This window comes from Kogia breviceps, chromosome 6 (genome assembly GCF_026419965.1).
Source record: "Kogia breviceps isolate mKogBre1 chromosome 6, mKogBre1 haplotype 1, whole genome shotgun sequence".
Lineage (NCBI taxonomy): Eukaryota > Metazoa > Chordata > Mammalia > Artiodactyla > Physeteridae > Kogia > Kogia breviceps.
Window position 1 is genome coordinate 142,472,511 of NC_081315.1, and position 134,075 is coordinate 142,606,585.

Below are 134,075 nucleotides of genomic sequence, written 5' to 3' on the forward strand. Positions count from 1 at the left end.
GGAATCTGCCTGCAGCTACAGCTCTCATGTAAATTGATTAATGTGGTGACGCTTGTTCTAGAGCTGAAAAGGCTTCCCAGAGCACTGTTGAACCGAAGCCCTATGCTTGCCCTCTCTAGACTGTTAACAAAGGTATGAAGGGAAAGGGTCTGGATAGAAAACAGAGCAAGATATCTATAAATGTAATGCTTTCTAAAAAAAATTCGAAATAGAAATAAAATGCAAATGAGATGAACATTCAATTCAGAATGACAAGTGGATCTGGTACTAAGAGAAGAAAATATAGGCTGATTTCTTTTTGAAAAAAAAAACCAGATTTATATTTGGGAATTTCTTCAGTCGATTTTCCAAATAATCTGAGAAAATTCTGTGTTTATATTAGAAATTATGTCTTTTTTTTTGCCACAGCACGTGGCGTGTGGGACTTCCTCCACCGCGGATCAAACCCATGCCCCCTGCAATGGCAGTGTGGAGGCTTAACCACTGGACCACCAGGGAAGTACAAAGTTATAAGTATTTTAGTGACATTAGCAATCTGACCTTTTCTCAAGATTTACCTCTTGGAATACACTGAGGTTGAATTTTATAAAATTGCCGTTTTGGTAGGTCAAAAATGGCCAAATATCAGCAGTTTCGTAGAGGTCAACTCTATAGAACAGGCCATAACTCCCTGAGGACCATAATTTCCTTCAGCAAACACCTATTGAGGGCCTTAATTAATATGGTCTTTCTTCTCAGGCAACCCCCATTCTATTCAGAGATTCTAAAATATAAGCAAATAATTGAACAACAGAACGATAAATGCAATAACAGAGTAAGGTGTAGAATGACACAAAGGAAGCTATGACAGCTTCAGCTCAGTCAGGTGAGGAAAAGCATTGCAGAACAAATAATGCTTGAGCTGAGTAATGAGAAAGAAGCTGAGCCAGCTGAGGGGCTGGGAGTGTCTTTCCAGATGGAGTGAGCTACACGTACAAGATCTCTGAGGCATAAAACAGGATGGCAAGTTCCACTAACATGCTGCTAAGTCACTGAGGCTGTCGGGTCACGGGAGGTGGCTGGAAGCCGCAGGAAAATAGGAGTAAGGACCAAAAAGAAAATCAGATTGAAGAGAGATTGGACAGTTGTGGTTTGTGGAGGGCCCTGAATGTCGTACCATAAAATAAGAATTTTGACTGTAAAGCAATAACAAGTTCAAATGTCCTCAATCAGGTATCAGTGGGCTACTGAAGAGTTTTAAACTGGGAGGTAACAGGATCCGCTAACCATTCTAGAAGGATAACAGTGAATTGGACGGTAGGGAGACTTGCTAAGAGACTGCAGGTATGAGGAACTGAACTAAGGTAACAGTTTGGAGACAGTTTGGAGACGGAGAGGACCGCGAGGAGTGAGATACGATGGTGGTAAATTCAAAATCTCAGTTCCAGAATATTTTGCTACTGTCTGAGTTCTTTTAAAACATGTCTTATTTTCCTCATTGAAAGTTCAGTACAGGGCTTCCCTGGGGGCACAGTGATTAAGAATCCGCCTGCCAATGCAGGGGACACGGGTTCGAGCCCTGGTCCAGGAAGATCCCACATGCCGCGGAGCAACTAAGCCCGTGGGCCACAATTACTGAGCCCGCGCGCCACAACTACCAAAGCCCGCGCTCTGCAACAAGAGAAGCCACCACAATGAGAAGCTCGCGCATCGCAACCAAGAGTAGCCCCCGCTCGCCTCAACTAGAGAGAGCCCCGCCCAGCAACGAAGACCCAACGCAGCCAGAAAGAAAGAAAGGAAGAAAGTTCTGTATAAAAATCACTGCACGAGTATTTCAATCAGTTATCATCTAAAGATGACTTTTAAAAATCAGTTTAATTGGTGACTCTATTTGGTTTCTGATTGAGACATTATAGATATAACCACAGTCCACATAGAATCCTCCACTCCAAAGGAAGATTCTTTCCCTAGTTCTGAATGAAAGCATTTCTGACATGTGAGAAGGAATTCTCATTCTTAAAGGGGGTAAATAATGCCCACAATCTTCCCATCTTCATGTCACTTGATAAAGGAAAATACTAATTTTTTTTTCTTTTTTTTTGTGGCCACACTGCGAGCCTTGTGGGATCCCAGTTCCCCAGCCAGGGGTTGAACCTGCACCCTCGACACTGAAAGCACGGAGCTCTAACCACTGGACCGCCAGGGAACTCCCTCCAAATGCGAACTTTCTCTTTATTCTCATCCCACACCCCAGAAATCAATGTCCATATGAAATAATCTCAGAAAATACAGGTTAAGTTTTTATATTAGTTTAATCACTGATTGGGGCAATGAATACTTAAAATTATATATCCATGTGAAAAATTCAAATAATAATGTTTAACTTTCTAAATTCCTCCAGCTAATTCTCTAAAAACTTACCCCCAAAGTTAAATGAAATAAATACTTTTTTTTCTAGAAATTTCTTTAGAGGGATTTTTAACTGGGGGAAAGCATTATATGATGTGCTTTATTATAAAGGACAGTGAGTGTTGCCTCTGGTCCAGAGATGCTATCTGACAGGACAAATACTTGGCACAGAAACTACTAACACATTCGGAAACTAATCTTCCCTGAATCCAGCTTCAACGCTCAAAAGCTGGCGGTGGAATACACTCTCCTTCATAATAGAAATTCAGGTTTTGAAAAACTGGACAGAGCAGCTACCTCAGATGTTCAAGACTGCTCCAAACCTTTCTTTCAACAGTTACAGTAATATGTAGACTTCATGGGCACGTCATTGATTAGAATGTGTGTGGTGTTTCTCGAAACTTATTCTTCCTTTATATCCCTGTCTTCATCAAAGAGAAGTAACCTGCCTGTCTGATTCTGCTGCCAATTTTTATCTTTTGCAGTGGGGTTCCCATTCTAGGCCTCACACTCTATTTCTCCCATTTTGACTTTTTTCCCCCTAATATTTATTTATCTATTTATTTATTTATGGCTGCGTCAGGTCTTAGCTGCAGCACACGGGCTCCTCTCTAGGTGTGGTGTGCAGGCTCCAGAGTGCGCGGGCTCAGTAGCTGTGGCACACAGGCTCTCTAGTTGTGGCGCATGGGCTCAGTAGTTGTGGTGCGCGGGCTTAGTTGTCCCACGGCATGTGGGATCTTAGCTCTCCAACCAGGGATTGAACCCACGTCCCCTGCATCGGCAGGCGGACTCTCAACCACTGCGCCACCAGGGAAGCCCCCTTGACTTTTTAAAACGTATTTTTTATTCTATTAAAATCAGTCAGCGGTCTGATAATTCAATGCTGCTTATAGAAAACTGTTGTTGAGCTTTCATTACACTGGTTGTTAAAGTCAAATAAGGTTAATAAAATATAGGTTGCTTTTAGACTTGAAAAGGTTGTTTTCAATAAACATTGAATTTTTTTTTTTTTTTTTTTTTTTTTTTGCGGTATGCGGGCCTCTCACTGTTGTGGCCTCTCCCGTTGCGGAGCACAGGCTCCGGACACGCAGGCCTAGCGGCCATGGCTCACGGGCTTAGTTGCTCCGCGGCATGTGGGATCTTCCCGGACCAGGGCACGAACCCGTGTCTCCTGCATCGGCAGGCGGATTCTCAACCACTGCGCCACCAGGGAAGCCCTAAACATTGAATTTTAAAAGGAAAAAAAAAATCCTCTGGGTACAGTCACACTTGGCATTTAGTAGTTCTAAAAAATAAATTTCAGAAAAGGCAATAGGGCTTCCCTGGTGGCGCAGTGGTTGAGAGTCCGCCTGCTGATGCAGGGGACGTGGGTTCATGCCCCGGTCCGGGAGGATCCCACGTGCCGCAGAGCGGCTGGGCCCGTGAGCCATGTCCGCTGAGCCTGCGCGTCCGGAGCCTGTGCTCCGCAACGAGAGAGGCCACAACAGTGAGAGGCCCGCGTACCGCAAAAAAAATAATAATAATAAAAGAAGAAAAGAAAAGGCAACAGTTGGTCAGGAGGTTAAGCCAGACAAATACTGGATCTGCTGGGCATAGCTAGTTCTTTTTTCATCCCAGTTAAGGAATGTGAAATGCAACACACGAAAGCTGGGCTGCACCAAATTCAAAGTTTTATTTCCTAACTATCTTAACTATACCTCTCCGCTTAAACTGCCCCAACTTCATGGCTTAATACACAACCATCTTCTTTGCTCACAATTTTGAGGATCAAACTTTGGTCTGTGTTCAGCTGTGTGGTTCTTATCTGCTCTTGCCTGGTTCACTCTGACAGTTGCAGCCACGAGGCAGGCCTGGTCTAGGACGGCCTCACTCACAGATCTGGGGCTGGTGCCGGTGGTAGGTGGGGCCTCTCTCTCCACATGGTCTCTCATCTTCATGGACTAGCTCAAGCTTTTCCACTTGACGGTTCCAAGAGAGGGAGAAGTCTCATGAAGTCACTTTCTCAGCATTCTACCAAGCAAAGTACAAGGCAAGCCTAAATTCAAGGAGGTGAAAAATAGTCCTCATCTCTTGATGGGAAGAGATACAAAGTCACACTTCACAGTAGCGTGCATACGAAGAATGTGTGGCTATTTCTTTTCCCAATCTGCTACACTAAGAATGGCTCAAAATTCAGCAACAGTACAGAAAAAGATTGATCAATTTGATTAAATTAAAAACTAAAGGGCTTCCCTGGTGGCGCAGTGGTTGAGGGTCCGCCTGCCGATGCAGGGGACGCAGGTTCATGCCCGGGTCCGGGAGGATCCCACGTGCCACGGAGCGGCTGGGCCCGTGAGCCATGGCTGCTGAGCCTGCGCGTCCGGAGCCTGTGCTCCGCAACGGGAGAGGCCACAACAGTGAGAGGCCCGCGTAACGCAAAAAAAAAAACTAAAAAACTCTTATACTACAAAAACATTATAAGTAAACTAAGAAGATGAATGACAAACTTGGAAAAATATTTATAACTTACAGACAAAAGTTTACTATCTCGGGGCTTCCCTGGTGGCGCAGTGGTTAAGAATCCGCCTGCCAATGCAGGGGACACGGGTTCGAGCCCCGGTCCGGGAAGATCCCACATGCCGCGGAGCAACTAAGCCCGCGAGCCACAACTACTGAGCCTGCGTGCCACAACTACTGAAGCCCGTGCGCCTAGAGCCCGTGCTCCGCAACAAGAGAAGCCACTGCAATGAGAAGCCCGTGCACCGCAACGAAGAGTAGCCCCCGCTTGCCGCAACTAGAGAAAGCCCGCACGCAGCAACGAAGACCCAACGCAGCCAAAAATAAATTAAAAAGAAAAAGTTTACTCTCTCTATTATATAAAGAGTTTCTAAAAAATAAAAAAGGAAAGGATTGACAACACTATAGAAAATATACTAGAGATATGAACAGATAGTTTGCATAAAAAGAAATGTACATGGCCCTTAAACAAATGAAAAACTGTCCAACCTCACTCTTTTTTTTTTTTTTTTTTTTTTTTTCTGCGGCATGTGGGATCTTCCCGGACCGGGGCACGAACCCGTGACCCCTGCATCAGCAGGCGGACTCTCAACCACTGCGCCACCAGGGAAGCCCCAACCTCACTCTTAATAAAGGAAATGTAAATTAAGAGTACACTGAGATATCATTTTTTTATCTATCACATTTGACAATATACTCTCACAGGAAACAGGTACTCACATATATTGCTGTTTGGGGAATGCAAAATGGCATGTCTACTTAAAGGCCTAGATACAGTGACCAACCCAGTAGCAATTAACATCCCTTAATCACCCAGATTATAGTTTAAATACTTAAATCCTTAAATATTACAGTCCCATTAAAAAGCAGCAGGGCTCCTAAAAGAAATAGCTGATTCCAGGTTTGGGGTAGGGTATTTACATCTTATCAGGCCAGAAAGCAAGCAAGCTATCCAAGACCACTAGGTTTGAGGCAGAAAGACTCAGAAAGCACACTTGAAGGCTCTCCCATTTGTCAATGACGGGAAATTTGAGCGTAAATAAGGATAATAACTGCAATTGATTAAAGCATATAATTTATGTTTAAATCGCTGGGTTCATAACGATACTAAAAAATAATGTATTGGTCACTTATGGAGCATGCTAGGGAGCCATCACATCGTTTTGGAACCTGGAAATAAAAAGAGAGACCCAAGTATTTACTCTATCTTTCCTGTATGAGCTTTACCGCAGTGTAATCAAACAGTTGGTGAAAGAAGTTCCCCTTTATACAAGGAGTCCCGCTAATAGATCATGATAAAAGTACAAGGGCACCATTTTATAACTCCTAGTGAAATAATGGATCATGACTTCCAACATCACAAAGAGAAGAGCAATTCGTCATTGTGGGTCCCGAGGGAAGTGTGAAGAGCATCTATGAAGTATTCCTGTCCAAACAATAGGCCTAAATCTGACTGAACCTCTAGAGCTAAATGCCAACTTACAGGCAGTACGAGGGAGAGGGACATGTTAAAACAAGACCAAAAAAATACACGTGGTGGCAATAAGCAAAACCCAGACTGAAGAAAAGCCACAGATCAAATGACCCAGTTTATTAAAAAAAATAAATCGCAAGGAGAAACAAAAGGGAGATGAAGGGGAACCTATAGAAAAGTAGACTTAAGGACATATTGACCAATTGCAATTTGTGGACTTTGATTCTGAGCCAAACAACAAACTGAAAGGAGGAGAAAACCCTTTATGAGGCAGTTAAGGAAATTTGGTTCCTGACTAGATAACTAGCAATACTAAAGAATTATTATTGCTATTATTATTATTACTCTTTTACGTACAGGCAGTAGTAGTAGTAGCAGAAGATTAAGTGGGTGAGACTCTACAAATACAGGATTTGCCAAGAGTTGATCATTGGTAAACGTGGGTGAGGGCGCACGAAGACTCCTCACACTGTTCTCTCTACTTTTGTTGGAAATTTTCCACAAGGTAACATTAAAGAGAAATAGGTATGTATATATTTGGGTTTTTTTTAAAGATGAGGAAGTCTGTGTTTTTGAATGACTTTGAGTGGCCATTAATAATGTGACTGAATAAAATAGCTAGAATTGGGCTTCCCTGGTGGCGCAGTGGTTGAGAGTCCGCCTGCCGATGCAGGGCACACGGGTTCGAGCCCCGGTCCGGGAAGGTCCCACGTGCCGCGGAGCGGCTGGGCCCGTGAGCCGTGGCCGCTGCGCCTGCGCGTCCGGAGCCTGTGCTCCGCAACAGGAGAGGCCACAACAGTGAGAGGCCCGCGTACCGCAAAAAAAAAAAAAAAAAGGCTAGAATTATGGTGATTCATCCTGTGATTGTGAGGAAAGCCTCCCAAGGATAAAGCTTAAACATTCTTGATAGTATTGGGTCAGCCAAAAAGTTCGTTGGGTTAAGGACCATGTTGCTCAATAAAGTTCTGGGTGAAAATGAAAAAAATGTGTCTTTTCTTTTTACTTAAAACCGAACGAACTTTTTGGCCGACCCAATAGAACAGAATAATAGAAATAACCTGGTCCTTAACAACTGAGGCACAGAATAAACCAGCCTGGCAGCTGCCTGACCTCTGGAGAGCTGGTTAGATCCTAACTACCTCTGTCGTTTAATTTATTTCGAGTTGGTTTCTGTTATTTGCAGCGGAAAGCATCCTAACTACAACAGTGGAGAAGAATGCATTTGTGTGTGTGTGTGTGTGTGTGTGTGTGTGTGTGTGTGTTGAGGTCGCAGAGTGGTACTGGGTCGTGTTTCTGCTCCATCTTACAGAATGTTTAGTGAAACACCATCCCTTAATTGCAATGATTAAGTCCTTGCAGTTATTATTTCTTGCTAGCTCTCCAATTCCGGAGGCCTTAGGCCAGCCAGGATATCATCGTCCACCTATATCCTACCCTAGTCTACCATGGGTGAAAACCTTAGCGACCGCACTGCGGCAGAAGAGGCCAGGGACTCGAAGTCCTCCCCCTCCCGGCGGTGACGGGGTCCCCATCGCCATCCATCTGGAGAGAGATACAATTCCAGAACCCTATTCTTAGGCTCTGCTTCCTGGGACCACATCCAGCACCATGATCTCAGGTGGAGTTCCTAGACCCAGAGCTTGAAACAGGAATTTGGAGGCAGGTGATTTACTAAAGGAAGCAGGCAAGCGGGAGAGAACGGGGGGTGGGGGGGGGGGGCGGGGGAGCTAAGCAAGGATGTAATCTCAGCCGGAAACCAGCTTCGACTGGGAAGCTCCGCGCGGCGTCGGCTCCACCTTTTGTCCCACTGTGAGCTGCCTGGGGTGAGGGTGGGGGCGGGGTGTGTGTGTGTGTGTGTGTGTGTGTGTGTGTGTGACACTCACGGCAGCTAGGGTGAAATGTACTGGCCCAGTTAAAGGGATCCAGTCAGAGCATCAGTAGCGTCCACTACCACTTCCCAACTTGTAGCCGAAATCTTACGAGACCCTGCGGGATGTAGCCCACCCTTGCAGAACCATTCTTTCCCTCTGAAACCATCTCCACTGCTCTCCCTCTTTTTCATTCCACTCCAGCCACACACCGGCCACCTCGCAACTGCTCAAATTCTCTAGCATATTCATGCTTCAGAACCCTTACCCTTCTCAGTCCCCTCACCTGGGCCGATTTTCCGCTGCTCTCCCACCAGCCCCGCCCTGCCGTGTCCTCATGACTAGGTGCCTCATAACATCCTTCACATTTATACTCACAAGACAGCTTCGGAGTAAGGTCTTCTCTGGCTGCCCTAACCAACACTTATAAATCCCTTTACTTTCATTATTTTTCTTTTCAAATACTTATCAGTATCTAACATACTATATAGTTGTCTTCTTTATCTTGTTTATTATTTATATTTATTTAGAGTATTTATATATACCTTAGAACATGAGCTGGGAAGGGTAGGAATTTTTATCTTTTTTTTTTTTTTTTTAAATCTCAACACTTAAAACAGTGTCTGGTAAACTACAGGTGCTCAGTTAATATTTGTTGACTATGGGAATGAATGAATGAATGAATGAATGAATGACCACTGGCGCAAAGTGCCAGGATAAATGCTGCTTGAAGAGAACTAAACTGAACGGGAAAATACTGTCACAGCCCGCCGTGTAATATAGATGGGAGAACGGATACATATATTGTTGCCATATGCAGAGTTCTCCCTAGATGATGTTTTCTTTGATAACACTGCAATGTTCATGTGATGTTGTATGTGTGTATATTAGTATATACTATTTATACACATAAATATTAGTGAACAAAAATAGAAGCACTAAAGGTTTTCCAAATTTAATTAAATGAGTTCAAATCAAAACTCAAGGATCTAGATTTACATACATTAAAGAAAGGTAAAATTATAGCAAAATTAAAGTGAATGCAGGTTGCATAGATAGCTCAGTTCCTATGAGAGAAAGCTTCAATCCACAGGTGAAACTCCTTAAGCTCTTTACATGTCTTATTCTGATCCCAGAGAGTAGAAAACTATTCAGCATGCAAAATCTCCAATCTCTCGATCCTGAAACCTATCAGTAGATACCCCAAATCCTCAAGGCACATTAACATTTTTCTAGAAAAGAAGCCTTTTTAAAATCTAAGGCTACTGAAACTACAAAAACACCTATCCGACCCTCTGTGGCATTTTTTGCCCCAGTGTCGATCCGCGTGAGATTAGCCCTGGGCTGAGGCGGCCTCAGAACAAACACTGGCTTCTTCCTGTAAATCTGCCCTAGCAGAGGATTCTGGCTCAACTGGAGCATTTTCTTCTCGTTCTGCATTTTCACCACAGCTCTCGTTCTCGGTTGTACCTTTATCACTATTGATGGCAACAGCTTCATCCCGAGCTGCCGCGCTGGTCACCTCCGACGTGGTTTCAGCGCCGACCTCTGCGGTTTCTCCCGCCCCCGCATCTGTGACCTCTGACCCGGTTTCAGCACCGGCGGCGGCGGTCTCCTCGGCTGCAGCCTCCACGTGCTCCGGACAGCGGGAAGCCTCTTCTACGGCTGCAGCTGTGGCGTTGGGAAGCTCTGCGGCGTCCGTCACCGGAGCCTCCACCAAAGGTACTTCGGGGGCTGCGGAACGGGCTTCCTCGGCACCCACACGGTTCTCTTTCGCACCTTTAAAATGTAGTCCATTAAGCAAAGTATTAATTTAAAGAGCATGGGAGGACGGCGAGACGCGCTGCGCAGTCATTTTAAAAAGTGAGACACATATGAATAAGTACTGATATGAAATGGCCTTCCAGGCAGTCTGTTCCGTGAAAAAAAAGCAAGGAAACGAGCAATGTATACAGTACGGTACTATTTGTGTTAGAACAACAGGAGGGTAATAGAGACCCAAAGAGTTTTATTTGTAGAGACCCTCTCCTGGAGGACACAAAGAAACTGGTGCTATTGGTTACCTCTGCGGAGGTAAAATGAAGGGTCTGCTCTTCTGAAAACGCCTCTGAATCTGCTGAACTTAAAAAATAATAATAATAATTTCATGTGTATTATTTATTCAAATACAAACCGTGAAAATAAAGTTAATGTGTCATGTGAAATAGCATGGAAAAGTAGCTAACTTACTAGCTGATGACTCTGAGAAGCCACTAGTCCTCCCTCAACCTCAGTTTTGTCATCTGTAAAATGGGGATATTAATAACATCTACCTCACGGAACTATTGGGAGGACTGACTACAATGATATGGATGAGGAGGGGTTTAAAACCAAGGAAGTGCTAGGGAAATGCTGTATTTTATCATTATTACAATCAGCCATCTCATGATTATATTCAATAATGCTTACTAATGATATTCTGTTTCTTACTGGTCTCATGACTAAAAGGTTAAAACTGCTCCATGAGCAGCTGTTTTCTTTGTCCCTAAAGAGTGATCATGGTATTTGATAATAATGGTTTAAAGCAAGCAGTTTAAGGCAAGAAATATACATTAGGGTGAAAATGTCAAACTTCTGTTCTTACAAGTTGCCATTTTATCAGTCAGATCAACAACTGAGGGACTCGGTCGGTAGACGTGACCGAATCTACGAATGTCACTGCACACAGGTGGTCTTAGCCAAAACTGAAACAAAATTAGTTTCATGACTTAAAAAAAAATTAACGAGAGAAATGAAAGGTCAAGCTGCTGAGAGAGACAGATACTAAAATTATGCCTGCATGAATGGAAACCTGAGTAGGGGAAAAGTAATATTACCACACAAAGAAGTCAAAGCTGCTGGTCAGCAGTTTAAATGTACAATGTTTTCATTTACCAAATGCCCTCATCCAAAACCTCTAACAATATTCTTTAGGCTTTGGTTGGACTTTTCCTTTCTGAATGAACTCCTACCCAGAGTCATTTTGGATTAAGTTAGTCAAGAAGCCAGAAACAAATACTGTCCATTGCTAGGCTAAGATAATGAAAATCAGTGCCTCAAGGAAAAAGAAAATAGTAAATTCACTTTACCTGGAAGTGGATGTAACTCTGCTTTGGTTTTTTCTCTCAAATCCGTTATATGATCGCTGTGTTTAGCTTTCTCTGATGTGATTCTCTTGTAAGTCTGAAAGTAAATGTGTGCTTAAGTTTATTTCTTGAGCTCTTAAGATTCATCATGTCAAGTTGAAAGCTATCGACAGTTCCAACAGGAGAAACCAATACACACCATCTACTCTTTTATTTCCCCTCTGGAAATCTTTGTCAATAAGTAGAATGCTTTAAAAAACGAAAGAAACAAATGTTCTAACAGAGGTCAAAGATAACTGAAAACACACAAGGTGGATAGATAAAGACCAAAAAAAAATAATAATGCTAGAATCAAAATATTCTGACAGGCATTTGCAAATATCCTCTGGCATTTATCTCAGAGTAATGGAAATTTATATGCACACAAAAACCTGTACACAAATGTTCATGGTAGCTTTATTTGTAATAGGCAAAAACTGGAACCAGTCCAGACGTCCTACAACCGGTGAATGGTTACACAGACTGTGGTACGTGCACGACACAGGGCACTACGCAGCCATATAAGGGATGAACTGTAGATACAGGAAACGATCTGGATGAATCTCCAGGTAAATTATGCTGAGTGAAAAAAAGCCAATCTCAAAAGGTTACACACCTTAGGGTCCCATTTATGTACCAGTGCTATTGTTATTATTAATTTTTTTTTTTTTGGCAACGTTCTTGAAATGACAAGAAATACAGAAATAGAGAACACATTAGTAGTTGTCAGGAAGTGGGAGGAAGGGAGGGGGAGAGCGGGCGGGAAGTGAGCACAGTTACAAAAGAACAACACAAGGGACCCTTGTGGTGATGGCACAGTCTTGTCTCTTGACTGTGGTGGTGCATACACGAATCTACACGTGATAAAATTGCTTAGGCTAAATACATGCACTTGAGCGTACACACACACGCACAAGTGCATGTAAAGCTGGTGGAATCCGAAGAAGGTCTATGGATCGTATCCATGTCAGTTTCCTGGCTGTGATATTGTTTTACAGTTAGCCAAGATGTCACTGGGGGAAATGAGGCAAAAGGTATATGAGCTTTCTCTGTATTCGTTCTTATGACTGCAGGTGAAACTCAATTCTCCCACAATGAAAAGTTTTCCAAAAGTCTTCCAGAATGACCCATTTGTAGACCCCAGGGAAGATTCCTTAAGTCAGCTAGGTTTAGTCATTAAAAGCAGTAATATGACTGGCCCACAGGTTACTTGAGAAACAAAATTGGTAATAAAGCTATTGTAATCTTAGATACAATGTGCAGGCCTCCTTTCATTTCAAAATCAAGTAGTAATCTCTGTCCTGTATTCATATTAGACAATGATATTTTTAAAATGAAAATCTCACTAGATAATATTGTTTATATTATCTCAGCTTAAAAAAATGTTGGTAGATATTTCTTAGTGGCAGGTAGGATGACAGATTTTTTAAATTTGCATATTTATATGTAGTATTTTCTAAATTTTAAATCATCATAAACGATTAACCTCATTAAAAGTTATCCTATGCAAATTACAAACCATCTTATAGCATGTTAAAATTAGACTGTGAAAATGGAAAACTCCATAAGCTCGGGGGTGGAAATGTTGCAGAAGTGGCCCTTGAACAAAATCCCAGGGTTTGGTGAATTCTGACTTGAATCATCTGGCTTTGAAACCCACAGAGGAAACAGGATCATCAGGAATGACAGTCAACATTTTTGTATAAAAGCAGGGAATATCTTCCTGGTGGGGTGGGAGCTCCTGACTTGTACACTGAGTCAGCACCCTCAGCTCTCAGTACAGTAAAGCTGAACCTGTGCCCAAGTTCACGTCCCTGAAATGGCCATCCCAGCAGCAACATCCCTAGGACATTAGTCTTATTGTTCAAGGAGCTAAAACACAATTTAGCTGCTAAAGCAGAATCAAAGAGATATAAGAGTAATTCACACTCATGTGTAACCCAGAAGATCTAGCTTTTTCAAATAGACCATAATCAAGCACAGAGTAGAAGAAAGGTCTATTAGAAGAGAGAGTCTCGAAATTAGACTTTGAGGTTATTTCCAAATGATATTCTGTATTTACTAAATGTAAGCATCTAAAATCTACCACAGCTTTTAGAAACCAGTCTGGCATTTTGTTCTTCCAAGATACCCAGACCCTCAAACAATGGCAGTGAGCTGGGCCTTTCTCAGCTTTTCAGAGGCTCTGGTAGTAGAGTTTACTTGGAGATGAAAAGGCACTCTTTGCCTAGGGGGCACCTCTGGATTCAATTCGGATAAATCTAATATAGAATTCACTTTAGTGCAGGACAAGGAAGGGGAAGGGAGGACTAGAATATGCGTTTTTGAGTGCCTCAGGTTCTGTATTTCCTCCTGAAAGTAGCTTAAGATTCTTGGGAATTAAGGCTTCCCACATTCAAGATTAAAACTACATAATCTTAGAGGTGGAAAGGGACTTAGAGATCATCACCTTGTCCAATTTCCACTCCCACTGTGAGAGAACAAGGCCAGAAAGAGCTCTCAGGAGTAGCCAGTTTCTAACCATCCAGTTTAAGACGGCTTTTGCAAAGGTTTAGTGGACTGCAGAGGTTCACGTCTCGTAAACATAATTAGGGGTGTAGCGATGTCCAGATGAAATTCAGTCTTCCAGCTTCCCACATAATCACATGGCCTAGCTTAATCTGTTTTCCAGGGGCCTTTATCCAATTGTAGCAGCCCTGGGCAGTGAATTCAATATTAAGCAGTAGAAAGATGGTAAAAGCAAAGGAATCTGGGTATGAGTGAAAGTGGGTAGATTAGTGGAAGACAATAATATAAGTGACATGTTTGAACTTTCCTGGCTTCTTGAGGCTTTCAAATTTCTGAAGAGTAGAATATGTATTTTGGTTTCATTATCTACATAGTCCTACAAACTGCTCCTAGTTATGACTAAAAATCTCTTCATGCATATTTCTGTAAGGTCAAACCAAAATGTAGTGATTGTATAGTCTTATGGCTCCTGAAGAATATATACTTATTCTACCTTTATTCATAATAAAGACTAGATTTCAGTTTAGAAAGTTTATAGCAAAATGAGGAATGATTCAGATCAACAGGATTATTCATTCATTCATTTATTTATTTATTCATTTATTTATTTATTTTTGGCCACGCAGTGCAGCTTACGGGATCTTAGTTCCCCAAGCAGGGATTGAACTGGGCCCACAGCAGTGGAAGCACTGAGTCCTAACCCCTGGACCTCCAGGGAATTCCTAGAATTATCTTAGTAACTCACAAATGTTTCTTTTCTTTTTTTTTTTTTTTAACCTCCAAAATCATACTATTAAAAGCTTTGTTTTACAGTGATTACTTGTGGGGAGTGGATAAGGAAGACCAGGGAGGAAAACATTCTTTTGATTTTCTATATGTCTATTTTGAATTTTTAAAAAATATATAGAAAAATATTACTTTAAAAAATAAAAGTAAAGATATAAAGCTAATAAAAAAACTATGGAGACAGTAAAAAGACTAGGGGGCGAGAGGTTAGAATGAATGGTTGGAGCACAGGGGATCTCTAGGGCAATGAAACTATTCTGTGTGCTACTGTCATGGTGGATACGTGTCAGTATATATTTGTTAAAACCCATATAATGTACAACACGGAGTGAACCCTCATGTAAACTACAGCCTTTAGTTAATAATAATGTATCAGTATTGACCCATCAGTTGTAACAAATGTATCTCACTAAAGCAAGGTTGTTGATTTGGGAAAAGAGGACAGAGGGGTGAGAGGAAGTATATGGGAATTCTCTGTACTTTCTGCTTATTTTTCTGTAAACCTAAAACTGCTCCAAAAAATAGAGTCTATTAACTTTTGGGGGGCCGTGTTGTGCAGCATGGGGAATCTCCGTTCCCTGACCAGGGATGGAACTCGCACCCCTTGCAGTAGAAGCGTGGAGTCTTAACCACTGGACCACCAGGGAAGTCCCACAGAGTCTATTAATTTTTCAAAAGTTTCTCTCTCAAAACAGTTCTTGTCAAATGTTAATAATAGTACCTCCCTTAAAGAATTGTTGTAATTAAATGAGCCATGAGTCTGTCACGTGGTAAACACTCGAATGTCAGCCATTACTACTGTTAGTATTTAGAATAACATTGTTTTTAATGAAAGTCATCCATAGTTAGTGGTATTAAGTATTTTATACTTAAAATTGTTTTTCATCATCTTGTATATTTAATTAATCCCATGTCTTGATCTTGACACTGCTTTGAGTTTTACCACAGGTTGTAAAATGTAGGAATCCCTGAGCACCGGGGTTATTAAAACACTTACATAATATCCACCAGCACTGACGGTGACACCTACAACCAGATAATAGATCATGTTTGATCCAGATGATCCAGGGAGTTTGTTAGATGACATCCAGCGAAGAGATGCTAGGAAAACAAGTTGAAACACAGTTAGCTCCACCACGGGCAAAACTATTTTAAATGATTACATCCAAAAAAATTTTTTTTACCCCGCAGTGAACCTAGAACCTATTAACGTCAACTGATTTTAGCTTAAAGGAATACAGTATTACAAGGTAGGGTAATAATTCCACTTGACATTTTCTTACTCTAATTTGATAATTACTTATGAAACCTGTCATCCTGATGCTTTGCATCATGCTTTTCTTGGAAGGAATGCAGACGTGGGTAAGGAGAAATGACAAAGCATTAAACAATTTTAACAGTCAAACGAGATGCATGTGAGCAAAAGAAATCCATTTACTGTATATTCTACACCACAGGATTCAATGGAAAAGACTATTTTTACAAAAAATGAATTCAATACATTTGTGCTTAAAATTTATATGTTAAATAAAACATGTTGAAATCCAACACATTTCTATAAATTTCTATAATACAAATGTAGACATAGAAAGAAACTTTAATTCTTCTAATATAAAACCTTTAAAGATAGGCAGATAGAAAATTTTTAATTTGTTTTTTAACATCTTTATTGGAGTATAATTGCTTTACAATGTTGTGTTAGTTTCTGCTTTATAACAAAGTGAATCAGCTATACATATACATATGTTCCCATATCTCCTCCCTCTTGCGTCTCCCTCCCACCCCTCTAGGTGGTCACAAAGCACCGAGCTGATCTGCTATGCGGCTGCTTCCCACTAGCTAGCTATGTTACATTTGTAGTGTATATATGTCCATGCCACTCTCTCACTTCGTCCCAGCTTACCCTCCCCCCCCCCCCCCCCCCGTGGCTCCGGACGCGCAGGCTCAGCGGCCATGGCTCACGGGCCCAGCCGCTCCGCGGTATGTGGGATCCTCCCGGACCGGGGCACGAACCTGTGTCCCCTGCATCGGCAGGCGGACTCTCAACCACTGCGCCACCAGGGAAGCCCCCCTAGGTTCTTCAGAACCACTTTTTTTTTTTTTGTAGATTCCATATATGTGCATTAGCATACGGTATTTGTTTTTCTCTTTCTGACGTACTTCACTCTGTATGACAGTCTCCAGGTCCATCCACCTCACTACAAATAACTCCATTTAGTTTCTTTTTATGGCTGAGTAATATTCCATTGTATATATGTGCCACATCTTCTTTATCCATTCGTCTGTTGATGGGCATTTAGGTTGCTTCCACGTCCTGGCTATTGTAAATAGCGCTGCAGTAAACACTGGGGTGCATGTGTCTTTTTGAATTATGGTTTTCTCAGGGTATATGCCCAGTAGTGGGATTGCTGGGTCGTATGGTAGTTCTATTTTTAGTGTTTTAAGGAACCTCCACACTGTTCTCCATAGTGGCTGTATCAATTTACATTCTCACAAGATATAAGCTCTTTTAAGACAAATGTTGCCATAAGGTCTTATCTAAAATAGAAGGGCAATTTTGTACAGGCTAATAGAAATAGATTAAGGTACTGTATTATTCTATTTAAATATATTAGCTCTATAGTGCTAGAATTTGTATATACCATATGCTACAGAATTGAAATTTTTATAATAGACTCAAAGCTAGAAGAAGCTTAAAGTTCATATAGCTCAAATTCTCTATTTTAAAGATAAAGAGGGACTTCCCTGGTGGCGCAGTGGTTAAGAGTCCGCCTGCCAATGCAGGGGACACAGGTTTGATCTCTGCTCCGGGAAGATCCCACACGCCTAGGAGCAACTAAGCCCGTGCGCCACAACTACTGACCCTGCGCTCTACAGCCCGTGAGCCACAACTACTGAACCTGCATGCAACAACTACTGAAGCCCGTGAGCCTAGAGCCCGAGCTCCGCAACAAGAGAAGCCACTGCAATGAGAAGCCCGTGCACCGCAACGTAGAGTAGCCCCCGCTCAACGCAACTAGAGAAAGCCCGCGTGCAGCAACGAAGACCCAACGCAGCCAAACATAAACAATAAATAAATAAATATTTTTTAAAAGATTATAACTGTAGGGACTTCCCTCGCATTCCAGTGGTTAAGGCTCCGCGCTTCCAATGCATGGGGAGCAGGTTTGGTCCCTGGCTAGGGAACTAGGATCCCACATGCCGGAGGTGCAGCCAAAATAAATAAATAAAACAAAATAATCTTTAAAAATGAGTATAACTGTAAACACAACACACAAGGTCCCTAGCCTCAAAAAAGAGGGAAAAGATGTACAGGCGAATAATTGTAGACAAATAACTGCAATGCAGTATGACAAATGCTGTAATAGGTGAAAGCAGAAGCTACAATAGCATGAAAACGCAGTGAAAGAACTCAGCTAGCTGGCTCAAGGTAACTGCCACAATTGAAAAGACGTGACCTGAGCTTTGAAGGAAAGTAGGAGTTTGTCAGATAAACAAGGGGAGGGAAAATTGCATTGGAGGAAGAAGGCAGAGCATGTGCAAAAGCATGAGACTTGTGTGACTAGGAAAACTCAACGTCTTTTGATGTGGCCTGACACAGAAAATAAGGGTGTAGGGACCAGGAAAAAGTTATGATTTGCAGAAAGCAAATCTCAAGACATTTGCACAAACTACAAATCTCCATAGTAGCAAAATTGGGAAGATTTTGTATATATGTTCTTAGTTTGGATATAAATGATCATCTCTTAGAAAAAACCAATTTTTCCCTACAAATGTGCCCAGAGAGGTTATGGTAAGAGGTCATGTCTTTGACTTCTAGTGGAGCTTTTGTTGGTTTAAAAATACAGCTGTTATTAAATAGGGAATATACAGCTTTCATAGTTGGTAACCAGGCATAAATATCGAAAAGTTTTTTTATTTTATTTTATTTTTTTTTTGCGGTACGCGGGCCTCTCACTGTTGTGGCCTCTCCCGTTGCGGAGCACAGGCTCAGCGGCCATGGCTCACGGGCCCAGCCGCTCCGCGGCATGTGGGATCTTCCCGGACCGAGGCACGGACCCGTGTCCCCTGCATTGGCAGGCGGATTCTCAACCACTGCGCCACCAGGGAAGCCCGAAAAGTTTTTTTAAATAGGAAGAAATGGAGAAAATTACAGAGGTTTAAGTAAAGACAAATACAATTATGGCAGAGTTATTTAAAAGAGCAATGAAATGGGAAATAAATATTTGGTAAAGATTAGACAAATTTTAGCATATTCATAAATGTGAAACAGATACTTTAATTTTTGCAGAAGACTGTCTACATGAGAAAATATTACAATATATTAAGTGAAAAGTTATAGCAAAATAATCTTTACAGGACTATCCCAGATTACGTACATTGTGGGAGCAATGTACATAAGAAAAAAAATGCAGAAAGGGGGAAAAATGGTCTGGAACACCACGTACACTAAAATGTACATAAATAGTGGTATTCACTAAGTGGCAGAATTACAGGCGACTTCTATTTTGCCTTTCTGAGTTGATCTACTGTAAACCTAATTTATTTATTCATTAAAATTTTACATTTTTAAAAGCAAAAACCAGAGAACAAAATCTGATGAGGCAGGGTTAAAATTTTATCCTTCAATAAACTGAAACACTTTCCTTTTTCATTCAAGTTGGAAGTACCAATACAAGGTTACTGTCCATGCCCGAAGCAAGCCAAATTTCCAGTCACTAACAGTTCTGAAAATACATAAATGAATCCATACTACTAAAAAGCAATTAGATGAAAATGAGTTAAAGACCAGTACTGCTACAACCAGTATTGCTAACTAACTACCTGTTTAGACTTTTCAAACTTCTTTTCTTTTGCCCCAAGCTGGGGAGGAAATTATTTGAAATATGTGCAGCTACCAGAAAAGGATGTGTATGCTTGTCCCTGAGGACGGTGAGGGTTGCGTTCAGAGAGCTCGAAAGGCCACGGTCGGGGCCTTGTCCATCTCCCCACCCCCAATCACAACAGCCCCGTTATCTTCTGAACTGTCGAGGGAATGAATGGCTTCCCCCTACTTCAGCAGCGAGAAGTCTGCTCTGTCTTCCTCGGCAGAAAGATCAAGGAAAACGAAGACTGCTTATTTCTGTTACTGGAGGCAACTTCTTCTCAGTAGCATTTTAAGAGAAAAATAAAGCTAGTTACACATACCTTCCTTCTCTCCCACCGTCACCATCACCGCCGCAGGCCTAATCAAAGTGGCAACAAACTGGCCACGGAACTTTCCGCAGGAGTCTTTCTCTTTCTCCCCGACTCCAATGCAAAGCCTCAGCAAGCGGGGCAAAGTGAAGGCAGAACCAAGAACGTTCCACGAGGTTGTCTAAGAGCCGGCGCCCCAGTCAGGGACGGAAAAGAGAAGGAAAGATGCGCGACGACTAGGAAAGAGCCGGCTGGGGCGGAACTGCCCGCGAGCGCAAACGTGGGCGCAGGGCCGCCGGCGGCTGGCAGGTAAAACGCTCTCCTGCTCACACTTCAGCACCTACGATGGCCCACGCGCTAGGCTAGGCGCTTTCGTGCCTATCCATTTTTATTTAAGAAGCTTCCAGCTCGCCCTGCCACGTCCCCTTCAGGAAATTCGCTCCCTTTCCCCGGGCTTTAGAAAATCGACAGGTGATGGATACAGTGGGGGTGGGGGGGGGGGGACACGCAGCCCGACAGCTGGACGGCTCCAGATCTCTCTGCAGCCGCCAAGGAAAGCGCTTCGAAGCGCCTTCCTCACCGGGGATGCCACGGCCCAGGCTCGTGGCTGCCGAGCCCCGGACAGGTCTCGAGTCTATCTACTCAAGAGCATGTACCCAACTGCCACGGGGCCGGCACGGCCTCCCGCGCGCCCTGCCTGGCCCGCAGACCGGGGTCCATCTTCTCACCCACTCCTCTGCTTCCTCGTGAAGCTGGAGAGCGCTTTGGGCCCTGTATTGAGACAAGGGGTAAGCTCTGCCGACTTTCGCCAGGCACTTTTCTCGGCGCTGTTAACGACATACTAACTCATTAAAACTCATTAGTGTCCCCATTTTGCAGATGAGGAAACTGCAAGCGAGGTCACTTGCCCAAGATCAAGATTCGAACCCAGGAGGTCTAGTCCGCATCCAGAAGCGGCGCTGGAAAGGCGCCCTACTTCCAAAGTCTCCAAGAATTTCGAGGCGATTTCCCGGCGACCCTCCCCCCTCTTCCCCGCCCCCCGCCATCCCCATCCCTATCCCCAATCTCAGGCTTCTGCTGCCGGGGTTGGCTTTGGCCCACGAAGGGCGGGCGGGACCCGGGGCGCCCGAGCGACCGGTGCGCGGGGCACCTGTCCTCCTCAGGCTTGGACGCCGGGAGAGGCCCCCCACCCCCGGGCCGGCGCCTGCGACTCACCGTCCTTCCGGAGCGGCGCGGGGCCTGGGGGCGCCCGCAGAGGCAGCGCCAGGCTCTTGGAGACCGCCCTGCGGAGGTACATCGCGCCCGGCTCCCTGCACGCCGCTGCCGCTGTAGCCCCGCGGTGCCGCGGCGCACGCCGAGCCCTGGCGAGCCCCGCCCCGGGGAGGGGCGCTGACCCCTGCCCGCCCCGCCCCGCGGCCCCGCCCCGCCCCGCGGCCCCGCCCCGCCCCGCGGCCCCGCCCCGCCCCGCGGCCCCGCCCCGCCCCGCGGCCCCGCCCCGCCCCGCGGCCCCGCCCCGCCCCGCGGCCCCGTGAGGGACGTGCGCAGGGGCGGGTCGTGCGCACCGTCCTCCCGCAAGCCGGTCTGCAGGCTCTGTCGCCTTCGCCTGGGCCCGGGGAGCGGCTGGCGGCATCTCGGAAAAGGGGTGGAGAACCGAGAAGTCGCCGTCATCTGCCTGCCCTGTACTGTCCCAGACAGTGGCACTCCTCAGAGCAGGCTGGAAACGTCTCGGGACCCGCATCCGGAATGAGGCACAGAGAGGATGTGTCACGCCGTGTGCGAGCCGAACCCACTTCCTCTCACGCGCTCGGCTAGCTTTCCTCGGAGTGGAAAGGGTAGCTGCAAGTTCCCTGGAGATGGAGGAGAGGGGTAGCCGCAGCCTCCCATTCGCGCTCTGGGTGATGTGCAGAGTCCTAAGAAAATTCCCCGCGAATGGCTGAATTTCTAGGCAATTCACGCGTACAATGGCTTTTAAATATAAACTCCAAAAATGCTGCATATTCCTCTATGGGATGTGAAGCTAGTATTTCCAAATCAACTAAAAACACTAAATTATTAGTTTCTCCCTCCAGATTTCAATCACTTGCCTCGTTGCGGCGACGAGAATCTGTCATGGTTTGAATATGGAAAGCAATAATTTATGCTTATAACATTTTCTAAGTGATTCATCTCTGGAGGGCACCATTTCCTACTATAGTAACCCCGTAAGTATGTTTGGCGCTTGACAGTTTGTAAAGCACTTTCACATAATTTTCTCCTTTAATTTTTATTTCATCCCTCTGAGGAAGGTGGCAGTGATTCGGTTTAGCCAACGACCAGGTAGGTGGTGGGGAGGAATTTTCAGGGACCGATGGTTATGATTTTTTTTTTTTAAGGACATTAACATAGTCCTTCTAGTTCGCAGTTCTCTTGGCATGTTACAGGCAAACTGTTTGCTCATTTGCAAGGTGAATAACTAAACATACTCCTCGGAGGCTCTCGCTCTGAACCCAGTTCTAATAATATTTAATATATTCTCATTTAAGGAGTACAAGCCAATGATCAGAACTAGTTTTTTGATGCTCAGAGTCACTAGCTATTCCTAGTGATTAAACCTTAAGAGCAAATAGGTAATCTGTGTTAATGAGAGGTCAGATTTAGACTTCCAAGCCCCAAAGAAGGGGCTAGACCCAGACCCTCCACCAAGAAGTTAGGTAGTCCTGAAAGTAACAAAATGCAGATTAGTACACTTGCTACCTTTGCCCAGCATCAAGTACACGATCCTAGAATGAACTGCTAGCAGCTAGTACAGACTGACAAATCAAATCAAATCTGTGGGGAGAGCTCCTAACCACTTCCAATTTGGTGCAGCCCAATTTAAAATTAAAAGAGAAAACAAATCTGTTTAGCACGACAGCTCATTCTTTCTTTGGTCTACTTAGGGCTGAATTTTGACTTAGTTGCCAGGGAGAGGAAATAGTCAAAAGCAGTAAATGCATTTAAATGAATTAATGCGGGAGACCCCCCTGGTGGTCCAGTGGGTAAGACTCCGCGCTCCCAATGCAACGGGCCCCCGGGTGTTCGATCCCTGGTCGGGGAACTAGTTCCTGCATGCATCCCGCAACTAAGAGGCCACAAGGAAGATCCCAAGTGCTGCAACTAAGACCCAGCGGAGCCTAAATAGTTTTTTTTAAAAAAAGGTCCATTAATGTGGAGAAGAAAGAAAAAATAATAAATGAATTAATGCTGGAATTCCCTGACGGTCCAGTGGTTAGGACTCCGAGCTTTCACTGCCGGGGGGGCCCCAGTTCAATCCCTGGTCAGGGAACTAAGATCTCACAAGCTGTGCAGCAGGGCCAAAAAAGAACAAGGAATTAATGCATGTACTATACTGTTATTTAATGTACTAGCAGCTCCCCTCAAAAGGATTCTTTCTGAGTCAACACTTGTAAATGATCATGGCTCCCAGGACACTGTTCTAGACCCCTCTTCAAAACTCCGATGTAGACTCAGAGTCTGGATATGGTCTGAGCTCTTCTGGATCACCCCCAGGTTCCATAGCAGCCACCTACTCTCAGTCAAACTGTCTGTAAGTATCTGTCAAAATGCCTAGGGATTGTGCTAGATGCTGAGGATTGGTTAGACTATATTTCACAGATATTTACCAAGTATCTTATTAGTGTCCCAGGGCATATTCCTCAATAACAAGTTATGGTTCCTGTACCACTCGCAGAGGTTATAGTTTCAGGTTAAACAGACATGGAACCAGCATCTTTTCTCAGGAGTGGCTGCCAAGCCTACCATCAGTGGGGTCAGGGATCACAAAGAAATCTCTGACCAGATATGTGATAAACGTAATCTAAGGGCTGCGGTTAAAGCGAAACTGGTTTCAACAATGCAAACCACCTAATTTAAACGATGCAAAAACAACACACACGCGTGTAGGGCTTCCAAAACTTTCCCCAAAGTGTTGTCACATCTGTCTTTGTACTTCGTCCTCTCAACAAGCCTCAGGAGCAGGTGGAGGAATGTTGATTATCCTTGTATTACCATGAAAAAAATCGAGGTAGTCTAACACCGTGGTTAAGAGCCTGAGTTTGGGAATCAGAATCCTGTTCAGATGTACTGGTCTGAGTAAAATGTGGATAACCCCTTTATTCATTGTGTTGTTGTCAGCTGTAAAGCACATTAGGTGTAAAACATGCTCAGCTAGTTGGAGAAGGCAGTGCTCGACTCTGACTTCCCGCCTAAGCCGAAGCTCCGGGCTCCCGTACAACGCGCTCGTGACCCTCAGCGCGCACTTGATAGCATCCATCATACTCCACCATCTCGTCACATGCTAAGGTCAAGCGGGGAGTTTCTCGCGTCCTCTAGGTCGGATGTGGCCATCCCAGCTGGCAAAGGCAAGAACTGTGAGATAAATAGTGCCACTTCTCCAGATCCCTCTTCATCTTAGCTAAAAGCTCATGCCTCTTGGATCAAAGGGAATTTGCCACCCGCTCCACTGCTCCTGTAGGATATGTGGCTTTCCATTTTGATGTCAAACACTCCCCGAGAAAGGACACGCCTGTGGGGTGTCAAATTCTCTCTGTAGCAAGCTGTTTCTCCAGAACCCTGAGAGAATTTTAACAGGAGGTCTTCGCTATACAAGCCTCTGTTAAAGGCTGAGACAGTGGTTTCCCAGCTGTCAGCCGCATTGTTTATAATGCCGCCCCTGAGCACATCCTCGACATTTTTCTTGGTCTTGTTGGGAAAACAAGAACTTAGGGTTAGAGTTAACCTGGTTTATCTAAGATGATCTCCAGCTAACTGTGATTGCTGACAAAGACAATATTAGTTTTGAAAACATATTGTAAGAGAGGGAGCTCACGAAGCCCCCCAACCACTGGCAATATTAGTCACACTTACTCAAGGCTTAAGTTCCATATAATTAAAGGCAATTTTCAAAGACTGAGTGATTTCCGAGGCTCCACAGAAAGCTAGAAACAGCTTTGCTTTTTTAAATACTAAATCCCTAAGCTATAACCTGTACTTTCAACAGATCAATACAGATATAAAGTGAAACAATTTAGCAGAGTATCTAGGAAGACAAACTGGAAAGCAATTTGAGAAAGTCCTGATAACACGCTTTTTTTTTTAAACATCTTTATTGGAGTATAATTGCTTTACAATGTTTCTGCTGTATAACAAAGCGAATCAGCTATACATATACACATGTTCCCATATCTCCTCCCTCTTGCGTCTCCCTCCCACCCTCCCTATCCCACCCCTCCAGGTGGTCACAGAGCACCGAGCTGATCTCCCTGTGCTACGTGGCTGCTTCCCACTAGCTCGCTATTTTACATTTGGTATGCACGCTTTCGATGGCCTAAAATATTTCGATAAAATGAAGGAGGAAGGGTAATCGAGAGGGTAAATTCTTAAACTATTCTTGGAGGTTCCTCAGCAGTCTTCCCATCTCTTCACTTTCTCTTCTGTAGTAAAATAAACATGACATTCCCTACCCCTTCCATATTATTTTCCTAAGGCTACCGTAGCAAATTACTACAGACTTGGATGGCTTAAAACTACAAACTTTATTCTCTCGCACTTCTGGAGGTCAGAAGTCTGCAGTCAAGGTGTGAAACACGTAGGCAACGTAGGCAAGAGCCCTGCCAGCTTCAGATGTTCACGGGTCATCCTCATCCTCGCTTGCCACGCGCGTCGCTGCGGCCGCTGCCTCTGTCGTTCCCGTCTTCTCCCTGTGTGTCTGTCTTTCCTCCTTGGAAACACACCCGTCACATTGGGCTAAGGGCCCACTCTACTCCAGTACACTCATTTTAACTAATTATATCTGCAAATACCCTATTTCCAAATAAGGTTACATTCTGAGATAATGGGGGACTTTGACATATCTTTTTGGGGACCAAAATTTAACCCATAACAACTTCTTATACTTAAAACTGAGCTCCTATAGCTTTTTTTTTTTTTTCTACAGCAACTTAAGAAAATAATTTAATGACTATCTCACAGATACTAAATCTGAAAAAAATGGTCCGATTTTGATCTAATAAGAAACTTGAGAGCATTTGACATATGATTTTGTCTGTATCTTCTTTTTTATGGAAATTTTTTACATTATTGCTAAAGGAACCATCATTTGACCAAGTTCTTTTTAGGAATTGTGCATCAGAACGATTCTTGTTCAGTCCAGCTAAAACATCTCAGTTTAAGAGACTACTGACCGTAGCCTTCTCTTTACAATGTGGGCTGGGGAAGAGACGGTCTGTGTGCAAAGGAAAGAAAGCACGTACGCAGAAAGCAGAGCCAAGAGCAAAAGTCTGGATAACATTTGAATTCCAGGCCCCAATTATTCCTGGGCTCAGGTGCGTGCCTGTTACGGCCATCTGTGGGTCACTCTGCATCCTCATAACCTTTTTTTAGTTTAATACAATTGGAGTTCGGTTTCAATATTCAGTTTAGAAAGCACCTTTCCACCAGTGCCCCACTGGTGGCACCACTCTAGGAGGTGTTACTCAGAGCAAACTGCATCTGTACTGTCCAGTACGGCAGCTACCAGCCCCAGGTGGCTATTTAATGAAAAGGAAATAAAACTAAAACAAAAATGCAGTCACATTAATCACATTCCAAATGCTCAACAGCCACATGGGAGTAGTGGCTACTACACTGGCTAGCACAGGCAGAACGTTTCCATCATTGCAGAAAGTTCTTTTGGACAGCCCTAGTCTTCAGGAATGGCTCCCCCTGGAGTTAACAGAGGCACGATCAAGATGAAAGTCCACACAGGGCAGCTTTATATTCAAGGCCTGACATACAGTAAATCTTGCTTGTTAAAGCTGTATTTTATTTCCAACTAAGGTTCTCAGTTTCCAGAATTTCAGGTGTCTTAGAGTTTTCTGTTCCCTTTAGGGATGTGAATTTTAAGTGTCTCTTTTAGGGTAAAGTTCCTTGAATTGGGAGTTGATACCTGACTTCTTGGTCCATTACCATGTGACAGTATTAGTTTCCTACTGCTGCTATAACAAACTCAGTGGTTTAAAACAACACAAATTTATTATCTTATATTTTTGTAGGTGAGAAATCCAACATGGGTCTCCCTGGGCTAAAGTTAAGGTGTCAGCAAGGCCGTGTTCCTTTCTGGAGGCTCCAGGGTAGAACTTCTTTGACTTCTCCATCCCTTGGCTCTTGGCCCTCTTTCATCTTCAAAGCTAGCAATGGCCGGCTGAATCTTTCTCATGTCACACCACTCTGACACACACGGGTGCCTCCCCCAACCAGATAATCCAGGATAATCTCTCCATCTCAATGTCAGCTGATTAGCAAATTTAATTCCATCTGCAACCTTAATTCCCCTTTGCCTAACCTAACCTAACATATATACAAATTCTGGGTAATAGGACATGATCATCTTTAAGAGTCCATCATTCTACTTTCCAGTGATATTGGGCAAATGACTCTTTACCTCTGGTTTTTGCATTTGTACAATTATGGAATTGGTCTGTATGACCCCCTAAGGTCCTTTCCAGTTCTACCAGCTAGGACTCCGAATTCACAAAAGTTAATAGTTACTGTTTTATCTGGTCTTTCACTGAATTTGGATTAAATACTTATTCTGAGATAATGTAACTCTGAATTTATGTTCAGAAGTGACTTCCAAAGGTATTGGGCCATGAATCTCCCAGAGTTAAGTGTTGGCCAGAGCCCAAAACACAAACAAAGCCATTTATAAGGCAATGAAACTTTCTATTTACCATCGCAATGGAGATACAAATAATACACTTTTAAATGTATAGTGTTAATACACTAAGTGTCTAAATTATATGTTAATGAAGTGGCATATAAATAGGTGTTAACTAATTCACAAGAAAGGGTTTGGATGAGGGATAAATGAAGTGTTTTTTCATTTGTGTCTATTAGCTCTCACCAATTCCTTTTTTTGGATAGTTTGTTATTCACTGGATGAAAGTCATATTAGCAAAATGAGCCAACTGTTGCCATAGTGGTGTAAAAAGAGTCACCCAGATGGAAATCATTCAAACTCAAGGAAATGGAGTCGGTCACAAGAAACTGTGGTTGGTAAGAAGAAAACCGTATTTGGGTTCTTTTGTATTTTAAATAATAGAGGAGTAGTTCCATCATCCCGATCACTAAGTAAGTGTTCTGATTAGAAATTAGAAGTTGATAGAAGGAGGAAACCCTCAGCAGTGATTTTTTTTTTAATCTATAGCCTTAAAAAGTTTTCTTACCAATGTGTCCTTAATTACCACTGACCCTATTATCAGATGGTACTTCCCACATTAAAATACTGCTAGTAATTTACATTAGAAATGACATTCTATACATTGTCACAATGTACATAATCTGAAGAAAACAGAAGTATTTTTAAATTTAATTATGTGAAACACAAATGCTGACTTGACATATGTTCCCATGTAATGCTTTCTCTCATGTTTACAGCTCAACAGATTGGTGAATCCAGAGGAACTGCTATAAACACTATATACCTATAATGGAAAAAAAAGAAAACTGTAGCATTAACCAGCAGAAGTAATATTAAAATTAGACCATTCTGAACAATGCACCTTAGAGCATCAGGGGAAGTCTAAAAAAACAAATCCACAAAGAATATCAACTCCTCATTTTATCTAAGTTTTAGCAAAAAAAAAATTTTTTTAATCTGAACTACAGGAGTAGCAAAAGCATCTGGTTTTGATTTAAAAACCTATTTCATTTTTATCTCTTCATTGACTGAAGTAGTGAAATGGGCAAGGTGATAATAATAGAACAAAATGTACATTTGTGATTACTATTTTATTCTCTGGCACATATAAGTTATCTACTTTAATCAACCTAATCCAAGAAAGCTGAGATTTATAAGGATGATTTTTCATTTTACAAAAGGATTAATACAGGATTCCTTTAAAAATATTTTCAGAAATATGGCACACATATACATATTTTATTTTTATTTGTTTTGCGGTACGCGGGCCTCTCACTGTTGTGGCCTCTCCCGTTGCGGAGCACAGGCTCCGGACGCGCAGGCTCGGCGGCCATGCCTCACGGGCCCAGCCGCTCTGCGGCATGTGGGATCCTCCCGAACCGGGGCACGAACCCGTGTCCCCAACCCGTGTCCCCTGCATCGGCAGGTGGATTCTCAACCACTGCACCACCAGGGAAGCCCGGCACACATATACATATAAAATAAACTCACTCTCTTTTAAATCACAGACCATGCAGTGTATTCTATCTTACTCCCAGCTAGGTTTTAGCAGGAATTGTACAACTGGGTGTTAGTTGTAATGACAATCATAATAAAATCGTCATGCAGTAAAAAATTTAACAATTGAATGCCCTGTTCTCATGGAATTTTACACTCAAGTGTGGTATATGACAAAGAGGTATTAAGAAATACATAGACAAACAATGATAACTTGTCCTAAGTGCTATGAAAGCACCATGTACAGCACTACTAGATTTAAGAAAATATGATTTTAGTTTCATTCTTAAGCACAACTTCCTTTGAACACAGTCAAAGTATAATGATTAAAAATGATTATGCTAAGAGATCCTTGAGCCAAGGTATTAAAAATTCATAAATTTGTCACAGACAGGAATATAGGCGCTAAAAAGTATAAACCTAATGAAAAAAGTCAAAACACATTATTTAAAAAGAGGTCAAATTAACTTGCATAGTCTATTCAATCCTAGAAAATCACATACTTACTGTATCAGTATTTCAAAAGTTTATTCCAACCCATTTCTTCTTTTATACTCTAAAACATCTTCATTATGTTGTTTGATGAGCTAGAAGTAGGTAACAGTTAAAATTAGAAATGTAATCTTCCTGGCAACTTAAAGAGGAGAAAGAGGAGATCAACTGATGATATTTATATTTTGCAAGAGAAAAAAGGATAGATTAAAAGAATTACAACTATTCTAGTTAGAAATAAAAGGCTAAGGGATACAAAAGTCCAAAAGCTATGAATGATATGTACTTGTTCACCACAATCTGACATACTAAATTTGAGAAGGCAACCCTTAAAAGTTGAAATCCAACTTCTGCAAATAAATTACTTCACGCAGTGGGTAATTAATGGAAGGGAGAGCCTTACCACAGAGGGGCTAAAGCAACAGGACAGAGCAGAACCTGGTTATTAGATGGGGTTGGTGGATGTGTACTATACTTCTAACCTCAGAAGTAAGATACTGTGAGTGAACGACCAACCCACATCCCCCAACTATATATGTATTAATTAGACGTCATGGAGGACAGCCACTTTCTCAGAACCACTGTCTGACAGATTATGCAACGAGAACAATGGCTGATATAGGGTGACATGTGTTGCAAAGATCCAATAGCCCTCAGAGTTCTCAGCAACAAGTTTCTTTTTAGGAAAACTTTAAGAATGTATAAAGTTACATTATAACAAACGTTATTTTGAAAGGATTAGTTACTAAGTTGTAAGTAACTTTCTACATCTCTTCCTCCTTTCCATGTCAAACAGCTGAACCACTTTAATGTAAAAAAATCCCAAATAAGAGATCTAAGAGTTGGAGGTGGGCGGCAGTGGAGGAAATCCCCAAACAAAAAATTTAAATGCTAATGTAGCACAGATACTTTTAAAAAATTTATCTATGGAGAGGCAGTATTTCACAGTGGTCTACAGTGTAGCTCTGAAGTCAGGGAGAACTGGGTTTGGCAAATCAACTTCTCCAAGTATTTCCTACATCCGTAAAAGGTCAATAATAATAGTACTACTACATAGTGTTGTTGAAAAAATTAAACAAGTTTTTACAGGTAGAGCATTTGGCATACTGTAAACAAAGACAAAAAAGAAAGAAAGAAAAAGGCTGCTACACACTAGGTACAATTTCCAACAATATATTTATACAAACATTGTTAAAAGCTTCTATCTTGTAAGTCCAATGGGATTTAATTTGTATAGCTTGTTCATTTACGATCTGTCCCTATGGCATCTGAAAAGTGCCTTCATAAAACCCCAACCTGCCTCCATGTTCATTAAGAAATAAACTAAAGGATAATTAATATGTAGTAAAACTGCCATTCACGACAAAACCAGGCGAAGGAACAATGACAGAAATTCAGCCTCATTATCCTTTCTCGATGCCTCTGAAACCTTAATATTTTTTAGTGCTTGGGATTTCCCTCCTGGAGAAAAAGATTATTAGCAGTTACATACATAACCTACGGGTATGGGAGATTTGCTGCTCAACATTCAACCTCACACCGACACTTGTCCTCTCCAGCGTGCTGGAGGAGCACGATTTAAGGAAGTATATACTTACATAGATCCACAAGAAAACGGCGGTGCCCAAGGTCAGTCCAACCTTCAGCCAGTCAGGTCTGCCATGTGGCGGTTCCCGAATGTAGAACTTCGACCGCGCTGAAGCTGAAAGGGGACAGCAAGGGTCTCTAAATGTATAACTTACCGCCCTGTAGGAATAAACCTGACATTTACATGTGTATTGTCGCTCTTAATTGCCCCTTCTACTTCCTCATTTAAACAGCCACAGAAAGAGAAGTTCAGAGAGGCCTAGTAACTCGCCCTGCACCACCAGCAGGGCCAGACCGGTGGCCCCTGTCGTCCAGGGCGCCTTCAAGGCCTCGTACACGGGCTTTGGCGAGCCCTCCGACGTCTCGGGGGTGGGCGGATAGAAGCGCCCCCGGGAGGGTCTCCCTCTCCCGCGTCTGCAGGAAGAGGGACTCAAAGTCCATTCGCCGAGACCCCGAGGGGTCGGAGGGTGGGCGGCGGCTGACGAGGAGCCGAGAGTCGCGGGTGGAGGCAGGCGTGGGCTCCGGGAGGCGGGCCGGCGCAGGTCACGGCCGGACAAGCCCGGGGCGCAGCCGCCTCCTGTCCCCGCGGGGCTGGGTTCGCCCTGGGAGCCGCAGGCTGGAAGGTCGGGGCGGCCTGCTCGAGGAGGGACACTTACAGCCGCTCGGAAGCCTGGCCGGGGCCAGCAGCTTGGAGAAAGGGCGCAACAAGGCGGACGGCGCCATCTTGCCGGGTTGGGCTCCGCCTCCTCCAGTCCCGCCGCTCCCGGGGGTCGGCGTCCGGCCGAGCGCCCCCTGGCGGGCAGAGGCGCGGAGCTGTGGGCTCTGCGGCCGCGCCGCGAGCAAGAATTGGAGTTACCGCCTGGTGCTCTAGCTCTTCTGGTCTCAGCCCTCAGTCCGCACAGTGGGATTACGAAGGAGATGATTACAAGGGGGGAAATAAAAGGTAGTTTAGCCGCGTCTCTGTCCTCGGAGAGTTTATTTCAGACCTCCGCCCCAGGGACACTTCACAGAGAGAGTCACCAAAATCTTCCTGCTTAAGCCGGGAAACTGCAAGTGAAGGGGGTTGAATAGTAGCATTTTGATCGAATTCGGTGTTTCAGGCATTGTGCCTTAATGCATCATTTGATTTACATGCACTCTCATTTCACTTTCACAACGGCCGCAGGACACGCCGTGATTTTTACTCTCAATTTGTAGATGAAACTCAAAAGACAAGCTCTTCCTCCAAGGTGACGTATTATATATACCTCATATTTGAAACGACCTCTTACAGTTCCCAAAGTCTGTTTATACGCACTAGCACAGTAAAGCCTCACAACCGAGGAAAAGAGAATCCTAGTATTTCAGAAGTGCCCCGACCAGTTCAAGACCACACCGCCGGGAAGTTGGGACTCGGACTGAGCCCACCCAACAGGTTTAGACAGTCCCCTGAGGCCATAAGCTGCAGAGCAGGCTCAAAGTGCCAAGTTCAAAGCGCCATTCTTGCCACCTCTTTGTAGCTATATGATTTTTAGGCAAATTACTTAACCTCTCCATGCCTCAGTTTTATATCTGGAACAAAACACCTACGCTATAGGGTCGTTGGGAAGCTTAGAGCGTGTCTGGTAGTTGTAAACAACTTGCTTTTGCCTATCTGTTTGATACCTATTTTGTACTGACCAATAGGTTTTATCTTTCACATTTGAACCAGATTTTTTGTGCATTTAATTCTCGATTCAAACTGATGTCTAGGGCTCCCCTGGTGGTGCAGTGAGTGGTTGAGAGTCCGCCTGCCGATGAAGGGGACGCGGGTTCGTGCCCTGGTCGGGGAAGATCCCCGTGCCGCGGAGCGGCTGGGCCCGTGAGCCGTGGCCGCTGAGCCTGCGCGTCCGGAGCCTGTGCTCCGCAACGGGAGAGGCCCGCGTACCACAAAAAAAAAAACCAAATAAACAAAAAACTGATGTCTAAAGACCATGTAAAAATATGTATATTTTTTACATATTTTAATTAGGTTTAATTTTTAAGCCTAATGTCATTTGGGTTCATTTTAAGAGCAAAATAAATGTTAGCAAATCTCTTTTTCTTTCTATACTTTCCTTAGCAATGTTATTGAAAAAAATTGTTAACCAAAAACTATTGACCAAAAAAGTAAAATAATCGTTCTATGTTTTCTGGCTTATTTTTACATGCAACTGATGGCTACATAGATTGCTAAACTGTGAGTCACTTTATAGTTTGTAACCTAGTTTGAGCCTCCTGGACTCATGCTCAAGTAAACAAACCACACAACTAACATGCTGAGTCAGCTGTTGGTTCTCAACTTCTTGGCTTCTTGTCCACTCAGCAACCTGTCAGTAGTATATCCTTTCCACCCCATCCCTTGGAAGCTTGTCCTGACACAGCTTTTGCTAGAATCCAACAAGTTGGAACAGAAGCCGCATTTAGTTAGAGCATACAAAACCATTAGGCAAATTACTAAATTTCACTACTGCTATTGGAAAAGGCTGTTTTGTTCTTTTGCCCTTTGTATCCTTTTACCAGTGTATATTTTGGGAAAGTGATGAAGTATAAGCACATATCTCTCAGCGTGTTAGAGCTGATGGAACCCTACACTTGGAGTAGGCAGCTGTAGGTGAAACTCCATCTTGAAAAGAATCCTGATGAAGCAATTTCAGCCAGGAGCTAATAGCTGTGATATTTTGGTAGAAGTTGCTACGTGACATTCATTTAAGCATCCCCAGAAGCTGAATGCTAACACCTTATTTATGACCCAGGCCAAGGGTTCCCCCTTTCTAGTAAGCAGTTAGAGAATAAAATTTTTATTTTATTTTTACATATACATGTATCTATTCTTTTTCAAATTCTTTTCCCATTTAGGTTGTTACAGATATTTAGATGAGTTCCCTGTGCTCTACAGTAGGTCCTTGTTGGTTATCTATTTTATTTTATGTATTTATTTTTTAAAAAATAAATTTACTTATTTTATTTATTTATTTTTGGCTGCGTTGGGTGTTCGTTGCTGCACGCGGGCTTTCTCTAGCTGCGGCGAGCGGGGGCTACTCTTCATTGCGGTGCGCGGGCTTCTCATTGCGGTGGCTTCTCTTGTTGCAGAGCACGGACTCCAGGCATGCAGGCTTCAGTAGTTGTGGCTTACTGGCTTAGTTGCTCCGCGGCATGTAGGATCTTCCCCGACCAGGGCTCAAACCCGTGTTCCCTGCATAGGCAGGCAGATTCTTAACCACTGTGCCACCAGGGAAGCCCTGGTTATCTATTTTAAATATAGAAGTGTGTACATGTCCCCAACTTCTCCCCACCCTTCCTCCTTGGTAACCGTAGTTACGTTCGTTCTTTAAATCTGTGAGTCTGTTTCTGTTTTGTAAATACGTTCATTTGTATAATTTTTTAAATATTCCGCATATAAGGCATATCATATGATATTTGTCTTTCTCTGTCTGACTTATTTCACTTAGTATGATAATCTCCACGTCCATCCATGTTGCTGGAAAATCAAATTTTTAGTCCCAGATTTTTCCACTGGAAAACATCTTACTCAACTCACATCTCCCGGGGAAGGGTTAAAGTAAAGCCAGAGTTGAAAACAGTATAAAAGGTAAAAGTGCTTCCTACATGTTTATTGATTTATGAAGCATGAGAATACTATACATCAAATTCAGAGAGGGATAGCTGTATCGGCAAGTTTTTATTTAAAAAAAAAGCAATCACAAAACGTTAATATTTTGTAAACCTGGGTGGCAAATACATAGATTTCTTTTATGTTTGTTTCTAGAAAATGTAAAGATGTAGAAGTGTCAATAGAGAACCTCTTACATATATGAAGATGGAGGAATTTTACTCTATGTACCCCTTTTGCAAAGTTATTTATTTATGGTGAAGTTTGCAAAGTTATTTCTTTATTTATGGTGAATTTATCACAAAAGTGATATGCAAACACATGGTGTAAGATGAATGAAATAACTACCACCACCACCACCATCATCACACCTAGCCTTGGATATGTTAACTCCCTGCATAGCTGTCATTCAAAGCATAAGCCCTTAAATGGGATCGCTATTTGTCAAATAGTGGTGATCTATCAGGGTAGACGTTTTATTGAGTTCAGGCTATCAAATCACTGACTGTGTGGTCCAACTATCTCTGTACGTGCATTTTTTTTTTTTTTTTTTTTTTTTTTGCGGTATGCGGGCCTCTCACTGTTGTGGCCTCTCCCGTTGCGGAGCACAGGCTCCGGACGCACAGGCGCAGCGGCCATGGCTCACGGGCTTAGTTGCTCCGCGGCATGTGGGATCTTCCCGGACCGGGGCACGAACCCGTGTCTCCTGCATCGGCAGGCGGATTCTCAACCACTGCGCCACCAGGGAAGCCCCTGTACGTGCATTTTAACTAGGATGTTTGTAACTCACATAAATGTTGAATCAGACTAGTATTCACTGAGTCTTAAAGATTGTTATTTATTTGTCATTAGCCAAAAGGAACACATTTGCCAAACTATATTGCTAGCTAATCTATTCAGTTACTCAGCTTCCGGTAGAAACTACAGTTTGTTTCAAAGACCAGAAACGTTCTTCCCCCAAGGTGAAAATAGAATAGTATTTACAGGAGAAATTTAGAAAAACGTAGCAAATAATATTGCCAGAAGGAGTTTTGGGTATGAAGCTAGAGATTTGGAAACCCAAGTTAGTAGCTAAGCTAAAATTATCACCTTAAGTTAGACAGTTTTTCTACTTTTTAGTAGTTCAGATAGTTGAGAGACCTGTTGGGGGCGGTGAAGTTTGAAGGTTACCACTAAATAACAGCCGTTTTTATGAATTCTAAATTTGTTCTTTGTTTTTTTTTTAAAGCTAAAGTTAAAAAACTGGCCATATTTCAAAACTCAAAAATGGTTTCTTGTACATACAATTTTCTTAATGAAACTTTTAAAGAGACATCACAGAATTTGAAGAAATTCCAGGATCTGACTGCTAAAATCTTACTTATGCCCCAGGCAAAAGGAGAGGGCATGCAAGATAGCAGCTAGAAAACCCAAGTATTAGTCGCAGATTTTTCCACTGGGAAACATCTTACTCGACTCACACCTTCCATGGAGGATTAAAGAGCAAACCGAAAACAGTAAAACATCTGTGTAACTATGAATTAAAAAAATCAAAGCTACTGCATATATTGTATAATGATTCATGATGTACAGAATGCTACTACTGATGGAATTCAGGATCTGGAGAGAGATAATCAAAAGCAATCAAGGATAAAAATGGCTCATACGATGTGAAAATTTGTACTCATCAACAGAATGCCACTTTTAAAATAGTTTTACTGTCGGGTTTCAGTGCAATGGCTTGAAGAGACTCTATTAGGTATCAGTCTGACCTTGCTTACTGCAGTAGTTCTCTAGTATCCTTGCCAGGTACTCTTCGGCTTCCTAAGATTTAAGGTTTTCTAGTGACGGGGAGTCACAGTATTAAGCACTAGCTTGAAGCCAGTTCCAGGGGAGTCAGTGACCTTGAATTCTTCACAACCCAAGGTGATTCATACAGTCCTCAACACTGTATTGCATGAACTCGGCGATGAAATAAAAACACACACTTTAACCTTCAGATGTTTCTTTGGCAGTGCAAACATGGTACTTCGGATCTGGCTGACTACCTTTCCGGGGTCCTCTTAAAGTAATAAATCACTGATGCCCCAGCCAGGCCCATTTACTTGGTTAACTCTTTCACGCTTTTCAGACTCCAGTAAGCCCCATCCTCTCTGGATCTATTTACAAATCCCCACTGGGGTGAAACCTTCATTTCCCCTCCGCCTCTGCTGCTTAATTAGGCACTTGGTCCGCGATCAAACACACCGCTTTTTGGACATCGGGATTTTAGCACTTTAGGCTCAAACTATGATTATACAGACTGGAAGAGTTTACCCAATGAATGAAAAGCCAATCTAGCAAGAAGTAGTGGAATCGCTACTTTTGATGCGGAGGGGGTCGGAACCGCAGTTAGCCACTCTCCCCTAGCTTCCCTGGCGCCTCGGAGACAAGAAACCGAAAGGATGGGCGGGGCCTGCCGCGACCCTCGCGGCCTGCGCGGACCTGGGCGGGCCTCCAGGTTTCCCAGCAAGCTCCAGGACAGAGGAGGTGGGGAAAGGAGGTCATCGCGCCTGCGTGTTAGGAGGTGTGACCCGGGTGGGAAAGCTCTCCACGTCCGCCATTTTGGCTGCCTCTGTCGGTCTGTTCAGTTACCACGTGAACCGCCGACGGAGACCCGTGGGGGCGGGGGGAGGCGGCGGCAGTGTTAAGTGAGAAGGGAAAAAGGACTACGAGGGGAAGGGGGTGTCTGGGTTGGGCGGCGCGGTGACACCCGAGGCCCGGTGGCGGCGGTGGATCGGGGCAATCAAGGCTGAAGCAGCCAGGGAACGACGGCGGCGGCGGCGGTCGGACAAACAGACTGACCGAGCCCAGCGGTGGCGGGAGCAGCGGGAGGAGCCGGAACGATGCCGGCCGTAAGCCTCCCGCCCAAGGAGAACGCGCTCTTCAAGCGGATCTTGGTAAGTGGGAGGCTCCGGACCAGCAGTGGGGAGGATTTAGCCGGTACACGGGCCTGTCACCCCTAACCTCGGTCCAGGGGCACCTGGCCACCGCCGCCCGGGACCTCGCCTTCGTGCTCCTAGTCAGGCCGAATGCACTGCCTCGTTCCCTCCTCGGGGTTCCCACTTGGGCCCGCGCTCCAGGGGCCACGGGCTTCCTCCTCCCATCCCCACGCTCCGGAGGCCGTGGTTCCGGAGTAGGCCCCGTTCTCCTGGCTTCGAAGCGGCCGGTTTTCATTCGCCCTGAGCGAAGGGGGCAGAGGCCTGGCCTTCAGCGGGGAAGCGGGCGACACGGGCAGGAGCGGCGGCCCGGGTGGTTTGGGAAGCCTGCCGGCAGGCCGGGGTGGCACCCTTGGAAGGAACAGGTGGTGCGGATGCGGCACAGCTCATTCATTGCCCAAGCGCGGCTCTCCCTCCGTCGTCCGTCCCTCCCTCTTCTCTCCTCTTGGGAGTCACCTGTCCCCGCCCGGCTCGGGGTCACTGGATGACCTGGGAGGAGGGAAGGAAGAAAGGAGTTCAGAAGAGGAGAGGAAGGCTTCTAAACGACAGCCTCGATGGAGTCAGTAGGAATGCTGGGATCTGCAGCTTCTCGGCCTCTTTACCTCCTCTCAGGAGTAGGGGAGAGACATTTATTTCTTAGCTTCCGAGCGGGAAACATCACCCTCCTTGGGAGGTGGGGCCCATTGCGAGGGGGCGGTCCAGTAGGAAGTGGAAAGTTAAGAGTTTTCAGCGGAGAAGTTCTGGACACAGATTTTCTTGTAGACCGAAGTGTATTAACACTGAGGCAAGAAATGAGCAGCAGAGAAAAGAGAATATAAGGACCTGTGAAATGGATCTTTTTGACGCTAGCTCAGGCTCGATAATTCCCTGCATTTCACGTTTGCCGTTTGCATTTTTTTTTAAATAACCGTAAATGCGGTGATGTTTGGAGGGACTGTTTACACGGTAACATCGGCCTTGTAGCTTTGGTGCTGTAATTAATACTTAGTAGCACGTTTTTTGTTTGGCATCTAGTGTGTGGGTTGCCGCTTTCGTGCAGACACTTCTTTTTTTTTTTTGCGGTACGCGGGCCTCTCACTGTTGTGGCCTCTCCCGTTGCGGAGCACAGGCTCCGGACGCACAGGCTCAGCGGCCATGGCTCACGGGCCCAGCCGCTCCGCGGCACGTGGGATCCTCCCGGACCGGGACACGAACCCGTGTCCCCTGCATCGGCAGGCGGACCCTCAACCACTGCGCCACCAGGGAAGCCCCAGACACTTCTTTATGAAAGGATTAACTGCATTTGCCAGACTTAAGACTTCAAATTTGGAGTGTGTGTACGAAAGTGTTAGTTCTTTCCTCTTGTAATTTAAATGTATTTCATTTGTTTGAAAAGTATAACAGCTCTGAGGATCCGGGTTTTCTAGAGAAAGGAAAGTAACCCATGTTGAACTAACTTTGATTTTACAAAAAGTATCCATATGCCTACAGATTTAGTCAGTTCGTGTGGAAACATATATAGGAAAGTCGCATCCAATACGGTGTTAACTCTTAGTTACCTTGAAGTCCTTATTGCCATGTTTTTTGGTTTCAAGACTAATTGGAGTGTAGGTAGGACTATAGCACCTTTTTACCACAGCAGCTTATTTACTTTTACAACTTTTAAAGGAGTGGTTGTTGTCTCCATTGCGATAGCCATTAGCCACATGTGGCTCTTGTACACTTGAAATATGGCCAGTGTGATTGAGGAATTGAATTCTTAATTTTAATTAATATAACTTCACATAGCCACATGTGGTAAATGGTTACCATTTTGGACAGTGCACTTCTAGAATCCTTCTTTAGTATCAAGAGGTCTCAAGATTAAGGAACACCCTGAGATTAAGGCTAACAGCTAGTGTAAGGGTCAGGAATGCAACTTTTTTCCGGCTGCGTTGGGTCTCCGTTGCTTCGTGCGGGCTTTCTGTAGTTGCAGCGATCGGGGGTTGCTCTTCGTTGCGGTGCGCGGGCTTCTCATTATGGTGGCTTCTCGTTGCGAAGCACGGGCTCTAGGCGTGCGGGCTTCAGTAGTTGTGGCACGAGGGCTCAGTAGTTGTGGCTTATGGGCTCTAGAGCGCAGGCTCCGTAGTTGTGGTGCATGGGCTTAGTTGCTCTGCGGCATGTGAGATCTTCCCGGACCAGGGCTCGAACCCGTGTCCCCTGCATTGGCAGAAGGGTTCTTAACCACTGCACCACCAGGGAAGTCCTGAAACTTTTTTTTTCACGGCACTTACACCACACTTGCCTAGTTCTTTGTTAGGTAAAAGGAGTTGTAGTAATTGTTAGGTGGCTACATATATTGTAGGTACCTGCAAATATTGTAGGTAAATTATTTCATGTTATTTATTGCTTTTGGAAAAAGTGCTGTTTCTTCAGTTAATGATACTTAGGTTGGACTTAGTTGCAGATGAAATTAAAATTAGGAATTGTTATATGTGCATAGGAAGGTCAGCTGACTTTAGTTTCTATGTGACAACAATAGTTATGCAACCGAGTGAGGACAGTGACCTTGAAATTGGTCTTAATATACTTTTACCCGTATTGCATGTGTTTAGAAAATAACAAAGAAAAAATAAAAAACGGAAACAAAGTTTTACCTGCTCTGAAGTCTCCTTTCTTCTGCATACAGTAGGTAATCAAATGTTTGAACTAGAATAAATTTGTTTAAAAGTGAATTAGAGGGACCTCCCTGGCGGTCCAGTGGTTGAGACTTCGCCTTCCAGTGCAGGGGGTGTGGGTTCGATCCCTTGTCAGGGGTGCTAGGATCCCACAGGCCTTGCGTCCAGGAAGCAAAGGCATAAAGCAGAGGCAGTGTTGTAGCACATTCAATAAAGACTTTTTTTAAAAAAAGGTCCACATCAAAAAAAATCTTAATAAAAAAAAGAAGTGAATTAGAAAACGAAATGCAATTTTACTATAATGTAAATACACTACATTCTTATGAAACTCACAAAATACTTTTTTTAAAAGTCTGTAAAGAATCTTATGAGAAGAAAAATCTGATAATGTGGCAAATTCACTGATTTGTTTGTTTTCTTTTAGATTTCTATCCTAAATCCTTTCTGGAATGGATACAGTATGAACAAACACAGAAGTATATGTTTTTATATAAATTGACAAAGGATATATATATTTTTAAATGCTTTATTGTGTTAGAAACCTGAAATGTTCAAGACATGATTCTTTTGGGTTAAAAGTATTTTAAAATACTTGTTTGTGCAGATTATTTCTAGAATAGAGTATTCTGGTAAAAAAAAATGAACTACAGTTTAGTTTTCACTTGTAATAGACAACATGATATGTGCAGAGAAGCAGACAAAAGCTAATAGGGAACTGAATTTAACGTTTGATTATGTGAGTATTTCAAAGCCTTGCAGTCTTGGCCATTATTGGGGATTACACAAACTAAGTTATTTGATGGTATAGAGTTGCCATCCCAACTATTACTTTGAAGACTGGTTGAAAGCAGTTTCCACAGAGGCAGACATGGTGCCCTGTATGATTGGTGGACAGGAGAGCTACTGGCCAGACAGCTTTAACAGAAGGGATCTCTTTGTTTAGTGTGCATTCTAATTTCCTTTAGTATTTCTGCTTCTGATAATGCATTTCTTAGAGATCATTGATTCAAATATATTTTCTTTGTTCAAAAAAGTGCTTTTGGACATAAAAAGCTAGGTTATAGAAGGGATGATATGCAAAGGACTGTTTGTTCAGAATTTTCTCCCCCAGATAACTGCATGGTTCATTTCTTCTCTTATTTTCTTTCAGAATTCTGCTCAGATGTCCTCTAAATGTGATATTGGGGTCTTCCTTGACCAGAAGTCCTCTTCAGCTCAACCTTCTTGCTTTCCTTGCTTTCCTCCTTGCTTTATTTTTCTCATCACTTACCATCGTCTGGCATATGTATACAAGTAATTTATCACATGTCTACCATAATTAAAACGTAGGTTTTATGAGGATAGGGATTTTGTTCTGTTAATTGCTATACCCCCATTAGTTAGAATAACGTACCATAATACGTATTCAAGAAATATTTTTGCATAAAATCAGTGTTAAGACAGTGACTATAGGGCAGGAGAGAGAAATCGTAATCTTTGGATTTTGTGCTTGCATAAAGACTTTTGGAGAAGGGAGTTAAGCTGGGCCTTGGCATTGTAGAATACATTGTTATATGAGGTAATTGTAGGGTATCAGGCAGAACCTGTATTACCCGTTGAGACCTTGGAAGTTTCATTTATTAATGAATCATGGTATTAGGTTTGTTTACATGGCCTTCTTCCCATCACAAAAGCATAAGAGGAAATTTTTATTGTTTCTTTTTTGGTTGTGTTAGCATTGGTGGAGAAATGGTATCTGGATTAAATGAGGATGTTTGTCATGAGGAGCCTGTTGTATCAGGTAGTAAAACTCAGTCATCTGTAGTTTCATAAAGCTCTAAAACGGATTCTGACACAAAGTCAGGGGTGAGGACCAGTGTATATGATATTAGGAGACAGGAATATAAAATGTTAGAAGGGAGAACATTTGTAATTTAGAGTTGCTTTGTGAGTGTTTTGTAGAAAATTTAAAAATCAAATTGAATTCGTGGAATTTGGGAAAGGTATGCTGGGAAGCTGGTGTGGCAGAGCAAGCCACTTAACTAATCAGTGACCGTAGCCAACCCTTAGCATCCACATCTAAATACACCTTTGCTCTCTACTTGGAGGCAGTAGCCCTATTGAAGGGAGAAAACTTAAGACTCTTCGTGAAAAATGGTTTTAGAAATAATGTCAGCCGCCAGTGCTGATGGTAAGAACAGTGAAGAGATTTAAAAGAGTGATGGTTGTTAGTATATATATTAGGATGTGGAGGGGAGGCAATTTTTGCTGTGACTGTATTTTTTTTCTTAATTAATTAATTAATTTATTTTTGGCTGTGTTGTCTTCATTGCTGCGCGGGGGCTTTCTCTAGTTGAGAGGAGCAGGGGCTACTCTTCATTGCGGTGCACGGGCTTCTTTTGTTGCGGAGCAGGGCTCTAGGTGCACAGGCTTCAGTAGTAGTGGCACACAGGCTCAGTAGTTGTGGCTTGCAGCCTCTAGAGCACAGGCTCAATAGTTGCGGCCCATAGGCTTAGTTGCTCCATGGCATGTGGGATCTTCCCGGACCAGGGCTCGAATCTGTGTCCCCTGCATGGGCAGGTGGATTCTTAACCACTGTGTCACCAGGGAAGTCCTGTGACCGTATTCTTGACTTCTGGGAATTTCCCTGGCATGTCAGCTGTACATTTACATTTAAGCTGTTTTATGATACATGCTGTACAAACTTGTATTGAAGTTGTAACTTAAAAAAAACTAGCTTAACTTGTTGCATGTGGTTTTTCCCCTTTAGGTAAAATATGAATTGTATTTTCACTACTTAATTTGGAACTAAAATAATTCCATAAAATTTTAATTTAATAAAAGCAATCTTTTTGTCTATTTAAAAGTGAAATAGAAATTGCAATATAGAAATAAATGATGGAGAGGTTAATGTTTTTGTTACCTGATATGCTCTATTCCACTGAGATTTTCTTTAGTAAGTATAATAGGAACACATTTTCAGTTGAGATCATTTAAAATTTGTGCTAAAACCTACTGGGGAAATTATAATCTTATTTGAAGCCAGTGATAATTTTAATCTTAAAGATTGTTGGTTTTTATTATAGAGGAGATTATATGACCATTTCTCTGTGTAATCTGTAAGAGTTGTTTTATCTGATTGTGTATAAAAGGAGAGATAAGAGTTTGCTTTTAAGAATATAGACCCAAGGGACTTCCCTGGTGGCACAGTGGTTAAGAGTCCGCCTGCCCATGCAGGGGACACGGGTTCGATCCCTGGTCTGGGAAGAACCCACATGCTGCGGGGCAACTAAGCCCGTGCACCACAACTACTGAGCCTGAGCTCTCTAGCCTGCGAGCCACAACTACTGAAGCCCACGCTCCTAGAGCCCGTGCTCCACAACAAGAGAAGTCACCACAATGAGAAGCCTGTGCACCACAACGAAGAGTAACCCCAGCTCACCACAACTAGAGAAAGCCTGAGCACAGCCAAAAAAAAAAAAAGTGTGCCCGTGTGTTTAAAAAAAACAGAATATAGACCTGGGGGTAAAAAACCCCTCTGGGCTAGTTGTGTACTTCCACACATGTTGGTGGTTCTGATTTAAGAAAAAAAAATTTTTCCCCTATGTTAATGGCTTTCACTTAATATGGTACCCTTTTTTTCAGAGAGATCTCATTGAAGATTACAAGATCACCTTTGGTTATCGGTGCTTGGGAACTGAGTCAGAATCTTTAAGAAGAGGGAAATGAAGTAAATTGGCATTTATTGATCATCTATTTTGAGCCAGAGTTTATGCCAGGCTTTTTTTCCACATTAGCTGATATAAACCTTGCATTACTCCTTTGAGGAAATTGTAATAAGTATAGACAATACTTATGATTACATCGTCTAAAGTATATTTCTCATTGCTTTATATACAGTCAGTTGTGCTATATCAGAACATACGGGTTCCTAAAAGTCAGTGCCCTGTGCAGAATCAGGTAATAAAACCCACACGGCTTGTGGGAAAAATGGAGTCGGCACAACACTTAAAAACTTCATTGATGCCAAATTAGGCACCAAGGTAAGAGCCTAATAGAGATGATAGCACAGTTTTACATATGTCAGATGGCCAACCAATATGGAAATACTGTAATGTAAATACTGCCTTTTACCTTGGAAAAGACCTGAAGTCTGCTTGCAGAGGTAGGTGTCAGAAGGATTGCAGCTGGTGAATTATTATGAAGTGATGGAAGGAAAATTATCTTAAATCTGAGAGAAAGTTGTAACGCCTCATAACCCAGAAGGTGAACTGAGGGAGTTTAGATGTTTGAGGCGTGTCTGTGTTGTGCGTGCCTATGCAGCTCGTTTCAGCTGGGCGCAGTTTTCTGTGTTCATCTAGTATTTCTGGTGGACAAATCCCAGAGAAGCAAACTTGAAACTTGAAATTTAGGATGCTCAAAATGTCAAATTATGAATCGTGTGGGAACAAAAATGTGTTTTCAAAACTAGTATTGTGGGGAACTGGCCATACCTGGACTTACTTAGAGGTCACACAGCCTGGGTCTGGGTAGCCCTTCCCTCACTCTGAGTGTGTCTGTTATTATTATTTTCTTAAATTTTGGTTGCACCGGGTCTTAGTTACAGCAGGTGGGCTCTTTAGTTGCAGCTCCAGGGCTCCTTAGTTGTGGCATGTGGACTCCTTAGTTGTGGCATGCATGTGGGATCTAGTTCCCTGACCAGGGATCCAACCTGGGCCCCCTGCATTGGGAGTGCGGAGTCTTATCCACTGCGCTACCGGGGAAGTCCCCTGAAGTGTGTCTATTCTTGCATCTAGTGTCTGAGATAGTGTCACATTCTTTGCCAACTTAGCTGCCACTGCCATTAAGGAGACTTACACTTCTTCCAACATTTTCTTTGTTAGAAGAAGCTTTGTACCCAGAGTATCAAAAGTTTCAGGCTAATTCATTCTAAAGATTTTTGTGGGGTGGCTAAGTAACACTTTTAAAGCAGGAAATAAAATATACGTTTCTTCAATTTGTGTTTTGAAACAATTTTGATGCTCAGTGAGGGAAGCCTGGTGTGGAAAGAAGTATAGATGATGGGTTTTAATCCTGACTTTGCTTTACTTTATCTCTCATGTTTTTTAAGCCTTAGTTTGTAAATTTGAGCAAAGAGAGAAAGAGTACTTTTCTAACTTACCTCACTGGTCAGGTAGGGAGATACGTATAAAAGTCTTTGGTAAATGGTAAAGCGTATGTATTAGTAAACATCTATTATAGGTGTAGTCTATTAAGGATGTTAGCTTTTTCATTGAATTGATCTCATCTTGGTTTTATGTTATGCTTTGTATTCTGTTTAATATTATTACTTTGCTTTTGTATATTTTTTGGTATTTAGGAAGGTTTATATTTTTGTTTTAATCAGTTTTATGTTTTATAAACTTTTATGTTTATACCTTTAAAAATTCCTGGGAATTCCCTGGAGGTCCAGTGGTTAGGATTCCGTGCTTTTACTGCCGTGGGCCCGGGTTTGATCCCTGGTCAGGAAACTAAGATGCTTCAAGCCACGTGGTGCGGCCAAAAAAAATTCCTTTAGTCCTCTTTTTTTCTTACTTAGGGTGTGGAGGGGAGGGAATTTTATGCTGTGATTGTGAATTTTATGCTATTATTTTATTTGTCACCTATAAAATAAATCCATTTTCTTTTTTCTCCCCATTTTTAAAAATTATGGTAAAATATGCATAATATAAAATTTACCATTTTAGCCTTTTTTTTTTTTTTTTTTTTTTTTTTTTGCTGTATGCGGGCCTCTCACCGCTGTGGCCCCTCCCGCCGCGGAGCACAGGCTCCGGACGCACAGGCTCAGCGGCCATGGCTCACGGGCTTAGTTGCTCCGCGGCATGTGGGATCCTCCCGGACCAGGGCACGAACCCGCGTCCCCTGCATCGGCAGGCGGACTCCCAACCACTGCGCCACCAGGGAAGCCCCATTTTAGCCATTTTTTAAGTGTACAGTTCAGTGGCATTAATAAGCACATTCACATCATTGTGCAACCATCAACCCCTCCATCTCCAGAACTTTTTCATCTTCCCAAACTGAAACTCTGCCCCCATTAAACAACTCCCCCATTACCACCCCTCCCCCAGCCCCTGGCACCCACCATCTGCTTTCTGTTTCTGTGGGTTTGGCTCCTCTAGGAGCTGCATGGGAGTGGGCTCATACAGCACGTGTCTTTATGTGACGGGCTTCACTCAGCACAGTATCCTCAAGGTCCATCCATGTTGTAGCAGGTGTCAGAATTTCCTTTTTTTTTTTTTTTTTTTTTTTTTTTTGCAGTACGCGGGCCTCACACTGTTGTGGCCTCTCCCGTTGCGGAGCACAGGCTCCGGACGCACCGGCCCAGCGGCCATGGCTCACGGGCCCAGCCGCTCCGCGGCATGTGGGATCCTCCCGGACCGGGGCACGAACCCGTGTCCCCTGCCTCAGCAGGCGGACTCTCAACCACTGCGCCACCAGGGAAGCCCCCGTCCTTCTTTTTTAAGGCTGAATAAAGTTCTGTTGTATTTATATACCACTTTTTGTTTATCTGTTCATCTGTCAATGGCCACTTGGGTTACCTCCACATTTTAGCCATTGGGAATAATGGTGCTGTGAACATGGGTGTACAAATCTCTCTTCAAGACCCTGCTTTCAGTGCCTTTGGGTATATACCAAGAAGCAGATTGCTGGGTCATATGGTAATTCGTGAGACATACCATACCATTTTCCATAGTGGTTCCCAGCAATGCACAAGGGTTCCAGTTTCTCTACATTCTTGCCAACACTACTGTTTTCTGTTTTTGTTTCATAATAGTCATACTAGTGACCATGAAATAGTATCTCATCGCAATTTTGATTTTCGTTTTCCTAATGATCAGTGATGTTGAGTGTCTTTTCATGTGCTTATTGGCCATCTGTATGCTGTCTTTGGAGAAATGTCTAATTAAGTCCTTACCCATTTTTTAATTGGGTTGTTTTTTGTTGAGTTGTAAGATTCCTCTCTATTTACTGGCTGTGGATGCCTTATCAGATAAATGACTTGCAACTATTTTCTTCCATGTCTGTGTAGTCTTTTTTCCCCCCAGGCCTGTTTGTTCGTTTGTTTATTTATTTATTTACTGCACGGCACAACATGTGGGATCCTGGTTCCCCAACCAGGGATTGAACCCATGCCCCTTGCATTGGGAGCACGGAGTCTTAACCACTGGACCACCAGGGAAGTCCCTGTGTGTCATCTTTTGATGCACAAAATTTTTAAATTTTCATGAAGTCTACTTTTTCTCTTTTTTCTTTTGTTTTCTGTGCCTTTGGAGTCACATCTAAGAAATCACTACCAAATTCAATGTCATGAAGCTTTTTTTTTTTTTTTTTTTGGCTGTTTTGGGTCTTCATTGCTGTGCGCGGGCTTTCTCTAGTTGTGGCGAGCGGGGGCTACTCTTCGTTGCGGTGCATGGGCTTCTCATGGCGGTGGCTTCTCTTGTTGTGGGGCACAGGCTCAAGGCGTGCAGGCTTCAGTAGTTACGGGTTACGGGCTCTAGAGCACAGGCTCAGTAGTTGTGACTCACGGGCTTAGTTGGTCCGCAGCATGTGGGATCTTCCTGAACCAGAGATCGAACCCGTGTCCCCTGCATTGGCAGGCAGTAAATCCATTTTCTTATGTGTGAGGTAGTGAATGAGCTTATTCTACTTAATTTTTTTTCTAGTCTCTTTTCCTCTGACTTTTTAAAGTTATTTTTACATTGTGAGAGCATGCGATTTTATGTATTATTCTACCCTCATCAATACCTTTGTTTTAGACTTAATTCTACAATTAAATATAGTTAATGTTAAACAGCAGACCTTTTTCTGAAGTTTTCCCAAGTTATCTCTTGGTTGGATGAAGCTTATTTAGTATAGATGCCTCAACAGTGCTTGTGGAAATCTCTTAAGGTCTTAGATGTTAAAAGTGTTTTCCTAGTGTCTTGATGTTTGAAGGACAGTTGGCTGGGTTTAAAATCCTTGATTCACATCTTCTTACATTTCTTGAAAATAATTGCTCCCCTGTTGTCTTGCTTATATGTTGCTGATGCCAGCCTGATTTTCTTTTCTTTGTTGATGACTTGGTCTTTCTTTTTGAAGACTTGAATTTTTCTTATCTGTAAAATTGAATTGTTTTACTTAGGTATGTCTCTGTGTTGACTATTCTGGATAAATTTTCCCTGTGGTTTCAGATTGTAGATTGATGTTTTCTTTTGAGTCAAGAATTATAATTTTGAATATTAGTTCTGGTCAGTTGTTTCATTCTTCAGTGATCTTTGCTTATTGGATCTTTGCATCTCTTTTATATTACGTTTCCTTCCATTCTTTTTTTTTTTAACATCTTTATTGGAGTATAATTGCTTTACAATGGTGTGTTAGTTTCTGCTTTACAACAAAGTCCTTCAGTTCTTTTCTCTGTTATTCATTTGCTTGAGAAGTCTTATTTTCTGTTTTTAGATCATACGCCTTGTAATTTAGTCTTCATTTCTGTGATGATTTTGTTTTTTTCTGTTTCTTAAGTTGTTTGTTTCTATTTTAAAACTTATTTGCTCTTTAAAATTTTGAATATTTGATTTGAGGTGTTCTTTTATGTCTGCATTTGTTATTTATTTCTAATTTGTGATGGAGTGTTAAATCTTTCCTCTGTGTTATCGCTGTGGTTTTTGGTGTGTTTTCATCTGCCCAAATTTTCACTTTTACAAATTATATTTAAGTAACTTGGTATGAAAGCCGGGTTCTTTTTTCTGTTCAGGTTATTTGTGATGGGTTTTACTGCACCAGTAATATAGACAATTTTATTTTTGGGTGAGGCTGGGTGGTTTCTTCAGTCTCTTAGTTCAAGAGTACCCTCTTTGTTGCTACAGTCAAATGCAGTTTTTAAAATAAGTCCCCTCTCCCACATTGTTCTGTATTGGTTTAATAAGGCCTTGATCTTCAGTGCTGTCCTCTCCATCAGACCTTCAAGTGATACTTTCTCCTTCTAAGGTGTCTCCTTCTCCTCCAAAGCTATGCCTTACTAAAACTGCCACCTTCGGTCTTACAGACTTTCTGAGCCTCTACGTTTTGACTCCCCAGTAGCCATTGCTCTCATCCATCACGTCTCTCAGTACTTCCTTTTGACCTCTGGCTTGGGTGAACTTGGGTCAATCCCAAATATTACCCATTCACTCACCACGAGGACCCTGCTGTATTCTTCTTTTGGACAGTTCTCATTGGAACATGGGACTTTTGGTCTTCAGTGTTTATGCAATTACATGTAAATTAGAGTGTTTAGTTGTCTTATCTCTTTGTAATGCTCTGGGTGATTTTATTTGCTTCCTTTCTTGGCCTGTATGGTTTTACTTATTTGTTTATTTATTATTTATTTTTAAAATTTATTTTGGCTGAGTTGGATCTTTCTTGCTGCACGCAGGCTTTCTCTAGTTGTGGAGAGCAGGGGCTACTCTTCGTTGCGGTGCGTGGGCTTCTCATTGCGGTGGCTTCTCGTTGCAGAGCATGGGCTTTGGGTGTGCGGGCTCAGTAGTTGTGGCACACGGGCTTAGTTGCTCCATGGCATGTGGGATCTTCCCGGACCAGGGCTCGAACCCGTGTCCCCTGCATTGGCAGGTGGATCTTTAACCACTGCACTACCAGGGAAGCCCGACCCTGTTTTTATGAGGATTTGTGTAATGTTTAGAAATTAGGGGGCAGCCATTATCCTGTAAATAATTCATTTCTGGTTTTATGTGTTATGCTTGAAAATAATAGTGCTTGCTTTAAGATAATTTGCAGTTAAGGTTTTATATAATTGAGTAATTGGTTATACTTTTGTTGCTGTGTCCCCATGACCACTCCATTGTTTTATTTAAACTCTTTGGGATTATTTATCACTGAAATAAACTATGAGGTTCTATTGAATAGCTGACTCTCAATCATATGTATATACCTTGAGTTTTATTGAATTTTGTCCTATCCCTAAGTAATCAGAGTTCATAGAGTTCTACTCATATTAAGTAGGAATCCTAAATTTTCCTTCAGTTTTCTTTTCTCAAGTGACATAATTTAATGCTGGGGGGAAAAGAAAAGAAAGATAAGAGAAGTCTGGCACGTTTTGTAATGCATTAACAGGATTTTAGTATCCAGAAAGCAGATGGTGATTGTCACATTCAATTCTGTGGCTAGTAAGACCTCATCTGTAATTTTAACTTCTGGACCCAAAACTTGGAGAGAGAAAGACCAACGACTCCGTAATGCTGACACACCACAAAAATATTGGTGTAAAATTCCCACAGACCTTTCTTGTCTTTTGTTCTGAGACTATGTACTTGTTACTTTAAATTTTTGAAATGCCTTTTGTTTTGTGAAATACTGAAAGATTTTTAAAAGATTGTTTATTTAGAAAAATAAAAATTAAGCAACCCCATTTTTAAAATAAATTTATTTGTTTATTTTTTGGCTGCGTTGGGTCTTTGTTGCTGTGCTCTGGCTTCCTCTAGTTGCAGCAAGTGGGAGCTACTCTTTGTTGTGGTGCGAGGGTTTCTCATTGCAGTGGCTTCTCTTGTTGCAGAGCATGGGCTCTAGGCGTGCAGGCTCAGTAGTTGTGGCCCACGGGCTCTAGAGTGCAGGCTCATTAGTTGTGGAGCACAGGCTTAGTTGCTCCGCGGCATGTGGGATCTTCCCGGACCAGGGATTGAACCCGTGTCCCCTGCATTGGCAGGTGGATTCTTAACCACTGCACCACCAGGGAAGTCTCCAACCCCATTTAAATTGTCTAATTTTTTTGAAAATTTACTAGTTTTATGAAATATACAAGTATGGGAACAATACTGTATCGACTTCAGAGGGTGGCACAAAAGGTCAAAGGACTTAAAACTTTCATATAAGGAACAGCTAAAATTACAAAGATGTTTAGCTTGAATAAGAGAAAACTGAAGTCTTAAGAGCTAGAATCAGTAAACAGAAATTAGAGGGTGATAGAGTTTGGCTAAGTATAGCTAAAAACAGGACTTCCCTGGTGGCGCGGTGGTTGAGAATCTGCCTGCTAATGCGGGGGACACGGGTTCGAGCCCTGATCTGGGAGGATCCCACATGCCGCTGAGCAACTGGGCCCGTGAGCCACAACTGCTGAGCCTGCGCGTCTGGAGCCTTTGCTCCGCAACAAGAGAGGCCACGATAGTGAGAGGCCTGCACACCATGATGAAGAGTGGCCCCCGCTTGCCACAACTAGAGAAAGCCCTCACACAGAAACGAAGACCCACCACAGCAAAAATAAATAAATTTTTAAAATATAGCTAAAAACATTTCAGTAGAGCGAGCTGGCACCAACAAGAGCTGTGTGACCACTTGCACCAGATGACGTTTACTATAGAATTAAGACAGATTTATTTTTTAAAACAGTATAAAACTGGAGGGGGAAAAATCATCCTTAAGATTTGTTTTCATGGTTGTAATAGTTTGCCAGAAATTGTATGATATAAAAAGCTAACATATTGTCTGCAAATGGAAGCTCCAACTAAAAGAATTAAAGGAAAGGGAGGATAAAGGTAGTTTTTTAGCATTCCTATGTTTTCTTTTCAAAAAACGTTTAAAAATTTAAAGTATAATTACCTGCAGTGAAATGCACAGGTTTTGAGTGTACTGTTCTATTAGTTGTCTTGAGCATACTGTTCTTTTAATTTTGACAAGTCACAAACCAGTACAGCCTATGCCCCTTTCAAGATGTAGAACATTTACACCATCTCAGAATCGACACCTTGTTCCTCTTGATTGTATATTTTAATTCAGTTTCTGCTTTCAGATTTCTCTATAATCAGTCAAACTGTGTTGGGTCTAAATATTTTAAGCCGTAACTGATACCGTAGTCCTTTATTTAAACATTTTATTGAGTGCTTACTCAGGTTCTTTATATACATTTGTATTTAATTCTCACCGTAACCCTGCAAGGTTGTTAATGTCCACATTTTGCACGTGACACAGTTGAGGCTCTAATAAGTATAATTAAGCCCATGCTGCAAACCTGTCTAAGTGTTTTCTAAGATTTGAGCTGTAAGACTCTAGAGCAGTGTTGTCCAGTAGAATTTCTTGTGATGATGGAAACGTTCTGCATCTGAATTTCCATATGTTAGCCATTAGTCACATGTGGCTGTTGAACACCTGAGATGTGGGTAGTGTGACTGAGGAGTTTTACTGAAGAATTTTAAATTTTATTTAACATTAGCTAATTAAAACGTTAAATAGCTATAGCTCTGAGTCTAAAGACTGTAGGTACCCATTCTCCATACCTGTCTGCTCTACAGAAGTAGGACTGCTAAAAGTAGTTCCAGTACACTGGCACTACTGAGTGCTAGCTAGGCTCCTAGTAGGTTAATAAATGTTTCCTGATTAGCATAGCTAAGGCTCATTTTCTTTTTAACTTTTAATTTTATTTTATTTTGCGGTACGCGGGCCTCTCACTGTTGTGGCCTCTCCCGTTGCGGAGCACAGGCTCCGGACGCGCAGGCTCAGCGGCCATGGCTCACGGGCCCAGCCGCTCCGCGGCACGTGGGATCTTCCCGGACCGGGGCACGAACCCGCGTCCCCTGCATCGGCAGGCGGACTCCCAACCACTGCGCCACCAGGGAAGCTCCTTTTTAACTTTTTAATTGTGAAAATTTCAAACATATGAAAACAAAGATAATAATATAATGAACCTATCTCCTTGGTTTGACAATTACCAACTTTCAGTGCGTTCTTTTTCATCTATGACTCCTACCCCCGGATTATTTTGTTAAATCCCAGGCATCGTTTCAAAATGGCTGACTTTTAAAGCTAAGTTTGGCTTTTATCATTTAGCTTGATTGGAGGCTGCATTCCTTTTAATCAGTTTTGATGGATAAAATGTTTTTTGCATTAGCTGAAGGAAAACAATAGAAAGGGATATTTAATACTAAAGAATATTATGTAATGTTAATGCCAAATCTAAATTGTATGTATTGGGACTTCCCTGGAGGTCCGGTGGTTAAGACTCCATTTCCACTTCAGGGGACACGTGTCCAATCCCTGGTCAGGGAATTGATATCCTGCATGTCACCCGGTGTGGCCAAAACAAAACACCCCCCCCCCCCGCCCCATAAATTGTATGTATTATATTTAAATTTTATATGTCACTATCTTCTATTGATGTAAATAACGTAGTTTCTTTATTTGCCATGTCACAGTTCTACTATCAGTTCTGTTTTTAAAATCTTCTTAGTACTGGTTGAATCTGTCCTGTTTATGTGCCATCCAGTAGCTGGCCTGGGGCCTGGACCATGTATCTGTTAGTTCATTTCTCAAAGTCTGGTGTGCTGTGAATAAGATTGCATGTTTATGAACCCTGGAATTCATAAACAGCTTTATGGGGTTGCTTTCTCCAGTTCTGCCTCCTCTGTGACCTTCCTGATACTTTGTTTCCCTGGGGCTCCTCTTCTCATCTTCTGTCTAGAAAGCTGGGGTTCTAGTTATTTTGCTGTGCTGTTTACCTTTGTGATCATGCCCATATTTGGTTAGAGGTTTATCAGTTTTATTGATCTTCTCAAAGAACTGGCTTTTGGTTTCACTGATTTCCTTTATTTCTCTCTTTTCTATTTCATTGTTTCTGTTCTTTTTTCTTTAGTTTCTTCTGCTTATGTTGAGTTTAATTTGCTCTTATTTTTCTGCTTTCTTAAGGTGGAAGCTGATATAATTGGAGACCTTTTAGAATACAGGCTTTTTTCTGACTACTTTTATAATTTTCTCTTTTGTCCGTATTTTTTAGCATTTGGATTGTGATGTGCCTCTTTTTTTGTTTGCTTTTTATTTTGTTGTTTTCTTTTTTTTAGTTGATCTTGTTTTCCTGTAATGTATATTATAGACACTAGGATATTGAGTATCTGGATCTTGTTGTCCTTTGTAATAGAGTTTTGTTTTGGCAGATGGTTAATTTGCTTTTGCATCAGCTTCTTCTTGTTTTTAAGCTTTAATAAAAGTGGCTCTAGATTATACTTATTCCCAAGGTGTGGCATTTCTGGGTCTCTGATGAATCCTGGAGCGTTTAATGAAGTCTCTAACTGGATGTTTGGAACTCAGATGTCTCCCAGCCATGTATAAGCATCAGTAGTTGTTCAGCTCATGCTACTTGGTAGTTGTTCTTGGCCAACTTGAGTAGAATTCTGCAGTGTACCTGATCAATTTAATATTTGACCAAAACTCTTGTACAAATTTCTGAAATTTCATCTCTGTACAGTTCTTTCTGATATCCTGCTCCATAAATTTCAGCTCTTCAGGCATTTTCTATCTCAGATATCTGCTTAGGTCAGTAAGACTGACATGTTCTACTTGTGTTGTTCCTCTCTATCCTGCAGTCTGGAAAATGCCTATAGGCAAAAAAAAAAAAAGATTTTCTTGGGATTTACCTTGTTTCTCGTCTGAGAGCACAGTCCTGTGTTGGCTCTTGTCCAATGGCTGAAAATAATTATTTCATATTTACTTAACCAGTTTTCTGCTTGGCAGGAGCATGAGCTGGTGTCAGTTATTCCTAGACATTTTAGAAGCAGGAGTCTCAGCGTATGGTGCCAGCATTTAGCACACAGGATGTGAACAGTTCATTCTGTTTGAATTATATCCTGTTTTGCTTTACTGTTTCTGTAGCACAGTGTTAATATTTTAAAATTTAGCTGCTAATGAAAGCTAACAGTCTACAATATTCTAATATTTTTGAAACTATTATGTTTAATTTTGAATTAACATATGTTCATGTTACAAGTAGGGTGACAAACAGAATACTATGGCATTCATTCCATACCAAGGGAACCCCTTATTTATAATTCTGAAATTTCAGGAACTCCGCAAATACAAGAATTTCAGAGATGGAATTGTAGACATGTATTTTTATTTAATTTGATGATTCTACTATGGAGAACTTAACATGTCTGCCCACAATGTCATTTTACAAAGCCTGTTTTAAATGAATTGATGTGAAACCTTTGCTCAAAGTATACTGTATATAGTATTTGCATCTCTCTTAACCTAAATAAAAGTAAATTCTCTAAAAATGTACCTTAAGTCTACAGGTTTGATTAAAGCAGAATTAAGTATCTTATGGTTTAAAAAAAAAAAGAATCTTATCATGGTAGCTTTATTCCCATGATTCTGTAGAATGAACTTTAGTGATAGTGTTACATGGGATTTTTAAAAACAAATTACTTTTTTCATTTTGTACATTTACGCCTTTTGAATGGTTCAAAAAAGGACTCCTTATGATTATAGCTTCTGTTATACTCTAAGACTGCCGTTATAAGATTCCATTCTGATTAGACAGAAAGCTGTGTTAAAGCTGAATTATACATAGATCTGGCCTTATATGTTTGGAGGAAAGAAATTGTTGAATATGATACACTACTTCCTATTTTTCTTGTAAACTCTGCATGCTACTAGAGTTGATCTTTGGGCAAGAGCAGAAGTTTCAAGGAAATTTTGGGGGGTAAAGTAAATTGAATGTTTGCTGTTACTTTTTCCATTAAACTGTGAGAATACTACTGTCATTTGTTATGAGTGACCTGTTGTAGGAGTAGTGCTTTTAGGAAAAGAAGAGATTGAGGTCTGTTTCCTTAAATGCACACTGAATGGTATGCCATTCTCAATTATTTTTATGGGTCACCTTGACAGAATATAATTGGGTTAGTGGCATTGAGTATAATTTCAATATGGGCAGCCGCCAAATTTCATTAATTGGGAGCGTAATCGTTAAGAACTGAAACTTAATTACTTTTCTGAAGTTTGATAAAATAAAAAACTAAGTGCTATAGTATTATTATCTCATTCAAAGAAAGTGGAGTTCGGTTTTTCATTTTCATTTGGTAAACTCATTTATTTGGGGGAATTATCAGATTGGTTAATCTGTGTGTGTTCATTTTTGTCACCTTATTTTTGGCATTTTTATTGCCTATTTGATTATAGTACTGAGTAAGCAAAGGAACAAAAGATGAGATAAAAGTTGAATTTGTTGATTAGAAGATCTGTTAAAAGATGAAAACTCTTGGCTTTAATAATATTTATGTTAATAAAATGTAATAAAATTTCTATATGTGATGGAAAGAGCTCTTAACTGGGACTCAGAGGACCTAGACTGTTAGGCCCGCCAACACTAACTAGGAATTTTGCCACTAACTAGGTTTGTAATCTCTGGCAACAGATGCATGAGGACCCCATGCAGATTTTTGGATGTCTTTCTCTGAATAGTTCCATCACTTTCAGTACTCTGCCTTGCAGAGTACCTCAGCCTCCTTGAACTTCAATCTTTGTTTCTTCAACTCTGTGAAATGTTGTGCTCTGCTTCGGATCCTTCTCCCTGTGCTATAATCTGTAAAACAGTGACATTAACAAGTGTATCATGTCCCCCCAACCCATGGTTCACAGTCCTGCACTGCCTGTTGTCCAGTGTCTGGCAACAGTTATTTTATATATTTTGTCCAGTTTTGTTGTTTATGTTAGAAGGACAAGTTCAGCCTCACTCCATCATGGCTAAAAGTGGAAGTTCCCTTACTGTGTTTTTACAGAAATAAATTTTTAGAAAGCAAATTGAGGGTTTTAAGAATAGTGTACTTAGGGGGCTTCCCTGGTGGCGCAGTTGTTAAGAATCTGCCTGCCAATGCAGGGGACACGGGTTCGAGCCCTGGTCTGGGAAGATCCCACATGCCACAGAGCAACTAAGCCTGTGCCCCACAACTACTGAGCCTGCACTCTAGAGCCCACGAGCCACAACTACTGAAGCCTGCATGCCACAGCTACTGAAGCCTGCGTGCCTAGAGCCCATGCTCTGCAACAAAAGAAGCCACCGCAATGAGAAGCCCGCACACCACAACAAAGAGTAGCCCCTGCTCACTGCAACTAGAGAAAGCCCACATGCAGCAACAAAGACCCAAGGCAACCAAAAATAATAAATAAATAAATTTATTAAAGAAAAAAATAGTGTACTTAAACTGTTCTTTGTATGTATGTAGTTCCTGGAAAACAGTGATAAGTTAGGAGTGTCACTTTTAATTAGCCTAGTCATTACAACATATTAACAAATTAAGGAATAAAAACCATAAGATCATCTCAATAGATTCAGAAAAAGCTTTTGACAAAATTCAACACCCATTTATGATAAAAACTCTCCAGAAAATGGGCATAGAGGGAACCTACCTCAACATAATGAAGGCCATATATGACAAATTCACGGCAAACATCATACTCAATGGTGAAAAACTGAAAGCATTTCCACAAAGATCAGGAACAGGACAAGGGTGTCCACTCTCACCACTCTTATTCAACATAGTTTTGGCAATCCTAGTCACAGCAGTCAGAGAAGAAAAAGAAAAGAAATACAAATCGGAAAAGAAGAAGTAAAACTGTCACTGTGTGCAGATGCCATGATACTATACATAGAAAATCCTAAAGGTGCCACCAGAAAACTCCTAAAACCAACCAATGAATTTGGTAAGGTTGTAGGATACAAAATTAATGCATGGAAATCTCTTGCATTCCTATACACTAATGATGATAAATCTGAAAGAGAAATTAAGGAAACACTCCCATTTACCATAGCAACAGAAAGAATAAAATACCTAGGAATAAACCTACCTAAGGAGGTGAAAGACTTACACTTAGAAAACTATACAACACTGATGAAAGAAGTCAAAGATGACATAAACAGATGGAGAAATATACCATGTTCATGGATTGGAAGAATCAATATTATGAAAATGACTATACCAAACAAAGCACTCTACAGATTCAGTGCAATCCCTATCAAACTACTAATGGCATTCTTCACAGAATTAGAACAAAAAATTTTACAATTCGTATGGAAACACAAAAGATCCTGAATAGCCAAAGCAATCTTTTTTTTTTTTAAGATTTAAGATTTTATTTATTTATTTATTTATTTTTGGCTGTGTTGGGTCTTCGTTTCTGTGCATGGGCTTTCTCTAGTTGCGTCGAGCGGGGGCCACTCTTCATCACGGTGCGCTGGCCTCTCACTGTGGCGTCCTCTCTTGTCGTGGAGCACAAGCTCCAGACACGCAGGCTCAGTAGTTGTGGCTCACGGGCCTAGTTGCTACACGGCATGTGGGGTCTTCCCAGACCAGGGCTCGAACCCATGTCCCCTGCGTTGGCAGGCAGATTCTCAACCACTGCGCCACCAGGGAAGCCCAGGGAGTGTCACTTTTTTTTGGGGGGGGAGTGTCACTTTTAATTAGCCTACTCTTTATGTTATAGCTTCCTTTAATGCTTTTTACTATTATTTTAATTATTATAAGAAAAATTATTTTTAGGCTTTCTGCTAAGTAAATAGGAACACTAAATTTAGTTGCTTAGTCGTATGATTCTTTGGCTGTGTATGGTTACGTTACTGCTTCTGCTCCCCTCCCTCATATCCCCCAGATCACTGTCTGTTGATTGTGGGAAGGGCTGAGAGGAAGTTATTGCAGAGAAACTAGGACTGGTGGATCTACTAGAGAATGGAAGTGTCAGGGAAGGAAAGCACAGAGGATAATTAGGTTTTTTGCTTCATCATCTGAGTGAGGGTGAGTTGAGGGAAGGGCATCTCTTGAGATGGTGAAGACTTGGTGAATAGATTCTGGAGGAAAAATCAGTTGTGTTTTGCATAGTGTATTAGGTTTGAGATGTGAACAACAAAATAGAGGTGGTGAGTACATAGTTGATTATAGGACAGCTCTAGTTGGCTGTAGCATTGAGCTTTAAGCAGTTGATTTCATGGTGCTGAATGTAAAGTTTTACATTTTTGTTTCTCCACATTTTTCTAGGATTTTATTATCATTTGCATTAACCACCCCTCCCAGATTTTGAATGTATTGTTTTAAAAATTGTGAGTAAAATTTATTTAAACTTATGACAGTGAAATCTGGCATAGAGTACCACATCTTTTAAGAAGTTTTCTGTAATGAATACAGTGCTTTAAAAATAATTATTGGGCTTCCCTGGTGGCGCAGTGGTTGAGAGTCTGCCTGCCGATGCAGGGGATATGGGTTCGTGCCCCGGTCCAGGAAGATCCCACATGCCGCGGAGCGGCTGGGCCCGTGAGCCATGGCCGCTGAGCCTGTGCGTCCGGAGCCTGTGCTCCGCAACGGGAGAGGCCCGCGTACCAAAAAAAAAAAAAAGTTATTGTTATAAAAGCACATGGTGATACTTAAAACTCAGCGCTAAAAGGTTTATGATGAAAAAGAATTTGTCAACTCAACCCCCCCCCCATATCTTCCCACATCAGAATCAAGCACCCTCAGTCCTTCTAGCCATTTTCTCTGGTATTTGCTTTTCTGTTGCTTAGTAATATAACATTCTTTCTTTCTTTTTTTTAAAAAAAAAATATTTATTTATTTGGCTGTGCCAGGTCTTAGGTTGTGGCGCGCAAAATCTTCGTTGCAGCACGTGGGATCTTTAGTTGCGGCATGCGAATTCTTAGTTGTGGCATGTGGGATCTGGTTCCCTGACCAAGGATCAATCTCTGGCCCCCTGCATTGGGACCATGGAGTCTTAGCCACTGGACCACCAGGGAAGTCCCTATAACATTATTTCTTGGTACATGACTTTTAGATATTTGTTGACTTCTGTTCATGGAAAATGAAGACTTGGAACTTCATCATTCACACATTTGCTCACTTGTCTTTCTCTCTTTATACTTATATCACAATATTTTGATAAACTAGTATTAAATATTTACATTTTTATAACTATACATGTATTTTTTATTGTTGAGCCAAATATTACGGTAAGACCACTAAGACCAACACACTCTCTTATATAAGCCTTTATTTCTCCTGGAGTTAATACCTATCTTACTTATTCAGTTGCCTGGTTTTCTATAGACCCATTGCTCATTTTCCCCAAATGTGCCTGTATTTCTGTCAGGTGTTTATAAATAAAATTTTCCATTTTTGTCCTTGATAGAAACCTATTCCATGGTGGCCTTTGGCATCCTGTTTTATTTTGGAGTGGTTGTTCTCTAGTTCTTTTTTCCGCATTAGATTACTTATTTCCTAAGTCCCATGTTATCTTTTTTGTTTGTTTTGATTCCTTTTAATAGCTTCCTAAGGAAGAATGCAGAGAGATAAAATTTTAACTTTCTAAGAAGCTTTAAACTGTCATTTTACTTATATATACTTGATTGACAGTTTAGCTAGGTAAGGAATTCTGAATTTTGAAGGCTATGTGTAGTTTTATAGCTTTTAGCAATATTCCATTGTTACTTTGGAGTAAAAAAGTTCAGTGCTATTCTGATTACAGGTCTTTTTTATGTGACTTGTTTTTTTCTCTCTGGAAGTTGTTTTTTTTTTAAAATTTATTTATTTTTGACTGTGTTGGGTCTTCGTTGCTGCACGTGGGCTTTCTCTAGTTGCGGTGAGCGGGGGCTACTCGTCTTTGTGTTGTGCGGGCTGCTCATTGTGGTGGCTTCTCTTGCTGCGGAGCATGGGCTCTAGGCATGCAGGCTTCAGTAGCTGTGGCACATGGGCTCAGTAGTTGTGGCTCGCGGGCTCTAGAGCTCATGCTCAGTAGTTGTGGCACACAGGCTTAGTTGCTCTGCGGCATGTGGGATCTTCCCGGGCCAGGGCTCAAACCCGTGTCCCCTGCATTGGCAGGCAGATTCTTAACCACTGCGCCACCAGGGAAGCCCCTCTCTCTGGAAGTTTTTAAGGACCATTATTTCCAGGCTTTGAATTTTCATTATAGTGTGTGGGTCCTTTTTCCCCTTTGTTAATTTGCATGCACTTGTTTGTCCCTTGTGGCTTCAGAGACTTGTTTCCTTCAGCAAAAAGAAAATGTTATTTAAAAATATAATTTCTACACCTTTCTATTTTTTTCAGTTTTCACATTATTAATACTTGTTGGACCTTTTGGAGTAAGCTAATGATTTTCTTATTTTTTCTAATGTATATTTTGTCCCTTTGGCTTGCTTTTACTTTCTGTATCTGAACCTTCCTTTTTTTTTTTTTTAAATTTTGGCTGCACAGTGTGGCTTGTGGTATCCAGTTCCCTGAGCAGGGATTGAACCCAGGTCACTGCAGTGAAAGTGCCGAATCCTAACTACTAAGCCACCAGAGAACTCCCTGTATTTATTTTTTTAAGCTGCATTTTAGTGGGATTTAGGAGAATATAGAAATAACGTGATCATTTTGTTGTATTTAACAGAATCAAAAATTTAGCACCGAATTTAAAATTGTTTGCATTTCTTGCTAAACTTAAATTTTTCTCTTTTGTTTTGACAGAGATGTTATGAACATAAACAGTACAGAAATGGATTAAAATTCTGTAAACAAATCCTCTCTAACCCCAAATTTGCTGAGCATGGAGGTAAGTGTAAATACTGTACACTTGCTTGTAAGCATAAGTAGGTAAGGCTTTGCTTACTTGTCTGGTTTCACTTATTTGGGTTCTGTTAATCCCAGCTGCCTAGACTGTTTTCCAGAGAGAATGGACCTTCTTATCCTTGACTCCTGTGAGATGTTTAATACTAATACTTTGAATTTATTGTTGAGAAAATGATAACACAATCTACTTGAGTTCTGATTTATTCCTATTTTGAATATTAGCACCATAGGAAAGGCAAAAGAACCTAGTAAGACAAATATGCTAATTTAAGTTTAATAAATAAGTTTATTTAAAATGTTACAAGAAAATTTTGCTTGAGAACTTTGGTTGAGCTAGAGAAATTTTATTCCTTACAATAAGCTTATTCAGAAAGTATCCATTTGGGTCTTTGCTCATGAACCAGCACCTTCTTATTTAGCATTGTATCTTAATTAGTTTTTCAAGACAGACATGTTTAAGACATGATTTTGAAAGTTTACATAGCTTTTGCTGTGTGAGGGTAGAAAATTGGACAGTGAGATGTTTGTAGGATAAACTTGTAAAGAAGCAAAGGAAAAATATGCTTTCACAGGTCTGATTTGTAGTTAGGAAACATGGCTCTTTGTTAATTAATTTGATAATGTTCTCTTAGTATTGAAGAGGGAGAGAGCAATAGTTCCCTGTTAGCTATCTTTACTCTCGTGTACTTTCACTATAGTAATAAAATTGTTTAAAGATGGAAAGCAGTGGGAATAAAGTATCTAAATTTTTCTCTCTCCATTTCCTTGTTAAAAAATAGATTTGCTAGCCAGTTGGATATTAGGTTGTTTTATATTCATTCCAAAAGTATGCATAATGGTAATGTAACTTTTAGTCGTATAGTCACCATAGAGTTTCAAGACAGCAGAGTACCAACTTTCATTGTGTCTAAAATGCAATTTCCCTTCATATTTTAACATCTGAAATCAGGTTGCATATGAAGTGTCATAATTTAATTGAAAATACTTTTTAACAGTACATAAGTTATGATTTGTTCTAAACTTACAACCTGGGTTTTCATTAAGACACTTGAAGTTGTTTCTTGCAAGAATAGATTTTACCTGTTTAACAACAAAGTGTTACTTTCTACAGTACCTTGCTAATTTGGCTACTTGCCAAATATATTTTGTTTGTTTGCTTCCTTTTCCTTTAAATTTATGCACGATTTATGATGATTTTGTACACACTTTTTTCCTTCTTTTTTTTTTTTGCTTCCATTTCTTTATCTGTATTTTACTATAAATGTTGACTTTTCCTGAGGATAATATGTTTAATCCTTATCTATTATTCCTAATTAATTTTTCTATAAATTTTAAATTGTAGTCATAAAAGACAAATTAATCATAATGAATATTTTATATTCATTTGTGTTTCATAGAATATACATTGTGAAATTAGAAATATTGTTTTTTCCTTTCTGAAAATTGATATTTTCTCAACTCTTTTTTAATCTGTGGATTGTGAATGACAGGTGTCTGACATCTTTTTTTACTTGTATATTTAATAGTAATCCCAAAGAATCGTTTTAAAATAAATTTATGAAAACCAGAAATGTAATTTATGTGTATATTTAAATAGTTGAACAGTGAATTTAACCTTTATGTAACTTGGGTTCACGGAGATAGTCTGTTTCAAGATAAAGTTTTTCATACTTTAAAGGATTGATTTAATAAGGTCATGGAATTCCCCTGAACAGTAGGAAAATCATTTTATCTTGTTATCATATGGATTACCAGATATTTATGCATTTTTGTTTCTTTTTATCAAAAAAATATCTAGGGAGGCCTACAGTATAGAAATGTGTAGTTACTTCATTTGTCAATTTAACAAATATTTTAATTCTGTAAAAACCTGCACATTTTCCCAGGAATCTCCTTGAAGTTTTAAATATTTAGGATAATGTAACATTTGTTTTTGAGATTATGGTTACAGTTTTTGTTATCTTTAAATTCCTTTTCTTTTTTTCTTCCTTTTCTTCTTATTCTTTTTTTAAAAATAGAAACCCTGGCTATGAAAGGATTAACATTGAACTGTTTGGGAAAAAAGGAAGAAGCTTATGAATTGGTTCGTAGAGGTTTGAGAAATGACTTGAAGAGTCATGTGTGTATCCTTTTTGTATATTTAAGGGTTAGATTGTGGTGTCTTGAGCTAAGGCAGCAATTTGGGAGTCAGAAGTTTTAGATCTCTCTTACTGTGTAAATCCAGAGGAGATGGTTCTTTTTTCAATTGAATAATAGCAACTGCCTTCATTCAGGAAACATTTTTGTATACCTACCACGTTCTACCATTGTATCTAGTCACAGATAAATGGGACTTGCCTTTTAAAATATCTATGAAAGCTCTTCCCACACTTAAAAAAAGAGGTACCCTGCAGATTTCATCATAGCATGACTTTAGAGAAGGATATACAATAAGGAGTATTAGAAGGCAGTATAGTATACTGATTGAGAGCCCAGGGTTTGGAGTATGCTTCACTTTGGTTTGAATCTCAGCTCAGCTGCTTTCTAACTGTGATCTTAGGGCTTAGTTTCCTTATGTGTTAAACGAGAATACTCACACCCACTTCACTGTGGTGGTGTAAAGATTTAATGATGCTTAACACAGTCCCTGATAATGCGGTGCTGTATGAGGTGAATTTTATTTTATTTTATTTTATTAAGGGAAGTGTGAGAGTAGGATCAAGTACAAATGTCTGAGGAAAGATAGAGAAAAAAAATTGTGGGTTACTGTTTTTTAGATAGTTTTTACCAAATATTTCTTTACCTATTTTGTTGGCTAACACAATGAAGTGCTGAGACACTTAGCAAATTTTCAAGTGTTAGTCTGGAATGAGACAGACTAAGAAAAGATGCGGATTTTGCTGTCAAGGATCTTACAGTCTAGTGAAGGAAGATACTTGGTAGAAGCTTAACACTTCTGAGAATTACATAAAATGTTATAATTTGTTCAACAATTATCACTAATCCAGTAAAGCAGAAGTGAGTGAGTTGAGAGTAACCAAAAACTGAAAAGGTAAGCAAAGGGTTAATTAATAAGATTTTGTAGATATCTTTTCATCATTTTAATGTTGGTGCAGTGTTCTGTATGTACTTGCCATGCTTTATTTAACTGGGTTCCTCTTGATGAACATAAATTTCTTTAAATTTTTAGCAGTGTTAAACTCCTTGAGGATAGATTTTTAGAAGAAGAAGATTCAAGGCAGTTAAAAGGTGTTGCAGTGCTCAAGAGAGTTGATCAAGTCCTGAAGTGGGGGTGCGGGGAGTAGGAAGGTAGGTAATGAGTGCCACATTACGAAGGGTAGTGTATCTCAGGCTTTTTAAAACCATGTTCCAACCAACGGAGAAGATTTGTTAACCTTTACTTTGTCATTTGCATCATGAAAATGAAGATTATTTTTCAAATAAAATTTATAACATTATATATGTATTTTCAGTTATACATGTCACCCTAGAAATTCTTTATTTACTGACTCTGTTAAGGAGTGTAGAAGTTGTTAGATTGAAAAGTTGGAATCTGATCTGAAACAGAAACATTACTCATTTCTGGAAAGGGAAGTAGACTTTTTTCTTTTGATTGTGTGTGTTTTAGAAAGGTTACTCTGGCAGATGAGAGCAAAAGCAGAGAGACTGAAGGCAGGGGGATGGGTGACTTGCAGTAATCAAGATCTAAAGTGAAAAAGGACCCGTATTAGAGGAGTGGGATTATTTACATATTTTCCCCCTTTGTAGCACAGTTTTACAACCTACTGTAATTTTGCTTACTTATCTGTAATATCCCTTACTAGACTTTAAGTTCTTTGAATAGGAGACTGTCCATTTTGGCCACCTGCACCCTAAATTTAAGTGGTTGATTTTTAGAAACTTTATACTGCACTAAGGGTCTGTCCCAAGGACCTTGTTAGCTAAGGAAAAGAAAATACACTTGATTTAAAACAATTACATGTCATGGATACCCATTCCCTCTTTTACCTTTTAAAAGTAAAGATAATTCTTAATATTTATTGAGCATTTATTTTTGTGCAATCCAGTGAGCACTTTATATGTTATTCCATTTTGTCACCCAACTGCTGTGCTTTGCTGTATAGACTTTCTCTTTATTTATATTTTATAATTGAGGAAACATAAGATTAAATTCACTTGTTTAAGGTTACAGAGCTAATAAGGCAGGCTAGACCTGTTTTCTCTGGCTCGAAGAGCTGTGCTTTTTTTCCCCACTGTATCAAACTACCTTCTGTCTTTATATTTTCTGTTTTTTAAGCTTGTAATTTTATAAATAGATGTAGTTTTCTGAGTTTCATAGAGAATATTATTGGAACTTTATTTCTTGACCTGGAGGTTGTATCCTTGACTAAATCCTTTAGGTTGGCATGTTTATGGCCTTCTCCAGAGGTCAGACAAGAAATATGATGAAGCCATTAAGTGTTACAGAAATGCGCTAAAATGGGATAAAGACAATCTTCAAATCTTAAGGGACCTTTCTTTACTACAGATTCAAATGCGAGATCTTGAGGGTTACAGGGTAAGTAGAGAATATTTTTATTCTAAGGAGGAAATACTGTTTAAATATTTAAAACTTTGAGTGCTTTCTGATAACAAGTTTTCCACTAAAAAGAAAGTTTAATTGAATCTGCTCTCTTCTCCCAGTGGTGATTGTGTTTATGACTGGACTAGTCAGATTTAGACATCATTTGCCTGTGAGGCGGAGTTGGATTACTATATAAGATTGCGTTAATCAATTCAGTGAAAAAGTAACATTTATATATATATGTATTTTGTTTGTTTATTCTTTTTACCTCCACGGAGACTAATATTCTGTCTGAGTAGCTACATTGTGTGTGCGGGGTGCTGGGGGCTTCCTTCCAGTTTTATTCAAATATAATTGACATACAGCACTGTATAAGTTTAAGGTGTACAGCATAATGATTTTGTTTACATCATGAAATGTTACCACAGTAAGTTCACTAAGCATTCATCGTTTTATATAGATACAAAGTAAAAGAAAAAGGAAAAATTATATTTGTTCCTGGTGCTGACAACTATTAGGGTTTACTTGTAACAGGTTCCACATATAACATATAGAAGTGTTAATTATATTAATCACGTTGTACATTACACCCCTAGTACTTAACTTATCTTACAATTGGATGTGTGTGCCTTTGACCACCTTCATTCAATACCCTGTACTCCCCACCACACTCCCATTCCCACCTCTGAGTTTGGTCGGTTGGTTGGAGTTTTTGAAGTTTAATTGCCCTATGACGCTGTATTAGTTCCTGGAGCACAGCATAGTGTTCTATACTTTGCTGCATTACAAAATGATCAGCACTGTAGCTGTATTTTAACCCTTAAATGAGTCTATTAAATCAGATTTATTTAGTCCCTTTTTAAAAAAAATTTTCCATGTAGTACCTGTTGAGTAGTTTTCTATAGATCTTAGCTCAGTAGTTGGGCACTGTATTAAAAAACAGTGGTTTTTTTCCTTTGTACTATTTTTTTAAATTTTTGAATTTTATTTTATTTATTTTTTTATACAGCAGGTTCTTATTAGTCATCAGTTTTATACACATCAATGTCTACATGTCAATCCCAATCACCCAATTCAGCACACCACCATCCCCACCCCCCCGGCGGCTTTCCCCTGTTGGTGTCCATACATTTGTTCTCTACATCTGTGTCTCAACCTCTGCCCTGCAAACCGGTTCACCCGTACCATTTTTCTAGGTTCCACATACATGCGTTAATATACAATATTTGTTTGTCTCTTTCTGACTTACTTCACTCTGTATGACAGTCCCTAGATCCATCCACGTCTCAACAAATGACTCAATTTCGTTCCTTTTTATGGCTGGGTAATATTCCATTGTATGAACGTACCACAACTTCTTTATCCATTCATCTGTCGATGGGCATTTAGGTTGCTTCCACGACCTGGCTATTGTAAATAGTGCTGCAGTGAACATTGGGGTGCATGTGTCTTTTTGAATTATGGTTTTCTCTGGGTATATGCCCAGTAGTGGGATTGCTGGATCATATGGTAATTCTATTTTTAGGTTTTTTTTTTTTTTTTTTTTGGTACGCGGGCCTCTCACTCTTGTGGCCTCTCCCGTTGTGGAGCACAGGCTCTGGATGTACAGGCTCAGCGGCCACGGCTCACGGGCCCAGCCGCTCCGTGGCATGTGGGATCTTCCCAGACCAGGGCACAAACCCGTGTCCCCTGCATAGGCAGGTGGACTCTCAACCACTGCGCCACCAGGGAAGCCCTATGTTTAGTTTTTCAAGGAACCTCCATACTGTTCTCCATAGTGGCTGTATCCGTTTACATTCCCACCAACTGTGCAAGAGGGTTCCCTTTTCTTCACGCCCTCTCCAGCATTTGTTGTGTTTAGATTTTCTGATGATGCCCATTCCTACTGGTGTAAGGTGATACCTCATTGTAGTTTTGATTTGCATTTCTCTAATAATTACTGATGTTGAGCAGCTTTTCATGTGCTTCTTGGCCATCTATATGTCTTCTTTGGAGAAATGTCTGTTTAGGTCTTCTACCCATTTTTGGATTGGGTTGTTTGTTTCTTTAATATTGAGCTGCATGAGGTGTTTATATATTTTGGAGATTAATCCTTTGTCCATTGATTCGTTTGTAAATATTTTCTCCCATTCTGGGGGTTGTCTTTCGTCTTGTTTATGGTTTCCTTTGCTGTGCAAAAGCTTTTAAGTTTCATTAGGTCCCATTTGTTTATTTTTGTTTTTATTTCCATTACTCTAGGAGGTGGATCAAAAAAGATCTTGCTGTGATTTATGTCAAAGGGTGTTCTTCCTATGTTTTCCTCTAAGAGTTTTATAGTGTCCAGTCTTACATTTAGGTCTCGAGTCTATTTTGAGTTTATTTTTGTATATGGTGTTAGGAAGTGTTCTAATTTCATTCTTTTACATGTAGCTGTCCAGTTTTCCCAGCACCATTTATTGAAGAGACTGTCTTTTCTCCATTGTATGTCCTTGCCTCCTTTGTCATAGATTAGTTGACCGTAGGTGCATGGGTTTATCTCTGGGCTTTCTATCTTGTTCCATTGATCTATGTTTCTGTTTTTGTGCCAGTACCATTTTGTCTTGATTACTGTAGCTTTGTAGTATAGTCTGAAGTCAGGGAGTCTGATTCCTCCAGCTCCGTTTTTTTCCCTCAAGACTGCTTTGGCTATTTGGGGTCTTTTGTGTCTCCATATAAACTTTTTTTTTTTTTTTTTTTTTTTCTGTGGTTCACGGGCCTCTCACTGTTGTGGCCTCTCCCATTGTGGAGCACGGGCTCCGGACGCGCAGGCTCAGCGGCCATGGCTCACGGTCCCAGCCGCTCCGCGGCATGTGGGATCTTCCCGGACTGGGGCACGAACCCATGTCCCCTGCATCGGCAGACGGACTCTCAACCACTGTGCCACCAGGGAAGCCCGATATAAACTTTTAAGATTTTTTGTTCTAGTTCTGTAAAAAATGCCATTGGTAATTTGATAGGGATTGCATTGAATCTGTAGATTGCTTTGGGTAGTATAGTCATTTTCACAATATTGATTCTTCCAATCCAAGAACATGGTATATCTCTCCATCTGTTGGTATCATCTTTAATTTCTTTCATCAGTGTCTTATAGTTTTCTGCATACACGTCTTTTGTCTCACTAGGTAGGTTTATTCCTAGGTATTTTATTCTTTTTGTTGCAATGGTAAATGGGAGTGTTTCCTTAATTTCTCTTTCAGATTTATCATCATTAGTGTATAGGAATGCAAGAGATTTCTGTGCATTAATTTTGTATCCTGCAACTTTACCAAATTTATTGATTAGCTCTAGTAGTTTTCTGGTAGCATCTTTAGGATTCTCTATGTATAGTATCATGTCATCTGCAAACAGTGACAGTTTTACTTCTTCTTTTCCCATTTGTATTCCTTTTATTTCTTTTTCTTCTCTGATTGCCGTGGCTAGGAATTCCAAAACTATGTTGAATAAGAGTGGTGAGAGTGGACATCCTTGTCTTGTTCCTGATCTTAGAGGAAATGCTTTCAGTTTTTCACCATTGAGAATGATGTTTGCTGTGGGTTTGTCATATATGGCCTTTATTATGTGGGGGTAGGTTCCCTCTATGCCCACTTTCTGGAGCGTTTTTATCATAAATGGGTGTTGAATCGTGTCAGAAGCTTTTTCTGCATCTGCTGAGATGATCATATGGTTTTTATTCTTCAGTTTGTTAATATGGTGTATCACATTGATTGATTTGCATATATTGAAGAATCCTTGCATCCCTGGCATAAATCCCACTTTATCATGGTGTTAGATCCCTTTAATGTGTTGTTGGATTCTGTTTGCTAGTATTTTGTTGAGGATTTTTGCATCTATATTCATCAGTGATATTGGTCTGTAATTCTTTTTTTGTAATATCTTTGGTTTTGGTATCAGGGTGATGGTGGCCTGATAGAATGAGTTTGGAAGTGTTCTTTCCTCTGCAATTTTTTGGAAGAGTTTGAGAAGGATGGGTGTTAGCGCTTCCCTAAATGCTAGATAGAATTCACCTGTGAAGCTATCTGGTCCTGGACTTTTGTTTGTTGGAAGATTTTTAATCACAGTTTCAATTTCATTACTTGTGATTGGTCTGTTCATATTTTCTGTTTCTTCCTGGTTCAGTCTTGGAAGGTTATACCTTTCTAAGAATTTGTCCATTCCTTCCAGGTTGTCCATTTTGTTGGCATAGAGTTGCTTGTACTAATCTCTTAGGATGCATTGTATATCTGCGGTGTCTGTTGTAATGTCTCCTTTTTCATTTCTAATTTTATTGATTTGAGTCCTCTCCCTCTTTTTCTTGATGAGTCTGGCTAATGGTTTATCAATTTTGTTTATCTTCTCAAAGAACCAGCTTTTAGTTTTATTGATCTTTGCTGTTGTTTTCTTTGTTTCTATGTCATTTATTTCTGCTCTGATCTTTATCATTTCTTTCATTGTGCTAACTTTGGGTTTTGTTTGTTCTTCTTTCTCTAGTTCCTTTAGGTGCAAGGTTAGATTGTTTATTTGAGATTTTTCTTGTTTCTTGAGGTAGGCTTGTATTGCTATAGACTTCCCTCTTAGAACTGCTTTTGCTGCATCCCATAGGTTTTGGGTTTTTTTAAACATCTTTATTGGAGTGTAATTGCTTTACAGTGGTGTGTTAGTTTCTGCTGTATGACAAAGTGAATCAGCTATACATATACATGTATCCCCATATCTCCTCCCTCTTGAGTCTCCCTCCCACCCTCCCTGTCCCACCCCTCTAGGTGGTCACAGAGCACCGAGCTGATCTCCCTGTGCTATGCAGCTGCTTCCCACTAGCTATCTGTTTTACATTTGGTAGTGTATATATATGTCCATGCCACTCTCTGACTTCGTCCCACCTTACCCTTCCCCCTCCCCATGTCCTCTTTTCTTAGAGTAAGTAGATCAGTAAGTAATAAAGGGTACCAGGTCTTAACCTTTTAAAAAATTACAAGATTATCTTGGAAGCTTCATTGTGCTTCTTAAGAAATACGTTTTTGCTTCTGTAAAGGTACACAATGTGGATGTTTGAAACTTTTTTCTGTTATGATTTCCATCCTTGTGTTACAGGTTGCTCAGTGTTGTGGGGTAAATGAACATGATCTTTTTAAGAAGCATTTACTTTCATTGTAAAACTAAGAAGAAGTGTTTTTTTCCCCTCTTAAAGGAAACGAGATATCAATTACTTCAGCTTCGACCTGCACAGAGAGCATCATGGATTGGTTATGCTATTGCTTACCATTTATTAGAAGATTATGAAATGGCAGCAAAGATTTTAGAAGAATTTAGGAAAACACAACAGGTAACAACCAGAAGTCATACCTAGTAAACTAGGTCTTATTCTTAATATAATTAAAGGAAAGAAGTGTATATAGCCTTACTAACTTTTTTTTTGAAATAGTTTCAAACTTACAGAAGAGTTGCAAGAAGAGTACAAAGAACTCCATCTAGAAGTTCACTCACATTAACTAATTGTTAATACTTGATACATTTACTTAAAGTCTCTATATTTACTTAGCTATTTAATTTTTTTCCTGAAACATTTGATAGTAATTGTAGATACCGTGCTGTTTTACTCGTAAGTGCTTCAGTGTGGTGTTTCCTAAGAATAACTTTATAGTTGTCAAATGTATAGATACTGCTGTGTAGATTATCAAAAAATTAGGAAATTTAACATTGATAGACTGTTATTATCTAATCCACAACACATATTCAAAATTTACTAATCGACCTGTTTATATCCTTTCTAGGACTTTTTTTTTTCCATTTCAGGATCCAGTTTAGAATCATAACTTAACATTTAGTTGTCATTTCTCTTCAGTCTCTTTTAATCTGGAAGTTTCAAAGGCTTTCTTTGTATTTCATGACATTGGTAGTTTTGAAGAGTCATGGCAGTGCTTTCTTAGAATGTCCATATATTTGGATTTGTTTGATGTTTCCTCATTATTAGATATTGTTATGCATTTTTGGCAGGAAACTACAGAAGTGATTTCAAGCCCTTCTTAGTTCACCACATTGAGTCATGTGGTGTCTGTTCCATTTGATTACTTGATTAAGGTGGCATCTGCCAGGTTTCTTCACTATAAACTTGTTATTTTTTTCTCTTTGTATTTCATAAACAATTTGAGACTTTATGAATAGTCTGTTCCTCATCAAACTTTCACCACTAGTTTTAGCATTCATTGATTATGATTCTTGCCTGAATCAACTGTTCCTATGATAGTTTCAAAATGGTGATTTTTCTGTCTTATTCCTTCTAGATTTATTTGACATTCTATTCTTAAGTAAGAGCTTTCCTTTCTCCCCTATTTATTTATTATATGTAAGAACAACGGATTATTTTATTCAGTGGATTATAAGCTAATGCTGACATTATTTACTTAGTTGCTCCCTAGAAAGATATTTAGGAGTTTTAAAAAATGAATTTTGTCCATCATATATTATCCTTTGACTTCTTATATGTATTTGAGTGTGTGAGCAATTTTCTAATATGAAAACAAAATTCTTACTGTTAGTATTCCTTATATCCATATATAGACATCCCCTGATAAAGTGGATTATGAATATAGTGAACTCCTTTTATATCAGAATCAAGTTCTTCGGGAAGCAGGTCTCTATAGAGAAGCTCTGGAACATCTTTGTACCTATGAAAAGCAGATTTGTGATAAACTTGCTGTAGAAGAAACCAAAGGTATTTTTTTTAAAGAGTGTAATTTATTCCAGTATTTAATTATGACAAAGAGCAAAACTGAAAAATCTAGTTGCTACTGATAGTTGCATATAACACAACTTCTTGATTTGATGTTAAAATCTATTTCTTACTCATGCACTTTGAATAATTTGTAATGTGGGGAAATACATTCAAACAATGGATATTGTTATAGGAAAAAAAATTGTGGACAATAAATTATTGAATGAAGTGACTCAGTACAATATTTTCTCTTTAAGTATCTTTGATCTGAAAATACTGTAGAGTTTGATTAAGACACTGCAGGCAATTGCTCAATTTTATAAGACAGAGGATTTTCTTAGAAACTGCTTTTTGGCAAAACTGAATGTGTACAACACATTTCTTTATTGTCAGTAATATATATTGATAAATCAGTCTTTACTAAAGTGCTTATGGGACATTCCTAGGGTTCTTTATGGTTTATCTCAAGGTCTGTCTGAACATAGAACATGAATTGAAACCAGAGATTCGGGTTTATATGTGTGGATTAGGGTAGGAGGATGGGTAGATCCTTAAATAAAGATCTCCAGTTCTGCCGTTTATTAGAGGGTTGAGAAGAAGGAGTCTTTGTAGTTTTAAAAGTTGAGGAACTGATTATGGAAAGTGAAAGAAGAATAACAAGTGATTGAGAATATGCGTACTTCCTAAGAATTGCCATCTGAAATATTCCTTTACCTTTGTGAGACCAGGCGACTGAAGTTTGTTGGTTTCAGATTTCTTTGGCTTCCCTTGAAGGTGAACACTAGAAAGTGTGGTATCTGTGTGCAGAGTGGGTAGAGCCACCATTTGCCTGATGGACTTTTCAGCAGAGGATAATACTGCTGGCAAGAAAAGAAAGGAAGTCCAAGGCGCCTGGAGCTCATTCGTGAGCTGTAGACCCATGGCAGCCCTCTCGCACTTGAGCTGATCATCCCTTAGCAGTCTGTTAGTTATGAAGGAGGAGGTTTCTGACTTACTGAGAAGTTCATGAGACTGAAAAAACTAGTTTGAGTTCCTTTATTGGCTGCTAACCAGCTAAATGATGAGAGGCAAGGCTTGACCCTCAGTTTCTTTATGGAAATATGTGACATTGTTCAAAATACTCTTAAGTACATTGTTTTATTATTTTTATAACTTTATTAGTGAGGAAGAATGACAGCTCAAGCGGAGGACTCGGAATTGACCCATGGTTTTCGCAATTTGGAAGTTACTGATGACCTTAACAAAAAAACGTTCTGCACGTTTGGAAGGAGGGTAGTAAAAGCCCAAACAGATCAAGTAGATTTGAATGAGATTTAAGTAGAGGAATTGAAGATAGCATGCACAAATGATGCATACAAGTAGTTTTGCTGTATAGGAAACACCTATAGGGTAGTGGTGGATGGAATGGGTTATAGGATCAAAAGATTTTTACAGCATTTGCTTATGCTCACTGGATAATGAGACAATATGCAGTACAGTAGAGGGTATGTGATCTAGTGGATAAGTTGAAAGGTTGGGCTTAGATAGCAAAATGAATAGTTCATCCACAGTAGTGAGAGATGGTAGAGTGTATGGGCAAGTAGGTGTGTCGATGTAGTGGGTATTTGGGAGTTCTCTTCTAGATGCTTCCATTTTCTCAGTGAAATAGGAAACAGAGCCATCAGTTCGTTCCACAAAACATGTTTTGATATCTCCAGTGAATCAGGTATTGGGGACAGGGCATATAAAGAGAATAGAAGGGAACAAAGAGTAGAATCATCAGTCGTTGGATATTCCAGGAATTAAGGGCATTGATGTTAGTGGTGGGTAGTCAGGATAATTTAGGGATTTCCTGGCGTGGGTGAGTGGGCATAGTTAGGCAGAAAGTTCCATTGTTAATTCTTATACCATCAGTTTCTTCTACAAGGGAAAGGTGGGTAAAGATTAAGGGAAGGAAATGTGGATGGGTGTAGCGTAGGGGAGAAAAGCTGCAGAATATTATTTATGTTTTTAGTGAAGTAGGCTTTTGGTTAGTGTAGAGCTGACCGTTAACTTTGGCGCTGTTGACATTTTGGGACCGAGGTGTTGGAGGTGGAAGTCTTCTGTATGTTGTATAATGTTTAGCAGCATTGGTAGCTTCTACCTATCAGATACCATAGCGCCCGCTCTCCTTACTGTGACACCAAAAATGTCTCAAGATATTGCTAAATGTCTCATGGATGGCAAAAGTGCACCTGGTTGAGAACCACTGAGGGTATAAACATTAAGAATATGGGCTCATTTAGCCAAATTGCTTGGGTTCAAATCCTGACTCTTAACAGTTAACTATCTGAAAGACCCTTGACAAGTTTACTTATGTTCTCTGCTTTAAAATGACACAAATAATAGTAACCTATCTCATAGAGCTTTGAGAATTGAATTAAGTAATGCAAGTAAAACATTTAAAAGTCACTTTCACTCTCAGTAAGTGTTCATTTTTATTATCTGATAATAGAAAGGGTGCAAGGGTGAAGTCCTGGTTTGAAAATAATATCTTTGGTGAATGGGAGCCCATTAAGGTAGGGAAAAGGATTCCTGAGCAGTGTTTGAGGCTTGTGTGAGTTTGGAGCTCATATATTTCTAGTGAAACCAGTGCCTCAGTCCATTCATCTGCTGACTTCTTTTATGAGAAGGTGTACAGCCAGCAAGCACTCGGGGCGATCCAGGCCTTAAAATTGGTAAATGAGGGAGCCTAGGTTTTGAGATGAGTTTTCATATTTGGGGCTGCTGATGTCATTCACGGCTGAGGTTGGTCATGCAACCCAGAGGAGACAAGCAGTGAGCCTACAGGTTGCTGAAAGGCGTGAAGAAAAGGGAACGGTTTTCCTCTGGGCTTGGAGGGTTGGATTAGTGAGACAAGAAGAAGAAAGTCAAGATAGTTAAGCTTAAAGCAAGATGCATATTTGGAAGAGAGAAAAAACAGTAGTGGGAAGAGAGGCGATGTGACCATGCTTATGGGCTGCTAGAGCACAATCGTTTCCTAGTTGACCAGGGCATCATAAGGTTCGGGTATTGGGTTGGGGCATTAATTTGGATTTTGAAATTGTCCATACGTTGTCAGGAATACTTGAGTAGTAGATAATGGCTTGGTGACTGTGTTCAGTGACCTTGAGAGAGTACCTGGAGTTAGAAAAATACCTGAATAAATTGAGGATGTGAAGGGGATGACATTTCTACACATGAACTTTCAAAAAGGAGAGACAATAAAGTAACATGGTAAATAGTCTTGTTGAAGGGAATTGAGAACTCAGGAGGATACCAAATCTACCCACTTCCCAATATTGAAGAGGTTTTAAGAGAAAGTTTGAGAAAAACTTAAAGTTATAATCAGAAGATACTTAATTTAATTTGTTTTTTATCAGGGGAACTTCTGTTGCAATTATGTCGTTTGGAAGATGCAGCTGATGTTTACAGAGGATTACAAGAGAGAAATCCTGAAAACTGGGCCTATTACAAAGGCTTGGAAAAGGCACTCAAGCCAGGTAGCATTGGTTAAAACTTACTCTCTAAGTTTTAATTGCTTCTTTTGTTAATATATGTTGTGTTAACTCAGTGAAAATCATAACTAGAAGAACTGGTTAAGAATTGGTTCAGGGACTTTCTTGCTGGTCCAGTGGGTAAGACTGCGCTCCCAATGCAGGGGGCCTGGGTTCAATCCCTGTTTGGGGAACTAGATCCTACATGCATGCCACAACTAAGAAGTCCGCATGCCACAACTAAACATGCCTCAACGAAGATCCCGTGTGCCTCAACTAAGACCTGGCACAGCCTAAGTAAATCAATAGATATTTTAAAAAGAGAAAGGTTAACAGGAGAAAAACTAATTAAAAAAAAGAATTGGTTCCAAATCTGAATATAGAAGTACATTTGTGAACTTCCATTTAATATGGTAGACTAAGCGTTTTCTGAAACCTCTCTTCTACAACAAATTCAAAGAAAGAGTTGTGAAAAGAATTTTAGAAACAAGTTTGAAAAATTTACAAATGCATAGCAGCATCAGAAACATGAAAGGGAAATGTGGAAATGGAAATGTCTCCCCAAAGGAAAGACTTTGTGATAACCTGTGGCTGTAGCAGAGTGGCCTGCCAGGGGCCAGTGGATGTTGCCGAGCTGCAAGGGAAGCACTGTTTCCTATGTGGGAAGAAGGACCCAATAAACTTGGTCCGGAGACTCTCTTCTCCCCAACCATTCTCTCCCGCAAATAGGACCTACTTGTGAGGACAAGCCCAGAAGCGTGTCATCTACAAAAAGGCAGAGTCTTTAGCCAGGATGATCGAATTTGAAGCGAAGTTTCCCACAAGACTGATAGTGAACTATTCCTGGTACATTGATAAATGTGAGAGCAACTTTGTACAAAGAATGTCATCCTCTGTCGTAACACCAGCGTTGGGAAAGTCGTCATCAGTGCCAGCCAAAGGGAGAGCGGAGCTCATAGAGAAGCCTAAGATGAAGAGAGGCAGTGAAATATGCATAGTTAAGAGAAAGCGCCTGTTAGGAATCTGGGAAATGAAAAACCTACTTCTTGATGTGACATGAAAATCTTAATAGATTAACTATAAGGGGCCACAGCTGAGGAAAATTAGTGAAGTGAAAGATTGAACAAGGAAAGTTCTTACCTGAGAGTAAAAGAAAATATAAAAGAAATATGGAGAAATGGAAGATAGAGGATAAATCCAGAAGCTCCAAGATAAATCAAAGGAGAGGAGTTAGAGGAGAGGCTGAAGAGAATACCGGAGAAGCCGTAGGTGGAAACATAATAACCGAGCCTTTCTTGGAACTACAGTAGAGCAGGCAGATTTTGAAAGGCCACCTAAAGCAGAGCAGGATAAGGAAAATTATGTATTTTATATGATTATAGGTTAAAATATGAAAATATTAGAAGTATTCTAAAATGATTGTTGATATATTTAGGTGGTTAGATTATGAATAATTTTTCCCGTGTTCAAATTTTCTGTTTAATATGGTAATTTTTATATATTTTCAGAAATTTGTAATTTTCTAGAAAAATGTTTTAATTACATATGAAAAAATATTTTTTTTGGTTTGTAGCTAATATGTTAGAACGACTAAAAATTTATGAGGAGGCCTGGACTAAGTATCCCAGGGGATTGGTGCCAAGAAGACTGCCCTTAAACTTCTTATCTGGTAAGTGAGAGTCATGGTGAAGGCAAAGGGTGCTATGATATACAGTGTCTTTCCTTGGTTTCAAATACATGAGTGTGCATGTTAAGATTTTAATGTATGCATTTTTAGAGTTGTCTGGGTACATGTAAGTCAACAGGATTTTTTTCTTCCAAGGTGGGAAGTTTAAAGAATGTTTGGATAAGTTCCTAAGGATGAACTTCAGCAAGGGTTGTCCACCAGTCTTCAATACTTTGAGGTCTCTCTACAAAGATAAAGAAAAGGTAAAGCAAAATACAATGGTTTGGTTTGGTTTTGTGTTTTGACTATCATTTCTTTGCTCAGTACTTGGAATCATCGGTTCTTGGCCACCTGTGCACGTAGTATACACATTGTGAATCTGCTAACGGTCTTCCTAGCTCGCAGTTTAAATGCTTCTGTGCCTCTTATTTCCTTTTCATCCTCTGCTCTCTTTAGCTGACTAAGTTACTGCTTATTTGTTCTGTCTTTTGTTTCTGATGTGTACTTTTTAATGAGTTGGTACAGGGATGAAAAGTTGGTAAGGTAGTGATTTCTTCAATATTTTCCCTAATTCCTGCTCATGGTGAAAGCCAGAAGTGATTTTTTTTTTTTTTTTTTTTAACTAAGTTGAAGCTTAGTAATCTTTCTCCTTTTTATTTGGTAGAAAAAAAATTCAGAAGAGTTTGTTTGCTGTCCCAGTAAGTCAGCTTACTCTTTCAGCTATGTATTACAATATTCAAAATGCTTGTTAAAGGGTGTTTTAGTCTCTTTTCTTTGGCCGCACTGCATGGCATGGGATATCTTAGTTCCCCAACCAGGGGTCGAACCCATGCCCCCTGCAGTGGAAGTGTGGATTCTTAACCACTGGACCACCAGGGAAGTCCCAAGGATGTTTTAATCTTAATTTAGATTATTTTGTTTATAAGTACAGTGGCATCAGACATGTTGGCTGGGTTAAAAAAAAAAAAAAACACCTTAAAGGTGGGACAGATTAAACATGCTAAACATTTAAACCTAAAGCATATAAAGGGCACTTATCTGCCAGTCTTTTGTTGAGAGGTCCAAGATATGGGCTTGGTTGATGACTGTCTCACCTTTTTTTCCCCCTTGATTAAATCACGTTGATAGAATATGGTATTTTACTTCTAGTTTTGGTGCAGTGAGAACGTGATGCTTGTGAAGCAGTCTTGGTTGTAGAATCATATACATTGTTATGACTTTTCCCTTTATGGTTGTCTTTTTAAACCTAAATTGGTAAAAAATGTCTAATTTATCTGTGAGTCTTTCCATGGTCTTCGATTTAATAGAAGCAGTTCTTTTTGTTCTCATTTCTTCAGTTTATATAATATTGAATTAAATTCTGCAATGATGATAATGAATGCAACTAATTCAAACAGGTTTGGGAAAACACCCCTCTTAGTAAATAAGCATGTAGCTCACCTTGTGGGAGAAGAGCACGGGTGCACCTGATTCACCGAGCTGTGGCCATGCAGTCCTCTCAGTCTTCTGAGGGAATGGAGAGAGCTGGTGTTAACCTGTTGAGTCAGTTAAGTTGAGGTCATTTAAGAGAGCTTCTGTAGTAACAAATTCATTATAGATGGATTAAGCAAAGAAGGGAATTAATAAATTAAAAGTATTCACAGATCTCTTACAAAGCCAGGAGTAAGTAGTACAGTCATGACTCAGGAGAGACCAGAACTGGGACAGCCACTCACTCTCCTGGATGTCAGAAACCCAGCCACGGCGCCATGCTTCTCTTTTACTGACACTTTCCCCTTGGTGATGGAATTGAGAGTGGATGCTGTCATATGCTTGTGGAATTTCTTTCTACACAGTCTTTAATTCTTGATTCCTGAAGTGCCAATGTTAACTGTGAGCGTTATTCATGTGAATTGAGGTAAAAATGAACGAAGATAAAAATCATCCCTAACATTACCTCTTTTTGTCCAACCTTTTCCTGATTTCTAGTTCAGCTTGATGCTTTATTTTATAGCAGGGAAAGGAGTTGCCAGTAAGTTTTTTGGAAAGTTTTGCCTTAAAACACACCTTCATAAATGTATGGTTTAAAATTTTTATCCAAGGTTAAGAGATTTATAAAAAGATGTGTGTGCGTGTGTGTGTGTGTGTGTGTGTGTGTGTATGAGAGGGAGAGAGAGAGAGAGAGAGGTGGAGGGGGGAATCGGAATGTTTATTTAGCCCTCTAGTAGTAAATAACACATTTTGCACAAGCATAGTAACTATATATATATTTTTTTTTTATTAAAGTGCGCTTGTGTGTTTGTACTCTAGGTGGCGATCATAGAAGAACTAGTAGTAGGTTATGAAACGTCTCTAAAAAGCTGCCGGTTATTTAACCCCAGTGGTAAGTGCTCAAGTTTTATGTTTTAAAAAAATCTTGAAAATCTTAATATGTTGTGAAATTCTTGATCAGAAGGTCAGTATTTTTCATTATTCAGTCAGTAAGCTTAGCATATTTACACTTTTCTTCCCTTTAAGATGAAGGTGCATTAATGTACACATTGTGTGAAATGTGCATTGGTAAGAAGATAACAACAGTAGCTTATTGAAGAAAATTTTATGTAAAACTTAAAACACCTGCAAAATTAGATGTAATAGTATGATGACACTCCATTTACCCGCCATTCAACTTCAGTAGTATATTTTTATCTCATGGCCAAACTTATTTCATCTGTATTCTTACCTACTTCCCTTACTCCCATGTTATTCTAAAACAGATCCCAAACATCACATCATTTCATCCATGAATATTTCAATATTCTAAAGATTATAACCATAATAGCATCACCATACTTGTCCATTAATACTCTCTTAATATCAAAGCAAAAAGTCCATGCTTACATTTCCAGGTGTCTTGGAAATAGCATTTTTTCTCTTTGTTTTTGAAGTTTGTTTGAATGAAGATCCAGGTGAAATCTATACTTTGAGTTTCTTTGATATGTCTCTTAACCCTCTGTTATAAACCTGTCGGCTTTCCCTCTATCTTCTCTTCTTCCTGCAATTTATTTATTAAAGAAGTTCGTTGTTTTCCTTGAGTTTTTCTACAGTATAGATTTTGCTGAATACACCTGTATGGTGTCGCTTAACATGTTATTTCTCTGTCCTCTGGATTTGTTATAAACTGGTAGTTGGATGCAGAGCTGTGCTGTCTAGTATGGTAGCCATTAGCCACATGGGGCTATTAAAATTTTTTTAATTAAATAAAAAATTTAATTAGTTGCACTGGCCACATTTCAAGTGCTGCTCAATAGCTAATGCAAATATAATGCCTACCCTATTAGGGCAGATCCAGAACATTTCCATCATTACAGAAACTTCTAATGGAAAGGTCTGACTGCAGGTTTGATGAGATTTGATTTTTTTTTTTTTTTCCTTTTTGTTTTAAAGACAAAGGGATGAGCAAGGTTATTTCAAGATGGTGGGCTGTTCTTTGATCAGGAGGCATGAAGTATTTGTTTCATATGTTAAGAACTGTTAAGAATTACAAGCTAGTGATATTCTACCATTCATTTTTTATTATCTTAAAAAGAGATACTATCTGTTATCTGCTTATGCAGTATTTCAGTTTGTATAGAAAAAGCAAGATAAATGCTGCTTTTTCTCCCCTGCCTAGCCTACTTTTTTGTTCTTGACCAGTTTTCAAAATATGAATTGATTTAGTAGCATTCTTCAAAGATGGCCAATACATGCTTTAAAGGTATTATTATGAATTCATGACTTTAAACGTATTTGCAGTTTCAAATGGTTTAAGCCTTCACATACTAGGATAGTAGTTGATAGCTTCCTTTCAGTTTGGTGTGACAAAATAGTCTATTGTATACTGCCCACAGCAGACATGTAACCAGTTGCTTTTCCCAAGGAGCCCTGTTTCCCACAGTGGACAAGCCCAGTGTGGGACCTGGGGTGCTTATTGTTATTGAGTTGATCACTGTTTCTAGGTCTCAGATGAATTTAAATAGTACTTTTTAGAAGGCGTTACCATGGTTTCATTGGTTAATCATCATGATGTTCCTTTGATTATCAGCATTTTCCTACATATTTTACAAATGTGGAAGAGGTTCAATGACATGCCCAAGAACATGCAGCACTTTAGTTGCAGATCTATCAGAACGGGAGTTGGTGAGTTCCACTCCTATTGTTTGTCCACTGAGCCAGCCTACTTCTACTAGGATACAAACAAGCACTCTGTTGCTTTTTGTGAAAGCAAATAACAGTTCTTAGCTTTTAGAAATTTGTATTAAAAAATCATTTTTTAATGTGTGGGTTGTATATTTAACTTACACACTTTCTTGTGAGTATATAAAAAATAAAATTATGAACTAAAATACAAAATAAGTATTTTTACTCATCTCATTTTTGGGGTATAATTTTTATTTAACCTAAATTATGCATTGTTGCATATTCAGAATAATATTAAAATATATTAAGAATCTTATAATCACCAAAATTCAGAATAACCACATCACAAGTATATTTATGTAGAGTTTGGTACATTAGCTAAAACCCAATTAAGCAGTCATGCCTTTCTTTTTTCTTTTTCTTTTTTTACTGTCACATTAATGGAAATTTTCTCTTTATTTATTTATTTTTTACCCTCATACATAACATCCTGATCAGTATACTCATAGTTCTAGTACAAGTCGTTGTGTCCTCTCCCCCGAACCCTCCCCTTCCCCTCCCTCCCCTCAGTTTTCTTTTTAGGTAATTTGTTATAGCTTTGATCTCATTCATCTGCCATGTTAACTATATGAAGTTATTACTGTGCAAGGCATTGTGCTAGGAGCTATAATCATACAGAGCAGAAAGCGTGGTCCCTTCCAAAGATTTTATAGGGTTAGAGCTGGTTCCATAACTAGATGCATAAATCACATGGTTTGAGCTGCTTCCCTTGTTAATAAAGATAGAGCCACTTTGCGGTGGCTAGTATGTTACTAATATCGCTACTGACTAAGCTTGCTTTCTTTCCTGCCCCACCCCCGCACTTTTCGAAGACGATGGGAAGGAAGAACCACCGACCACGTTACTTTGGGTCCAGTACTACTTGGCACAGCACTACGACAGGACTGGGCAGCCGTCTGTCGCCCTGGGGTACATAAATACCGCTATCGAAAGTACACCCACGCTGATAGAACTCTTTCTTGTGAAAGCTAAAATCTATAAGGTAAAAACCTTTTCTCCTCCTTTCTTACGAGGCAGTGAGACACAGATTAAGAAAACACATGCTATAGAGTCTGAATGCGGTAAGAGAAATGGTGTATTTGATAGCTCGCAAAACACGGAGCAACAAATACAGAACGTTTCTCAGTCTGACTACTTTGAGGCTTGTCGGGGCCATGCTCCTTTGCTCCCCCGTCTATACCTGTTTATGTACAAACACAAGTATACATATATACATATGGTCATTCATATATGTGGCTGTTCGTACACATATCTGGTTATTTTCTTGGTTTTAAGTAGCAAGGCTATAGATAATAAAAAATAATTACATTTGCTGTGAAATGTTCGTTTCTATTAACATTTCAGTAAGATCATATATATCAGTATCTGGTAATCTTAAAACGAAACTGAAGATGTCTACTGTGAATTCTACGTATTACCTCTTTGCCTCTTCAACTCCTGGGTCTTGCTTGAGAAAAATCATCTTAAAATAAAGTTGTCACTTTACTATCTTAACACGAATACAATTTAGTAATAAAAGCGCGTGGGGAAGAGATTGTAAACCAATAATTCATTTACCAAAAAATTATGAAATTAATTTTTTTTTTTGAAATTTATTTATTTTTGGCCGCGTTGGGTCTTCGTTGCTGTGCGCGGGCTTTCTCTAGCTGCAGTGAGCGGGGGCTACTCTTCATTGCGGTGCGCAGGCTTCTCATCGCGGTGGCTTCTCTTGCTGCGGAGCACGGGCTCGAGGCGCGCGGCGGGCTCAGTAGTTGTGGCTCGTGGGCTCTAGAGTGTAGGCTCGGTAGTTGTGGTGCATGGACTTAGTTGCTCCACGGCATGTGGGATCTTCCCAGACCAGGGCTTGAACCCATGTCCCCTGCATTGGCAGGTGGATTCTTAACCACTGCACCACCAGGAAGTCCCCCAAGTAATGTTTCAAAAGCACCTTTTTAAAGCCAAGTAAGGCTCATTAGTTTTGTGCCCTTGCCAGATGGACTAGTTAGACGAAGTAGAGTGAGGATCATTGTGGAATGTCCACCAGTGGTCCTGATTGTAATGTTTCCATGGTTCTTTTGGAGTAGAAATTTGACCATCCTTTTGCCTTTTATGACCTTTACATTAAATTATGTTGTTCTGGCTTAAAGATTTTGATTATTATTTATTCTTTGATTCAATGATTATTTTTGAGTATTCACTATATGCCAGGCACTGTTGTAGTGTGTAGTCAATGAGGTTATAACAGTAGACAAAATTTTTAAAACAAGTCTTTACAATCAGAGAGCTTATATTCTACATCGCCAGAAAGGTATCAGAACTTATATTTCTGTAGAATGTATGCATCTACATTGATATGGGGCGTAAGAGACAGAAGATTACTGTTTCTTCCATTTGTGTTTTAGTTATTTATGAACAGGAAACTAATTACCTGCATAGTAAAATTAGCATGCTCTGACTGGTTTATTTTGCTTTTGTACCCTGTTATTATTAGCATGCTGGGAATATTAAAGAAGCTGCGAGGTGGATGGATGAGGCCCAGGCCTTGGACACAGCAGACAGATTTATCAACTCCAAGTGTGCAAAATACATGCTAAAAGCCAATCTGATAAAAGAGGCTGAAGAAATGTGCTCAAAGTTTACAAGGGTTCGTACAGCTAGTTTTCTTGCTTGTGAATAAATAGTTCATACTTGTATACCTTGTTTATTTTTCAAAGTTTACGTCTGATATTTTTAATATCAAGACAGGATTTTAATTAAACTGCCTTGTCAGAAAAAACCGAAATCAATATTAGTATAAAACATCATTTTTTAAATATGGTTGTACAGTGGGTTTTTAAACTCTGATTTATATTATGTATGTTCAGTTGAAATTTTTAAGGGCGAAGGGAACTAATATTAATTGAACATCTGCTGTGTGTTACTGTTCTGTTTCTTATGTTACTTTCCATCCCCAGTTATGCAGACCTTTTGATTAATCATTTACAAGGGTATATGTGTATATTTTTTTAGTGGTTAGAAATACAATTCTAATTTCTTTCACATATTAACTAGTCCCTCTTACCCTGAGAATGGTTTAAAAAATTAGAAAATTATTTTGAAAGAATTCAGATCAGTTGACCATCTTTCCTTCTTAAATCCTGTGGTGGAATAATGTATTTAATAAGAAATTGTCTTTGAGTATGTGTGCTTTTCATATAGGAAGGAACATCAGCAGTTGAGAATTTAAATGAAATGCAATGCATGTGGTTCCAGACAGAATGTGCCCAAGCTTATAAGGCAATGAATAAATTTGGTGAAGCACTTAAGAAATGTCATGAGATTGAGAGAGTAAGTACCGCATACATAAAAGTTTCTCATTTCATTTTGTTACACATTGAAAGTTTTGAGGAAATCCTATATAGTTTTTTCTTTTCTCTCACCTTATAATGTATAGTAAGTGATTTCTAAAAACCAGTGTTCACGTTTTTCAAATTTTATAATGGAAATAATAGAGACTGTATTAAGCAGACTTCCCCATTGTCTACCCTTCCTGCCGGAATTCATGTAAGAAACTTAAGGGAAAGTTTGTATCTTGGCTGCGTCTTCATTGATTTCTGAATGTTTCTGCTTCATTAATACATACAAAGCTCACTAAGCAATCCCAGAAACCTGTTTGTTGTGGGGTTGATTGGTGGCGCCTTATGCCCTGATAAATATTATTTATAAGCTGTGAAGCCTTTTCACAGTACTTCTGTAACCTACGTAATTCCTCATGTTCTGATAAATTTATTCTTTTCTTAGTCCTTTTCACTTCTGAGTCATTTCTATCACTAGTAGTTGGCTTCCATTTTTTTGTGATTTTCATATATAAAAATAATTTATATAATTTCATGCTTGTTCTGTTATTAAGTCGAGAACCCCAGAGCTTAGTTGAAATGTGTTAGCTTCTGGTTGCTTGACTTACTTACTCACTGATTGATTTCTCTCCCACATACCAGCATTTCATTGCATAGGATTCAGATTTGTATTCTCAGAAAAATTACCAAATACTGCAGTATTAAAATCCTTTGCAAATTGTTCTAAATATAAAGACTGAATGTTTAACATGTAAATCTACTGTACTGCACTATTATGTATGCTAATAAATTCTGTTGGATTTGTCCTGATAGCTTTATTTAAGTATGATTAAGGAAGGAATAAATATATATATTTTAAAGCATTGTGTTTCCTTTCATTCAACAAGTAATACAGTGCCTAATGTATGCCATTATACTATGCTAGGTGATGGCCAATTATATTTGCTTATTTGATATGCAAAGTATTTAAATTGAATTACTGTCATTTTTAATATTTTAAAATTTTACTAATTTTTTTCATGCCTAGGAAACAAGTAATTTCAAGGCTTTCATTTTTGTAGTTTCTTTGCTATTGCTATACTTCACTGTAATAAAAAAAGATACTTTTGTTAGCATTTTATAGAAATCACTGATGACCAGTTTGACTTTCATACATACTGTATGAGGAAGATTACCCTTAGATCATATGTGGACTTATTAAAACTAGAAGATGTACTTCGGCAGCATCCATTTTACTTCAAGGCAGCAAGAATTGCTATAGAGATCTATTTGAAGCTTCACGACAACCCCCTTACAGATGAGAATAAAGAACATGAAGCTGATACAGGTATAATAATCAAAGAGTTCTTATTGTTTCTGTGGTGTGTATGTGTGTACTTATGTTTTTGTGTAATGTAGATATTTTCCTGAGCTTTTTTTTTTTTTTTTTTTTTGGCTGCGTTGGGTCTTTGTTGCTGTAAGCAGGCTTTCTCTAGTTGCAGCGAGTGTGGGCTACTCTTCGTTGAGGTGCACGGGCTTCTCATTGCAGTGGCTTCTCTTGTTGCGGAGCACGGGCTCTAGGCTTGTGGGCTTCATAGTTGTGGCACGTGGGCTCTAGAGCGCAGGCTCAGTAGTTGTGGCACGCGTGTGGCATCTTCCTGGACCAGGGCTCGAACCCGTGTCCCCTGCATTGGCAGGCGGATTCTTAACCACTGTGCCACCAGGGAAGTCCCTTTCCTGAGCTTTTTATTAAGCACCTTGTGGGACGATGTTATACATGCTTTAGAAAATGGTGATGACTGACGGCTGGGCCCGTGAGCCGTGGCCGCTGAGCCTGCGCGTTCGGAGCCTGTGCTCTGCAACGGGAGAGGCCACAACAGTGAGAGGCCCGCGTACGGCAAAAAAAAAAAAAAGAAAAAAAAAGAAAGAAAACGGTGATGACCATTTTGTGAATTTTTCTAAGCAACAAAAGAGAAATACCGTTTACTTTAGTCCTTTCAAAAGTTAAGCAAGAATTTAATTTGTAACTGATCATTAGCTTTTAAGGAGTTGAATTTCATGAACTTAACATTTAATATCTGGTTTATCCAATACTATAAATTGTTAAGTACAATACTCTACTAATTTTATATTAGTGTTGGCCTTCAGTATATCTAGTTATTTCTCCTTTAGTAATAATTTATAATTAACCTACTAAAAGGTAAATATTGCTTGAACATTAAAACCCAGCTTAGAATTAAGCCAGTGAAATTGCTCAGTGATTTACTTGACCAGTTTTAACATGCCATTTTTATAGCAAGATGTCAGGATGTGTAGGGAGAAGTCTTCCTTAGTTAATTATTTGGGAAAGGATCTCAGCATAAAAGTGACCTAGGAATGTAGAAAGATAAAAATTAATTGTTCATCCAAATATTTTGTGACATTTTCGTGGCAAAAATGTTACAGGAGTTGGGACATAAAAACTGGGTCAGATTTTTTTTCTTTGGTCCTGAGTTTATGCCTCTCCTGAGGTTATGGTTGGTTACTTTCAATACTTCCTCCTGCTAAAGACCTTTGGATCTTTCTGTTAATTTGTTATTAAATTATATTTCCTGTTGCCCAAGAACAATTTAGAACATTCTAAGGTCACATATAGAAATGCTTGTACAGATTTCACTTGAATCTCTATCTGTCGTTGCTTCTTCAAGTGGCAAGAAGATGCCAGTGAGAATCTACAGGACAATTTATAATTGAAGCCGAGAGCAGTGATCCTCTGGCTTCTTTTGTTTACCTTCCTTTCTTCAAATAAATAAAACTTATTTATTTATTTATGGCTGCATTCGGTCTTCGTTGCTGGGTGCGGGCTTTCTCTAGTTGCGGCGAGCGGGGGCTTCTCTTCATTGCGGTGCGCGGGCTTCTCATTGCGGTGGCTTCTCTTGCTGCGGAGCACGGGCGCTAGGCACATGAGCTTCAGTAGTTGTGGCACGTGGGCTCCAGAGCGCAGGCTCAGTTGTGGCGCTTGGGCTTAGTTGCTCTGCGGCAAATGGGATCTTCCCAGACCAGCACTCAAACCTGTGTCCTCTGCATTGGCAGGTGGATTCTTAACCACTGCGCCACCAGGGAAGTCCCTGTTTACTTTCCTGTTCACTCCTCCTGCCTTCCACCTCTTCTTCAAATTATGCAAATAATGCACAATTGACTCTTAACATACACAGTTGAAACAACTTAGAAAAATAACTAGCAAATGAGAAAATCCCCTTTCCCTTTTCTCCTACCCACAGGCTACCTTCTTTCAAAGGGCTAGCCCTGTGAAACGTTCCGTTTCCTTTGTGCACACTCACCGTTTTCAGAGCTTTGTGTGCCCACGTGCTCTGTACACACCTTTCAGGGTAGCTCTTGTGGCGGTTTTGTTCGTTTTATTTTTGTAGCCCATAAATGGGATATGACTCATAGTGTTCTGAAATTTACACTTTTTCCCCTTCATTTTGTAGTATTGTTCCATGTCTGGGCACAGCTAATATCATCAGTCATGTTAATGGCTATGTGGGAATCCATGTGGGTCCCCCCCACACACACACCCCTTACAGTGTTACAGTAAATGTCCTATAGGGCATCATTATGCACATGTTTTAGTATGGATTGTTAGAAGTGGAAATTGCTAGGTCAAAGAGTACCAGAAATGTATAAAGTTGCCTTCCATAAAAGGTTTTTATTGCCACCAACAGTGTACTGATATTTTATTTTATTGCTAACACTGAAAATTGTCCATCCTTTACATTTGTGTTACTTTGGGAAGGACATCTCGTTTATAATTCCTAGATTTTTTAAGAGTGGAACGCCTGCGTACATTTTCATATGGCCTTTAGGTTTCTTATGTGAATTGCCTGTTCATATCTTTTGCCCATTTTATTTTGAAACTTCTTGGTTCGTAGGAGTTCTCTGCATACTCAGGACTGTAATCCTTATTTATGTGTTGCAGATATTTTCTTCCTGTCACTTAGGTCTTACCTTTATTTACAGTGGGTGTCTTTCTTTATGTAAAAGCTTTAATTTTTCTGAAATCAAAGTTTTTTAGTCTTTTATGGTTTCTGGGTCTTGCTTAGAAAGGCTTTTCTCCTTCAAAATGTAAAATATATTTATAAATATCTTCTATGTTTTCTTATAATATTGGCTTTGTTATTTTTACACTTGGCTGTTTATTCATCTGGAGAATTTTTATATGTGATGTGAGGTGGAGGGTAGCTTTTTTTATCCCTGGATAAAAGACTGCTGACTCATAAATAGTACTTATTGAATAGGCTGTCCATACTCCCTGCTCTATGTTGTATTGACATCAGTACAAGGGTTTCTCTTCTTATCCATTTTTCTCTTCTTAATCTAACACTATGTCTTTCGATTTTTCTTGGTTTTACATGTTAATTTTTGCTTATGTAAGAACTGTAGAGTTAATTGATCTTCTAGAAAGTTTCTTTTGGAGTTTTAATTCGAATTGCATTTAACATATAGATTACTGTTTGAGGATCAGGAGATCTTAAACAACATTGAGTCTTTGCATACTAGAATGCATGTATCTCCTATTTATTTTTTAGTGTAATTGTTGTGTAATAACTTTAGCAAATTTACTCTTAGCATTATCCTTACATGTCCCCCTTTCCCGTTACAGTATTCCAAATGAATATTGTTATAGTTTTTGTATGTTGATATCCTTATTGAATGTTGATGTTAGGTTTAGGAGATTTTTTAGTTGATTAAAAAATTTTTTCTATGTAGGCCGTTATATTAATCTGTAAGCAGTTTAAGTATTTATACCTTTTTTTTTCCCCCCATGCCTTATTGCATTGGTTAGGGTTGCTGAAATTGCTGATTAATAGGAACAATAGTTTGCTTGCTGCCATTTCTTTCTTTAGACACAGTGCTTCTAATGGTTCACCAAAAAGCTTGATATTTATAGCAAAGATCTGGTAGGTACCCTTTATTTGCTTGAGAAGTTATCTTTTGCTTCTCATGTTTTTACCCTTTCAGTAAACTTAAGAGTCTTCATATGGCCAGATTTCTTTTATTTTGCCTTCTTATGTGTATGTTAGTTTGGCTGGGTAGAGTAGTCTAGATTCAGATGGTATTTTCTGTGTATACACATATATGCATGTGTGCACATATACACAAACAAATTTTTTTAAAAAAGATAATGCAACATTCTAACGTAGTAGAATTTTCCTTTGGCTCATTCTAAGCTAAAATTTTGAGTCTCTATTAAGTTCACACAAGTACTAGCTAATTTATGTAAACTTGAGACAGTGCCTATCCAGATAATTAGTGCTAAATTAAGTGAAACAGGATTTGGACTCTTAATGTCTATATTAATTTCCTATGTGGATTCCTTTCTCTATCTTGGTATGGCAATTATTGTGAACTGACTTGAGTCCTCTTAAGGCAGTGACAGGTATTACAGAATAGGGTCACTAAACTAGCCTGTGGGCCAAATCCATACTGCAGTTTGTTTTGGTACATGAAGTTTTATTGGGACCTAGCCAAGCCCATTCATTTACATACTATCTGTTGCTGTTTTTGTGCTGTGACAGCTGAGTTTAGTTACAACAGTGACCTGTGGCTTGCAAAACAAAAAATATTTAGTATCTCACCTGTTGAAGAAAAAGTTTGCTGACCCCTGGTATAGCACAGTGGAAAGAGAGAGCTTAGACTTTGGAGGCAAAGTGAAGTGGATTTACATCCTTGCTCTGCCTTTTACTATCACTCTGAGTCATTATTTTTCTTCTGAAAGTTCAGTTTTCTGATACATAAAATAATATGAGGTTGTCGAGATTGTTAAATAAAATAATGTGTGTATTGTATCTAGTCTTGCAGTAAGGATGCAAGTGGTAGCAATTATTTCACAAATCATTAAAAGGCCAGAATTTATGTGGCCACTCACTCAGTCTTGTGTTTCTAGGATGTAATATTTAGTTCTTGTTTGAAAATTTCTTTTCTAGTAGTAAGGAATTCTTTACCAGGAAAAAGAGAAACAGGTATATATTTGTTTTTATCTATTGCTGCATAATAAATTACCCCCAAATTTACCATCTTGAACCAACCATTTCCATAGGTCAGGAATTCAGAAGCATCTAGGTGGTTCGGGCTCAGGGTCTCTTAGGAAGTTGTAGTTAAGATATTGGCTAGAGCTGTAGTCATCTGAAGACTTGGCTGGGGCTGGAGGATCCATTTCCCAGATGGCTTTACTCGCATGGCTCTTGGCAGGAAGCCTTAATTCCTTAGTCTCTCCAGAGGGTGTCTTGAGTTCCTCAAGCCGTGGTAGCTGGCCACGCTAGAGAGCGAGGAGGAAGCCATAACGCCTTTAATGTTCTCTTCTCTTGACATAACACCCTGCCACTTCCTTTACATTTTAATTGGTCAAGTGAGTCACCAGGCACAACCTATACTTGGGTAGGAAGGAGAAATCAAAGAATTTGTGGACATATTTTTAACTGCCATGTTCTGCATTCTGGACACAAATTATTTACGTTCTTAATGCAAAATATACTTACCCCTCTCAAGGCCTCCAGAAGTCTCATCCCATTACAGCATTAGCTCAGAAGTCCAGATTTTGTTATCTTGTGAATGAGGTGCAGATGTTGATGAGGTTTTTTGAATATGGTTCTTTTTTTTTTTTTTTTTTTTTTGCGGTACGCGGGCCTCTCAGTGTTGTGGCCTCTCCCGTTGCGGAGCACAGGCTCCGGACGCGCAGGCTCAGCGGCCATGGCTCACGGGCCCAGCCGCTCTGCGGCATGTGGGATCCTCCCGGACCGGGGGAAGAGCCCACATCCCCCGCATCAACAGGCGGACTCTCAACCCGTGCGCCACCCGGGAAGCCCCATTTTAGGGTTTTATTGCAGCAGCATCGCACTTCCAGGGACCAAAATATGTTGGTTGTCTATCACTACATAAAAAATTGCTTAGCAGATTTAAACAACAAACATTTATTTCCCAGAGGTACTGGGGGCCAGCAATTCAAAAGTCACTTAGCTGTATGATTGGAAAGACTTAGGGTCTCTCAGGAGGTTGAAGTCGAGATGTCAGCCAAGGCACCTGAAGGATTGGAGAATCTGCTTCCAAGATGGCATGGCCAGAGGAGTGTTCTTGGCCACACAGGTCTTTACATAAGGTGGTTTGGGTTTCTTCACAACGTGACGGCTGGCTTCCTCTGAGTGATCCAAGGGAAAGCAAGAGGAATCCACAGTGCTTTTATGTCCTAAACACTGTCATTTCTAGTACATTCTATTAGTGAGAAGTGAGTCACTAACTATAGCCCACATTTAAGGGAAAGGAAAATAGGCTCCACTTTTTGAAGGGAAGAATTTGTGGGCATATTTAAAAATCACCACGGTGGTGGTATATTTTAGAATGAGTTTTTTCATTTCTCATTATTAACAAGTATTTTCCAAATAAATACTGATTGTACATGTAGCTTTCAGATTTATTGCTTTAAGTCTAAACAGTACAGATTTCCCACTTTATTATGGCATGTTTATCAGTGATTTCCAGTCTTTCTTTGAAACATTCTATAGTTGTACCTCAAGGGATATTGTTAATTTTTAATGTCAAATTTTAAATTTACTGTGTAGTTATTCATTATTCCTTCAGCAAATACTTGAGTGTTTTCTCTGTGTTTTGGTCAGCTGCTAGGCCCTGCCAATACAAAGATTACGAGTAAAACAAGGTCTCTTTCACCAAGGAACTCACGGTCTAAAAGAGAAATCGATGTATAAAGCAAGTATTGTGACAAGCAGAATATGGGAGGCGCAGCGGCAGCACTGATTGGCAGGATTAGAGCAGGCGTAGCTGAGGGGCGGCGGGACAGTGCCCTAGGGTTGTAAACCAGCCTGTCACATTCCTGGACTTGCAAGCGGTGTGCTGCTGCTGGAGGAGCTCATGTGCTTTTGAGTTTTGCTACGGTTGCCACAACAGGGGTCCACCGGGTTTCACAAGTTTTTTGAGGAGGTTAGTGTTCTTTAACAAATGTGGCACTATTAAAAGGTACACGTAGGCATATGAACATGTGTAACATGAGAGATTTTTAGTGGGAGTTTATATGGGACTATTACATAGTAATTGATCATTTCTAATCTGATTAACACATTGATAATTTTATTAACACTTGCTGCTTACAGCAAACATGTCTGACAAAGAGCTAAAGAAGCTACGTAATAAACAAAGAAGAGCTCAAAAGAAAGCCCAGATAGAGGAAGAGAAAAAAAATGCAGAAAAAGAAAAGCAGCAGAGAAATCAGAAAAAGAAGAAGGATGATGATGATGAGGAAATTGGAGGTCCAAAAGAAGAACTTATTCCCGAGAAGCTGGCCAAGGTACTTAAGAATAGTGTTTGGCACAATTGAGTGAAATTTCATGACCACCAACTGTCATTTTATACGGTCTTATTCAGCCAATTTGATTATAGATTTTAGAGTAAAAAAAATCACTTTAATTTTTAGCTTGCTTTCCCTTCCTTCCTTCCTTCCTTCCTTCCTTCTTTCCTTCCTTCCTTTCTTTCTTTTCTTCTCTCTCTCTTTTTTTCTGATTATATCTCACATTTAGAACTTGAAATAATGATTCTGATCCAGAATAACCCAGTATGGTATATTGGAAAGTTTTGGCTTTTGAGTCATTCTGATCTGGGACCACATATTAGCTCTTACACTTCATTGTGTATCTTGGACATTTTGTCTAACCTCTCTGATGTTTTTCTCAAATATAAAATGGGACTAGGAAAAATCCCTACTAGGCAGAAATGTTAGGACTAGAGAAAATATATGTGTGAAGAATGTAGTGTCTGTTGTAAGTGGTAACATTGAACTTTTTATATCTAGCCTAAATTGAGCTTGTTAAAAAGTGAATTCTGTATGTCTCTCACTCGTGTTGTCAGTTAACAGTATTTCTTTATTGTATTTACTATTTGTACCTAATATCTTAAAAGTCCTCAAATATTTTCCCCAAGCCGGAATCGTATCTGCCATTTTTAACTACGAAGCTGAAACCAAGGCATTCGTTGTCCTGTGACTCATTTTCATCAGTAACATCCTTATGCACTTTTCTTCTGGCCCTGGACAGCCTCCTACTCCACGTGCAGATAATTGCATGACTTACTATGTTAAAACAATATAGTAAGCATATTGCCCTAGAGTTCAGTTTAGCCTTACTAGTAACTAAAAATTCAAAATCATTGATTGCTTTGTAACTAAGGAAAATTATAATACCTAACAAATAGAGTTGGAAAATATTTTTAGAATTATATCAGAGCAGGTGGACATTAATATCTCATGGCAATATTACTATTTAAGAACGTAGATAAATGTAGCTTGGATTTCACAAAGCTATATTTACAAATAATTGTGTGCTTTCTAAGAACAAAGATACTGCCTTTTTATTGTTGTTGGGAGCTTACTGGAAGAATATACAGGGATGTGAATAAGCACCGAAAATTGACCTTTTAGGCCCCATGGAAAACTACAGAGTTACTCGGGGATAATACCAACTTTAGGGGCTTTTCATCTTTATGCCTCAGCTTTTTTTCTTGCTGCCACTTTTACCACCATCACCGACTGCCTGCCACTGTCATTCTTTCCACTTGCTTTCTGTCTGTCCCACAACTTTACTTAATGACTTTTTTTCTTGTAGCTCTTTATGTCTCGCATTATAGTGTTTTTTTTAACATCTTTATTGGAGTATAATTGCTTTACAATGGTGTGTTAGTTTCTGCTTTACAACAAAGTGAATCAGTTATACATATACATACGTCCCCATATCTCTTCCCTCTTGCGTCTCCCTCCCTATCCCACCCCTGTAGGTGGTCACAGAGCACCGAGCTGATCTCCCTGTGCCATGCGGCATTATAGTTCTTAAAGAGGGGATCTGTTTGGATTTAGTCAGTGTCTAATAAGGAGTACCCCACAGAGCAGAGGCTGCTTTGGGGCCAAATGTCAAGTTGTAGGCTAAACATTTGAAGCTAGAGAGTTGTAGTCTCACAGCAAGATAACGCCCACAGAAAGTGCTTCTGACTGCTTCATTTGACAGAAGCCTCGTGGAAGGCACCCAGCTTCGTGGCCTGCTCTTTAGTGTATGCTGTTCTTACTTGTTAGGCACATAACACCTTTCTCTTCCAAGGATAACTGCCTCCAGATGCCCGCATCTGATAGCATCCACACTCACCCATATTACAGTGCAGTGGCAAGGCCAGATTACACCGAGCCCTCGTAATCAGGAGGGACGCTGTAGGCTGTTTAAAAAACTGCCTGCCGATTCTGCGTCTATAATCTGTAGTTGCCTATTTTGGGGAGGGGGGTTATATTTCATCATTCTTCCAGGTAGTAAATGATAAATTCAGTTCACCAGTTCAGGATAATTTAAATAAAATAAAAGCATTGTTAAATAGCAGTTATTCCATTGAAGGAGAGAAGGAAAATAGGAAGAGGTTTAGTTAGTGAGTTTAATATTGAATTAACTGAGTATAAATCTGAGAGCTTGGTGGAATCTGTATTGCTTGTTTATGCAGGTTATCATGAGGCAGTAGTTGGTACTTGGTATTTATGAGTTTTCTCCAGGACCATCCATCCTATGTTCCTCCGTGCCTTTGGCCGGCATTCATCTCAACTGGACTTTTTTCCTTCTATGCACACACACGTTCCTTATAAGGGTAATAAGTCTTTAGCACTCTGTCTGTATAGTGTTTATTTTTAAACTTCAGTTTTAAGCTAGTGTACGGTGTTAGACTTTGTGTCGCTGTACTGCGAGTATAGGGAGATACACTCCTATACAACATATTTTAACACTCGGATTAGAGTTCAGGCCAGTTTATACATTTTAAAATTGCATGTTAAAAAAATGCCCTTTTTGCAAATGTCTTAAATGGCCCATCAACACAGTGCGCGGTCCCTTGCGATATCTGTGTAACTTAGGCAAATTCAGATCTTGACTGGGTGTAATGTTTTTTCGAGACAGAGACAGAAAAGAGTATGCATGATGCTGGCAATTCCATCCAGTACTTCTCTCGGTGGACATAGGACCCCACCTGAGTTTGAGGTGGGAGAGGTTACGACTGCCGTCTCAGTTCTTGTGCCTCTCAGAGTGTGACTATCTTGCTACAGTGATTGCGATTCTGGTACTTAAATGTGTGGTTTTCATACATATAATGCAAACTAGTGATACCATATATTCGTATCTATATCTGTGTGTCTGTCTCAACAACTTCAGGGATTTTCAAGGGTAGTTCTGACTTTTGTTTTTAAAATCTTGAATCACTGATTGTAGGACATCATCCCTATTTATATGCTTTTGTTTATATCACCCTCTACTGCCCTGTATATATGTAAATGTAGAAATGCAGTTAGCTTTATTTTGGTTATGTACCTATATTTTATCGTTTCGATTTAGCTTGACAAACTCTTCCCTGTGCAAGGCGCACAGGAGCATGCAGGGACAAGAGACCCACATCTCCTTTGGGGGCGTAGGTTTTCACTGATGAGAACTGCAGACAGAATTCATTCCTCTCTTTTTTCTTTCCAAATCAGATACTTGATTTCAGTCAGTGTAATGCTTGTCAAATGCTTGATTCTACTTCCCAATATCCTTTTTTGTTTCTATTTTATAATAATAACAGCCATATCTCCCCGGAGTAAGTTACCCTGGTCCATACAGTGGTCCTCATTTCAGTCTGTACCTCTTGAGGAATGAAAAGCTCGATGTACCTGGGTGGCAGTTTCCGTTTCCAGTTCTCTACCTTTCCCTGGTAACCATTTCTCCCCTGTATAGCACAGATTCTAACTCAGTAGTGCAGAGAGTCATGGGAATAAGAAGCAGGATATTTAAAAATGTGAGAAAGGCGTACTTGTGAGGGCCCTTGTTTTCTCCTCTGTCACTTGATATCTACAGCTATTAGACTGATGCTGTCATATATTGATTTCTGGCACATATCCTTAATAATGGCTAGTGCTTTACATACTAGTACAAGGTAAATCCTATAGACACCGTTTATGGCTTGACTTGGTTTTGTTTGTTTTGTTTTGTTTTGTTTTTAATGCTATTAAATAATTTCCTCGGCCAGAAAATGTGTTGGTGAAACCACAATTTACTGTACAGGCAGAAGTGCTTTGGACAGATATGGCATATCCGAATTCCACTGAATTCCACTAAATTGTTATTGCCTCTGTGATGAGAGAAGGTGAATATAGGACCCAGATGTTCAGCGCCCTTCTGATAAATATAGTGTTGTTCCGTACCTCCACCCCAGTCTACAGAGAATAGTCTTGCCTCAATACTCAGTCTAGGAGTAGAATAGCACAATTATCTAGTAAGCATTATACTTGCCCGGTAATATCACAGATACGTAATTAGTACATTTATAGAATTAATGAAGGGTGGTAGAGACAGAGTTCTATAAATATTTTCCAATGACATCTCACCAATAGTATGGCATTTGAATAAATGTAGATTTCTGTAGAATTTGTAGTGGAACAAAGCAACGCAGAGTGGATATTGTACTATTTTTTGATAGCTTGATTATACTCAGCATTCACTCATTCTTCAATGTTCTCTATAGTTTTTAGCCCTTTTCATCCTATTTCACATCCCTTCTCTGTCTTTTTTTTTTTTTTCCCTTGGCTATCTTACCCGTTTCTCATACTGTCTTTCTTTTCCTGGTTTTGGTTCTATTTAATCTTCTTCTTTACTTGTTGGATAGTTTCTATCCAGAGATAATGTATAATCTCAACAGTTAAAAACCAGTGAGGAGTTCAAAATCCTCTTCGTTTAGATTATGGGTGGGTGAAATATGACAGTGTATTTCTGGGTGACTGGTAAGTGATTTTTAGCAAAAAAGTGTTTTTGATAGAATGAGTAAATTCACATCCCCCCAAAATCTTGCTTCCATTTGTATAATATCTTTTATTTTTGTTAGGTTGAAACTCCATTGGAAGAAGCTATTAAATTTTTAACTCCGTTGAAGAACTTGGTGAAGAACAAGATAGAAACTCATCTTTTTGCCTTTGAGATTTACTTTAGGAAAGGTAGGCAATTAGGGTACAGTGGCCTGATAAGATCGATCACGGAATTTCTTAGCTATAGTCGCCCAGTTCTGATAGCCTCACCACTGTAGGGTGTTTTGGCAAATGCCACTGCGGCTTCCTCGCAGAAATGCCTCCTGTTTACAACGTGCTGTGGGGAAGTACGATGATGTCATTATCTCTTCTAGGACATTAGCATCAAAAATAGATGTACGATATATAACCAGGATTAAGCTGAAATATAGGCATTATCATGTTCATATGTGGATAAAATTTAGTAAATACATAATACACATAGATCTTAGAATAGTGTCTGATACACAGTAAGCATTAAATAAATGTCAGCTATTAGCCATCGTTTTAAATAGAGGCTGTGATGTTTGAGGTATATCTTGAAGAATGTACCATACTTCTAAAAGAAAAGACGCACAGAAGGGCAGAGTATCCATGAAGAAAACACAAGTGTGTGTAAGTAATGCTGAGGTTGTCTGTATTGCCTGAGCCACATGAAAGATAAATGGAGGCTCTTGGTTGCCAGATTTAGAGTTCTTAAAGGCTATACATAGTAGATACTAAGAAGATTTTACAGGATTGAATTGGTGTAATCCAAGTGGTTTATTGAAAAAAAGTTTATCGCTGAGGTGATACATATTGAAGGAAAGAGAAACTGGTTAGTAACGTCTGACAAAAAGTAACTGCTCCAAGCAGTGTAACTGTCCTGCTAAACGACTAAACGAGATAGAATAAATGGTACCTCCGTAGAGTACCCATGCTGGGACTTCCCTGGTGGTCTAGTGGGTAAGGCTCCACGCTCCCAGTGCAGGGGGCCTCGGTTCCATCCCTGGTCAGGGAACTAGATCCCACGTGCATGCCACAACTAAGCAGTCTGCATGCTGCAGTGAAGGTCCGGTGTGCTGTAACTAAGACCCAGTGCAGCCAAAATAAATAAATATTTAAAAATAAATAAAATAAATTTCAAAAATCATGTTTATCGAATGCCAGGAAAAGGTTGCTATATAACATTGTTTCAAAATAAGATTCAGAACTAGCTATAGTTTGATTTTAATCTTTATTAAGATATTTATATGAGTATGTAAAAGAAAAGTAGCCAGGAAGAAAATAGATCAAAAGATAAGAGATTGTCTCTTGATGGAATTTGAGTGATTAAAATATTTTTTTTATATTTTCTATTTTCCACAATGATTTTGTTATAATCTGGAAAATTAGTTTAATAAATAGTCAAGTAATTTAAAAACTTTTAACAGTTAACACAACTGTCTTTTAAACAAATATTCTTGCATGGAACCCCAGAGTATAAAATACAAAAGCTGTTTTGCTTTAAGTGGTGAAAGGCGATCTAAATTCCATTCGGTTGGCTTCTTTGCTGTGTACTAACCTCTGAATCACTCTCCAGCATCGCAACAGTGTGAAATGGGCAGTGACAAAGGACATAGCAGTATTTTTAGCTTTCTGAGTGTAGGGGGTAAGGGAAAAGGAATTGTCAGAATTCAGCGTTTTGAATTTTGATATTTGGAGAATGATACCAAACTAGGGAAGTCTTAACAAAGAGGTGGTTATGGATGAGACTTGGAAGTGTGGTGAGTATTCGGGTGCAATTATCCATTCATCAGGTGGAAACTAAGCTTGGAAAACACGGGGGATGGGGTGGGAGGAGATAGCATTGAGAAAGATTAGAAAATGACTGAGGACATAACCTTGTTGAATACTATACCTTTTGAGGGGGAAGAGAAGCCAGGGATCGACAGGGGAGGAACAGTCAGGTAGAAGGGAAACCATTTCACATGTCACAAAACACAAGAAAGGCATAAACAATATTAGTTTCAAGCATAAACAATGAAGTTTTCTAAGTAAGGGGAAAAATTCGTTTATTTGACTACAAAAAAGAGGTTAGGGAATGAAATGGCTTCAAAATTTTCTTGTTTATATGGCATTAGTTCAAGTAATGTTGAATGCTATCTAAATTTTTTATACTTAATAAAACCTTTTTTTCTTAAAGAATGTTGCGTGGAAAATATTAGCTAATGCTGCTAATCTGAGGAAATCATTTGCTTTAGTCATATGTTGCAGTTCAGATGTGATTGACTCTAAATGAGTTTTTCTGTTTGTAAGAAATTAGTCCTCCAAAGGAGGGCATCTCTTTTTATCAAATGATCAAAATATATCTTTTTCTTTTTATAGAAAAGTTTCTTTTGATGCTACAATCAGTAAAGAGGGCATTTACTATTGATTCTAGTCACCCCTGGCTTCATGAATGTATGATTCGACTCTTTAGTACTGGTATGTTTTTGTTTTCCATTACTTAAGTATTTGACTGCAGTAGTTGATAGTGACTATATAAGTGATTTGTACAAGTTTATCATAAACTCAGTCATTTTAAGGCTGCTCTATATTAAATTAGCTGGGGGGGGGGGAAGCGTTCTTTTCTTTGTGATAAAGGTCTTTATTTTCAGGCTAGAAATGTAACCTGATTTTGACATAGAATCATTCAGTCCAGATATTTGAGAATCACCTTCATTTCTGTTTCTAAAAAGTTAATAAGTTGAATTTTTGAATCATATTTCATTATGTAAAACTTCTTAGTAAATTGTTCTAAAATTAAAGTAGCTCTTTGAAATTGACCAGTTATCTCCTTTATCTTTGTCTTTAGCACAGTTATTTGAGTCATAAAATCTTTGTCACTAAATACAGGTTAAAAAGAACTTTAAAACAGTTGTACTTTTCAAATGTTTAGACAGTAAGATCCGTACATTAGTTTTAATGCGAAGTAAAGCTACAGACTTTTAAAGGACAAAAGGTGGAATTTTATGCTGATTATCTCTCCTTTTACAGTTGAGAAACCTGGGACCCTAAAATTCTAAATTACTTATTCAAGATAACATCAATAATTAGTAATGAAGCAGGGATGAGAGCCCAGGTCTTCATATTGTTCTTTCTACTACAAGAGCTTTACGTTTAGAATAAAGTACTCCTGTAGTCCAGGAGTGGTTTTTTGTTTTTTGTGTGTTTTTTTTTGCGGTACACGGGCCTCTCACTGTTGCGGCCCTCCCGTCGCGCAGGCTCAGCAGCCACGGCTCACGGGCCCAGCCGCTCCGCGGCATGTGGGATCTTTGTAGACCGGAGTACGAACCTGCGTCCCCTGCATCGGCAGGCGGACTCTCAACCACTGCGCCACCAGGGAAGCCCTGTTTTTCTTTTTAAGTGACTGGATAAGGGAATATTGAATCTTTAATATAACAGTCTGCAGAATTTGGAAATACTATTAAATGAGCTATCTCATTGCTGAATACTTAGCCCCATGTGAACCCATACATCATATAAAAATAATGAGATTAAACCAAGCATCCCAGGCATTCTTTTGAAAAATGCTAAATTGTCCCAATTAAGAATATTGTTTTGACTTCTGAGAAAAAGTAAAGCCTTATTTAAATCATATTTATGCTTGTCAAAAAAAGATTCCTGTTTTAGAAACTGAATCATAGAAAAATTTTCCTCAATTTTTAAAAATTCTGAAGTAATAAATAATGTAACCACATTATAGAAAATAGAAGAAATAATTGCTATATTTAGAGAAAATAAGGGAGTTTCTTTTTAGTCTCTTTTTTTGTATTAAAAATAACTTTTAAGGCTAGAAACAAGTCTTAATTCATTCTCAGTTAGAATGGAGTCTGTTTAAACTATTTTCAATATATACATACTTTGTTTTTATATAGTCAATTCTTTCCTGAAAGGTAATAAAATAATACATATAAATTTTATGGAGTTAGAGACTTTTCTTTGAAATACAAATTAAAAGTTGCATATTTAGATGTATTTGCTTGTAATTTAGTGTATTTGCTTGTAATGAAGAACATAATGACCATTTTCTTGCAACAGTTGTTTCAGAAAATTAAAATGTTTAGGGACTTCAGAGGAACCAAGGCAGAATGGTCCTGGCGTTCAAAGTTAGACTGACCGAGCGGAGCTGATGCGACGGTGCCCATTGCTCCGGGGGTTCAGCTCACACTGTGGTCAGGAAGAGATTTGCAAGGCCATCCTTACTCTCACTAGATTTAGGCATCTTTGTTACTATAACCCACAGGGTTCCTTTAACTAATATATTTGGTTCTTGAGAAAAAGATTTGATTTTGAAGTAACTTTTCAGAAGCACATTTGTCATGTTAAGTTATATTGTAGTAACTTCTTTACAAAGAAATCCTCACAAGTAACACCTTTCCAGAGAGTATGGAGGTGAAAACGATGCCTCCACACTTACTTTATCAGTTGTGGAGACTTCTCTAAGTGAGTGTTCACTTTAGCATGGCTATGGGCACCTTCCAAATCTCCAGAATGTTGTTATACTACCCGTGTAAGTAATAACTGCTACACGAAGTCACTTACTATATAGGGTATTCCCTCCCCCGTTTTTAATTAGGAGGATGATATTACCACTTTGAAGTTTTTCACTTTTTGTTTTAAGTTGTAGAATTTACAGCAATTTTAATTATATTTCTGGTCAGTTCTAAGTAAAAGATAGGAGCTTAGGTATTCAGTTGTTCTAATATTGTCTTATATGTTTATATTCCCTTAAATGCTTTTAAAATTAGTATTATTTGATCACTTTGATCTACCGTGAATCTTACATCATTTTCCTCTCTCATTTATGCAAACTCATTTCTTCCTTTTCCCTGCAGATTATTTTTCTTCCATACTTATGTATTCCCCCCACCCCAAAAAAACCACCTTGCTTAATTAATGCTCTCATTTATTTATTTTGTCATTTTGAGTAGTAAATCACTTAGTAGGTTGTGCTATAACCTAGTAGTGAGTAGTCATTATCTCACACAAAATATGAACATATTCTGTGCAATTAGCAAAAAATGCTGGCTAGCCTGGGAACCCAGGGAAACTCCTTTTGCTAAGACTCAGCCCCTTCTTCAGTATGACTTTTAACTATTGGTGATTACTAGGTTTATTTAATCTGTTAATAAGCTAATAGCATGAACCAAACATGATTTTAATTTTAGGATATCTGAGGACTCAAATCATAAGCCTCTTAGAAAAGGTTTTATTCCCCTACCTGCAGTTATTACTTTTTCTTGATTCATTCACAGGACTTATTATTGTATCATGGAAGATAATTAGGTAGTCTGAGATTTTTTACTTTCTTGAGACCTCAGTATTTTTTGGTTAGTTTTTATCAATTTCAAAGGATTTTTATATTGACTCCCCGCCCTTCATTACTCTTCAGCCATAAAAGCTTATCTAATAAATCTTCGGCATTTGAGACTGCCCCTTTTCTTAAAGGTACAGGTGGAACTTCCTTATATAGAATTCCATAGCACATTCTAAATTTTACTACAGGGACTTCTCTGGTGGTCCACTGGTTAAGATGCTGAGCTCCCAGTGCAGGGGGCCCAGGTTCGGTCCCTGGTCAGGGAACTAGATCCTGCATGCTGCGACTAAAAGATCCCACACGCGGCAACAAAAAGATTCCGCATGCCGCAACTAAGACCCAGTGCAGCCAGCTAGCTAGCTAGCTAGCTAAATAAATAAGTAAGTAAGTAAGTAAATAAATAAATAAATAAATAACGTCATTCCTCACCTCATTGGTGTATAATGTTAAAAAAAATTTTTTTTTTTTTTTTGCTACAGTAGAATTGATTGGTTGGTTGATTGATTGATTGTAATTAATATCTTTCTGGAAATTACAGTTCCGATCTACATGATTTAGGAGAGAGAATTGAGTTGGCCAGAAACAATTTGTGAACTAGTAAGGAAATGTTTTTGGAAACTTTCCTTTTGTCTGTTAAACAAAGAATTGCTTTATTAATATAAACTATTAATACCCCCCCAAAAGGAAATAGCTATTAGTCGATGTTGGGAGTTATTAAATATTTTATTATATTTATATTATATTTATATTCATATAAAATATTTATATTATATTTATAATATTTATATATTTCATTAAATATTTCCTCTTTGATACATCCCAAGAGATACATATTTATGTATTTTTAAAAATTGTATGAGTTTTTTTTTTAAGCAGTTTTGATTTTTCTGGGGAGTTTGTTTAATCTGAGGAAAACAAGTTAATGAAAGTAATGAAAAACATGAAAAGTGTAGTTTCCAACTATAATGTAAACTATACAATTACTTCCCTATCTGCATATAAAGTATCCTGAAAGCATTTCAAGCAAACCAATAAGGCCCATGGAAATAACATATTTTAGAGATGATCCCTGTTTGTTGACATAATGTTCACTGTAATTGGCTATAACCTATTTTACCAATTTTTCTGCTGCTTCTCGCTGTACTCCTGTGCCCGTTCCTCTCCGAAAGACGGATATTGGTAAATTGCCAAATCCAAGTTGCAAATACAGTCATAATGGAGGTTAAGCTAAATTATTTAATTAGTAGCTCACTTATTTAAACTACCCAGTCCTGTAGAATGATAGAAGAAATGCTGTTCAACCAACAAAGGGTGTATCAATCAATTTTTCAGTTACTAATTATGTGTAGAATATTTCACTTGGATGTTTGGTATTCAAGAGTTCAGTGTTCTTTAAACTGAGGGTAATGACCCATTAGTGAGACAATGAAAGAAGTTTAGTGGGTCATTTTCAGCGTTTGAAAACCTAAAATAGAAATAGAGTGGAAGAGCCAAGCGCGTGTTGCACGAGTTAAGGGTCAGTGTGGCGTGTGTGAAAGTCTCATCCCCCATAATAAGGTGTGTATATGGGGTACGTGTCCGTCAGGGAACAGATACTTAGTTGTGGTCAGAGTTTGAAAGCCACCAACAGTCGTTCCTAATCATAAGGGAAAATCGATTTATCTTTTCTTCAGTCTATGACAAAAATAGTACCTACAGTATATGGAATCCCTAGTACATCATTAGCTATTTTGTTCGTAGCTTCTCCTTACTGTGATCCTTCTGGGTTAGGTATCACCTCAGTTTCACCGATCAGGAAAGAGGTTCAGAGAGGTTATGATTTGTCCAAGCCTAGATTCATACCCAGGTCTGTTTGGCTCAAAGCTCCAGAGTGTCTCTCTATACCAAAATAATAATGAAACAAAGCTAAGCTAGGATTCAACCCAGAGAGCCTGGGGGCCAGTTTTTCCATCTCTGAATGCCAAAGCCTGGGAGTATGATGAATGCAGTGTATTCATTACAGGAAAATACTTTGGTGGTCCTTCGGGATTTATTATACAGTGATAGCTCAAGTCACATAATCACTGAAAATAAAGGTCAATGACCCCTTTTTTTAACTGATAAATTTGTAATGGCTTACTTGGGTATAGAAGAAGATGGAGAGGGTGAGGGAAAAATTCTGTTGTCTTCTGCACTACATATTTGCTGTGACACTACTTACCAGGTAGGTGCCATCAAACCCCTATTTTATAAACTCCCTTTAAAGTTGAGGGGGGCAGCTGCTAGGGGCTTATTAGAAGGCTGTGGTACTTTGTCTTTCAGCATCTATATTGTTTTCAATATAGAATTCTTTTCAGGAAATGAATCATCTGTCAATGAAATGTCTTTGATGGCCTTTAGAAAATCACTAGACTATTCTGCTGATACACATTCTTTAAATTTGTATAGATTAGCTCTTTAAATGTTGACTTATCAGTAGGTTTATCTAGTCTTTGTATATAATTGCTTTGTTTCATTGGCCTCATCAGGTAGATAATTTTTTAATTCCTACAAACTTTATCAGTATCTAACTGCTAATAGAGCTTGTTTTAAATTTGTTCAGCAGTGTGTGAAAGTAAAGATTTACCTGATACAGTTAGAACAGTATTAAAACAAGAAATGAATCGTCTTTTTGGAGCAACGAATCCAAAGAATTTTAACGAAACTTTTCTGAAAAGGAATTCTGATTCATTGCCACACAGATTATCAGGTAATCACTTTATTTTGTCCTTATCTTAGACTCTAAAAACAACTTCAGTTTTTATTATGGTGGATCAATGACAAGGTTACACGTTTTTGCAGGGAAGAGGCAAATGTGTACATGTCACATTTTATTCCCATGAAAACAGGCAGCTTAAATATGCCTCATAAATTTTTAAATTTCTTAGATAAAATTTTTACTATGAGTCAAGGCCAGTAGTTTCTCCTGGTTTTGCATCGACATTGCAAAGAAGCAAGTATAAACGGAATTTATCTGTCTGTTACACACAGTGAGGGAGGATCGTTCTGTTTATTTTCTTTCCCTCATCAACATGCTCTTAAAGTTCACTTGGATGCAACCCATCGCCTTTCATTTCTGATGCTTTATAAGATATCAGACTTGACAGTGCTACACACCTGAAACCATCTCCTGGGCGAGGGTCATTGGGCCAGGGTCTGTGCTAATGAGCCGGTCTGGACTTGATGGGACTGCATGGGTAATGCTTTGGTAGTGCGCTCTTCAGACACCTGGCTAAGAAGCCCAGCAGCTTTGTATATGCCTTTGGGGGATTCTGCATTCCGTTTTTTTGGCTCATGCCATCAAGGTTGGGAATCTCCCACACCCCTACCCCGCAGGCACACACACACACACACACACACACACACACACACACACACACACACACACAAGTATTCTCCTCAATCCTATCCATGGTCCCACCACACAAAAACAACTATTATTAGAATATTTGTATTTCTTCATAGTCTCGCTTACCTTAATCACTCTCCTAGTTTGGGCACTTAGACTGTTTCTGGTCTACTCTCAGGATTTTTTTTTTAAATAGCAATATTTCAAATGGTTATTCCGTTTTTCTAATAAAGTGGCACACTCTGTGTGCACATGTACCTTGCTTTTTTTTTTTTTTTTTTTTTTTTGGCCACACCACACAGCATGTGGGATCTTAGTTCCCCAGCCATGGATTGAACCCGCGCCCCCTGCAGTGGAAGCATAGACTCTTGACTACAGGACCCCCACCTTGCGTTTTATAGTTGAATGGATAGAAGATAAAATGCTGGTTTTATCTTGAAATAAAACAAGTTTCCTTTTTCCTTCTCATTTAGCTGCCAAAATGGTATATTATTTAGATCCTTCTAGTCAGAAGCGAGCTATAGAGTTGGCAACAACACTTGATGAATCCCTCACTAACAGAAACCTCCAGGTAAAGACTTTTTCATAATCTCTCTGTAAGAATACCAGGCTACTTTTTGTTTCTCTTTTCACCAAGAGAATAATTTTCACCAAATAGTTTTTTTTGTTATTTGTGCATACTGTTCTCCAAACTATTATGAATCTATCTCAGAAACTGAGCTTCTCTTAAATTTATTTAAGATTGTATATGTGTGCACACACATACAGCAGGCTACTTGGCATACAGTAACTAGTTTCGCATCTAGTTGAATAATAAGAGTAATCATTTTGAATAATATTTTTAAGAAATTTGTTTTGGCATAAAGTTTTACACACTAATTTAGTTAATTAATTTTGAATCTCAGTTCATATCTATACATTTCTGAGCAAGCAGTGGTTTTGGTGACGATTCTGATGTATTTAAGATGTATTTACCAGGAATTAGATTAAAATGCTCATTTTACGGCTTGCAGTATACATGTAATTGAGTAGAGTAAAAGATAATATGGGTGTGTTGCAAAATACAGATTCTACTTTCGGCTGAAAACAAAGAATAGCTACTTTGTATGATAATTGGCCAGATAAAAAAGCACTTGCTGAAAGACAGTTTAATATATTCCTTTAATAGCAGATGAAGTAAATATGTTTAAGAAAGAAAGTTTTTGCTTCTCGGATGCTAATTAACACGTCATTTAGATTAGAACCTTTCTAGGCTGTCAAAGTTTGTGGGGTACTATATATATCCAGAAACTGTGTAGTATTTTCCAAGTGAAAAGGTAAAGGAAGAAAGCATGAGAAATGTAAGTCAACATGTATCATTTAAAAAAGATAAGCAGACCCACGCAAGGGTTTGGTTGAAAGAATTATCCGTTTTCATGAACAAATTCTTCTTGCATGTGTACCCTTTGTGTTTCTGAGACTCTTCCTGCCTCGGCACTGGACAGACCTTACGGTTCTCTTTAATTTGAATACAGGGTTGAAAAACAATGTTTGATTTTGCCAGCTGGCTCTAAGCCTCTGGAAAGTTTAAAGTAATTGACAATGGCATGTAAACGTCAACATTTACACACAGAGCCGGGTAGGCTGAGGCGAGGTCGCCAGCGGTTACTTGCTGAGAGCGACAGTCTTCAGGGGTCGCGCTCCCCACACCTTGCTTGTCCCACCTTCGTCCGGGCCCTGTTCAGACACCCCTCCTTTTGTATAAACCCTGCAGTTCTGAAGAAACTAATCCTAGTGGAAGGCAGAGCGGAAGTAAATGCTTTTGTGTATCTTAAATATGTACGTTCACCTCTTATTTTGGAAATGTTTTGATAATGAAATGTCTCAGAAGTTCACAGTAAAATCTCTCTCTCTTTTTTTTTTTTTGACAAGTTATAACATGGCCTTTTTTCTTTCTTTAGACATGTATGGAGGTATTAGAAGCCTTGTGTGATGGTAGCCTAGGAGACTGTAAAGAAGCTGCTGAAGTTTACAGAGCAAATTGTCATAAGCTTTTCCCTTATGCTTTGGCTTTCATGCCTCCTGGATATGAAGAGGATATGAAGATCACAGTTAATGGAGATAGTTCTGCAGAAACTGAAGAACTGGCCAATGAAATTTGAACATCATTAAACAAGCAAATGGAATGACTTTGGACCATATCTAGTGTATAATATTTTTGTCACGCACCTGCTGCATTGCTCTAACTTACACACAATGAGAAGAGTAAATGTTCTTGCCTTCAAATAGTGTTTTACGTTTTTTATCCTGCTGAAAAGTATATATAAAATATCTAACATATTACAGGATATAGGTTCAGTTTCTTAAAAAATTAAAAGCTGCTAAAATTGAGGGGTTAAAAAAAGATACCTTATCCTATTCCTACCTACCCACCCATGTTTTTAAACTAATTTATATAAAATCTGGAGGCTGTTACAGCTAACAAAGCAGGTGTGTGGCAGAAATATTACTTTAAATCTGTCTTGTGAGATTTTACTATATCTCAGACAGCAGAAATGCTGTTGTAGCACTGGATTCTTTCACTGAGCACAAAGAGGTGTTGGGGCTTTAGCGTCTGGCTGATTTTGTTACAAGGTTGATTCTGACCATGGGAAGTATGCAGTGTGGGTCGCCATTTACAGAGAAGCCTGCCACAGATGCTTGGTGTTGTAGAAGCTGGGACATAGAGATACCAAGCGCGGGGTGGTAAGAAACCTAGAGGGCGCTTAATACGCTTGTTGTCTTTCCAAAATTCACCGTACGTGATCAGTTTGGTGTTCTTGTAGCACAGTTTTTAACTGGAGGAACCAGTTGGAACAATCTCAATTCTAACTAAAACTTGAAGAACTAAAATAGCAATGCAAACCTTTCAGCATTGTTTCGGCCAAACTTGTTAAAACTGTAATGCAAGAACCAAATGCACTGTGATGTGGCACCAACTAATTAGCAAGCATGAACTTTTTCACCCGAGAGTGAAAAGAGAAAATCTGCCGTGGCTTGGAGTTAAGGAGCAGAACTCCTAACTACCATTCTGTGACCGATCAAGAGACTAACAGTTAAACACCTCAGCAGGCCTTGCTCACGGTATGCAGAGAAAAAGTGCTGCAGTTTAGATACCTCTGGAATTTTTCCACAGTGTCACAGGTTTGTAATACTTGAAGCCCTACATTTCTAAGAATATATTTCTTGCTCAGTTGTTTCAGGCAAGCCCAAGACTTTGTAATTTTTAAAGGGCCCAAGATTCTTTTTTTTTTTTTCGATAACAGACCAGCTTCTTTTTCCTGCAGTTACAGATGTAATTTCCTTTTTGTTGTCAAACATAAGGTACCAAATATGATGCAATAAATCGTTTTGAAAAACAGTTGTGTGAATATTTCAACTAATATGTGTTGGGCTTCTGTGAAAATACACAGGTGGAAACAGAGGTGCAAGCCTGAGGCAGTGTAATGTGCTGTAAGGCTAGTGCAGAGGGGAGCTTTTTAGATTGGGCTTAGTGTTGGTGTCAGAAAAATTACATAACGCAAGTGTAGTGCTGTTCCTGCGTTAAGATTTCATTGAGGGCCAGGATGGCAGCAGGTACTATGAATATAATTAGTAATTTGAAAGGAAAACCGAGAACTGCTATTTTGATTGACAAAATGAGCCTTAAAATGTTAAACCTGTACACTGAGAACTGTGGCCAGAGGCTCAGCACTCTCGTTGCATTTGCAAGATCGCAGCAAATGAGGAGATTAGGTAAAATGAATCGATTGTATATATAACTGACCTTTTGTGGTACTTTTAGTTTATAGAAAGCATATTCTAAAGGGAATTTTCAGGAGACCTGATCCTTTTACTGATTGAACAGGTGTGCTAAACTCAACATTTCATAGTACATGACCTGCATTCCACACCCCAGTCTAACGATTTAGTGATGTAAAGACAAGTTCAGACTGAACTCCAGTGCTTTGTTATGTTTTATTAAACTGGCCCTGTCTCAGGAACATCTTAACAGATGGCAAAACAAAACAAAACCTTTTTCAGCTTCTCCTGTGAGTGGCAACTGAAGTTCTTGGTGGTGGTGGAGGGAGAACGCTAGTACTCCCCCCCCCACTAACGAGGTCTTGGGAGGAGGCACCAGCCATGTGATGGGGGGGTATGTGTGACTTATGTTTAAACGCTACTGTATATGGAAATGAAATTCATATATTTGTCCTGACAATGTTCAAATGATGTAGATTGTCTTAGAATGAATATTCATGAGTACTAAGAGCTCTTGATGCAGGTGCCGCCCGTGAGGAGCTGAATTCCTAGCCTGTATATTGTACTCCAACCCCATTTTACTGGAACTGTTAAATAAATATTTTATTTTCTTTCAGGTTTACTTGATAGTGGATACATTGTCTGGTGTCAGAGGACATTGACAAGGGTTCATTTTATGTCCAGACATCACCCCTAAAACATTGTACTGTACTATCTTGCTCTGGGTGGTATCAACTGGATCATCTCACATTTGCCCCATTCACTCTATTCCAAATGATCCTGTGGGGAAAACAGGGTTAGGGAAAAAAAAAAAAAAAAGTGGGAAGAAAATGCAGTGATGTTGTAATCTAAACAAGTGCCTTATGTCTATTGCTAAGAACTGGTGTTATCAACCCTTTTGAGAAGAAAGGGTCCCTTGACCTGTATTAACTAACATAGGAGAAGTAAAGTTCTTTTTGTTTTTCTTTATATTTACTACTCTTGTCATTTCTCATTTAAAAACTAAAATCTGACTAGGTTAGTTTTTCTCAGCTTTAATTAGACAGTTGAGTCATAACATTTTCAACATTTTTTTGTATTTATTATGCACAAGAATAAAGTGATCTAATAGCATGACTAAAAGTAGTCCCGATATTAGTGAATAGCTTTTTTGTGGGTTTCATCAAGTCCTTGTTTTTCACAGTGTTGTTTGTACTCCGTGGTATATTGCTGTTAGAGGTGTGAAACGAAAGCTGATTGTGAGAAGAGGCCAGAAAAGTGTGGTCTAGATTCAGGTAGGTTGTGATAAATTCAGGGAAGTCTGTGTTCTACACCATTTCTAGGAATATTTCAGTTGCCATGTGTACCATCTGTTTGGAAAAAGTTTAAAAGTGAAGTGTTGGATTTTCTTACCAGATACGTTTATACTTGTCTTAGTAACTCCCAGCCTTAAATTTTGACGTTACTCTTAACTAAGAGAATTCAAAGGAAGACTGATCTGTCGGGTGGAAGGTCGTCTTCCTCTTCTGGCTTGCACTCCACGTCTTTCGGTTACAGGCAAGGTTTCTTGATACCATTCTGCTGTCATCTGAACTTTGCTGGGTCCACTGTCAAACCTACATTAAAAACAGTTCCATGAAGTGGCTCTGCTGCCCCATGGGGGCTGAAACCTTAAGTTTTGTTCCAGTTTTGATGGTTGGAAACCTCACGACTTGTAGCAATAAAGCATTTTTGGAGAAGGTTATTACTCTCCGTTGAGCTGCACTTGCAGCTTTCGGTGTGCGTCCTGCAAGGTGGCTGTTGGTAGTGTGCAGGACGCTGCTGTCCCTCTGATAACCGGAGGATTACCTGTTGCGTGCTCTAGGCTAACCACGCGGCCTGTGTGGCGCTGCTGCCTCTATCAGGACACGCCCCTCTCAGGGTGACGTAAAAATAGGCAGAGGGGAAGGGAGGCTGCGTGTTGTAGGAGGGAGGGTCCAAGGGTTCCAGCCTCTTGGTTTATCCAGTTGGCCTCTGAAGCGATGCCATCCTGGGGTTGTAGCCAGAAGAAGGAAAAATTGGTACTATTTAAATTAGAATTTACTGAACTGTCACCGAGATAAACTTGGAATTTTAACCCTCAGTGCTCTTGGCAGGGTTCTGTGTGCCAGAAGCAGAACACAGATTTTGTTCCAGCGCTTCTCGTAGCAAAAGTAAAGTTGATACTTGGCAATCTAACAAGACTGTAATATAGTTCTTATATTTTTATATGCATTTTTGGTGTCTATTTTAAGGGTCTGTATTATTTCATACGAGTGGTGCAGTTCTTCCTAACTGAAAAAAAAATTGATGGTGATGAAAAAATGATGGGAAATTTCCTATCTGTGATATAAAGATGTCTGCTGTTGCTAAATCCTCAACTGGGCCTCAATAAGTATAAGTATAAATTTTTAGAAACAACATAGGAGGGAAGAGATGTTTGGAGTATCTTCGGGATCCCATGGCTTGCTTTCAGCTGATAATTAAATTTGCCTTCTATATTTAGTTGCCTGTGCATTGTCTGACAACCCAGAAGCCTGTCTCCATACCATTCTATGGCTATCTTTCCAATCTACCATAGTTTCCTAGTACTGAGCTTTGATAAACCTGCCACTTGTTTGCTTTGATCCGCAAGTTTATCAAATCCATTGTCTAGTGCCCGATGCCTTATCACAACTGGTCTAGATACTGGGTTTTCTAAAGTGTTCTAAAAACTCTGGTGTTTCTTAAGTAATAGTGAGTAACTAAGCTAACCACCCCTCACCTTTCAAACTATTTGACTTCGCGTAGTCTTACTGTTGGTTGATGCATTCCATATCTCGTAGGATTGTTCATTGACCTGCTAGGATGCTTTAATTTTAGAGAAATATCTAATTGCAGTGTGAAGTTAAATGATTAGTGCTTTGGTTCAGACTCATGAAAATCCATTTCTAATGTGATGTATGAAATCTTAAAGATTTACACTGGGTACATTTTAGTATAAAGGTACAGTGATTAGGACAGTACACAGTAGACATTCCAATCCTTGTTAAATTTGCTGTGAATATTAATATTGCCCTATAGATTGTAGAAAGTAGCAATAAAGTACCGTTAACTTTCAGGTCACCTGCAAAGGCTCATAGATTTTTTATCTGTTGGTTTAGAGAATTCCATTTGTCTTCCCCTTGTCCCTCTCTGTTGGTCTTCAGGCATTTCCTCAAAATACCACAGATCCGTTATTTATGTTGAATGAATGTCTCGCATCTAATTTTTGGTTTTCTCCTATAGCTGGTCAGAGGAGCCGTTGTGACTGGCCTTGTAGGAAGCAGGTGACCGGAGCGCCATCCTCTACTGTCTCAGTTGCCTGTTCATTGAGGCCCGAGTGGGCAGTGAATCTACTCATCCGTCGTGTCGTTAGCAACCCGCCGCCCAGGTAACAGGCACGTCCAGCGGAGTTAAGTTACAGCCAAGATTGCCACGCGGTAGCTGCTTTTCTTTCCTCTTTCAAACAGTGTAAGGGGACTGGTAACGCACAAACCACTTACCTGCAAGGCTCTGTTTTCTGCAGCCTAGTATCTCGGCTTTTAATCGTTAACAAGTAAGGAGACACTAGGTGGGGATCTGCACTGGTTATTTCTAGACACTTGACCTATATACGGCCAGTGTTCATCACAACCAAAGCTGTGGTCCACAGTTGATCTTCTCTACTTGGGATTAGCAGTTGCGTCTTTTTAAGTCATACACTTAATCGTGGTTGTGTATTAGAATCCCAGGAGGACTATTGAAAAGCCACAGACCTCGGGGCCCAGGCCCACCTGCCAAGTTCTGATTTAAATTATCTGGAGCCAGGCCTGGACATTGGTCTTATCTTATCTTGTCTTTTCCTTCCCTTCCTTTCTCCCTTCCTCCCATCCTCCTTCTCTCCCTCTCTTCCTTTCTTCTTTCCTTACCTCTTTCTTTCAAGACTACCCCAGTGAGTCAAAGGTATACTGTCTTTTTTGAGGAAGAAATTTAAAATATTTTGTAGTATTTGTTTTTTTTCCTCAAAACTCAAAGGGCAAGCAACTATGTAAGTGCAAAAAGATTAACTTTCCCCTGTCTTACATTAAAGAGAAGAATTTGTATTTGAACTTCCTGTCAAAAGGTCTGTCAGGTTATTTTCAAAGTCCATGCTTTTTCCCTGCTTAAATCATGCTGCGGGGACTTCCCTGGCAGTGCAGTGGTTAAGACTCCACGCTCCCAATGCAGGGGACACAGGTTCGATCCCTGGTTGCGGAACAAAGATCCCACGAGGGCATGCTGCTGCTCTACTACATGAGATGCTTGTATTCAAAGGAAAAAAAATCACCTCTACATAGTTCTGTTAGATGCCACGGTAACTTGGCTCCATTGAAGCAATAATTGCCATAGGTGCTTGAGTTTTTGAATGGATGAGCACCAAAGCAAAGCACGGAGCCTGCAGGCTTTTTTTTTTTTTTAATCTTATTTATTATTTATTTTTGGCTGCATTGGGTGTTCATTGCCGCGCGCGGGCTTTCTCTAGTTGTGGCGAGCAGGGGTTACTCTTCGGGTGTGCGTGCTTCTCATTGCGGTGGCTCCTCTTGTTGCGGAGCACGGGCTCTAGGCACGCGGGCTTCAGTAGTTGTGGCACATGGGCTCAGTAGTTGTGGCTCGCGGGCTTAGTTGCTCCACGGCACGTGGGATCTTCCCAGAGCAGGGCTCAAACCCGTGTCCCCTGCATTGGCAGGCAGATTCTTAACCACTGCGCCACCAGGGAAGCCCCTGCAGGCTTTTAAATAAGGACAGGTGGTAGGTATTAATCCCTGAAAATTCATATACTCCTAATACACTTAACTAATCTCAAATCAAATACATATGGTTTTTTCTCTCCCTAAAGGACTGCATTTTCTATAAATGAGTGAATTGCTATTACGAATCTCAGATGTGAAAGGAACCCTGATTCTAGGACAGATGGAATTCAAACCAAAATGTGGCTTGTTGGTATAGGACCTGGAAAGGAGGTTTACGTGTACAGAATTATGTGTCAAATTAAAACCTAGTTTATGAGATGACATTCTGGATAGATCTCCCAAATTTATCCAGTCTAGTATTTTTCTTTAACAAAATAGGAATTGTTTTATAGACCAACCCTCAAGTCTATCTAGTTTGTTCTTGACTGGTTAAAGATTTTGATAAATGAAACTGGTTGGTACTGTTCATTGCCATTTTTGAGTTTATAGACATGGATGATTTTCCTTCACCTTTGCAAACTGGGAGGTCAAATTGTTTTAATCTCTTCACATGGAAGGCTTACTTTATACTTTAGTTACTTTTCTCTGATCCTTGTGACTAAATGTCAAATTTCTGGCATAAACACTTTGTGGCTTGGTCCAACGATAGTATGTTGTAGTTAAAACAAGCTTTTAGATCAGATAGAACTAAGTGGTTTTTAAAATTAATTAATTAATTAATATTTGGCTGCATTGGGTCTTCGTTGCTGCGCGTGGGCTTTCTCTAGTTGCAGCAAGTGGGGACTACTCTTTGTTGCGGTGCGCTGGCTTCTTATTGCGGTGGCTTCTCTTGTTGTGGAGCACGGGCTCTAGGCAGGTGGGCTCAGTAGTTGTGGCGCACGGGCTCTAGAGCACAGGCTCAGTAGCTGTGGCGCACAGGTTTAGTTGCTCCACGGCATGTGGGATCTTCCTGGACCAGGGCTGGAACCTGTGTCTCCTGCATTGGCAGGCGGATTCTTAACCACTGCGCCACAAGGGAAGTCCCAGACAGAACTAAGTTTAAATCCTGGCTCAGCTACCTTAGGCAAGATACTAAGAATTTCTACTTCATATAGTTGTTGGAAGGATTAAGTAACATACTGTATATAAAGTGATTACGATAAAGCCTGACACATAGTAAGCATTCATTATAAATATTAGTATTTGCAAAACAATGTTGTTTTGTTTACTTGTCAGTGTTCTACTTGATTATCTTTGTTTGTCTCTTGTAGTACATTGGGCCAGCATACTCAGGAAATAGTTTATAACCTTTTCCTAGATACTAACAGCTCAAGTTTTGCTTCTGTTTTTTTCCCCACTAGTGTTTTACTTTACATGTACTAGCACTTTACATATTTTGCCTTTTCACATAGTAGAGAAAATGACCTCCATCATTTTGACATTCATGAAAACTTTAGTGAACTTGGCAGATTTCTTTTTTTTTTTTTTTTTTTTGTGATACGCGTGCCTCTCACTGTTGTGGCCTCTCCCGTTGCGGAGCACAGGCTCCGGATGCGCAGGCTCAGCGGCCATGGCTCATGGACCCAGCCACTCGGCGGCATGTGGGATCTTCCCGGACCGGGGCACGAACCCGTGTCCCATGCATCGGCAGGCGGATTCTCAACCACTGCGCCACCAGGGAAGCCCTTGGCAGATTTCTTGATGCTGCTGTTTAAAATTGTTTAGAAGTTATGAAATAAGGCCAGTCCCAGTGTCCTTCCTTCCATCCATTCAGTACTCAGTGAATGCCTCCCAGCTTCAGGAACTATGCCTCATACTGGGGCTATATGACGTATATGACGTAGTCCTTGCTCTCACAGCTCTCATAGGCTAGTGAAGGAGACAAGCAAATCAAGACATGATTGCAGCAGCAATATATAAAACCCTCAGAGTCAGTACTGATTTCTGTTTGTATGGACTAGGAAAAGCTTAACAGAGAATGTTCCTTGAGTTTGGAAAGATAAAGATGAATTTTCTATACAGACAAAAGATAGAATGTGCCTAAAGGCACAGATACATGAAACAAGATAGTGTATTCCGGAACTGTATGTAAAATATCCTGACAGAATCTGGGAAATGAGGCTGGGGCCCAGATTAAAGAGCGACTTAGATGACTTACTAAAAGACTGGATTTGGCTTTGTGTAAGCAAAGGTCAGTTGTTGAAGAAGTAGGGAAGGATGATAAGTACTTGAGAGAATTCTGCCAGCGCTGTGACGGTGGGGATGGGGAGCAATATTGGAGGCACAGCAGCTAATCCGAAGACTCGGGCCGAGCTAGTGAAGAGTAGCGGTTACTCACCGAGTTCTTACTGTGTGCCAGGCAGTGTAGTAGGCATTCTGTACCCATTAGCTCATTTAATCCTTGAAAAACCCTGATGAGGTGGGTATCGTTCCCACTTAACAGAAAACTTGAGGATCGTAATTTTCCTGTGGTCACATAGCTTGTAAGTGATAAAAATCCGCGTTCAAGCCCAGGTATGTCTAACAAAGTGCTCGCTTCTGATCAATAGAACATCTGGTAAGAAGCAGTAAGGACAACAACAGTTCATTATGAAGAGAGCCAAGGATACAAGAGATGTGAAGAAGGTAGGACCTCAATCAGCTGGCTATGTTGGAGGGAAGAGAGCGGTGCATGGAGAAGTAAAAGCTAGCAGTGATGCCCAGGGTTTTGGCATGCAACACTGTCTTTAACAGTATCATTAAACACAGTCAAGAATTGGGAAGAAGAAATTGAGGGGAAAGGAGGTCTTTTCAGACATGAATTTTAGGCATGTTTCCCATAAGATGTTTAGTAGGCAGCTAGGTATATAGGTCTGAAACTCAGAAGAGAGGTGACTTAAAAGAGTGAGCTGTGACACAGTGAGGTAAATCAGAAAGAGAAAAACAAATACCATATGCTAACACATGTATATGGAATCTAAAAATAAAAAATGGTTCTGAAGAACCTAGGGGCAGGACAGGAATAAAGACGCAAACATAGAGAATGGACTTGAGGACATGGGGAGGGGGAAGGGTAAGCTGGGATGAAGTGAGAGAGTGTCATGGACTTATATGTACACTACCAAATGTAAAATAGCTAGCTAGTGGGAAGCAGTCACATAGCACAGGGAGATCTGTGACCACCTAGAGGGGTGGGATAGGGAGGGTGGGAGGGAGACGCAAGAGGTAGGAGTTATGGGGATATATGTGTATGTATAGCTGATTCACTTTGTTATGAAGCAGAAACTAACACACCATTGTAAAGCAATTATTCTTCAATAAAGATGTTTAAAAAAAAAGAATAAACCTACCTAAGGAGACAAAAGAGCTGTATGCAGAAAACTATAAGACACTGATGAAGAAATTAAAGATGATACAGACAGATGGAGAGATATACCATGTTCTTGGATTGGAAGAATCAACACTGTGAAAATGACTGTACTACCCAAAGCAATCTACAGATTCAGTGCCATCCCTATCAAACTACCAATGGCATTTTTCACAGAACTAGAACAAAAAATTTCATAATTTGTATGGAAACACAGAAGACCGCGAATAGCCAAAGCAATCTTCAGAAAGAAAAATGGAGCTGGAGGAATCAGGCTCCTGGACTTCAGACTGTACTACAAAGCTACAGTAATCAAGACAGTATGGTATGGCACAAAAACAGAAATATAGATCAGTGGAACAGGATAGAAAGCCCAGAGATAAACCCATGCACATATGGTCACCTTATTTTTGATAAAGGAGGCAAGAATATACAATGGAGAAAAGACGGCCTCTTCAGTAAGTGGTGCTGGGAAAACTGGACGGCTACATGTAGAAGAATGAAATTAGAACACTCCCTAACACGATACACAAAAATAAACTCCAAATGGATTAAAGACCTAAATGTAAGACCAGACACTATAAAACTCTTAGAGGAAAACATAGGCGGAACACTATGACATAAATCACAGCAAGATCCTTTTTTGACCCACCTCCTAGAGAAATGGAAATAAAAACAAAAATAAACAAATGGGACCTAATGAAACTTAAAAGCTTTTGCACATTAAAGGAAACCATAAATAAGACGAGAAGACAACCTTCAGAATGAGAGAACATAGTTCCAAATGAAGCAACTGACAAAGGATTAACTTCCAAAATTTACAAGCAGCTCATGCAACTCAATGTCACAAAAACAGCCAAATCCAAAAATGGGCAGAAGACCTAAATAGACGTTTCTCCAAAGGACATATACAGATTGCCAACAAGCACATGAAAGAATGCTCAACATCACTAATCATTAGAGAAATGCAAATCAAACCTACAGTGAGGTATCACCTCACACCGGTCAGAATGGCCATCATCAAAAAAATCTACAAACAATAAATGCTGGAGAGGGTGTGGAGAAAAGGGACCCCTCCTACGCTGTTGGTGGGAATGTAAATTGATACAGCCACTGTGGAGAACAGTATGGAGGTTCCTTAAAAAACTAACAATAGAACAACCATACGACCCAGCAATCCCACTGCTGGGCATATACCCTGAAAAAAACATAATTCAAAGAGAGTCATGTACCACATTGTTCATTGCAACTCTGTTTACAATAACCAGGACGTGGAAGCAACCTAAGTGTCCATCGACAGATGAATGGATAAAGAAGATGTGGTACATATATACAATGGACTATTACTCAGCCATAAAAAGAAACAAAATTGAGTTATTTATAGTGAGGTGGATGGACCTAGAGACTGTCATACAGAGTGAAGTAAGTCAGAAAGAGAAAAACAAATACCATATGCTAACATATACATGGAATGTAAAAATAGAAAAAAAATGGTCAGAAGAACCTAGGGGCAAGACAGGAATAAAGATGCAGACCTACTAGAGCATGGACTTGAGGATACAGGGAGGGGGAAGGGTAAGCTGTGATGATGTGAGAGAGTGGCAGGGACATATATACACTACCAAACGTAGGGTAGCTAGCTAGTGGGAAGCAGCTGCATAGCACAGGGAGATCAGCTCGGTGCTCTGTGACCACCTAGAGGGGTGGGACAGGGAAGGTGGGAGGGAGGGAGACGCAAGAGGGAAGAGATATGGGGACATATGTATATGTATAACTGATTTCACTTTGTTATAAAGCAGAAACTAACCATTGTAAAGCAATTATAGTCCAATAAAGATGTTTAAAAAAAAAAAGATGATGACTTACAAATAGTGAGAGCAAAGGGGATAGAGAAAGAGAAACCAGCCAGAGAGACCCAAGAAGTAGTAGTCAGAAAGCTAGGAGAAGTAGAAGATAATAGTGCTGAAGAGTCAAAATTTTTTAAGGATTGGGGTCAAAAGGTTCAAAATCAAGATGTGATCATTCACATCCATCTAGTTGGTAACATTTTAGAAGTCTGAATGTCAATGCTGGCAGAGATGTTGAAAAACAGCACAGGAACTCTCAGGTGTACTGTCTTTGGGAGTATAAATTGGTATAATCATTATGAGGGCAATTGGCAATATTTATTTACTAAAATCAGACGTGTGTAAACCAGCAATTCCTCTAGGATATCTCTATATATGTATACCCGTGTATATATACATATATGTGTGTCTGTGTATATGTGTGTATACACACACACACATATGCTCTGTAAACTTTCCCACACATTTGCCAGAGAGACGTGCAAGAATGTTCATCACAGTATTGTTTATAATAATGAAACTTGGAAATAAAATGTAACATAAATAAATTTTACTATTTTCATTTAATGAAATGCCCTACAGTTAATACAAATAAGCTAGCATTAAGTGAATCAAGGCTTGCTCTCTAAAACAGTGATCAAAAATGTTAAATGGCATTGTATTATATTTCTTATATGTAAATTTTTTAAGTGAGATAAGACTAAGTATGGTTTATGGATATATTCACATAAAGTAAAAGTTTAAAAATAGTTTTGGGAATTATAAACTGTCCAGAACCACTGTCCAGAATTCAGGACAGTGGTTCTCTTGAAAGAAGGGAGAGCCACATAGGAAATCCAGTTTTTATTTCTTAAAAAACATGTTTGAGATAAATATGGCAAAATGTTAACATTAGGTGTTTTTGTTGATTTGGGGTCTATGTGGGATACTTTGTACAAAGTTAAAAAAAAAACAATTTTTAAAATTCCCCATTGAAAAAGTGGGTGGACAAAAATAGACTAATACTAAGATAATACTATAACTCACTCAGAAAGTAGGGAAAAAGTCAACAATTGAAACAAATGCTTCTTTGGTTTCTATACTCTCCCGGAAGGTTAAGGGTACTTTTACCGATTTATCAAGAGTGATGAGAAAAGTAGGAGAGAGGGTTACCAGGATGTGTAACATAATTTTTCAGGAAGAAAGGAGGCTCAAATAATATCTAAAACATTATTGCCCTTTGTAATTTCCAGAGTGTTTATATGAAGGTACTATTATCCTTCCTTTACAGATGGAGGTATGTTACATGACTTGCTAAAAGGTGCCCAGCTAGTAGTAGAGAGCTGCGTCAAAGGACCATCTTTCCCTGGGTTCCTTCTTGCATTATCAGCTGGGTGTTCAAGTTCACAAAACTAGATGTTAGAGCAGGAACTTGAACCCAGGTTTTCGTTTCAAGGCAAACCAAACTACGCTATGTTCCTGGACCACATACATTTGCTTTAAAGAGCTATTACTGAAGTTAAATGCCTTGTGCTGTTTAGAACTGCCTTAGAAGAATTGTTGAAATTTTTAAAAAATGGGTATTTTCTAAACTATGCATTTTTACACAGTATTTGTTTACCCTTTTTGATATATATGACACTGCTTTTTGTTTCAAACTTATCTCTTTTTTCCCATAACCTCCTGTTATGCTGGTGTTTGGATTTCCTTTTACAATGGGGAAGTGGATTTTTAAGATGGTGAAGATAAGTGTCATAAGATCATTTACCAGTTCTGTGAATTGGAAACTACCGTCTTTTATCCCTTAAGTGAAATGCAGTGTTTTGCAAAAGAGACGACTCCAGTGGCTCAGATGCCCGTGGTAATGTGGCCAAGAGCTGTATGTGATAGACGTATTGATTCTTAGAGATTGCCAGGCTGTCTTGCTAAAGTATTACAATGAAAAACCAAGATAACAGGGTCTATTCTGTACCTTACCTTTCACCCCAACTACAATAGTATACTTCAGGCCAAAGAGTGACTCCTCCTGAGCGCAGTGGGGGGAAAACATTACCACTAGTGAAAACTATCAGAAACTCACAAACACACACTAGTGTGTATTAGATCTCGCAGTCAGGAAGTCCTTCATAAACGCAGCAGAATTGGTTTCCACAGCGTAGTGGGAATTGAAGCCTGGGAAATGCGGTGGGCAGTGCGTGGAGGTGAGAGGACGTGGGGGCTTCAGGAGCATTTGCCGCGTTTTCAGAAACCTTTGAATGAGATGGATAAGGGAAGACGGAGGGCAGAGACAAAAAGAAGATAAAGGGGTAAAAAGAAGGGTCATGATAGTTGAGAGATTTGAGCATGATTATAATTAGAAGGAAAGGAACTTGTAGAGGAGGGAGAAAATTGATGGAGTTAGGTCCCAAAGGAGGGAGGCCTTGAAAAAAACACCCTTTCTTGGAAACAAAGAGGAGGTCAGAGAATGGTGTAAGCAAATGTATAGCTGTGAGAGAAGAGGTTTATACTAGATGGTCTCAATATTGCTTGTGCAGTGGAAACTATGATATTTGTCAAGTAGGAGAGGGGGTAAAAGGTTAGTTTGGGGAGGGGTCTGAAGAGAGAGTGGAGGTAGTTTGGAATATTCAGCTGTGACTAAAGAAAAAAGCATTCGTGAACAGTGGTAGCCACTGAACTGAGTTTGGAAATCACGAAAGTACAGTAGGTTTTGTGAGTGCTTCTAGTAGCTCAGCGTATAGAACCAGGCATATATTACAGGACTGCCCCCGAATTGTGAGCTGAATGACGCAGGGAGGGGGAGGACGAGGATGGAGGGAAGGAGGTGGCGGCGTTGGTGCCCGGCAGGATACGGCGCGGTTCTAGACGTGTGTGTTGGAAGAGAGAGACACCAGGGAAGGGACAGCGCGGAGGGGGCTTGAAAGCACTGGTGAGAGAAGAGGCCATATGACCAATTAAGAGGCCCAGGCCAGATATGGAAAGACGTGGGACCAAGAATAAACTGGAAGAAAAGGCAGCATCACAGGAATGAAGGTCTCGATGCAGTTGTGGGTCCGGCATACGGGGGGCGCTACCCGTGGACGGAAGGATAAGGGTGTTGAGATCACTCAGAACGACTCCATAACAAAGCAGAGAGTGTGGCAGTGGCCCTGGAACCGCGACGCTTGGGTGTTTAACAGACCATCCACACGCATGTTGAAGTCGCCTAGGAAACGATGAAACGAGCTGGGGTTTAAAGGAAGAAAATGATCCAGGTATAATGTTACCGTGGAGAATGATCTGGTGATAAACGGCTGTTAGGGACAAAGCAAGGTAAAGGGCGACAAAATCGGATGGAATAAACCTCAAGGGAATGGAAGTGTTTGCAGGGGAGTGAAGTGCTTTAGACGAGGCTACAGGACAGAAAAGGGTCAAACCGATTCTGAGCCCCGTGGCGCATGCGGTTTGAGGAAACTGCCAAGGAAGTAGTGTCTTTGAGAAAGAAGTTGAGGACATTCATCAGAAAAGCTGTAAATGTATCGAGTTTGTTTATAGTGGACTAGGTGGCCCAGGCCCACACTGGAAAGGGCTAAGGGAGAATTCCGCGGGAAAAGTAGAGGTGAGGGGTCAAGAGGGCATGCTGTCAGGTGCACAGCACTTTGGAGCTGGAGACAGGGAGTTAGAGGAAGCTGACCGATGGCGAGGAGTCTGCCTTCCGAGCAGGGCCAGGAGTGAAAAATTGGGACGGAACTATCGTTTCTCAGCTTTCTGTCTAGTTGCTTTGACCCCGGTTCACCGAGGGTCCCAGCAGTGTTGAGCCCTGTCTCTGCAGGAGTGTTTCTAGATCCGTGGTGGGGTGGTTATTGGTGGATCCTTGCGGGGGCTCCTGTGCAGGAGGCAGCGCGTGGTAGTATTTGGCCTGGTCTCTGCTGGACTTCCTTATGGTTTAAAACAAGCAGCCGTGCATTTGCCACACTCGGGCAGGCAGGCAGCAGACGTCCCAGAGGACGGGACCCAAGGACTTTCTCTGTGGACTGCACCCTCTTTAGTATGGGGTCATCACCTGTGCTTTACCTAAGATGCAGTCCCTTTTTTCCTGCTTTTGAGAAGGACGTCATTCACCAGTCTTTTGGAGGGAGTATGAGATAGGGGAAGAGCAGGGACTCATGTCAAAGTCTTATTGAAGACTTTCTGCCAGGCACTGTGCTAGGTTCTGGGGATTCAGTGATGCCGATGACACATGATTCTTGCCTTTAAGACCCTTACAGCTTAGTAGAAGGAGGAACAAAGATAAGCGTCTTCAAGGACCAGGGAGGGGTGCCTCGATAGATGCACGGGTGACAAAGCGTGGGCGCGCGGGGCATCAACAGTGCGGTCCGCCGGCCTGAGGTGGCGCGAGGAGGCGGGGAGCCCCTTCTCCGTTCTCTCCGCCCGCCTTCCTTCCGTCCTGGGCGCGCGCCTGTTTCCCTCATTAGCTCCCTTCGCTCATTAGTACCATCGTGTCGTGCCCAAACCAATCTGTTCTCCGTGCTGCAGCCAGACTATTCCTTCTAAACCACAAATCTAATTCCTTGGCTTAGGATCCTTCAACAGCTTCCTGTTGCTTCTAGAATAAACTAGTGTACAGGCCACTGCGGAGTCTCATCTTCCCGACCTCTCTAAACCTCAGTATTTCATCACTTTTCATCTCTAACTCACTGCTTCCATTTTAGATGAGCTTCTTCCCACCTGTGGCGCCTAAACCCCCGAGTGACCCCGGCGCTCCTTTGAGCTCTAACCCCGTTTCTGTGTGGGCGCACCTCAGAGCTAGCGCAGGTCCACTTCCAGGCCACCGCGGTAAAGAATCACAGTAAAGCAAGCCACACAACGTCTTTGGCTTCCCAGCGCATATAATAGTTATGTTTACACTATACTGAAGTCTATTAAGTGTACAATAAATAGCATTACGTCTAAAAAAACATCTTAATTTTAAAATACTTTATTGCTAAAATATGCTAACCATTATCTGAGCCTTCAGCAAGTCATAATCTTTTTGCAATAGTAACGTCAAAGATCGCGGATCACAGATCAGCATAACAAGTATAATAATAATGAAAAAGTTGGAAATATTGGGAGAATTGCCAAAATGTGACACAGACACGAGGTGAGCAGATGCTGTCGACAAGATGGTGCCGACAGACCGGCTCGCTCGACGCAGGGCTGCCACAAGGCTTCAATTTGGAAACAGCATTTCCGCGGGGAGCAGTAAAGCGGCGCGAGGGGAAACGGGGCGCGCCTGAACTTCTGTTCCCGCCGCACCCACTGCATGGTATTGAAGCGCCTGGTTGTTTGCTCCCCTGACTAGACTGATCTCCTCACGGCAGGGGTCAAGTTGTTTGTCTTATGTTGGTTTTGCCTGGCGGGGGGGGGGGGGCGGTGTGTGTCACACAGAAGAGCCTTGAGCGTGAAGGAGTCAGAGAACACACGGCCACCTGCCTTGTACCTGCGCCGGCGGTGTAAGCACACCGCCGCGGCCACAGTCACACCCTTAGGAAGGGAATTTCACTGGTTGGGGCCTTCTGTGGGGCCCTCGAGTGGCTCCATAAAAGAGACATTGAACGCTGTCAGGCACGTTTCAACAACACACTCAGTATTCAACACCTAGAGGGCAATGTTGTTTCTACGCCTACGTGGAGAAGTTGATTAAAGTTAAATTTTCTCTGTCAACGAATGGTCTGTTTTTACATTACTGCATGAGGTAGTAACAGGACTGTTTATTCCTTTATCCACTTATATTCTGAATTTAAATATTCCTTAGTATTTATTCCCTATTGAGCAATCTCCATCTATAGAAATAAAATATCGTAGACCATTTTATTTCATCATTTAACTATAATGGTTTATACCTAATCATATAAGTGTTTTTGTCTTTTTCGTCATGATTATCTTATCTGGTTCAGAAATTAAAACACACACACACACACACACACACACACAGAGATCTCATTAAAATGTCACACTAATCTTTTACTCAGATTTGACATAAAATGGTATAAAAGATGAAGTTGGTGGTCCTCAAATGGAAGTGTATCTTTTAAAACCAGTTTTATTGAGGCATAGTTTACATACAGTAAACAGTAAACTCCTCATATTTAGGATGTACAACTGACAGATGTACACACCCTGCGATCATCACCACAAAGTAAAAAACAGATCCATTCCCCCAGAAGGTTTTCTCAGGGCCTCCTGTCATCCTTCCTTGCCACCCTTCCCAGCCCCCAGCCTCAGCTTTCTTTATCTATAAATTAGTTTGCATTTTCTAGACTTTTATATAAAAGAGATCGTCATACAGTATTTACTTTTTCAATCTGGTTTCTTTCACTCAGCATAATTATTTTGTGAATCATCTGTGTTGTTGCATGTATCAGTGGTTAATTCCTTTTTAGTGTTGGGTAATATCCCCCTAGAGATGCTCTGGAAAAAACAACTTTGAGCTCTCTCCTGTTAGAAGAAGAAATTAGCATGAAACCTCGGGACTTCTATTTTTTAAACATTTAAATGAACCTTTCTGGGCTTCCCTGGTGGCGCAGTGGTTGAGAATCCGCCTGCCGATGCAGGAGACACGGGTTCGCGCCCTGGTCCGGGAAGATCCCACATGCCGCGGAGCAACTAAGCCCGTGAGCCATGGCTGCTAGGCCTGCGTGTCCGGAGCCTGTGCTCCGCAACGGGAGAGGCCACAACAGTGAGAGGCCCGCATACCGAAAAAAAAAAAAAAAAAAAATGAACCTTTCTGACCAAAAGAGTCTGATATGAATCTACATGAATACTGTGCCTTTTGTGCCCTTTCATTGTTGCTCATGAACATCTCGGGGTTAGCTTTACTGATTGTGTGGTCAAGAGGACCAGTGTGGCAGCTTACTGAAAATACCACCTTTGAAAGAAAAAAGAAAGGGCCACTCGCATTGTTGTGCAGTGTCTTTTCCAGGTGTCAGCACATCATGGTTAAGAAACTGGGAATCTGCTGTCCATTAATCTATGAACAAACAGGTTAACAACTAGGTTGTTCACAGTTCTGCAAACATTCCTAATGCCTTCCCACGCCAAGTCTTTTTTCATACTTCTCACTCTTGCTGAAATGTTCTTTCCTCAATTACCAACCGAGCAAACTCTGCCCATTCTTTGAGGTTTTTCTCAGCTGAGTTGAATTTCTTCCTTCTCTGATCTTTCATAGCACATTCCATCTCTCTTTTATTCATCTTTATATGTAGTATGAACTTGAACTTTTTTGAGTATCTATCTTATTTTTATACTATTGCAAGCTCTTTAGGGGCAGAAGTCATGTTTGTTCATCTTTGAATCCCTCAACGTGTAGACTAAATGCCTGGTACCTAGTTGGTACTCAGTAAGTTGCTGCGTGAGTGAATATATCTACCAATAGGCTGGAAAGTCGTAAGCAGTTCCGTTGTTAGCGCGCTGCTAAGATCCCAGAGGGAGCGCCCGCCGAACACTTAAATACATCTGGAGCCGCGTGAGCATTACACAACATCCCTCACCGACGGTAAAAACGGCGAACTGTTGCCATGATGCTGTCCCCCACCAGGCTCCAGGCTTGGGCTCCAAGCGCTAGAATGGGCACTTCTGATACGGCATGGGCATCTAAGATGAAAAAAGAAATTCCTCCAACATAAGATGATTCTTCTTCGTTGCACACAACTTCTGGTACTGACAGCAAGCATAGTCCAGCTTCCTCTTACCTTGGCGACCCGCTTTTCCACAACTGCCCTCGTCAAGACCCCCAGCCAGACTGACTCACACACGAAGCTTTAAAACTGAAGCTTTTCCCTGTTCCATTCTTCCAGCATGGAATTCGCCATGCAGTTCCTGTTCCTCTCCAAGCACAGCATATTTCTCACTTTCTCTGTGATGCGTCCCTGACCGTTTCAACCCACAGTGATAACACCCCCGCCTGGAAATTCAGCTTTCCTGTCCTTTCTACTCATATCAGAACATCTGATATTTGTGTCAGCTCAAGCTTATCTAGTTCTTGATTATTTGACATTTTTATTTGTAGAGATCTTTTCTCCCAAACTGGATTGGGACCTGGCACCATGGATTTTTACTTTGTTACGTCCCTCACTGCCCCAGCCTTAAAGCCGTGCACAAAGGAAATGCTCACTGAGTATTTACTAAGTGGATGAATTTTATCTCACTTGGAAATGCAGTAATTGTGAAGACATCATATATGCCCCTAACTTGATTAGCAAAAGTTGGACGATTTTCATCATCAAAATCAACCTGCAAAAGACAGACCAAAAAAAAGAAAAATTTATTTCCATATGACCTGTAGTGGCCATGAGTTTGTATATGAGCAGCTAGCGGATCGCTTGAGTGGTGGCGTATGATGGTAGACGGCAGGGCTGGGCCTGATTGGCAGCTAAACACAGGTTTAGGAACTCTGTTTTAAAAGTTTATCCACTGGTAATAAAACTCTGAGAGATCAGTTTATGTAAACCGCTGAATAAATTGGACTGCCAGCTTAATGCATCAACTTACCGTGAGGAAGGCCATCGTACAGGATGACCAGTCCACTTTAAACCAGTCATAGGTTAAAAGATGGCCCAGTGAGCCAGAAGAAGAAACCAGAAGGTGCTCAAAAGAGATTACTTGTCATTTCAACTCGCACTTGGGGCTATAGGAACCTTACTGCTAGAGCTTAGCACCTGTGAAGTCTGACAGTTCATGTGAGGTTGGAAATTAGGTAAATTATAAAGGAAAAAGCTAATGCTTTTTAGCATTTGCCAAAAAACCAAGCATACCATGGGCCGAGATTAAATCAGTAGTGTAGGTACTGCTCTAAACCAGGCATTTAATTGATGAGACCCCATTCCTACTTGCAGTAACTGTACGCCATGAGCTGTGGATTATATAACCTAGAAGAAACCCAGCGCTTGCTAAGTAGTAGTAGCAGCAGCATACATAGTGTTTCTGTATTCTGCAAGGCAGAGGTGTCACTTGTTGTTTTTTTTTCATTTTGAATGTCGTAGTTGTGAGAGAAATTCAGAGGCCATTGGTTAGGTCCAGTGAAAATCTTCAAGCAATACATGGTCATAGGATCTTTTCAAAATAAGCACTTTTACTATTGTTTTCAAATCCTTTTAGACAACCCTAATTCTTCTGTTATGCAACAGCCATTGCTTAGAAATGGTCAAACTTGATAACTGAGTTAAAACCTCAAGGGCCAGATGTGCTACATGACAGGGTTCTGAAAGATTAATCCAGTATGGTTACAGAAGCACTCAGAATTCTGTTTTGAGGAACTGTAAGAACAGAGGGAGATTCAACAAAGTCCTTAAGGACAAGTAGACTTTCTGGACAGTTCTGAGAGCGCTTCTAAAGTTGCTATTATAAGTTTATAGCAGCATCAGTTAATCGATCCCTAGGAGTTCTGAGGCTGCCATCTATTATTCTGTGTGTCTACCACTCTCTCCTCGTGGGAAAACTGTTCCTTCCTTGATTCTGTCATCTAGTTCTAATGGAGGCTACTGACTGAGTACCTTGTCTAGTTATAAGAAGTGATTGGTCCGTGAGAGAACACCTGACCTGAGCTCGGTCAGAGCCCTCCCTTGGGATTTCCTGAACTGTAACGAGAGGAAAAAGTAACTTTCTAGGAACCGTAGGCTATGATGCTTGAGACCGTCTCTTGTCGTGTGGAGAAAGCCAGTGCACTGAGAGGAGCAGGAAAGACGGCGTGGGTCCCGGCAGCAGGAGTCTCTAGTCCCAGCGCTCTTGGAGCTCCAGGTGTGCTCGCGTCCTTCCTGTGGTTCGCCTCCATGAGCTACTCTGGTAGCTCCACCAAACTCTCCTTTTCGCTAAACTATTTTGAATTGATTTTCATCACAACCAACCAAAAGAGTTGTAGCCCAGACAAGTACTCAGAAGCCTGCGTATAGGGAGGAAAAGGAAATGCTTATCCTGTTCCCAGGCTGCATCTGAGCCAGGTAAACAAACAAGGGGACACGGAAGTGAGGATGTTTGTGAAGAGCTGGATCGTGAACAGCTGAGCCGTGCGTCTAGGCCGATTAAGAAACGAAGTGGCAGGACGGGACTTTGTAAGACAATGAATGTGCTCAAGGGATGGAAGATACTGAAATGGAGGATTTAAGAGGTAGAGCAGTTCCTGGCGACAAACCCGAGTACAGTCACGGAGCAGAGCAAGTGAAGTGCGTTAAAGGCCATCAGGTTGAGAGGGTTCAAGGAAGCAGGAGACAGGGCTGTCCACGCGGACAAGCAAATGGTCCCAGAGGATGGTGGGACTCACACGGAGGTAAAGACCATCATGAACCAGAGCAACGAATAACTAGGAGGTTAGTGGATGGCAGTGAAGAGCGGGACTAGAGAGGCAGCTGGTTGAAAAATACAATTCTTCTGAAAGGAGAGGCTTCTCCACGAGGGTGAGACAGACGAACAGTCTCCACCCCAGACGGTAGTACAAAGAGTCGTCTCCTCAAGGGAAAGCGGGTTTCTGCTTAAGGCCAGGAGGTGGAAGGAGCATTTTGTTACAAGGGTGAGACTCTAGGTGAGTTTGTTTTGAATAGGCAGGAGCTCCGGAGGACACAGGACAGAGGACAGAGCCAGAACAGGAAGGGTTTGGGAGGACTGCAGAGCGGGATGGGAGAGGATAGCTTCCGGGAGAGCCTTGTGTTTGACCAAGTGCTGAGTGTGGTGGGAAAGTGAGAGTAACCGGCCTTGGGTGTCTCAGGAAGTTCTTATGAAAAGATGTTTCACAATGGGCCCAGGCAAAGGCTTAGGAGGCATCGGCATTCTGAGGGAGGGGACAGTTGGCATCTAGGTCTAGGGGTGCATTTTCTTCCTACTCTGTGTGTCAGTAGAGACATTTGGTACTAACAGCCTTTATTCAAGGTTCTTTGATTTACTCAGATATGTTGAGTATCTCTTATGTGCCAGGCACTGTGCTAGGTTCCGGGGATGGGGTTTCAATGGCAAGAGAAAGGAACAGCCTCTTTCCTCAGGAAGCATAGAATACAGTGTGAGCTGTAGGCCTATTGGATGGTCTGAATGTGTGTTCCCCCAAAATGCTTATGCTGAAATCCTAGCCCCCAGGCTGATGGTACAAGGAAGTGAGACATTTGGGAGGTGATTGGGTCATGAGTGAGGGCAGGGCACTTATGAATGGGATTGGTGCCCTTATAACAGAGGCCCCAGAGAGAGCTTGCTTACCCCTTCCACCCGGTGAGGACACAGTGGGAAGTCTGCAGCCCGAAAGAGGGTCCTCAGCTGACCATGCTGGCACCCTGATATTAGACTTCCAGCCTCCAGAATTGTTAGACATAAATTTCTGTTGTCTTTGAGTTACCCAGTGTGTGACGTTTTGTTCTAGCCGCCTGAACGGACTAAGACACCAGTAAGCAGACAGCTATAATGTTTTGTATCATGATGGGGAAGTACAGGGTGATAGGAATATGGACGGTAGGGGTGGGACACGTAACCCAGATGAGGAATGTCAAGGGCTGCTTCACGGAGCAGGTGCTGAATGAGCTGAGACCTAAAGTGTGGGTGTGAATTATGAGGAGGGGACAGAGGGCAAGGGAAGACAAAGTGAGGGCACTTCGGGCAAGAACGGCCCGAGCGATGTCCCAGAGGCAGAGACGTTGAAAGAAGCCTGTTTCCTGTCTTAGAGGGTCGTTGTGAGACCTAGCTCTTAGAATAGTGTCTGGCACAGAGGAAGTACCCCATAAATAGCAGAAATTATTACTGCGAGACTTCCCTGGCCGTCCAGTGGGTGAGACTCCGCGCTTGCACTGGAGGGGGCATGGGTCCCATCCCTGGTCGGGGAACTAAGATCCCGCACGCCATGCGGTGTAGCCAAAAACTAAAAAGAAATTATTACTGAGTCTGGAGCATAGAATTAAGGGTGAGGGTGAAGAGAGATGAGAAAGAAGGCTACCCAAGTAAGCAGAAGCCAGAGTCTTAAGTCCTGGGCGAGGCATTTAGACGTAATGCGGGAGTGACTGGCTCGCCACTCACAGATTGTCAGTAGTGAAGTAAATTCCCTGCGTTCTAGAAAGATCGGCTGAGACTAGCAGCAGGGAGGCGAGGCAGAAGATAGTTGTAATCACGGTCCGAACTAGAAGGGGACGGACAGCGGTGGGAAAACGTGGGAGGGTTTCAGGAGATCTAGAAGGCAGATGTATTCGTTTCCTGGGACTGCCATAACGAACTGCTACCAGCGAGGGGACTAAAACAACAGGGGTTCATCTTCCTTCACGCTTCGGGAGGCCAGAAGCGTGAGATCCCGGCGTCCGCAGGGTCGGCCGTCCTGGTCGTCCCTGGAGCGGCGCAGCCCCAGAACCTCCCTCCGTGTTCCCAGGGGTCTTCCCTCGGCCCCTCCCCCGTGCCTGCGGCCCTCGTCCGCCTCCCCCTCTCCCCTCTGCCCCTCCTCTCCCTCATAAGGACACCAGACAGACGCTGCATTTAGGGCCCATCCGAAATCCAGGATGCTCTCATCTCGAGATCCTTAACTTAATCATACCTGCAAAGATCCTGTTTCCAAATAAGCTCACATTCAAAGGCGCCAGGAGTTAGGACCTGGATATATCGTTCGGGGGGGGGTAGGGGTGGGGCACCGGTTCGACCCAGTCTAGTAGAATGAACGGGACCCTGCTGATGGGCTGGATGGGGGGGAGGAGAAGCCAAGGGTAGCTTCCGCGAACAACTGGTGGATGGCGGTGCCGTTCACTAAAATAAGGAACGCCGGAGGAGGGGGACGGTGACACCTCTGCTTTGAGGCGCTTGTGGGAATCCACGTGGGGATCAAGCAGGCAGCAGGTCACGTAAATTGTGAGCCTAGTAGATGGAGATGAGGGCTGGGCACACGGATTGGGGTGGTAACCGAAACTGTGGGCACGGGTAAGATTGTCGAGGGAGAATCTGTAGAGTAAGAAGAACCCTGATCAGAACTCAGATACGCAAAGTTTCAGGGAGGGACAGGAAGAGTAGCAGTCAGTCAGGGAAGTGGGAGAAAACATTAAGAGAATCGTGTCTCGGAAAAGCTCAGGGAAGAAAACCATTAAAGCAGGAGTGAGCTGTGGCTGAGGAGTTCCAGAGAAAGCACAATGGACGGAGAGCTCAGTGAGGAATGCAAAGAGGGTAAAGAAATACTTCAAGAAGTTTGGTTGTGAGGAGCAGGAGAGATTGGCAGGTGACAAGAGGTGCAGACAGAGGATTTTCTTTTGATTTTTATTTAAGGCGGGAGAGACTCGTGCCCGCTAGAAAGAGAATTCTGCAGGCGGGAGAGGTGAATGTAAAGGCTAGCTCAGGGTCACTGAGGAGGCAGCACAGGTGAGACATT

The 134,075-nt window shown here is 40.5% G+C and overlaps 3 protein-coding genes across 4 annotated transcripts; 1 reads left to right on the top strand and 2 right to left on the bottom strand.

Moving 5' to 3' along the window:
- Positions 1-9,165: 9,165 nt before the first annotated feature.
- MGARP (mitochondria localized glutamic acid rich protein) lies at positions 9,166-21,250 on the bottom strand. The gene is made up of 4 exons (XM_059066242.2): positions 21,054-21,250; positions 15,661-15,764; positions 11,334-11,427; positions 9,166-10,005 (listed from the first exon to the last, which is right to left on the bottom strand). Exons 1-4 carry the CDS (start codon positions 21,133-21,135, stop codon positions 9,560-9,562), a joined length of 726 nt encoding a protein of 241 aa, XP_058922225.1. The 5' UTR covers positions 21,136-21,250; the 3' UTR covers positions 9,166-9,559.
- A 5,598-nt stretch (positions 21,251-26,848) lies between these two features.
- On the bottom strand, positions 26,849-32,000 carry NDUFC1 (NADH:ubiquinone oxidoreductase subunit C1). Its single transcript, XM_059066247.2, has 4 exons — positions 31,767-32,000; positions 31,122-31,225; positions 29,539-29,618; positions 26,849-28,318 (listed from the first exon to the last, which is right to left on the bottom strand). The coding sequence occupies exons 1-3, from the start codon at positions 31,831-31,833 to the stop codon at positions 29,559-29,561; spliced, it is 231 nt and encodes a 76-aa protein (XP_058922230.1). The 5' UTR covers positions 31,834-32,000; the 3' UTR covers positions 26,849-28,318; positions 29,539-29,558.
- Positions 32,001-37,239: 5,239 nt separating this feature from the next.
- Positions 37,240-111,842, top strand: NAA15 (N-alpha-acetyltransferase 15, NatA auxiliary subunit). Of its 2 annotated transcripts, none has more exons than XM_059066202.2 (20): positions 37,240-37,638; positions 61,550-61,634; positions 63,670-63,774; positions 66,031-66,188; positions 71,377-71,511; positions 72,747-72,900; positions 76,281-76,400; positions 77,968-78,063; positions 78,217-78,323; positions 80,350-80,422; positions 83,070-83,239; positions 84,728-84,880; positions 85,435-85,563; positions 86,685-86,898; positions 93,692-93,885; positions 98,469-98,577; positions 100,774-100,872; positions 106,329-106,475; positions 107,588-107,685; positions 109,055-111,842. In XM_059066202.2, exons 1-20 carry the CDS (start codon positions 37,585-37,587, stop codon positions 109,253-109,255), a joined length of 2,601 nt encoding a protein of 866 aa, XP_058922185.1. In that variant the 5' UTR covers positions 37,240-37,584; the 3' UTR covers positions 109,256-111,842. The 2 variants fall into 2 exon arrangements, with proteins under 2 accessions (XP_058922185.1, XP_058922186.1); XM_059066203.2 differs by having other exon boundaries at positions 106,332-106,475.
- The last annotated feature ends 22,233 nt before the right edge of the window (positions 111,843-134,075 follow it).

Excerpts from the sequence above, each read along its gene's own strand:
- NDUFC1 (XM_059066247.2), bottom strand. The coding sequence starts at position 31,833 with ATGGCGCCGTCCGCCTTGTTGCGCCCTTTCTCCAAGCTGCTGGCCCCG. Across the intron at positions 31,226-31,766 it reads GGCCAGGCTTCCGAGCGGCT|CTTCAGCGCGGTCGAAGTTC; the intron begins GTAAGTGTCCCT and ends GTCCCCTTTCAG. Across the intron at positions 29,619-31,121 it reads CCGTTTTCTTGTGGATCTAT|CTCATCAAACAACATAATGA; the intron begins GTAAGTATATAC and ends ACCTACTTCTAG.
- MGARP (XM_059066242.2), bottom strand. The coding sequence starts at position 21,135 with ATGTACCTCCGCAGGGCGGTCTCCAAGAGCCTGGCGCTGCCTCTGCGG. Across the intron at positions 11,428-15,660 it reads TCAGTGCTGGTGGATATTAT|ACTTACAAGAGAATCACATC; the intron begins GTAAGTGTTTTA and ends ATTTACTTTCAG. Across the intron at positions 10,006-11,333 it reads AGAGTTACATCCACTTCCAG|GTGCGAAAGAGAACCGTGTG; the intron begins GTAAAGTGAATT and ends TACATTTTAAAG.
- NAA15 (XM_059066202.2), top strand. The coding sequence starts at position 37,585 with ATGCCGGCCGTAAGCCTCCCGCCCAAGGAGAACGCGCTCTTCAAGCGG. Across the intron at positions 84,881-85,434 it reads TGTGCTCAAAGTTTACAAGG|GAAGGAACATCAGCAGTTGA; the intron begins GTTCGTACAGCT and ends CTTTTCATATAG. Across the intron at positions 85,564-86,684 it reads AATGTCATGAGATTGAGAGA|CATTTTATAGAAATCACTGA; the intron begins GTAAGTACCGCA and ends TACTTTTGTTAG.